Here is a 142,394-nt window from a genome sequence, read left to right as displayed (position 1 = left end):
ACGGCATACAAATTTCATAAACAAACAAATAAATTACTTCTCCCCATTAAGTCCTGCAGGAACCAAGACTTTGCTTTCTTCCTGCCACACTCTCTGGATTTTGTGCAATCTTACGCTTGTGTGATGGACTACTTGCCTTAAACATTTTCTTCTTAAATTTGCTAAGCCAAGTGTCCCCAGCAGAAACATCTGGAATTTTGTGAGATTGTAGCATCTGCTATTTTGGGACTTAACTCTTCACAAAATGACTGCCATGGACTGCCATGGCCAAAATGCTCAATTTCCAAAAGGCAAACTGGGAAATGTAAAAGCAAAGTAACCTGCCGAAGAACCTAAATAAAAGATGTTACTAGGAAGGCAGGTTCTTGACTATGCAGCATGCCAGTGTCCAACTAAAATGTGCATATTTTTTATGAAACCCCTTAGGAACGAGAATAAAAATCAGGAGAGTCAAAGAGCCTAGAGGTGTTCACATGGGCACACTGGAGACCCAAGGGTGGTAAACTTTAAATAAATGCATTTGAAAGTTTCCCCCTACCTTTCTTTGTTATGTAAATCAGATCAGCAGAGTTTTTGCGTAATACGAATCCAAGAAAATGAGAGCTAGCTAAAAGCCTTGCAGCCATATAGGAGACTGAAAAGCTGTCTCAACGGCAGTGTTTGACCGGCTTGCTAAAAATATGTTAAACCTCTCTGAGTACAAAAATCACTTCGGTCAGGGCTTGGCGCTTGTTGACACCTCTCCTCACTGGGCTTGGTCCTTAAGTCTTCCTTGGCCATCTTAATGAGCAGGCAGGCGACGTAACATTTTGCTTTGTGTCTCTTACCTGGGCAGCTGATGAGAACATCGGCAGACCTCTTCCGGCTGGTTCCCTTCTTGGTGTTCATCATCGTGCCCTTCATGGAATTCCTGTTACCTGTATTTCTCAAACTGTTCCCTGAGATGCTGCCTTCAACCTTTGAAACAGAATCTAAAAAGGTCGGTATTTAAAACCTGCCTAGCTCTGGAGTCTGGCTGTGCCCAGGTGGCACGGCATGACACGGTGCCAGTCTGTCAGAGACCATCTGCCTTCCACTCTGGCACAAGTGTTGTTGGTCAGCAAAGTTAGTCTCCATAAACTGTGGAAGGAGGTGTGGTTGAGTCAGTGTGATGTAGTGGTTAGGCTGTGATGTAGGGGTGTCAGTGTGATGTAGGTGTTGGACTAGGGTTATGGTTAGGGTTAGACTAGGGAAACCCAGCTTTAAATCTACATGATTGCTAAGTTTTCTGAGAGACTTTGGGCCGCATTTTCTAAGGCTTACACAGATGAGCCTGAGCTCCCTTGATGAAGGGTGGGATAGAAGGATAATGAAAAAACAGAATGAAGCAGAAGCAGATAAGAGGAGAACTTGCCTGGTGCTGCTGGCAACTTAAAGAACAGAAAGGTGACCTGTGCTTCAGTTCCCCCAGGTGACTGTAGGACTCACCTAAATAAGGGCCCGTAGGAATGCTTCTTGGATGTCCCAGAATCACCTTCTGCCTCAGTAGCTGATTTCCAAGAAACCGCAGCCATGAACAATAACCCTAACTACTGAAAGGAGAAAGCCGCTGCAGCTTAAGGGATGATAATGCTGGCCTGCCTTTTCAGGGTGTTACAGAGATTACTGAGGAGGACTGTGAACACCCAATAACTGTTCGTGCTTCTGTTTGTATTAAGGAGGAAAAGCAAAGGAAGAAACTGAGTGCAAAACTGGAACTAGCCAAATTCTTGCAAGAGACCATTGCAGAACTGGCCCGAAGAAACAAAGCCAGCACCGGGGATGCCACAAAGCGATTCTCTTCCTATGTTCAACAGGTACAAGCCATCTTAGCACTGCAGTTTTACTATCTCCTTGAGGAAGAGATTTCAGTCCCTTTTTTCAACAGTGTAGGCAGGTGTTTGGGACAGCCTGGGAACCATATTTTTCTATGTACGAATGGAAAATTCTTCAAAATTAAATATATCTTCTTTGTCAAAAGGATCTCACCTAACTGGGAGAATGGGCATTGTAGTGACAAGGACAGTTCAGGGTAAGGGAGTGTAAAATGAACCATGTTGGAGCAAAACCTCCCAGCTTGATTATACCCTGATGGCATCTGAGCTGGCAGCACCTGAGCAAAAAGCAGCGCTCGGGGTTGAGGAGGACGTTCAGGGAGAGCGCCAGTGCAGTTGTAGCTGCTGGGAAAAGTAAAAATCGGGTGTTGGGCATAACTGGAAAAGGAAAGCTTCCAAGATCACATCCCCTTTGTATTAATCTGGGTGCAGTTACCCTTGAACTACTGTGCAGCGTTCTGGTCATCACGCCATCATCAAGGAAAAGGCTGCTAGCGCTGATCGCTCCATACTGCTTCCAGCATCAGACACGGGACACAGATATGCACCCGTTGCTGGAAAACGTGGGCCAGAGGGTGGCTTGGGCATTAATGATGGAAGCGGGTAGGCCGCTGTGTGAACGGAACGTCCAGCTAGATGGACCTTCGTCTAGCCTAGCACAGATCTAGGGAAGCAGGATAAAGGCTGCTAGCTGAGGCTCTGCAGTGGCTTTCTTGGGCTTCACGCGCACATCTTTTCCAGCATCTGCTGGTGACCCTTTTCGCTTGAGTTGACAGGAAAGGAACCTGGAGCGCTCTGCACGCAAAGCTTTTGTTTGACCGCTGAGCTTCGGTCCTGCCCCACACTCGCTCCATGCAGCTTCTTCCAGCTGTGGAAGTAGCTTCATGCATGTGGAGCTCCTCAGACTTAAAAAGAATGTGCAAGTCTGCGTTTCCCGTAGCCGAAACGTTTGCGCTCAGCTGAAACCTTGGTAGAAAGACAATTTCAAATGAGCTGAATTTATTTATGGGTGTTTACATCCCACCTTTCGCGGTGAACGCCCCTAGCACATCCCACAACGGAACTACTAAATGCAGTCACAATAAAGAAATAACATAAAAGGCAAGATAAAAGCAGCAGGGAAAAGCCCCTGAAAGGCATGGTGCCAGCTGCTGTTCCAAGCAAAGCTGGGCAGGACAGCCTTCACTCGGTGTCTGAAAAGTGGCCTGGCACAAGGACGATCCACCCTGGAAGAGAACCCTGTCATTCGAGCCTGGCCGTTGGCTTGGCCCTCTCTGGCTCGTGGGGGGAGTGTGGGAGGGGACGGGCGGTGCTGGAATGGGAGGCTGATGCTGGGCCCCTGCCTTTCTTGCCTCGCGCAGGTTCGGCATAGTGGCCAGCAGCCCAGCACCCAGGAGATAGTGCAGTTTTCCAAGCTCTTTGAAGACGAGCTGACCCTGGAGCACTTGGAGCGGCCCCAGCTCGTCGTCCTCTGCAAGCTGCTGGAACTGCAGCCCATCGGCACAAACAATCTCCTGCGCTTCCAGCTGCTGATGAAGCTCAGGTCCATCAAAGCCGATGACGAAGTAAGAGCCCAAGCACACACGGCTGCGTGTCTCAACACGGTGCACAGCCCTCTGGCATTCCTTTCTCTCCGTGACGGTGAACACAAAAGAGTGCCTTTGAACACAAAGGACTCCGAGCTAGTGCTGTCTTGTTTTTATCATCTGTAGGCTCCGAATTCTTTCAGCTGACCTCCACGAGGCACTGTCTGAAAGCTTGTGGCGACTAGGCAGAGATAAATACTTAAGTCGAACAAACATTGCTTGTGCTCACCGGAATTGAATTCTGATGTCTTCAAGCAGCCCTCCCCAGCCACCATATACAATGCAGTGTGGCCTAGACCAGGGAATAGGGGGAATTTGTGGTCCTCCAGATGATTTTGGACTTGAGCGCCTATTATCCCTCAGCACTGGCTAGTGCTGACAGACCTAGCGATCCAAAAGCCTGTGGAGGGCCATGGGTTTTGCCTGTATGTTGCTCTGTCCTAACACCTGTAGGCCAGGCTGCTGCCCCCTTTCATGCTGGGCCGAGGCTTGTGACAGGAGACCTGCAGGCAACCCACCCAGCACAGGCCGGTCAGAGCCACTTGGCCAGTGGCACCCGGAGGCAGGGCGGGCAGAGAGGCAGCTGCAGGGGGCTCAGGGATCCGATTCCAAGGCGAGATCTTTTTACAGCAGGATCAAGTGTCATTTGCAAAGGACTCTTCACTTGCTTAACTGGGGATGTCCCAGGTTCGCCCAAGACTGGTTCGCTAATACAGGCACGCTTTCTTCCTTACCATCTGTGGCTACAGGCAGCGCAGTCCCGTGGCAGGTGGTCTCTAGGTGGCCACCTGGTTTCTTGTATTCTCAGCTCTGAGACGGGAAAACGCGGCACCCTGTCACTGGGGATCTGTGTGTGTGGTCGATCCGGAAGGAACCGCACGGGCTGCGCCTTTGAGGCCGTAAGAGAGGCTTCAGGGAGTGGCTTTTGGGGAAGCCATGAGATGATGTAGCTCAGCAGTTCCTTCGCCTCCTTCCTTCCTGTTCCAAAGCACCACACGAGGCCAAAATCAGAGGAACCTTTACCTCTGTGCTCCTCACCCCCCCCCCATAGGAGGCCTGTGGGCCTCTGGATTAGGATTGCAGGCATCCCCATAGGATGGCACCTTAAAGCCTTGTGTAAGCGTCAGCTGATTTTTCTTTGAGCCAACCTGGAGCGCTGGGTGATTCAAACTAGAGCTCATAACCAGACAGGGAACTGTCAGTGGTTCAGTCTCCTGCCCATTGAAAACACGTGCGGTGCCAAAATGTCCCTATTTTTGCAATGTCCATGTCCATTTTTTGAGGCATTGATGGAAATGTGAGAACTGAATAAAAGAAAGTTATTTCTGCACAGTGTGAAAGCTACAGGCAGAAGGGAAGGCCATGCTGAATTTCTCTTCCACGTTGCGCTCAGCATCCATGCTGCTAGAAACATTCCTTTTGCACTTTTAGCGTCCTTCTTCCTTAAAGGTGGTACCTTCAAAGCGTCTCTCTTGCAGAACGGGGTGGTGACTTGATTTGTGAAAGAAACAGGTGTCAGCACCATATTTTCCCGTCTGCAGATGATTGCCAAGGAAGGTGTTAACGGCTTGAGCGTCTCTGAGCTGCAGAGTGCGTGCAGGGCAAGAGGAATGAGGTCCCTGGGCCTTTCGGAAGAACAGCTGAAAGAGCAGCTCCATCAGGCAAGTCTGCGACCAGGAATTGGGTCCAAGAGGAAAACCCTCCTCCTCGGGAGTCTGCCCAGTTCCTTGCCGAAATGTGTGCGGGATGCCTGAGAGGTTTAAACACAAGTTCGCCGCCTCCTCGGCTTGGAAGGGGGTTGCTGGGAGCCAACTCCACTAGGAGTGTCTGTCGGCCTTGAATTCTGTCCCCAAGTCACGCTCAAGGGAAACATAAGCAGGGAGATGTTGAGGATTTTCAGCTCTCGTGGGACAACCTGGATGCTAGAACAGAAATAAGAAGGTAGCCACATGGGCAAGTTTCAGGGGTCCAGACCCAGGCCTTTATCTGGACCGCAAAGCAGGCATGCAGGCATGCTTGCCTAAACAAGGGGGTGACCGGATGACTTGGTCTTGCAGATCCCCCTAAAAGTCAATTTGCTCCCCCGTGGGCTGCACTGAAGTCCTTTTGTCTCTGCTTCACAGTGGCTGGATCTGCACCTGAAAGAAAACGTCCCGCCTTCCCTCCTGCTGCTTTCCCGTGCCTTGTACTTGACGGAGGTGAAGCCCAAACCGATTCCAGTGGCTCCATCTGAGGTGAGTGGTGCCTACAGCATCTCCTTTCGAACGTACCTTCCAGGCGTTATATAAGATCCGGCACGGCCCATTCCTTCCATATAGGCGTAGCCACCTTGACGCTGGAGCTGGTCCTTCCCCCGGTGTCAGACCAGAGCCCGGGAAACTGCTTTGTTAATTTTAATTTAATTTATTAATTTATATCCTGCCTTTTTCCTACAAAGGGCTCACGGCAGCTTACATCATTCTCCTCCTCCATCTTATCCCCACAACAACACCCCTGTGAGGTAGGTTGGGCTGAGAGTCTGTGACTGGCCCAGAGTCACCCAGTGGGCTCCATGGCCGAGCGGGGACTAGAACCCAGATCGTCTGAGTCCCAGTCCCGTGCTCTTAACCACTGCACCACAGTGAGGCACTGAAGGGCTTTTTTGTAGCCACTGAAGGGCTTTTAAAAGTGGATTTCATCCTTCAGTTAAACACCAGAAGGGGCAAGGCCCCGAGGGAGACCCTGGAATGCTGTGCGGCCCATGTTGCCAACCTGGTTGTAACACATGGAGGGTATTGTTAATGACACACTTAACACTGTTAAAGCACACTGGGTCCGATTCAGAGTAAATTGGCTGCTCAAATGCTCACGCTGAGCTTAGCAGGGCAAGTTTAGTCATGACTTATCAGGTCCTGCTGACGTTGCTGGCAGTAAAGTTCAACTAACCTGCAACACAACCTGATGCGTGATGAGTCCGGAGTCCCTCTTGACTTGCACATCTGAAGCCCACAAAGAGCAGTCCCTGAAAAGCCAAAATCAGCGCTGCTAAAAAGCTGAACATTTTCCCTGGGTGAAGGTGCCGTTGCTTCTGGGAGGTGAAGAGTAACGCCCAGGTCCTTGTTCTTCCTTTAGCCTCTGAAGAGTGAGGATGCTGAAATAGAGGAAGACCCTGAGACCTTGCTGGATCCTGCCCCCAAAGTGCAGGAGAGGAAGGTGAGGACATAGATGGAAGGCATGGGGGTCCCTTCAGAGTCTAATTCTAAAAGAATTTGCCTCACGGAGAGCTAGAAAGCATGTTGGCCCATGAACAACTGAATCCACTCCATCACCGGGAAGGGGAATGAACAGCAGTGAGGCAAACTGGACCTCCTGGCAGATACCTTAAGCCGGGAGGTGTGGCACCAAAGGCCAGACCTGCCCTCCTGGGGTTCCCCAGAAGGCTTTACTCCCCCACCACAATTGGTATTCAGCTGGGAGCGGCTCCAAATTTGAATTCAGCCCTTCGGTCCCATCCCGGCTTGCAGCGTCTCTCTCCCTCTGGGAAACACGGCTGGACTGGTCAGAACATTCCTTGGATGCCTCCATAGCCCACCCACCCTGCGGTTCAAGGAATGGACCAACACATTTTCGTGGCTTCATTTCTCTCTCTCTCCTGAAGGGTGAAGAATTTATACTGCAGCCATCAGAGAAATTACCAGTTCCGGAGGTATCAGTCAAGCCTCCTGCAGGAGAGGTGAGTTTTACTGCCAGGCAATCTTTCTTATACCACAGCTTATAAATCAGATTTAAATGGAAACCACAAAAGGAAGGCTGCAAACTGATTAAGGGGCTTTTAGTTGATCATCTGCCTTTTAACTAATTAGTTGTTGAAATGTCTGACTAAACTGGCACATTAATTTCCAAAAGTGGAACATAATGCATTTTGCTATGCTGAAGGAAACATAAGATGGCAACGGACAGTTTAATGAACTATTCCGTAAAATGCCCTTTATACTTAGGAGTGTCTGCCTACAATATTTTCATCTACATTCTGGGCCACGGGTTGGTCTTGCTCCCCAGTGGCAGAGAAGCGTCTTCTTGACTGTTTCAAATAAGCACGTCCTACCTGACCCCGGGGGTGGGCAGCCTTGGAACGTCTGGAGAGCACTCCCCCCCCTCCTCTGGAGTCACATGGCCACATTCCTGTTCCTGAGAGGCAAACTCTCTATCAATATACCAAAATGAAATGTTTTATGCCTTTCTTAGATAAGGTTTGTCTCTGCCTATTGTAATAAATACAAATGCCATGTGTAGCCCCATGTATTTTATGTGTGGCAAAATATATTCCTGTTCTTAGGTGTAATTATGTATAGATTTCAACAAAAGCCGAACAAACCTCTGTATATTTGTCCGTTAGTTGACTATTTTCAGTGACCACCCATTGAAAGATTAAAACATCATTAAGTCCTCAACCCATTGTACTACTGAAGGTGGCTATCTTTCAGTTTTGGCAGCGAATCCCCCTGGAACTCTAGAAGAGACAAATTGGGGGTCAGAAAAGATGGATGTGCACTTTGAGGCCTGTAACAGTTTATGACCAAAACTTGTTGGCAGACAAAAGTTTTGCCACCCAGACCTATATGTGCCAACCCGTGCCATAAAATCTAGACAATTCGTTGTTAGTGAAACAGCAAGATTGCTGTAACTCACAATGTCCCCACACCATTGGCATCTTAAACCATGCTTTGGGTTTTGAACTACAGGTAGCACAAACCATGGTTTGGCTTGATGTCTGGACAGGGCCCTTGTTCATATGGCTTGAGTTGAGCCGATCACTGGGAATAGGCAGGATATAAATGCAACGACAACAGCAACATTTATCTGCTCAGTCCTTGAAAAAAGGTCCTTAGTTTTCTCCTCTTGCTGTTTCCATTTAATTAAAACTGTTTTCCTCACGCATTTTCCAAGAACTTTGCTCCTGCATGGGCCAAAAGCTTGTTGACTTGTCTCTCTTTTCCACCTCAAGTTCGATAGGAACTCAAATGTTCTTAAAAGTAGAGGACCTCTACAGATCCCTTTTTGTTGCAACTCAAATGGTAACTTGTAGTTCCGCAGTTGAAGTGGTGTCCTATATTTTGCCAGTGGCGTCAGGAGGCTTCAGCCCCCTGCCCTATTTATTATAAAGCAATTGCTGCTGGGGAGGCAGTGGCCCAGCTTTACGTTCTGTACGGTACAGTGGCACTTGGATCCCTGAAAGCTGCTTTCCTCTCGGGGAACAGCTGGCAGCCAATGGGTTTGCTGCCAGAAGCCAGGCGTTGAGTTGCCAGCACCATAGAACCAGGGCTGGCTTGTCTCAGTTCTGGAAATGGCACTTCATCCGGTGCGTCTCTGCCTCACTGTGGCAGCCCACACGATTGGGCCATGGCTGCAGTTCTGGGCGTGCACAGGCTGGGGGATTCCCGAGATGCGCTCGTTAGCTGATGGCTGGAAACTGGTTGGCTGGTCTTGAAAATGGAGCTAGAGGCATGGAGCCAACACATGCCGTTTCTTGGCATCTTCGAAAGCTGGCCTCTCTTCCTCCTCCAAGATAAAACATGCATTTTCAGCTTACAAAGACTGGCTCAGCCTAAAGCCAGCTTAGGCTTACAGTCCCTTGGCTGGTCTTCGAAAGAACGCTGGCGTAGATGAGCACAGGTGCTTAAAAGCGAGGCCAGTTGAGATGAGATGGGTTGCATGGCTCCTCAGAGCATTCCAAAACTGTACATCAGCAGTTCCTTTGTTACTCATATTTGCCTCTTACTCTTTTCCAGACAAAAATAGAAGCTTCCCGCAGCACTAAAGCCAGTGCGAACGGTATCTGACTCTTCTTCCAAGGAGGACAGGGGTGCTGTGGACGAAAGACTCTGTGTCTCATCTAGCAGCACATGGGCGGTTTCTGTAAGGCAGCTCCTTCGTACGCACAGCCCCCCGTCCCATCAGCCCCGTTGCCCTGATCTGGCTGATTTCGCTTGCATCTAGGCCAGGCAAAAAAGCACTGTCCATGTCATGCCAGCCTCTTCGTTTATCCTACCTAATGTAATTAACTTATTTATGTAAATATGTACATAATCTACAAACAGGACAAGCAACATTGTTGAACATTCAGATTTGTATTTCCTAAACTTTTAGTAAAGCAGTGAATTAGTATTAGTTTTATCTTATTTTTACAAAAGAGATTGGATCACTGCAGAGGGCGCATTGTAGGATTTTAGGCAGTGGACGCTTTCTTGGACCTGGAATGGACCGATTTCTGTGTTTCCTTGGAAGTAACTTCTGGATTGATGGACTCCCACCTGGAGGTCGCGGGGAGGTCGCAGCCACCGTGGGGAGAGCAGCTTGATCAGGAGCTGTCGCAGCATACTGGAAGCCCCTCCTGCATGCCTGCGGAGCGCCGTCCCGTTTTCCATGCAGTGCTGCTAGAATCTGCTCTCTTGCCTTGGCTGCTCTAACTGGGAAAAGGCGGCAACTTTCCACGGCTTTTCACACATTGCCCAAGGGGCCAGCGTGGCAACAGTGCCGCAGGACCTGGCCATAAGTCCACTTAAATGGGAAGTGAAATTGAACTTAGTGCATGGACCTGCGGCAGGTGGCTTGCATTCCCCAAATCAGGAAGAGCTTGGAGGCTTCCCTGTGGGGCTGCAGTGCCAAGGCGTGTTGGCCACTTCGGGGTCCAGCCAGCATTAAGTGAAGGTTCAAGCCACAGGGTTTCAAAGGCCCATTCGGGGTGTTTTTTCCTGGCATAATGAACAGCAAGCCTCTAGCTAAGCACTGGCAAGCCTGGGGCTTGTGCCCAAAAAGGGGACCCAAAAATGTGCAAACAGCAACTATTTTGATAGCTTTTGCTTTGCCCTGAAATCTTAGCCTTTTAGGTGTACAAAAGGAGATAAAGAACAAAAGATTTTGCCTCTTTTGCTGATCCCCCTACTCCAAAACAAAAAACCCACGTCTCTCTGGGCATACTGTCTGTCTTTTTTCTTTATATTTAAGGAAGTCCTGGCTATATAGGCTGAGGGCAGCTAATTGGCCCGTAAGTGCCCAAGCTTCCCTTCTGGATCAGTGGCTGCAGCCTCCACTCTGCAGAGCTTGGGGGTATGGCAGGAGGCCGGTCCTTGGGTTAGAAAACGGGCAGCTGGCGTGCTGCAAATCGTCCGTTCAGACTTTCTAGCGGAAGCGTCTCCCTGCAGGGCCTTCTTTGGACCAGGCCCGCCCAATAAACGGCGTTGCCGCTCCACTGCGTCTCCTGGTTTTGTTTTCCACGTGTGTGTGTCAAGTCTGGAATCGCTAGCAGCTCCGGGACCCATTTTGAGAAGGGACTTTCATGGTCTTTGGGTAGCAGAAGCACAACCGTTTGGCTCGCACACCCAGGTTCAGGACTTGATGGCTGTAGCACATCATGAGCAGTGGTTTGCCCTTATGAAGGACTGCAGGCAGAATTTCTCTCACCTGACGCTGATGTTTTTCACTGGAGTTCCTTTCTGTAATTCGCTGCAAACTTCAGCCAGTGTGAAGGAACGACATGCTTTGAAACATGCCTCTAGGAAAGCTCCTTCCCCCGCTTTCCATCTTGTTCTGGTGTCCAGCATTTTCTTCTCCTGTTCTAGCTGCCTGGCTGCGGGAGGGAGTGAGGCAGAAACCTGCTAGCAGCTGCCGGACTGTGCCACTCCCTGGACAGCTCATGTTTACCTGCTGCCATTTTATTAGATTTATACCCTGCTTTTTTTCTTAGAACAAACTCAAAGCGGCTTACACCTTTTTCTGCCTGCTCTCAATCTCATTCCCACAACACAGCCCTGTGAGGTAGGCTGGGCTGAAAGTCTGACTGGCCCAAAGTCACCCAGTTGGCTCCAGGGCCGAGCAGGGACTGGAACCCAGACCACCGGAGTCTCCGTCCCACGTTCTTAGCCACTCCACCACAGCAATTGAGCTACTTGAACCTTCTCTAGCAGGGACAAGGGCTCAGCTCGCTGTTGCTGGGCCACAACTCCCATGCGTCCCATCTAGGATAACCGCTTGACCAGGATGATGTAGTCTAGCAACAGTCGTGTCCTGAGTTTCTCACCCACGCTCTACAAGGTCTACTGAGCTAGCACTTTCAATTAGCACTTTTAGCAGTGTCTCTGTGCACCGTGCATTCCAAGTTGGCGTTTGGATACATCCCTGCTTGTTCTGTGAGGTCTTCCACACATGGGAACACAAGAACTGCCCAGAGTACAGAAAGGAAGGTCATAGGTACCCAGGAAGCATTGGAGAACTGGCTGTACTCCCATGTTGCTGGAAACTCTCTGTATGAATGTAAACTCTCCGTGAATGTTCATGAAGCTTTAAACATGTAATTGTGATTGGATGTGGAACAGGACAAAACAAACCTAGCAACGAAACCTGAGTGAAACCAGGCCTAAAAGATTTGTATATCCTTCAAGCAGCCCACAAAGACATTTTTTAAGGGGCTCATGAAATGACGTCCCCTTCTGCCTTCTTTAAATACTTAATACCGGAGAGTGTGCAACCTGTTTCAACAGTCATTGCTGCTCCGTCTCGCCAGGGGGCAGCAGAGTCTCGCCTGTCTCCTGAGAATGGCAGGAAGAGTCAGACCTTTTTTAGTATAAAAACTGGCGTGTCACGGACAGCAAATGGGAACAAACATGCCACCCAGGCCTGAGATCCTGGGAGCAAGGGAGAAAGTGCGGACATGCAAGCTGAGTGCGCCCTCCGACCTTAACTCGGGGAGCATTTTCTCCTGTGTTGAAGCTTTTGGCACGCATAGTTGTAAGGTCAGCATCACCTGCGTGGGAACGGTCTTGATCCTGGCCTTCCAAGTGCTCCCCTCGGGTCCTGAGGCCTGTTGGGAACATGAAAGGGCAAGGGGGCTTGGAGGTCGCCCAGTCCAGCACCCTGCTCAGTGGAAGATCTGTAAGACAGGATGAAGTGCTGGTGCTTTGGAAATCCAATAGGCTCCATGTCATCTGGTGAAAGTGGACGCCAGAACAGTTACCTAGATTGGTTTTTCTCAATAACCCTTTAACATGCCTCTTTTAGCAAGGCTCTTTACTTACGACTTACTTAAACAGTCCTTAAGTATTTATTGCATGAGATTCCAAGTGGTCATTGACTGTATTACCAGACCAGGGAGCTGCAGAGCATATCTATACTTTATCTCTCTGTGTTCTCAGTAATATTTTAACCTGCAGTTAACTGCATCTTGTGAAGAACCCAAACCTCAGCCCAGTGCAGCAGTACTTAGTTGTACTCTTTAGACAAACTGGATGCAATTCTGTATGCAATCAAATTATTTGTCAAAGGACCATCCAAGCCAAAGAAAAACATTTTTGCACATGGTTTGTTTCATTTATTTAATAGAACTAGGCAAATTTTCATGAAGCAACACTAAATAAAAGGGTCCAAGCCAAAAGGGCCCCTTTCATGCATATAGTTTTCCTTGTTTCTGGTCTGCTCTTTTTCCTTTCTTCAAGACAATATTCTTATCTATATAACTTTCTCCATCTTTGGAGATAGAAACTTGAAAAATGGGCATCTTTACCTTGCTAGATAACTGCATGTTGATAATGCAGGGGAAAGAGCACAATGGTTCAGAACTTGGGACCAGACAGAAGGAATGATTTGGTGCTTCTTTGTTAACCTGCCAAATCCCACCTTGCGCCGCTCTTGTCTTTCAGTCACTACAGAATTAAATCTCAAGCATTTAAAGCTTAGTCATTCCAGTCCAGGTGCCCACATATGGGAAATACATCACCCAAAAGAAGGCTGAAAGGAGCTGCTAATTCGCATTAACTGTGCACATGCTAATTGATATATTTAGGCACTTTTAGAAAGGTCTGTCATAATTTTTAACTGAACTGCAGTACATCTCACCTTAGAGTGGAAGGCCAGTGTTATTGGTGTCTTTCTTGGTCTGTTGTGCAGGTGCTGTTGACAGACAACTTCAAGACCCAGCTCAACTTTCTGGCTTTGTCTTTAAACCAGATGTGGACTGGATGGGCCTGCAAATAGAGGACACCTTCAGAACAGAGGACAGTCCTCTGTCAGACTGTCAAATAAAGGACCATCATCTGCAAAAGCGGTCATTTGGTCACCCATAGTTGGTGTGGGTTTGGAGAGTTAGCACCGAGGTGCACACAAAATGTTATCAGCTGATAGTGCCCCTAAAATCTTTCCTTTTCTGATCTCTTTTCTTATCCCTCTCCTTTTGTAGTCTCTTTCCCACAGTCTAACTGCAATCTTCTTGAGAGCAGAGACCTTGGGAAAGGGCCCCAAAGCCACGCCCCATTTTCAGCTTTGCCCTCCGCTCACCGATCCACCTGTGCCAGAGGAGTTCTCTCCCGGGGCTCTCAGGTGGGCTGTGCAACAGACAGGAATATCTGCATGGATCTGCCTTTTGATCCACATTTCCTGAAGATGGAAACGGATCAGGGATGCTCCCAAGGCTCTGGTGCTATTTTTCTCATTCAGCTGTTTATTTAATAAATTTATATACCACTTAGGATTGTGACCTTAGGCTTTTTTTAATTGAGCACACACTGCAGTACTCCATTCAGCCGGGTCTTTACACCCCACTTAGTAGTGGGGGGGCTGCTGTGGGCAGGAGGGAATGGGAAAGTCCACTTGCAGTAGCACAGTGGCTGCAGGGGGAACCTGGATCCAACCCAGCTTATGTAATCTGCACAGTAAGAAGGACTTCTTTATTAAGTGATCCACTGGGACAGTTTCAAGTTGTCTGCAGGGGAGGAGGGAGCTTGAGAACAACAGACAAATGCAATTTTGTGCATCACCACTGAACTCAAGAGGACCACCACAGCCCTAAAGGTGGTAGAGCCCCGGTTAGTAACACTAGAAGGCTGTACCAGTACAATTGGAGGATGTTAGCACAAAAAGCACGTCACTGGCCATCTCAGTTCACAGGAGTCGTTAAGAACTGGCAGGGAAAACATAACTCAGAAATGAGCACTCTCTCATAACTCTCTCGACAGGGTCTTTTTTTTTTTTAATTTTGGAAGAGGACCATGCTCAGGAATTCAAATCTGCAAAATAAACTGATCATTAGTGGGCAGCATAATTAAACGCTTTCTGTCCCAGCAAAACTTCAAAAGGTCCGGCCTGCTCTGTCTCGGCGGCCACAGCCCAAAGCATCAAAGCCAGGACCACGGGGCTGCATCACTGCTGACGGGTTCCAGCCAAGTAGAAATGAACAACATAGTTTGAACTTCCGAACCTTCTCCTGGCTCCTTGCAAGCCGATGTGAATTTTCAGCCACCGCCAGACAACCTTTCAGCAGAGGAGGCGAGGAGAACACAGGCCTGAAAACTTCCCAACCTTGCCAAAAAAAAGGCCCCCAAGCCCCCTGCTTTTAGAAAACTAGTGTGACAGGGTGAAACTCAACCTAGCCCATGGCCCGAAAGGCTATTAGTCTGTGTGCAGGAAGCTCCAGCCAGTGGGCCAAGCATTAAAATGGAACACAGAGAGAGCAGTGTAGCACTTGTGTCCGCTGGCTGAGTGCATAAGCTGGTGTTCCAGACGAGCATCACACACCTGGGAGGGAGAAATCAGGCGCATTTGCCACTTGCCTGCTTACCTGGAGTGGAAAGGGAAAGACTTGTAGGGAAAACAGGCAAAATGAATTGTTGCAATACCAATTAGCCCATAAAAAGCCAATCACATTTTAGTCATCCATAGTCATTGCAGCAGCTGTACATGAGAAGAAAGGGAAGGGGACACAGGGCCATTCCACCAGCCCTACAGAAAAAATGGCAAGGTTTTTTCCTCTTCCATCCCCATCTCTCTTTCCTTGTATGCCATGTCTTTTTAGGTTGTAAAACTCTTATTTTACTGATTCTGTGGAAACCACTCCAAGAGTCTTTTTGGCAGACAAGCAAACAAACAGATTCATTCTCTTGGATGCCTGTCTAAAAGGGTTCTAACACCAGTGTCAGTCAACATCTTGAGTGCGCATCCATTACCCGCTTCGGTTTTTCCACATCTGCAGTCAAATATGTTGTGCTATTTTCTGCTGCTCACAGTCTGCATTCACTCAGTCATGTTCTTTGTTTTCTCTAGGAACTTTTGCTAAGAGACAAACAACTGAAAACTTCTGTAGAGATTTACTTCACTCCTCTTCATATAACTTTGGAAAATTTCACAAATTCCAACCTGTGGGCAGAAATGGTGCAGGCAGTTCCCTCTTCATTTCCTTTGCTAAAGTCTGTGCGGTTGCTTGTGCAGTCGCATCTTAACGTTTCCAGCCCACAGACAAAATATTTAATTGCCATTTGTTGATGTTGGAAATGCAATTTTGCCTCTGTCTGCTAACTCATTTTCCCCAGTGTTGCGCAAACCTCAGAACAATGACTGAGAATCTGAGAAACTTTCCTGACTGATCTTCCAGAAGACAAACTCTAAAACTTGGTGGGCCTCCTTCAGTGTAACTCAGGGCCAGGATATGCTGCAAACTGGACTGAAGGGTACAAGGAGTCGTCCCTGTTTCCACTCTGCTTGCCTTCTCCTCCTGGCAGGCCGGCTGGGCTGCCAGTCCTTCATTCTCCGGCCATGAAAGTTTTAAACTTTCCTCCAGGAATGTGCTTAGCTGTTGCCCCATGCCTTGATCCCCAAACCTATTTGTGCTGCACCTGGGAAGAACTGTAGCCAGCTGGCAAGCTTGCCTAAAGTTGAGGAATAAAGAGCTCCTGGTTTGCTTCTGTGATCTGTATTGTCAAAGAAAGACTCCCCAAGCATTCTTTCCAGGAGAGGCCAGATTTCTGTAAGACAGCACCCACCAGATGCGTTGGACTGCTGCTCCCATCATCCTCCAGCCAACCTGGATGTGGGGGCTGCTGGAAGAACAATTATGTGGTCCAATTTCCCTAAAGCTCCCCACCTGGCCAGTTGTCCAGGCTGCTCGGAAAGAGCACCTCAAGTTCATTGGAAAGGCCAAGGCAGACAAACCTTTCTATGCTTGTGCAGCAGTTTTGTCTTCTTCCATTATCCTGCATTAACTGGGATAAGAGGAGCTCTTAAGATGCAGTGAAACTCTTTCCAAGAGAGCCAGTTTTCAAGGCAACCTTATCCCTTTGCAGGAAATTAAGGATATTATCTCAGTAATTTTCTGCTCTGTTTCTCGAAGAGAAACCGGAAAAAACGTACCCATAATCTGAAACTTAAATCCCAGTTCTTTGGGAGTCTTAAAATATTACAATTTTATGTCTGAATAACATCGGCCTTGTTCACCGGAGGCATAAAGCTGAAGAAGTGGATACCTCTGTGCTGGGAATTGGTTGCAAAATAACCTTCTATTGAATGTCAAACCAGGATATACGAAGAGATAGAAATAATGGAACTTTTAAAGGAAGAGATCTTAACAGTCATCCCTTAGGAATCCCTTAGTTACTGAAAGTGTTTGCCCTGACTAACAACTAAGGCCATCAATCAGTGGAATAATTTACAGCCAATTACTCATCTGCCTTTTAATCCGTTGAGTAAATTTGCACATCACTCTAACTTCAAAAGAGGTGCCTTTTGAGATACTGAAAGACAGGATAACGGTTGTTTATCAAATACACCACTAAAATATCATCAAAAGTGATGCCTTAGATCAGGCTTCGGGAGCTTGGTCCCCTCCAGGGATGCCAATCTCACGCTTACTGGAGCTGCTGGGAGCCAGAGTCTAAACATCCTGGGTGAGTGCCAGTTGGGAGATTCTGCTTAACTCCTAGTCTTACTGAGTAAACCTGGCTCCCGTGATTCCTCGTCTCTAGTTCCTGAGAAAAAAACGTAACATCTGTCACCGTAACATTTGTCCACTGTACGTGGTTGCATGAAAGAATCAGCCCAACGCTGTTTCACAGAGGCTTTCATTAAACCAGGATACATCTAGAATCTAGATTCTAGATATTCGGGCCGGTCAGCCAAATCTGTCCTGAGAGCAAATGCAGCTCTCCCAGGTTTGCTTTCCCTCAACGGTCAATCTTTTGTTGATCGGTCTGACGATGGTCCCACTGGCAAATGCCCATAGGTCTGATTGCAGACATAAAACTACACGGGATGAAGGTGCAACCAGAATGAGAGCCAGTGTGGTGCAGAGGTTAGCTGTTGCACCCAGATTCCAGAGATCCAGGCTGTGGTCCCTACAAAGCCATGAAGCTCGCTGGGTGACGTTGGGCCAGCCACCTTGCAGGGTTGTTCGGAGGACAACATGGAGAGAAGAAGCACCTGGACCTTCCTTGGAAGATGGAGAAAGGCAGGGCGTAAATGTGATGTCATGATGATGATGATGATGATGATGATGATGATGATACCAAACATCTCCAGATCACGTGATGTTTACATGTAAAACCTGTTTCAAAACGGAGCCAATATCAAAGCAATGGAAGGAAAGGTTAAATGGCTGCTTAAAGAGGATGGTTTTAGCTTGGTGCCTAAATATATGTGCATGAGGCATTGGATGGCTTCCTGGGTTTGGTGCATCTTTCCCATCCTGGTGTTCTAAAAGCGTGAGGGGGGTGCCTCTTTTAAGGCAAGGCTTTGTTACTTCTGGTAAGAGTTTAAAGCTAAATCAAGGGAGGGCGAGGGTGATGTGGTGGTTAAGAGCATGGGACAGGGACTCAAGAGACCTGGGTTCTAGTCCCCACTCGGCCATGGAGCTCACTGGGTGACTTTGGGTTGGTCACAGAGTCTCTGCCCAACCTACCTTGCAGGGTTGTTGTTGTGGGGATAAGATTGAGAGGGAGAGAATGATGTAAGCCACTTTAATGGTCTTGAAAAGGGAAAAGGGTAGGATATCAGTATAATAAATCAATCACATATTTCTAGTATATTGGCTCCACGATGGAGTGCTGACCCACTATGATTCTCTGAAATGGAATTTGGCCATGGGCTGAAAAGGGTTCCCTTTTCCAGCCTTAAATTGCACCGCTGGGAACTGCAGTCCAACACACCTGGAAGGCACCTGATTGGGGAAGCCTGCATTTAGGCTAGAGGTAGGAAACACCGTGTCTTCCAGATGCTAAGGATTGCCGCTCCCATGAGCCCCAGCCTGCAGGGGCAACGGTCACAGATTACATGAGATTTCTGGGGGGCCCCAGGCTGCACCCAGGCCTTGGGAGGGTGCTTCTGGCGCCCTTCAGCTTTGCCTTCTCCCCCTTGCAAGGAAAAGCCAGGGCGGGCAGCCTCGGTTGCCTCGCCAGCCCAGCGGGACGAGGCAGTGGCCGGGACGGGGAGGGCCTTTTCCACCCCCCAGGGAGGGCCAAGCCAACGCCCCTTTGGTGGCCGCTGAGCAGTCCACGCCAACGTTGATGCAAGTCTCCGTCTTTCCATAAAAACAACACCGAAATCTCCACACTGTGCATGAAAATCCACACACATTGTCTTTTCATGGCATTGTGTGGCACTGTCGGATCCTATCGACATGAACGGTAATTTGGCCTTCAGTTTGGTCTATTTCATCCCCCAGCGCGCTTTTCTACTCATTTTGTTGGTAATTAAGTTGAAGAAGGGAAAGCTCTATACTGGCAGCTCCCATGCAAGCGAATTAAAAATAAGTCTTGCAAAGCCGGAACTTTGCATACAGTCCCTACAAGATCTCAGCTGCTCTACCTGTTAAACTTAAAAAGGTACATACGCTAATATTACGTCGCAATGATTCAGGCTAAATCGCTAAACAAAGGCATGAAGGCAGCTCATTCATAGCATGTTAATTAAGGCATAGTGTACAAAACTGGTTACTTGGGTATTTATTTTTCGGTAGATTTAATTTTTGAAAAATCATTAGATTATATTATGCTTTTGTTTGTTATGGTGACATTTTGTTTTGTAAACTGCCTAGAAAGCTTCAGCAATTAGGTGGTACAGAAACTCAATAAACAGAATGGAATGGCATGAAATCTGAGCAACGCAGCCCCGAGCGCCTGTTTCTGGGCCAAACTGGAAAAGATTTGCTAGCCAGGTAAGTGCAGTGTGTGAGTTGGGGTCAGATTCCTTTTCTCCTCTGCAGATCTTGAAGATTCTACATTGACTCTTCTCATGGCAGGGTGAAAGAGTTTAATGCATCCACTTCGTAATCTTACCTGAAGAGGTATTGATATGAAATTTTCTCCAGCTCCATTTTCATTTCAGGCCTAGCTGCCCTGCACACCTCTTGCTGGCCATGGTCCCCCTGAAAAAGACCAGCAGTTTGAGTTCTGCAAACCCTCTTCTAAGGAGCTCAGCAACTGCTCACAGAGACGGTGGGATGCTGGGGTCCAAAGATGGGAACTCCCCCTCTGTTGGCTTTTAATGAGTTGGCCAGCATCGGAGTGAGGCCCAGCTCTGTTCCGCCCATAAAAAACCTCATCCTGCCCAAACACCCTTGGAGCAAATGGGGTCACTGGAGGAGAACGGCCTCCTCTGGCAGGGACACTCTTCCAAGGCAGCTTCCAACCAACCTGCTGCGCCACGGATGCATCTGACAGAAAGGTTTGTCTTCCCCAGCCAACATGAGGCCGGCAAAGTATGCCGGGCTGAGGAAGGCCATTCCAGGCTGGTCCTCGCATAGATCCCGCAGGTTTGCTTCGCTGAGTGGCTGCCGGGAGAAATCCAGAGGTGCTATTCCAGGGCCATCCTGGAGGTGGCCGGTCCATGTGCTTGGGCCACCAATCCCACAGTTCCCACCCCCAGTGGCCATGTTGGCTAGAAATTACATCAGGTGACAGCTGCCATATCTAGAGGGTGACCTGTGAGAATGACAAACCCACATGGGAAGGACAGAAAAGGAGAGGCGAACTTGTGAAGGAGTCGGGACGAAACTGACCCACCACTGGGCTGAGCCGCATGCTGCACGCTACACCCCGCTAAGATGGGACCTGCTGTTTGTTTGGAGGGCACTGGATGGGTCCAGCTGCAAGATCTCCAAGATTACGTAAGGCTGGCTTGGAGCACCAACCCAGTGGGTCCAAGGGGCGTCCAGATGCAAGGCGGGCTGAGTCCTGGAGAATCGTGCAGTGGCAGGAATGCCAGCGTGGGGCCGGAGAGGGCAAGCCGCGGCTGCCAAGATTCCCTCTTCCGCGAGCAGGGCATGGCCTCCCTGTTCTCCCCTCAGCGTCTTCCCCACCATGCAGTGATTTCCTGTCGTGGCTGTCACAGGTGGTAGCCCGCAGGGAGAGGCTGTTCAGTGTGGCAGTTCCACTGATGCAGCCACAAGATCCACGGCCGGCCCTCCGCGATTGCTGCGCTGAGCTGGCACTGAAGAACAAAGGCTCTGCTGTCAAGCTGGCAGCAGGCGCGACCCGCTCTGGAGAGAGCATCCATCCACCTTTGCTGGGGGGGAATGGAGAAGCCGGGAGAGCAGGTCTGCCAGCGCTTACCGGGAGCAGCCCTGCAAAGGGTCTTGGCTCTCCGTGGTTACTCACCGGTGCGTCTCGTCGAGCTGCCCTGCGGGACGGGTGGATATTGATTTTATTGACGCACGCGCTACGCAGCCATGCCTGATTAACTCCTGTCCCGGTGACTCCATAAAACATCTCCAGAATGTCCATTAGTTATTACGACATGGGTCAAAATTGATTGAGATCACCGGGAGACATTTCCCCCTTCGTTTTCTAACGTTGTGTGTGCAAAACCTTTGGTGAAAAGCAAGCCACACTGACACACACCTGCCCGCTCCCTCCCTTCCTTTCCCGGATACTCCTCTGGGGAGTCAGCCCCAACATGTCGCACGTGGGAATGGGGACCCCTCCCCAAACGCAGCCCGATTCCCTTAGCAGGGTTGTGGGAACGCAGCAAGAGCGACAGGGCTGCCTCTTCACACCAACCTTGACCAGGGGCAGGGCGGCCAATGGGCATTCGTTGTAAGGAGGACAAAGAGATTTTGCCGAAGAATTCATGGCAAAGTTGGGCTTGGGGGGCGGGGGGGGGGCAGCATCACGAAGGGGCTCAGAGAGGCAGTTCCAAGCGGAGGGGAGATCTAACCGCCATAACAAGAGTTTCATGGCATGGGGCATTCACCCCATTGTTGCAGCCCTGCATGACAACAATGCCCTAAAGTTAGTTGATGGTATGAAAGGATGATTTGAAACAAGGGAGTAGAAAGATTTAAAAAGGTAACAAAGAAAATTACTTAGCCCAGAAGAGGGGAGGGGTTAAAATCAGATAGCACAAGGTGTGGGGAAACAGGTACGTAGGCAGGAGGGCCAAATACTGCATGATTGTTTATTGACAAGCTGGGCAGAACAAAATGAGCCTCTTGTAGCCCACCGGGGGCAGGGCTGGACGGGGAAGAAGGGCCGGTGCTGGGGCAGCTCGGAGCAGGCAGGCGAAAGAGCGTAAACTCCCGGTCCCCCGGCCAGTGAGGGGAGAGGAGGCGGGAAGAAGCGGCGGGAGCAGGGTTCAAAAGGGGGGGGGGGTGAGCATGTGCTCAGGGGAACAGAAAAAAGGGAAGGAAACCATTTTTTTCTGTTCCCTTCATGGCAATAAAGTTTTAAAAGAACTCTCTGCATGCTTGGAATATTTTTCTCTTCTGATGGAAAGGAAAGAGTGATCGTAACAGTGGATATGTTGCCCATCTTGGGTGCTGTGCTGTATTCTTGCAAAGCCACCTTGTGCATTTGTGGCTGAGTGAGACCCAACCCTCAGGCTTCTCATTTCCTCTCTGGTTTCGCTCTATCCCCGTTTCTTCATCCTGAGGGCTTCCGATTCCAAGCCTGTTTCCAGGGAAGGCCATGGACACGTCTCTGCTCCTACCAGGTAGGCCTGGATTCAGGAGGAGGAAGCAGGGAAGGCCTGTTGCCCTGCAGATGGAAGATTTGTTTGAACACCTCTGTGTGTGTAAATTGCATGTGGAGCCCAGGAACTGCCACCTTCCCCAGATCGGGGCTTACTGCAAGGGGGCAGCACTCCTAATTCATGTGCAGAGCCTAAGAGGAAAAATGCCTAGAGAACTTGCAATGGAAATAGATGGGATACAAATGCTCTGAAGGAATAAAACACATCATACAAGGCAAGCTGCCTGTGTTTCTCTTTCTGTTCTTGCTTCATTGTTACCTTGCATTTCTCAAATAAAACACTAGTTTCTAAAAGGAAAATGCAGTAATTGTAACATGCGCACCTCTCTTGCTCTCTGTGTGCATGTGTGTGTGCTTGCGGGGTGGAAGAGAGGGAGGGAAAGACGGGATAGAGCCCCGGACGCCTTACCCTAGTAGGCTGCAAAATGACTTTAAACGGAGCCACTTTCCAGAATGTTCCAAGCGGCGTTAAGCCCCGTCCTGGCTCTCTGCGGCTTCTTCCTCTTGCAAGGAGTTTGATCGCACACATCCACACGTGTCTGTTGTCGGGGCAGTGTCTCCCCTCGTCCTGAAGCTTTTGTCTGCAGGCCGACCTTGTGGAAATGGGGCTTCCATAGAAATGAGAGCCAGTGTGGTGCAGTGGTTAAGGGCGTGGGACTGGGACCCAGAGGATCCGGGTTCGAGTCCCCGCTCGGCCATGGAGCCAACCGGGTGACTTTGGGCCAGTCACAGACTCTCAGCCCAACCTACCTCACAGGGTTGTTGTTGTGGGGATAAGATGGAGGAGGAGAATGATGTAAGCTGCCTTGAGCCCTTGTAGGAAAAAGGCAGGATATAAATCAATCAATCAATCAAGCAATCAATAAAAAATGCCAGGGCTGTCTGCTCTCCCTGACAGGGATGGAGGCAAGAGGGCTGGCTGCCAGGCTGCCCCTGATGCCGTCCCACTGACAGGCCGGGGGCCTGGCCCCTACTCGGCCCGAGTCCTCACCTCTGGTTCCACCTGCCTGAGCACGGACCTGTCAGGCCACAGCGGGGTCTCCCTCCCTCCCTCCCACCGTGGTTGCCAGGATGCCAACACTGGGAACCCTTGATTTAACCCTTTGCTGAAAGTGCCCCCTCCCCAGCAGTATCCACATTCCTGTGCTTTCAAGAAGGGCCAGACTGGCAGAAATTCAACAGGTAAAGCATTTCTTGTTACCTGTTGAATGGATGGCTATTAGGAACAACTTAATAGAGTGGAAAAGCTCTATTATAGAGTGGAAAACTTAATGGAGTGGAAAAACTGCTAGGAAAAGTTGGAATGTGCATTCTAAGTGGAAACACGTTCTAAAAACGCACACGGTGTAAACTGTAAGTCCAGCTTTTTCATCCTACTGTCCCACACAGCTGGTAACCCACGCCGATGCTGCCCCACACGGGGGGGAATGTACCACACCCTCACCCATCAGCCACGTTCTATTCAGTCCTGGAAGCAGAACTAGAGGGCCAGGCAATGAGACACAACAGCTAGGTTTACACACACACAGAGTGGAGATGCTCGAGAACAGCCTGTGCCCCTGGTTTTTCTTATGGCTGCAAAGCAAGGATGGAGGGGCAGATCAGCGAATCTTGAGCCTGAGAAATTCTCCGAATTCCACACTGAAGCTTCCACTGTTCTGACCTGCATCAGCCTTTTCCTTGCAATTCTCATTAACATCGGTTTCTATTTTGCGCATCTTTCTGCCCACGTACGTCCCAGTTGTGTGCGTTTGTTAAAATGTATGCCTTTTCTCCTGTCAGTTGAATTGTGTTCTTGTGCATTTTGCCAAAGCACAAAATGCTGTTTTGCTCAGTTTTCGGCTGCTGGTTTCATTTGGCTTCGTGTCCCAGGCTGGGAGGCCCAAAGAGCTGCAAAACAGAGAGAAGAGCATGCCTCATACATCCCCAGTGCAGTAAAGCCGCCCCACAGCTTCCTCCACACCCATTTCACCTGCTGGCCTCCGCCTCATGGACATCTCTCTCTGGCTCCAGAGGTTGTGTTTCATGACCACCGGGAGGATGCATCAACCTCGCGGTTACAGACAGACTCCTCCTCAGGAGCTTTGCCAGCATAAGCAGGAGAATCACGCACAGTGCCAAAAGAGAAGCAGCCGAAAGCTTTCCAAGCTGCCGCAGCCTCCTTGTCTGGGACTGAGCATGGCCTGGAGCTTGGGCGCGCCCTCCAGGACCACGGGCGCCCGGCAGCCCTTGCTCAGCAACACTCAGCACAGCTAATGCAGGAAGGCAGGACGGCTCTGCCGGACTCAGACCGCAGCGCCTCGGAATATCTCCTTCAAGACCCGTGAATAATTCATGCTCCTCCAATACGTCCTGCGGCTTCCAGGCGTCGCTCGCTCACGGGCGAGGGGATGGGATGTCTGTCCCAGACATGCTGATGGCCCAGCACCACGTCTCTTGGTCAGCCACTCTGGTCATCAGGTCTCCGGGGCCAAAGACTTGGACGGCAGCGGGACAGGCAGAACGCTGGGACCAGGATGCTCGTGTGGGACCGGGTCCTGCAGCTCCGCAGGGCTAGAGGCTGGTGGCGTGGTCAGCAGTCCAGGGACAGGCTGAGGCAGCAGGCAGTCCAATATTATCCGGGCAAGAGGAGGAGCATGGCCAGAAACAGTCCAGTGGTGTGATGCCAGGGAAGCAGTCACGTAAAGGTGGTCCAGCCCAGGGCGGGCTGGAGAGGGCAGAGACAAGAACACACAGGAGCCGGGCAAAGGCAGGCGAGGGGATGCAGGACCACACAGGGGCAAGGCGGGGGCAGCTGCAGCAAGCAGCAGCAGGCGAGAGCGGGGTTCAAGGCGGGCTCCTGAGGACTCCTTGGGTTGCTGTGGCGAAGAACAGCAGTGCCAGAATGCTTTTCGGCTGGTCTTCAGGCCCTCCAGCCACACTGCCCGATTGTCCTCCAGTTGCTCCCTGCAAGAGCCTGCAAGGGAGCTCCTGCTTCTCAGGCACTTGCCGGGGCCCTCAGTCCCCGATCCTGACAGGCTGCTCCGAGGCAGAGAGGGGGCTGGAACAGGCAAGGAAAAGCAGGTGGGGGAGAGGAGCCGTGGCTCGCTCGCTGGCTCGCTCTCACTTCACAGAATCATAGTAGAGTTGGAAGGGATCAGGAAGGCCATCCGGTCCACCCCCTGCTGTTGCAGGACACCACAGTACACCTCCCATTCAGAGGGCTGCCCAGTTTCCCCTTGAAGGCCTCCAGTGTGGGAGAGCCCCCACCTCTCCAGGCAGCTGGCCCCACTGTCGTGTTGCTCTGGCAGTGAGGAAGCTTTTCCTGATGTCCAGCCTGAATCGGGGTTGCCACATTGTGAATTGATTATTCTGCGTCCTGCACTCCGGCATCAGCCAGAAGAGATCTTGACCTTCCTCTCTGTGACAGCCTTTGAGGTACTTATGGAGGGATATCATGTCCCCCATCAAGCTTCTCCTCTCAAGGCTGCACATGCCCAGTTCCCTCAGTCTCTCCTCACAGGGCAGTGTTTCCAAACCCTGGATCATTTTTGTTGCCCTCCGCTGGACCCTTTCTAATTTACTTGCATCTTTCTGAAAACTTGGTGCCCAGAACTGGACATGGTACAGGTGAGGTCTGACTAGTGAGGAGTATAGAGGAACTACTAGTTCTCGTGATTGGTACTTGACACTGCCTTGCTGGTGATGGAGGGCCGCTGGCTTGGGGTGGGGCAGAAGGTCCCGCAGTCCATTCTCAGCACCTCCAGGCAGGGCTGGAAAGGCCCCCACCTGGCTCTCAGGAGAGCTCTTTCCGCTCAGTGCCAACAAGCCCGGCCAGTCTATGGCGTCTTCTGCCACGAGGCCATCCACCTGATGCTGGCAAAAGGGCACGCGCCACAGGCAACCTCTGGGCCGTGGCTCTGTGGCCAAGCACCGGCTGTGCATGCAGAAGGCATGGGCTCGATCCCGAGCTTCTCTGGGTAGGGCTGGAAGGACCTGCTTGGAATGCGGCTGCTGCGCCTGGCTCAGGAGGAGGCCCTTCTTCTCCGGCTCATCCGCTGCCTCTGTTGGAGGCTTTTCCTCGTAGTTCGGCCCGTGTCCTTCCACCACGGGGCCTACTTGGTCTCTCCTCTTCAGCCCGCTCTTGGCTACTTTGCTGGGAGTGAGAAAGCCTGTGGCAGCTGCTCGGGGATAGTCCCTCACCCACCGACATGGGGGCGGGGGGAGATATCATTATCCCTTCTCAGCCCAGTCCTCCGCACATACTTGCTCACGGGCGGCAGGAAAACCTGGCCAGATCTGCACAGGCAGGGCACTGGCGCTGTGGCGGAGCCCGGCTTGACAGCCGCTGGAATAACGTCTCTCAGAGGGCAGGGCTGTACGAGGGCCTGCGCTGTTTGCAGAGCTGACCCCCACGAAGTGGGGTGCAGCCGTGGGCTCAGGTGGACCTCCGGGGGGTTGGCAAGCTCCCAGAAGAGCTGCGCTGCCCCAGAAGACGGGCTGGTGTTGCTCTCCAGGGAGCTGGCCCCTCCTCAGAGCCAGGTGTGTTCCGGGAGACGGCCTGCAAATCCGACCTGAAGACCCAACATTTCGGCATCTTCCCTCTTGCTTTAGCTCCAATCCCTCGTGCAGCCTGGGCCTACAGTTTTGCCATGGACATTGACTAAGAACTTTGCTGTTGCTTGCCGGACAAGATCGATTTTCATCCCGAGGGGTTTACCCGGCACATTCAGAAGGATGGGGCAAGCTGGTAAGGGGGAAATTGGGCACCTTCTGTTGCAGGATCTATTTCCCCCTGCAGGGAGTGCCCATTCCAGGCCAGTGGAAAATTAGCTTATCTAGCACACGGGAGAGGAATAGAGCGATGCCCGCAGAGATTTTGCTTCCGACAGTCGCTCCCAGGGAGAACATGCGTTCGCCTGGAACTCGTTTGCCAGAACTCAGTTTAGTTTATGGGTTGTGCACGAGGCTCGCGAGACGCCGGCCGTGTCAAGAGCAGCAGGACGTATGTTCTCGGGGGAGAGATCGGTAAATATACAGACACGTATCCGTTCTTTTTTCTCTCTCCAGAAGGATCATCCAAACAGTGTGTTTACTTGCTTTTCTCAGATATAAAAGAGCCCCAGGCTTTGGATGCAGCAAGGCCCCAGCTCAGTCCCCCACCCTCTAGCTTTTAAAGTGCAACTCCTATCATCCCTGGCCGTTGGCTATACTGGCTGGCCAGAGCTGATGCAGTCTAGCAACTTCAGGCGGGGCAGGGTGGTCTGCTTCTCAGCGAAAAGGCTCAGTAGCAGAAGAGCCTTTCCCACCACTGACCCTGGGCAGCTGCCACTGGTTGGTGCAGCCCAGACTCCTCTTCCCGACAACCGATCCTGGGGTTGCAGAACGAACAACACTGGTCAGGCCCTTGCTGGGAGTCCGGTTCCTGGAGGGGTCCCCTGACAACCTGCTTGCTCACCGCCTCTCCATCTGGCCCTCTTGGTGGTGGTGATGGGGAGATGTTGCCACCTTCTGGCTGGCAAGCCAAGGGCGGAGATTGCAGTGAGAAGGTCCCCTGTGGCCCACGGGATGTGCCTTGCCTGGAGCCCCTCAAAAGGCTGGAACCAGCACTGGGCAAGAGGTGAATCTCAGAATGTTCCGATTCTAGTTCCCTGCCAGCTGGTTGGAGTTGTATGCCCAAAACCTCCTTTCTGTTCTGCTCTGGATTATGCTGCTCAGGCCACAGCAGGCCGTGCCTACTTAATTGGCATGGTTTACACAGATCAGAATCCGGGTTTTCTGGGGGCAAAACATTTACAGTTGACTTAGTTTTCAAACACACATGTATGTCATCCAGGAAGTCCTTCCCTAAAGGAAGTAAAAGGAAGCAGGGCCTTCTCAGTGGCTGCCCCCAACCGTTGGGACTGGCTTCCTGAAGAGGTCCACCTGGTGTTATCACTACTTTTGTTGTGATGCAAGGCAAAAACTTCCCTCTTTCTCAGATATTTTGATACTTGATTTTAACACCCGATTATAACGGCTCACTCTGCTCCAGCAGGTTTCCCCCCCTCCTCTCCCTGTACTTGTAATGCTTAATCAATTGTAACTGATGTATTTTAATGTTGTTAGCTGCTTAGAGAGCCCTGCTGAGATATTCAGCAGCATATATACCTGAAAATAAGTAATTAAGAATGTCACTGTTCAGGGTGACACTAGCTGGGATTCTGTAATATTCTAAATTTGGACCTGGTGGAGGAATGGTCCAAAACTTTCTGTGACACCGTTCATGTTCCAGGACTGTGGATGGCTGTTCGAGAAACAGCTTGTCCTGGCTGGAAGCACGTTCCGGAGCGGAGGAGAAGGCCCATCTGCACAAAAGCAGCAACGGAGATGGACGCCCATGGAACAGTTTGATTGCACAACCAGCTGAGGCCTGTGGCTGAGCTCCATGCCCTGGGGGGGGGCGGGGAGTATTCGCCTTCTGGTCCAGCAGGGATGCAGTTAAAGTTCCATGCTCAATTGGTCACATTGCAGGATACAACTACAGCCCAGCTGTTCTGGGGATGTGAAGCGATTTCATGAGAGACAAACAACGCACGATGCCTTGCCAAAACATCTGGCCCTGGGAGCCCATAGCTAATTGCTTACATTTGCTGAAGCAACTACAGGTCCAGACTCTGGTGGATGGAAGCAGCAGATTCCACATTCTCTGTGCGGTGCTTCGGCAGGGGTGCCGAGGTTAAATTGGATGCATCCCATAACAAAAACGCAGATGTTGGTGCTGGTCCCAATGGACGGTTGTGCCAAGTTGTGGAGCACAGGCCGTTCTACTGCATAGGCTGCAACGCTGGCCGAGGTCCAGCACACTTCAACATTCCTCAAGGGGGTGATGGTGGAACAGGTCTGGAAGCGTTTGTGAAAGTACAACTACAAAGCCGCCATGCTCGCTGCAGTCTTGAGACCTGCTGCGGACGGCAAAACTCCAGTCGGAGGCCAGTAGATGGAACATGGATATTAAGTTGTTCAAACCCTTCCAGAGACAGATGACACTGGGAAGAAGCGCACGGACTTGACATTTGGAGGTTGGAAAGCGGTCCCTAAGTACAACTGAGATTCTAATCAGTCTGTAGGATTTCACTCTCCAGCTCTGGTTATCCAAAGATTTATGGTACCACACCACCCAGCTGTATTTTCCCTTCCTGTTGCTCCAGGATTTTGCAGAATGGGACATTTTCAACTTGGAAATTTTGGAGATTCAGGGAATCTGTACTGTTCATTTACAGAAATGTTGTCTTTACCACTGACCAGCGATTAATGTTCTAGGCAGAGAAATCCATCTCATTTCAGCACTTCCCATTTTGAGTTCGTTTTATGCGTTCATTTTGCATTCGAAACAGTGACAGAGTCAGTTTTTCCAATGATACCGAACTGCATAGATTGCTCAAGAAAACCACCAATGGGCAACTCACACATTCATCCCCCCTCCCCACCAAGAGAGCGAGCTTTCACTTACCCACCCCTCATCCCTGCACATCATGCAAGAAAACTCACTGTTGCACCACCATTTATAATGAGAGTGCTCCCGCTTTCGAATGCTGCTGCTTCCAAAGCTATGCAAGTCATGGCAACGTAAGGCAAACCTGTGACCTTAACATGCATGCGCTTCCTCAAGCATTTCCCCCCTGCAGATACATTGCCAGCACTGGTTGCTTGCACACACAGACCACCCCTGATTTCCTTCTGTTGAGAAATGACAGCGCGACAAATGACCGAACGAACTCTGTTGCTTTAGCACCAGGGGGATGCAACGGATACGGTTGCTAGTGCTATTTAAGTTCTGCTGCTGAGCTCACACACACTTGCTGCTTCCTGCGAGTGCAACACTGATTGTGCCAGTGGCCAGGCACCATTGGATCCTTCCCCAGGAGACACACGAGTCCTACAGAGTCTTTAATGCACGATTTTCACTAGGAAAGGTCACTGTTTGTTGCCGTTTCTCAGGCTGGGTCCTGAACCTGCCCCAGGCACCACGCATCAGGTAGAGCGGAGATGCTCCCTGCAAGGACATCAGACTGGGACCTACCTACTCGTAGGTGTTCCAAGATTCCTCCTCTGCGCTGATGCATCTGCCCCCGCCTGCTGCCCTCCACAGCCCTTGACACCTGGCACGGGATGCTGAGTGGGCTGCCCCGTGATGGGGCAGAGCACCCTTCCAAAACGAGCAGAAGCCAACAGGAGCGGCTCCAAGCCGCGACGGCATCACTGAGCGGAAGGCGGCAGCACAGGCCTCTGTGAGCCCTCCGTGGCCCTGGAGCTTGGGCTGCTGGGGGCTTGGGACAGGGTGGGAGACTCAGCCGGTGCTGCATGCCCCTCCGGAAGGCTCTTCTCTGGGGGATGAAGGCAGCCCTGCAGAACTCCATGCCAGACCTGCCCATATCTAGGGTCCTCGAGGTGCATTTGGGGGATCCTGGTCCTCGAGGGAGACAGCTATGGATCCTGCCACTCTTGCCCTGTCATTCCCCTTGGACTCTGAGGCCGCCAGCCCAAGCAGCAGGAACGCCTCAAGGCCCAGACTTGGCCTGCTGCCGGGACAAAGGCACTCCCTGAGAAATAAGGAATCCACATGAGGGAAGGCACGCAAAGCGAAGCCCTGCTCTGGCCCCGGCTCAATTCAGTCGCGCTTTCCTGCCCCCCACAATATACTTTATGCGCAGCAACCACAACTGCCACGCCAGCTGCATTATGCCCTGCACAGGATTCGGATCTTCTGCAGCAGCCTCCCGCTGGCTTAATGCACCCGTCATGCGATGCACCACGACCCTACCATCTCTTGCAGAGCGACTGCGAGCAATGAAGTCGGGGAGTCTGGCCTCAGCATGCTCCAACTGGCATTTGCTTACCTGGAACAGCACCTGCCGTTTCAGTGCCGACTCTCCCAGTTTGGAGAGATCCCTCTGGAATTCTTTGCCGTTCCTTCTTGTGGTCACCACTCCTAACATGCTGGTGTCTTCAGCCAACTTTGCCACCCGTTTCCTGCTCTCTCCTTGGACCGATTTTCTTGGGATTCAAGGGCAGGAATCAGTGTGTTTGTGGTTCTATCCCTACACAGCTGCACTGCTGTGAATAGCCACACCATTTATTTTTAAACCATTCTGCACAGCTACAAAAGTACATTCAGTAACTGGACTTAAAAAAACGAACAACAACAAGGCTCCCACACAACAACAAGCTGCTATACCTCCTGCATCCTGTCTTTCTTCTCCTTTCCCCTGGGCACGGTTGGGTTTTGTTTTCACTATTTTTCACTGCTCACCTATGCCACTGCCCAGCATGGAATGATCTTGTGTTCCAAACCTCAGTATCTGTGGAGCACATAAGATGCACGGATATGTATTGGACTCTGAAAGGCAAAAGCCAAGCAAAAGCCACCGCGACATCAAAGGCTCAAGGAATGTGGTTCTGCCACACACACAAACAATAAACACAGAGGCCAACACAGCAAAGGAAAGAGCTCTCGCCGGTGGCTTGGATCACCTTTGGGGTACCTGTTCCGTAATATATCCTTGGGACAAGTTTCTGCTTTAATGTCTCCCAGCTGTAAAAAGCAGGGGAATTCTTTTCTGGGATGCCTTCTAAATCCTTAATGATGTGCAAGGTTGCGGTGTGGGTTGTGTTTGGCTGCGTGACGGTGGCTGGCTATCTGGTGTGGATCGGGAGCGCTGTCCATCGGGACTCCATCCATCACCCCATGGCAGTCAGCAGGACCCCACAGCCGGGACCTACGTGCACTCTGCGCCCTCTCTTTGTGACTGGTTCTGCCCCAAGGCGGCCAGCAGGTACTGACTCCGACTTTCAGCCGGCACTTTACGCTTTGCTCGAGCTGGCGCACACAGGAGCTCGGGTAAGAACAGAGACACAAGCGTGGATCCCCCAAGCCCAAAGCCAGCCCAGCCCTTGGCTGCCCGGACTCCAGCATGCGACCTTCATCGCTTGAAGGACACTCAGGCCCATAGGTCGAAATACACAGATTCTGCACTTCACACAAAAGATGCCATTTTGACATAAATGTGTATCATTTATTCTCATTTCCCCCCGTAAGATTCTGGAGAAAAAAAGGCACACAAAAGGGAAGCAACAGGAATATCGGCTTTTGTCAGGATAGTTCCAGGACTCTCTGTTAAAATCTTTGTTTTTAAAAAATAAATTACAAGAATTCCAAATTCATTACAGATTTTTTTTTTAAAAAAACACAATAATCCAACTCCATACAAAGGCAGGACATGCTTTCAAGTACGAATGACACGGCTCTGGCCCTTCTGTACCAAGGAGGGAACCCCTGGTTTCATAGACTGGGGAGGGTGGGGTCATCCTGCAAGAGGGGAGGAAAGAGCACTTGGGAGTCTGCGTGTTGGATCTGCATCCAATGGTCATATTGATTCCAGAGGTGAAGATGTGTGCCTATGCTCAACCTCGTGACTCCCAGATGTATGGTACTACAACTCCTAGCATCCCCAGCCAGCACAGCTCTTGGCCATGTGGGCTAAGGATGATGGAGAGGTGCAGTCCACCATCAAAGGAAAGGTGCCAGGTCGCTCATAATGCAAGTGCTGGTCCAAAACACCACGAAGGGGGTAGGTCTGCCCCCCTCCCACACGGCACAGTTGCGATTCCCTCTGATTAAGGGGGACAGAGGGGTGGAAAGAGGCTGGGGAAGGAGGAAGAGCAACTCTGCAGCTCTGAAAAGTCTCCACAACATCTCTGGAAAGGAATGGGGACGTGTACCGCACTTTCACCCAGGTGGCTCCTTCGAATGAGAAAGAGGAGCCCTGAAGAGGAAAGGCAGAGTTCCCCCACGGCATCAGGCTCCTTTCGTAGAAAGAAGGGATGCCGCGCAGGTGCCCACGGTCTGCCGTGCGGCACTCACAGAATTCCTCTTTGGCACTCGCGGGGGACGGGCAAGAGGCGTACCGCAAGGCATCCGCTGGCCTTGCTCTTGGTCCCTCAAACCGAACGGAAGCCGAATCTGAGCCGGCGAGACCAGGTTCCCGCCCTCCAGAGGCTGGGATCCGTTTCTACCTGCAAAGAATAAATGTCTTCTGAGGAGGCCAGAAAAGGGGGTGTCCCCCAACTCACTGGGCCAGTGTGCTTCCTAACTCCATCACTGGGTCAAGAATCCAGGAATTCCGAACCTAACAAGGAACCACCCTTTCTTGCAATACTGTGGTGCGAGACCCTGTAGGTTGAGGACCTCGGACTGGGCCCCGAGTCCAAAGGCAACACTGAGTCCCTCGGTGAGCAAAGGCGGGGGCCAGAGCGGAAGGTAACGGCAGTGGCTGATGCGGAAGGGCGGGGAGGAGGGGTCATCTCGTGACTACATCTCTCCAACATTACCGACAAAATCACTGTTAATATAACCCCATATAAAACTGAAGCAGCAGCAATTTTAATGAAGTACCTAGATTGAAATAAGTTTTAGAACATAATTTAAAAAAAAAAAACCCGAACAAAAATCCCCCAGCAAATGTAGCAAAATATATGATTTGTTTTTATAGCAACTGATACCTACCAGCCACTAGTAACTTACTACCAAAGTGATATTATCTCTGGTAACCACCATTAAAAAAAAGACACGTAAATATATAATTCATATTTATACATTTTGCAGCTATGTACACACAATTTTAATTTTGCTATTCTCTTCTGAGCACTGCTTTCATTGGCCACCTCTCGACTCACTGTCAGAGCTATGAAGGATCTCGCTCTGCTTTGTACCTGGTCTTTTCCACATTTGGTCAGCAACGCGCCAGTTAAGGCTGCGATCCTATGAACGCTTTTCCAAAAGCAAGGCCCGCGGAAAAAAGCGGGGCTGGCTCTTCAGAATGCACGTCCACAGGATCGCGCTTTAAGAGGGCTGGGATTAGGAACCGGTCCCAGGTATGGATTCCAGGCTGAGGCACACGTGAGCTTTAAGACTTTCCAGTTTGCAGCCGGATCGGGGACGTCCTGCCGGCCCCGGCTTCACACGTCAGCTCTCCTGCTAGCTTATTGAGCTGTCAGAGGTCGAACTGCTTAGCTTTGCAAGTAAGAAAGAGAGAGCAGAGAAGCTCCTCCTCTTCTTAGGAATGTGATTCTTCCCAGAATCCTTCTCAAACGCCGCTGTCTGGAACAGCATCTGGGACTCCTTTTTTTGTTTTTTAGACACTGGCCAAAAGGTGGAGAGGGGGGGGAAATGACACAATTCAACTTAATCCACAGGGAGGATCCAAGCCCAGATTCCCTACGAACGCCTCTTCCGTAGGTCGGGGGCTTGCGGTAATGGCAGCTCTGAGGAGACAGCAGCAGTGGGAGGGCTGGTTATTCGGGATGGAAGTCTCTACAGGTCTGTAACGCAACAGCTCAAGGGTGACGGGGTAGCTGCCCGCAGTGGCACTCTGCCACCAGTCTAGCTGGGACAGAGGTGCACACACATACGCGAGAAGGTTCACTCGGTCACGCTTGCATGCCGCACATGCATGCGCAGAGGGCTTGCACATGTCCTGGGGAGCCACCGCTTCAGCGCCTCTTGAGTCCGCCATTGGAAAGCTGAGGGGGGTGCTTGGGAAGGCAAGGCTCGTCAGGAAGGGGATCGTGGGAAAACACCGAGTCCTCCCCCGAAGAGCAGGTCGAGCTACGGGTGTCTGGAAAACTGGGAGAATACTGGTCCAATGGCATGGAGAGGTCCAGATATTCCTGAAGGGAATGGAAGAGTTGGGAGAGTTTGGTTACTGAGGGAAATAATGGGCACCTGTTTTGTGCCAAGAACTGGAGCTGGGAAGACAGCGTTGGCAAGAAGGCCCCAGGGAGAAAGGAAGGTAACCCTGCAGAGGCAATTCAACCTGGATTTCTCCAAGCCGAAAGAAAAGTGGGCCTCGTGTAGCTTTCCCAGTTTGGTGCCTGCCGGATGCTTTGCAGGGCGACTCCCCTAACTTCCCATGGCCACCCTTAAGAGCACCAGGTTTGGAAAGGCTGCCCCATGGGATGGAAAGCACCAAAACTGCTCCCGTGGAGATCACTGTGTGAAACTGGAAAGGAAGGGGAGTTGTGTTGTGGCAAGGGAAGGGAGCTGGGAACTCCAGGGCCCGGAGCCCAAAAGACGGCACCCTAGGAACCCAAACCAGTGATGTCAGCCCCAGTGTTTCATGCACCGGCTGAGGGCCTACCTTTGAGAACTGATGGCTGAGGCAGAAACAAGAGGCCATACAGCCCATACAGTCAAGGCAGTTCCAGTTAGTGCATGGCTTTGTTGCTTTGCAATGTGGCTATATACCACATTGATGGCTTTTTGGCAGGCAAAGCAGCATATAAATGTGGGGAAGAAATGAACAAAGCAAGGAAAGCAGGATGGGTGGATGGGCAGAAGGAAGAAAGGAGGGCTAAGTCTGGATCTGCCGAGCGGGGTGGTGCAACGTGGTGTCCTGCAGCAGCCGGGCTGGACCCGAGGGCCTTCTTGGCCCCTCGTTCTGTGCGGTTATGTTTGGATTTGGGGAAGCCTGGTCTTGGGTGCCTTACCTGGTTGGAGGTCATGGCCACGATCCTATCCAGGTCTTCCACCAGCTGCTTAAATGTCGGTCTCTGCGAGGGAACGGCATGCCAGCAGTCTCGCATCATCATGTACCTGCGGGGAGGGGAAGGGATGTGTCCTGTGCCACAAGCAGCTGCAACCCAGAGAGAGGGAGCAGGACTGGCAGCTGCATCAGAAGTCTCAGCACGGAAGAAGCCTAGATGCCATTCTGGGCAGCACAGACAGCAGGACTTCCAAGGGAAGGGTTGCTTGGTTCCAAGTTCCATACGCGACAGAAGCTACATCTCTGAATAAAACTCTGCTTCGGCTGAACAGAGGTTGCCCGATCTCATGGGCTATGCTAATAAACGAGGGTGTTTCTAGGCATGACTGCCACAAAGAAACAACAGGGGTGCAAAAGTCAGCGGGGATCCCTGGGCGCTTAGTGCATGGGGAACACCTGAGTTCTGTGCAGGCCCTTAAGAACTTGCTCCCATCATCCCGTGCGCTACCAGCCCCAGCGTTTGGACTCTGCTCCCCCGCCCCCACACCTGCCTTTATTTTGGTGAGGATGAGGCTCCAAACCAGGCTCCTCGGTTCCATAACCAGCACTCTGTCCACTGTCTCCAAGACGGGGGAATTTACTCTTATCTATAATAGTGAGTGGTTGCTTTGTTGATTGTGCTGCCTTCCGCAGAGGGGTTCCCAGGGGTCTCCCACCCAGGCACTGACCAGTCCCAGGCTTGCTTAGCTCCCGCAAGGCCTCTGGGCTATTCTATCCCACCCTACGGCTGCGTGAACACAGGGTAAGCTCCCCAGGAAGTCCGAGCCACAGTTGTGAGCAAGCGGGCTGGAGTCTGGGGAGTGGCACCCAGGGAATCTGACCAATTCCCACCTCAAAATGGATCGATTCCTCATAATCCTCCGACTCTGTGAATGCAGAAACCCCCGTGCCAAAAATGTGTGTGTTCGAGCCAGCAATGCCGAGAAATCCCCATAACGGGCCACCGGCAGGGCAGGCTGGAACAAGACGGGAAGGGGCTGAAGGCCACTCAGTACAAAAGCCCAAGTCAGTCCCAGATGCAGCAGCCCTTCCCTGGGTCAATCTGGGATACTCCCCTGCTGAGGAAAACAAAACCAAAAGGAAAGGGAAAGGGAGCCTCCATTAGCCTTCCGAGGGGCTGGGAAAGTAATGCTGAATGCCTGCCAGACCCATAGATGCATCTGCCAACCGGCAGGGGTCCTGCTCTGTCATGCCGGCTGCTGAGCCTGATGGGTCTTTTGACATCCTCCCTCCCTCCCTCCAAGCTGCTGATGAAAAACATCTCAGAGGCACTCATGTAACAGGAGGGCTGACCTAGAGATTCCGAGTAGCACCTGGACAGATTATCCCTTCTCTCCTTTACTTCCCCTGAAAATCTGCTAGCCATGGGAAAGTCAAACATCTGGAAAAACGGAGCCTTCACAGCTGCAGTCCTCAGGCTGTGGAAGGGTCTCTCAGAGAGGGGCACCTCGCCTGGCGGGGTGGAACATAAAACTTATTTACTTGGCCTTTGGGTGGAAGGGATCGGTTGTGTTTAAGGCTGATTGAGATATACATCCCTGCAAGCTAAACTGTCAATATTTTGCTGCTGCATTTTAATTTGCCGTAATGAAATTGTTACTGCTATTTTTTGTGGGTGTTCAGTTCGCCCAATTGCTTTCGGTGCGAGGGGAGGGCCAGTTCAGAACGCATGGCAGTAACGGTCACCTTGCTGCCAAAGCTACGGCAACCGGATGGTAAAGGAACGAAATGATTCATAACAATGGCGATTCAGCCTCCACGGTCTGGACTCAAAGCAGAGCTCGCAACAGCGTGTGGCTAACACGGGAGCAGGGGGATACCCAGCAAGCACTATGAAACAGACGCTCAGAACCGAATCCCAAGGAGCAGGTGCTGGCAAAGCAAAATTCACACCGAAGGGCTGCAGCAACAGGGTGCAGGGACCAATTCCTCGCAGAAATGCTCTTGTCTGTTCAAAACAATGATCACGCTGGAGCCAGCAAGGGGTTAAAAGCGGCCGAACAAGGGTGCTCTCCACACTTTCGAAGCAGCTGAGACGGGGCTGCAACCCCGCCTCTCCTCCCTTTCCGATGCTGGAAGGGCATGCCCTCAAACCCGCTGCTTGCCCTGCCCTGCCCTGCCCTGCCCTGCCCTCCCCGCCCACCACCTGGCACTCACAGCTCGCTGGTGCAATTGCTGGGCTTGTCCATCCGATGCCCCTCTTTGAGCAATTTGAAGAGCTCCTCCACGGGCACCCCTGGGTACGGTGATCCACCCAGCGTGAAGATCTCCCACAAGAGGACGCCGAAGGACCACCTGAGCCGGGAGCAAGCACGGCGTGTGTGAGAACCGGAGCACGTGGCTCCCTCGTCGTCCCCAGCCCAATGACCTCCCACCCCAGACATACTGGGATCCCCACAACCTCCACCAGGCAGGGAAGCCTGGTACTAATTCCAGATGCTGCAATGGGACAGACCTGGTGTCTCGTCTTCTAGCTCAGCCTCCCCCACCTTGTGCCTTCCAGACACGTTTGGACAGCAACACCCAGAATCCCCAGCCAGCGGCCCTGCTGGATGGGAATTCTGGGAGTGGCAGTCCAAATGCCTCTGAAGACCACCACGTCAGGGAAGACTGTTCTAGCTAAAGGGTTGTTCCTGGGGCTGACGGTGCTTTACAGATATGAAAATCAGCAAAACAGTTGCTAGGCAACGTTCTTGGAATTCCACCTTGAGGTTCATTCTGGCTCAGGTCTGCATCATTTGAACTGCACACGTTCTTCTCTCGTGTTTGCGAGCAGGTTCTCCAAGTACACATTTTCCCATATGCATTTTGCAAATGTATACATGCTGTCCGATGCATTTTGGGGCTCATGACTCACTTGGAAATATATGGAGTTTGGCCGCAGAGCCTTTTTGGTGTGCGAGATGCAAACAGGGTACAAACTGATTTTTAAGTACACAGAGAAATGCTTCTTCCTTCAGTGGAGCCACTTTATTGTATGAATGTTCTGAGACACTTCAGGAACTTCAGGGGTGGGAACAAAAACATCCATCCCATTATATACCTTGAAGTGGTACACAACTGCCACATAAGTCGCAGCAAAGCAATAAAAATGGCCAAGGCATTTGTTGATTATAATTGTACTCGGACACCAAGGAGTGGACATAGCTTGGTGAGAAGGAGCACACCTGCACGCCAAAGGTGCCAGGTTCAACCCCAGCTGTCCCAGGCTGGGCTGGAGCAAAGCTCTTCCTGAAACCCTGCAGAGGTGCTGCCGGTCAGTGGCAACCCTCTTGAGCTGGATGGGCCCATGGTCTGACTCCGGGTCGCAGAGCCTCTTCCGTCGGTAATCACAGCAGCTGCACAAAAGGCTGTGCTCGCCTGGTTAGGTAAAAGCGTGCTGGTGGCTCAGGACCAGGAATCCTGGAGTCCCCCCCTGTCTCAAACTGTGGCCAGCCAGATGTTTCTGGGATGTGCACAAGCAGGGCAGAAAGGAAACAGCCCTACTCCGTTGGCAGTTGTCAGTTCCCGATACTCAGTGGTAGACTTCTGATTTTGATGGAGGTTCCACCAAGCACTGCTAGCTGTCCATTCATAACCAGGTCTATGGAGAATAAAGTGCCCTATGCTTTCTCATGAAGACGAGAAAAGATGCTCAGTGAAGAGCCTAAAACCCTCAGAAAGGATGAGGCGCTTGGACTGGCAGGAAGGATGGTGCTGGCATCTGAGTCCAGACAAACAAGTCCTGCTGGCAGTCAGAAAATACTGTTCCTGCTTACAGTAATTAGCATTTCATTAAGCTAAGATGAATCACATCTGGTCTACTTCACCTTGGGGAATCATACCCAGCATACCAGGCTTAATTGGAGATTCCGGAAGACTTAAAGAACAGTGATCTGCACACAAATGAGCAAGAGGCAGGGGAGGGTGGGGAGGGGAGCCCGCAGCTGAGAGCAGACTGGCCAGGGCCTGAAGGAAAGATGCTCTCCGAGGGGAAGCAATAAGCGTAATGAGACATAAACGAGTGAGGGGGGCTGACGGAGCAGCCAGCAACTCGAAGCAACAGCTGCAACTGCAGTGGCAGTGAGAGCCCGGAAGAGCAGGCCAAACTGCGCACGCCGATGGAGGCAGGCAAGACGGGCCCCCAGGATGGTCTCCCCAGTCTCCGTGCCAGAGGTGAGCTCCCCCGAGGGGCAGCAGTGCCCCGAGAGCACACGCTTTGCCTGCAGAAGCCCTCGCTTCAGCCCCCGGCTGTTTCCCATTTTCAAAAAGGATGCAGCGGGGAAACAGCTTTGCTTGCGTCTGCAGGAGCTTCGGCCAGCCAGAGTGCGCTAGGTGGGTGCACAGATGTGCCTCGGTTTAAGGCACCTTTGTGCGTTCGTGTTACAAGCAGACACAGGTACTTACACGTCACTCTGATGAGTATATATTCTGTCAAACAGAGCTTCGGGGGCCATCCATTTCACCGGCAGGCGGCCCTAGAAAGCAGGAAGATCACTGTATCAACCCGAGAGTGGTTCACACGGGAGATGAGAAGAATGGAAGATTCAGGTGGCAGAGAAGACCCGAGAGGGTTCGGAGACGCTCTGGTTTAACAGAGGGCTTCCTAGTTTGCCCTCAGCTGTAAGCATGAGGCTATTACAGGACACGCATTATAATTTGGGGAACTGACTGCCAGCTGCTAGGGTCCAAAATAAGCTGTTCCCCAGGATGATCTGGCTAGAGAGCTTTGGGGATTTTTAGTTTTCCCCAGTGCATGGGTTGGGAATCCTTTCAGGCCAGAAGTCAAGAGTGCCATTCAAAAAACTCCTTGCGGGCACATGTCAACGGTGGGTATGGCTGGGCTCCAAGTGGGCACGGATACCTCACTCTCACACCCCACAGATTCAGACAGGGACACCCCATTCACACATTCTTCTCAGTCCTCTCTCCTCAGCTGATTCACGCATACTGGCTTAAAGAAGAAGGACATTTATTTCTCATCTCCCTTTCTCTGCACTGAGCAGTGGAAAATCTCTCTTATCTCCAACCAGCTGGTGACTGGAGATAAGAGCTTTTCCCTGCCCAGACAGAGGGGGAAGTAACTTATCAACTGCAGATTCCTCATGCCTGCCATGAAGTTTGCAGCTTGCTTTGGTGGTCTGAATTTTTCTAAATTATGTGTTCTGCCAGTATTTTTCTATCATTTGAAATCAAAATGAGGCTAAGTTAATTTCGCAGTACCCTCTGGTCATAACAAAGCAACAACACAGAAGCAATCTAAACCCATTTCAAAAAGCATGTCTGAAAAAGACAAATCTGTCATGTATACGATTAAAAAAATGTGGTGCAAATTGCAAAGCCAGTTTTTGACTACATGCCTAGCAAAATCCCTTTGCTGTTGTTGTTTTGATTTGATTTGCAGGGATGAGAAAATGACCCAGTTGCTTAAAATCTTGATTCCTTACAGGCTGGGCACTGCAGCAAGCGACGTGCTTGAGTTCCCCGCAGTACCATAATTGCAGAGTTAAAGCCTATGCAGTATTTCAAAAGGCTTTTCCTTGACTGAATCATTCACTAGTGGAAAGGGCAACCGGTGAAACAAGAGACGTGTCTGTTGCTTCACTAATTGGATACTTAGAGAGTTTCGATAAAAAACTTTCCATAATCATTAATCAATTTAAACATACAAGGCTACAGTGCAGGCTTCCCATCAGATTGCAGGAAGGCATCACTCAATCCATTTTAATACGGTGCTTTAGTTGTGGCTGGCTTAATGCCAGTCAAGAATGCATGAGAAAACCTGTAAGATTGAATTAAAGCAATTTTCCTCTGGCACCAAGTATCTCCTTTTGAGGTGCTTTTTGAAATGTGCTTCTCCCTGCCCAGTTCAGGCAGTCTACGGTCTTCCGTGGGCAGAATTTTAATAGAATTAGTTTAAAGAGCCATCCATGCACAATTATCACAGTGCAGGTAACTTGGCTTTGTTCTGTTCTGAAGTGTGTCCTCTATGGGGAGGTTCCTTCCCACCATCCTGGGACTGAAGGATGAATGAAGCCAAATGGAGCCTGGTCTAGGAGGGGACAAGTCCTGGGAAGAATCCTGCACTAATCCTTCAGCTTCTCCAGAAGAAGGGGTTGGACGTAAGAGTTAATTCACTGTGTCCAAGAAGAACTGATTCTGCGACCCAGGAGGGTTACCCAGATTGAGACACTGTGTGCATCTTTCCACAATTTATTTGCCTCTGCTAGTCACCAGGAATGGGACGAGTCATGTGGCGCCGAGCCCCAACCTTCTGACCAAGATTCCAACCAGTGCCACTCCTCACACCTTGGGAAGCCGGTGCAGAACTCTGCGCCCAATTCTCTTTCTTCCTACTCCCTGTGCTTAGCGGAAATAAAGCCCATTGTGAAAATTCAGTGCATTTGCACACATTTTCTTAATCGACGTGGAACGCATGGGCCACTGGATTCAGGTTTTCTTGGGTAGAATGAGTTGCATAGCGATGTTGTACCTTGCAGGGAGCTGAAGGCAGTTCTCAAAGCATTCCTAGGTATTTGCTCCCCGGATACTGTCCCAGTTCAGACTGGTTTAGCTGCAGAAAGGTTTCTGCCTCATTCCAAGTGCCACTGCAAAGTTCCCACTTCTTACAGTGCAGAATGCAGGTCTGGTCAGGCCGGGGTGGGCCGAGGGGGACTGTACCCCATCCTGGCTAAATGCGTCGTGGCAGTGGAGAAAACTGCTCCAACATGGCCAGGTAAGTGGTGAGCAGACACCTGGAAACACCCTTCCAGAAGCCGCCAGTTCAGCCTGTATGCTACCCAGTCCTGTACTAGACAATGGCCACTTCTCAGAACAACTGGATTGCCCCTCACACGCCACTCACGTTTGTGGTCTTCTTATAATAGTCTATGTGATGAATGTCCCGAGCCAGGCCAAAGTCAGCGATCTTCATCACACTGTCTTCCGTCACCAGCACGTTTCTGGCAGCCAGATCGCGGTGGATGCACTGCAAAGGAGGAGAAACAGCCGTTAGGGAGCTCAGCGGAGGAAAGCCCAGGAAGACACAGTAACACAGAAACAGAGCGAGTCAGAAGGGGCCTCTCAGGCCATCCAGTCTGACCCCCGGCTCCAGCGGCTCTGCTCACGACATGCCCACCGTGCCACATTCCTCAGCACAGGCCGGGGACTGAGATTAGAATGCTTTGGAAAAATCTATCGGCACTTCCCAACTTGCCATTCTCCGGACATGCTGGACTGCAGTTCCCACAATTCTCAGCCTACTGGTTCTGTGGGCTGGGAACTATGGGAACTGCAGTCCAACACATCGCGGGGGGTGGGTGGGGGGGAACAGGCTGGGGAATGCTTAAATAAATAGCGGCAGCACATGATAAAGCAAAATTCTGTGCTGAGATCAATCTAAATTTTAAAGCCTGCATTTTCCATGCAAACAAGGCAAATTTGCTACAGCTTTTATCACGCAACAAATGACACCAAGTACGAAGGTTCCACCCCGCGACTAATGGAATTCTTTACCCATCCACTTTCAAAAAAATGTTCACAATCCAGAAAGGGAAAAGACTTGCTTTTAGAAGTATCAGCACCATGTTTTTTGGAACGTGAACACTCAGCCCAGTTACCACATTTGGCATTTTTGCCTGCGCTTCCACAAAATGCAGGTATCCACACAACGCTGGCGCAAACGACAGCAAAACCCCCAGTACAGTTAGAATCACAGTCAGTGGTGGGCGAATTATAAGCAAAGCCCTGGATTTCTGTAGGCCCATGATCCAAAAGCTGCAGTGCCCAAATGTCGGCGCTAGAATAGTTTGCAGGATTCACTCGAACCAAACCGCCTTTCACAAGTGCTGCTTTTCTCTATTCTCCAGAAAGGGTCGGTGCCACCCGAGTCTCGCCTGCTGGCTGCAGGGGATGAACCCAGAGGTGGGGAAGGCCTTCCAGCAGATCACCGGAAATGGATCCTTTGGTTATGTGCATGCCAACCGACTTCTCCCCCACCCCTTTCTCACCTTCTCCCCGTAAGTCTGGAACTTCTAACCACTTCTGGCTGCGGGGGCGGCTCACCTTTTTGGATGCCAGGTATTCCATGCCCCGCGCAACCTGGTATGCACAGGACACCAAGTCTTTGAAAGACAGCTGCTCTTCGGGGATGTGGGTGGGGTTGTAGCAGTATTCCATGCCTGGGGGGCGCCGAGCCTGCAGGTATTCCCTCAGGTTCCCTTTGGAGGCGTACTCAACTATTACATAGAGCGGACCTGGCACAGGGAAAGAAGCGGGGTCTTAGCACAGATAACCAGAAGCGTGGCTCCCACTGCCGGAACGTCAAGTCGGGCAGGAATGCGGTCCCCGACCTGGTGCAGGCCAACGGGCATTTCCAGTATCTAACTGATGTGGCGCAATGCCAGCACGCATGTGTGCCTGTGACTCAGGGACAGGAGGACTCCCCTTGTCCGCAGCATGGGCCACCCACCCAAGCAGAACTTTTCAGGCTGTTGCCAGAGGAAGGGGGTGCCTCTGTCTGCAGCCCTTTCTGGGCTCTGTGGCAGGGGTGCAGAGCCAGATCTGGGCCTCCACACTTCCCCCGACAGCCATGACCCCTTCTGCGGCTCAGCCTTCTTCCTCAACCACTGGTGGTTTGGTGGTTTTCCAGTTTTTCACAGTTCTTCCAATTCGAGAAGGTTGAATGACTTTGCTGAGGTATCATTACTGGGAGGAAGAAAGCTGAACAAGGCCGCTTTTTTTCGGACTTGCCCCTTTGGCCTCACCCACTGACGGCCCCCAAGGGCCTCTGGGAAATGCAAGTCAGCCCGTGGGCCGCAAGTAGTTCTGCACCTCTGCTCTGTGGGAGCCCGTTCTGCTACAATGCAGCCCAGGTGCACACACAGGTGCAATGAAGCCAAGGTGCAAGGTGCACAGAATTCCCTTTCAGCATTCATGTTCCTGGGGAGGAAAGCTATGGCAAATCTAGACAGCATACTAAAAAGCAGAGACATCACCCTGCCAACAAAAGTGTGTATAGTCAAGGCTATGGTTTTCCCACTTGCAATGTATGGCTGTGAAAGCTGGACCATAAGGAAGGCTGAGTGCCGAAGGACTGAGGCCTTTGAATTGTGGTGCTGGAGGAGACTCCTGCGAGTCCCTTGGACCACAAGGCAATCAAACCGTCAGTCCTAGAGGAGATCAACCCTGACTGCTCTTTAGAAGGCCAGATCCTGAAGATGAAACTCAAATACTTTGGCCACCTAATGAGAAGAAAGGACTCCCTGGAGAAGAGCCTAATGCTGGGAACAATTGACGGCAAAAGAAGGAGGGAACGGCAGAGGATAAGGTGGCTGGGTGGAGTCACTGGGGCAGTGGGTGTGAGCTTAAGAGGACTCTGGGGGATGGTGGAGGACAGGAGGGCCTGCAGGAATGCTGTCCATGGGATCATGATGGGTTGTGCATGACTTTGCGACTAAACGACAACTCATGCATTCCTAACTGCCAGCATTCCTAACTGCCTTCAGTCTAACAACCCGTCATGAACCTCCACATTCCCTGCAAAGCTGGAAAGGAAGGACAAGTCAGACAAACCTGTTAGGGTGCGGTCCTGCACAAGTTTAGACAAAACCTAAAATCCTGAGACGCTCAGCATTTTCCATCCAGCCCTACTGGCTGGGGAATGACAGAGGTTGTGACTCTCTTCTATGCAAGCATGGTTATTCAGCTGTTTGGGGGCACCAATAACTACTCCAGCTAGCACTGTCTTTTCTTCTGGGTCTCCGACAAAAAAATCTTTCCCACCCTGTTAACTGGAGAGGCCACGGACTGGACCTACGACCTGCATGCAATGTAGAATCTCTACCCACGATCCCATTGCTGGCACAGGATGCAAAGTCCTCCTTACCATCCTGGGTACACGCTCCAAGGAGGTTGATGATGTTCTTGTGCTTGCCAATCATCTTCATCATCTCCATCTCAGAGATCAAGTCAGATAGATCTTTTTCGGTAGCATCAGCTGAAGGAAAAAGCAAACGAGGTTCTCGTGGGCAGATCATGGAGGCAGCTCCGTTTGGAACTAGCCAGGCCAAATGTTTCCCCTTCCCAAGAGTGCTGCCTGGAGTCTCACAGATAAATGTGGTGCAGGGAAAACGAAACTGGTAGCAGGAAAACTTGTGAGTGAGCCGGTTTTGGGGGACGATGCTCCTCTCTCACCTCAGAATGGTGGTCCTGAAAGAGACCTGGGCCTGGGGACTGACCCTGGAGCTTTTGGAATTTGGAATTCCTCTCCCATCAGCCTCAGACGGCAGAGCTAATGGCTGGGGATGATGGGAAACAGAATCCAACACTATTTACAGGGAGATAGGTTCCCCATCCTTGCCTTCAACTACTGCTTCAGCTTTGCATCCAGTTCTTCAACTAACTCATAGCTTGCCGCTATGTTAAAACTCTGGGTTATTTGTCCCTCAGCAACCCAGAGTTCCAGGTTTGGAATCCCATCCCATCCTGTCCCTGAAAGGTTCAAGGTGTGTGTAACCAAAAGTTTGCAGCGAAAATGAAAGCATGAGAATGCACAGGGTATTTTCAAGTGTGGACATGCAACAATGAACTCATCGTAACTTGATGACATGTAGCTTGACTGGACAGACATTGATAGCCAGCAAGTTGTGGTGGTTAGAAGGTTGGACAGACCAACCCCCCATCCCCCACTGTTGACATCCCAGGTGTCTTTGCAGCACAAGTCCTGGTTTTCTCGGTTCTGATGTCAGATCCTTTTGGCACCTGGTTTAGCAGAGTTCGATCTACCAAGGAAAAGTTCCCCACTCCTCCCACAGCAAATTGCCAAACAGAATTTATTTTTGGAGCCAGAAAATACCCCGATTACACAAGCACAGCTTGCCCTCCCCTGTGCCTTTTCCAGCTCTCCAAAATCCGTTCCGAGACAAGATAATTAGAAGTTGTCATCTGACGTTGCAACCACCAAGTGATGAATGAGGCAGGCATGTAATTGCCCACAGCCTAAATTATTCCAGAACATTTAATCTCGTCCTCCATGATTCCTTGCTGCAACAGCAAAAGGGCAGAAAATGCGCTTTAAGAGCCATCTGCAACAAAGGGGAGTGTTGCAGCTCTTGTGGGTTTGGGGGAACCCAGGGCAACCTTGGCAGAAGTTGCACGAAGGTCCTCACTTACATTTCAGCATCTTCACCGCCACTTTAGTCACTCGGTTTGGCTTGTCCTTGTCCAGACCTATCGCCTCAGCCAGCACCACCTGTCCAAAGCAACCTTCTCCCAGTGGTTTCCCTAGAATCAACCTAGAACAGATGAAGAGAAAGGTTCTGCAGCGGCAATACCATGCCCACATGGTGGTTCTGCATGTGCTGAACTGCAGCAGCTGCACACGCAACAGGAATTCTGCTCATTCTCCATTCAGGGAAAATTGGCAGGCAGTTTGGCTTTGCTCTCTTGGGCCCCATAATCTGAGATTGGGAAGGAATTTTACTGTCAAGATAGGACTGTTGTTGCTACCTTTCCCCTTCTGCAATGCAGCTTTAGAGAACAGAGAAGTCTGTTTCCATTCTTCAGTTTGCTGACGCTTGCAAGGAACATAGTAGGAAAAGTAAGTTCAGAACCAAAAAGTGGGTATTTCAGATATGGAGGTCACTGGAACTGCTAGAGGGACGACCTAAGATTTCTGGACACATGTAGTAAAGACCACTCTCTTGGTAGGTGCTTAAGCATGTTCCAAATTCCACACATGGACAATACTTTTATTAGGACCAATTTCCGAGTTCTTGAGTAGTAACCCACCAGGCATTGAGAGAAGTAGAGCCTTTTTGAAAGCACCGACGAAGTACAGATGATTCAGTTCATCTAACACTTCTGGAGCTTTCCTGCCCCTGCTTCTGAAATTTTGGGGGATTTTTCACTTCTGCCCAGGGAAAAGCACATCCTGCTCACCTCCCCTTGGAGGGCCACACACTCAACGTAAGAATTGCCTTGTTCCAACAGGTACGATGCCAAAACGAGATGCCTGCTAGGTCAGGTGGATGCAAAACCTTTCCCTACTGACATCTGGAGGCTATGGGTCAGTGGCAGACAACTTGCCAAAGGTCCCAGATTTAATCCCTGGCGCCTCCAAGTAGGGCCTGAAGAATCCCACCTGGATAACTGCTGCCATGGTCTTCCAGGGCTAGATGAGCCCTTCTCAGAAAAGGTTTAGGAAATGCCAGTCTGGAATTGTTACCTGTCTCGGGGCAGCTCCCACCGGGGGTCTTCTGGGAGCTCGTATTCAGACACCCCTGTCAGCATTGGGGTCCCGCTGGAGGACAGCCGCGAGGGGCGCACCAGCATTACGCCCGAGTTCATGGAGGAACTTGAGTCAGCTGATACCTGCAGTGGAAAAGAGGAGAGAGTGGGGTTACCTTTGGCAAAGAGCCCAGGAGCAGGTCCGTTTGGCCTTGGTAGGGGAAAAAGCCCTGCCTGCCTCCAGCCATAGCTTCCACATCTCCCTTCATGAGGGCTAGGTCCTTGCCACTGCAAACTAATTTGATTCCCCAGGTGCTTGCAAAACCCTTTCCCCAGAGCACTCCAGCCTTCCCTCTTACAGTTCTATCAGGCACAGATTCACAGCCCAGTGACCAGGACTGCCCTGTATTCCATGATCCACGTGATGAAAATGTGAAATTGAGTTCTGGTGAGGGCCACTTTTCTCGGTAGAAAGGCAGAGCACACATTGAAGAAGTGAATAAATACTGGCTGCCAAAGTCAGCATGCTGAAAACTTGAGCTGGGCATGCTTTTTCAAAAGGACAAGCTTTTATTTATGTATTTATTTAGAAAATTTCTAGGCCGCCCCATTCGCCGAAGCCTCTAGCCCTTATGACTGCGCAACGCTGCCTAATGCATGTGGACAATGCTTGATGTGATTCCGGAAGCAGGACTGGACAGGACTTCCAGTCGATGAATGGGTATAATTCAGGGTGGGGTGGGGTGGGGTGGGGACAGTGGGATATCCAGATCAGTTTGATTTGCATTATTTATACAGGCCAAAGGGTTGTGCATTGCTTGACAAGCACCACGACTGCAAAAGCAGCACCTCTGCCTATTGGAATGATCGTTCAGCCATTGTCACAACAATGAGGCCGCAGAGGGTAGCCAGGACGCCTATGGACAGAACCTTACATGGTGTCTAGACAGAGCTCCCCACCCTTTGTGCTTCTGTGTCTCCTTAACTCCCCCACCTGCTTTGATCTGGTCTCTCTCAGCTTTTCTGCAGAAATTAGACTGGCCAGCTAGAACTGCGCTTTTTCACCAGTCTTCATCAGGACCTCTGTCTTCCACAACGACACAGTCGTGCCAGTTATCCCAGACCCATTACGGATTGAAGAAGCGGCCATGAGGCTGGTTGTTCTCCAGCCAAATACTGCTCAGATGCAGCATGAGCTTCACGCGGGCCCCACGGATCAAGCTGGCCAGTCCCATGTGCCACAAAGGGGTGAACTGCTGCAGAAAGGGGTCCAAAGGGCAAGGAATCCAGGTGACTCAGGAGAAAAAGAGGCTTCTGCCCCTTCAGGTCTCCTCCACCCTGGACTCGGCTTGTTTCTCCAGGGCTGGCATGGTCCCAACCTGGCCAGGAGAAGGCACTGGAGAGAAGCAACCGTGTACTTGCAGTGGTCACATGTACTCGCATGCACACTGAGTTCAAATTCTGCACACTTCACTCAGGATTCTAGAAGCTCCACTGGACGTGGCTTGAATCTCCAGCAGTCTCCAACCCAGGTCTGGAAACTGGTCAAAGCACTGCTCACCAGCCAGCTCACTAATCCTCTGTATTTCCGCTGTTCTCCGGCAGGCAGCAAAACCAGGATGGTCAAACTCAAACTGCTGCTCGAGCCATTCATCTTGACAGGTGGCAAGTTGGGCTGACCTGCTCCAACATAACCTGGAGTCTCCCAAGTCCCAGTTCCAGCCGTCCCCACCCAAACAGCTTTGCTAAATCCATGACCTGCCCTGCTCCCTAAAACTAGAAAGCTCATGTTTTAGCTGCAACTAAGTAGGCAGGCGACTGCCTGGGGGAGGGCCAAAGATGCCATCAAACCCCCTATCTACTTTCTGTTACCTGTCTGCGGAGTGGGATGCTCTTGGCTAGCTTGTGCACAGCCAGCTGGCTGTTGAAGTCCGTCTTCTTGGTGGTGCTCTTCATCTTGTATATGATGACGGTCACGATCATGCAGGAGATGAGGAAGCCCCCCGTGCAGTAAATAATGATCTCCAGGTACAGGGGGGAGGTCATCATGGCGGGCTTGTCTTCAATGGCTGGATCGGTGCAAAGAAGGTGTTAGCGTGCAAGGCGGCCCACCTACGGAATTTCCTAGATGCTTAGGTGAGACCTTCACTTCTTGGGGCAACCTGACCATCTCTGGAACAGGCGGTGGATGTTTAAGTTGAGGAGATGACCTCTCCAAAGCCAAAGGGTATGTGGGGGCCCTTCCTTCTCCATGCTTCCATGGCCTCTGCTTGGAGCTTGTCTGGATTTAAAGGGGAGCCCAAATCCAGGGCTTTGCACCTCCTCTAGGATCCAAATCTCTTTTGGGCCAGAAGGGATCCTGCAGCAGAGGCATAAGGAATTTGGCTCCCACAGCATAAGCTGGTGCCCTGGGGCTGTGGACAGTTCCCACATTCCCCAGCAAGTACTGCCCATGATTTCTGGGGATGATGGGTGCTTCAGGCGGATGCATCAGGAGAGCAAGGTGAAAAGGAAAGCTGGCCTCGGGCTTCTCACCAAGAAGCATGGCTTTCTTCGTTCGAAACTGACCCAGGGCAAGCTAGATCAGAGAAGAGCCTCTCTTGCTCTTTCGTGGGTGAAGGGCAGCAGCATTGCAAGGTAAATGCAGCTTGGGAAGGAGGTGTGATAATGTCCCACACCAGGGCCCCAATCCATTCTCCTCCCTTGAAAGCGGAGACTGTACTCCTAGGCTAAGACTTGTGTCCCTGGAAGATGTTGAGAAGCCTCTGTCTTCTCCATGTTCCAGGAGAAGGAATGGCAGGAATTAAATGTAACATCACAATGACTCTCTCTACATATAACTTTAAGATAAGAATGCTGTAGGTTCCATTTTTCAAAATTAAGAGCTAGTAAAACAGTGCACCTCTGCTTAAAAAGATTAAAATTAAGTGGAGGTGTGTTCAAAGGTGAGCAATATTTATCTATGTGTATGCTCAGAGTTGAGAAAAGGTACTGGGGCTGTGGGCTGGGAGTGGCAGGTCAGACAAGGTGTTAGGGAAGTCAACTATACCAGGAAATACCCTGCCAGACAATGCCTCCTTGTGAGCCAAACATACCTGGCTCTTCTTGCTTGCTGTGGATTGTGGGCTTTAACTCTGCAGGAAAAGAGCAGCCTCCAAACTCATAGAAGGGTCTGGCCTGGAAGCATCCCGAGTCAGTCTGTGACTCCCCAGCCCAGGCTCTGGGGAAAGGCCACGCTGAGGTGAGCTTTCCCATCACACTGATCAGAGCCTGCAGTGAATCAGGAGCCAAAGATGCTCAGTTTCATCAGTTGCTCTATCAGGCCGCCTGTGCAGCAACCGCGTGAAAGACAAGCTGCTTTCCAAGATGGCGCTGACTCCTGGAATGAGGGCCATATGGTTGCAGAAATCTTGGCCCTTGCAGTGGGTAACTGCCAGGAGGAAAACTTTGGTACAAAAACAGATGTCTTTGGATGTTTATGCACAGGTAGAGAGGGCTACCATTTAAGGAGAGAGAAATAGATGTCTCATCTCCTGCCTCCCAGACGAAGCATCTCAGGGATGGATTAAACCTATGATCAAAAAGAAATGAGCACCATCTTGCTTTGCTCAGATCATAGAACTTTAGGTGGGTACAAGGAAAATAAAGCTCTGATGGCACAGAAGATTTTTTCCATGTATGTGTGTAACTCACACCAGTGGCACACCAACGACTGCAAACCTCTCAGAAGTCACAGGTTCTTGCCAGCCAGTTGCTCATAGCTGAAAAAATGGCGGCATCAACCAAAAAGAGCTGAGCAGGGCTCAGAAAACCGAATTCCATGCAGACTATGATCCCAAAGAGAATGTAGGAGAAACGGGAGAGACTTCCACTCAGCAAAGCCAGATTCCATTCCTTTTCAAGGCAAGGCCATGGAGAAGCAAAGCTACATTTGCGAACATATGGCTGGGAAGACAAGTTCTTTAGAAGCTCATTCCGATTCTTGATCCTTATGGGAACCAAAGCGCTCCCCCTGCCTTAGGGTTGCCATGCTCAGCAAGAATCCCAGTAAGAAAAGGGCAACCTCTGCTTGTTGTCTTCAAGGTTCCGAAGTGCATCATTTTAACCCCTTTTTTGCATTGACCCAGAAAGAACAGTAGAGTTAACTACCAGGTCAGTGCAACCAGGCCTCAGAAAGCAACCTGATGCCTGGTGGATCTTTTCGACTACAATGTGCAGAATTAATTCCTGTGACCTGGAGGCGAGGCTGATGGAAGTGTTTCCATGCCTGAGCAAACTGAAAGCACTTGCTTCACAGGGATGGAGGGCAGAAAGGGCAGACGTCCCAACACTAGCCTGCAATCCAGAGCTGGGGTTTCCTGGCAGGAGTCTGATCAGATGCACACATTCTGCACACTTCCTTAACAGTGCAAAATGCTTGTTCGTATTGGAAGTTTGTGTGTGCATGAGTGGGAATATGCAAGAGAGAGTAAGTAGGGTCTGTGTAAAAAAAAAAAAAGAAAAAAAGGGGTAACTGCACCCCTGAATTCCCACAATATCAAATAAACCCCCTCAGGCACTGTCTTGATTATACTAACTGCAGCCCATGGGCTGTCCTTTAACCCTTTCTCAAAGCTCACAAGATCTGGGTTGGAGTTCCAAGAGGAGATGCCCGTCTCTCACTTGGGAAATGCAGCATCCCAAAGCGCTTCACTCCATTATCCCCATCGTGATCTCTGCCAATGCATCCCACACAAGCCCGTTCGAACGGCACTTAGCTCTTCCTGAGCACTGCGAGGGGGGGGGGGGATTTAGGCCCAGCAGGGGCAGAGACTCCCACTCCCCCTTGCTGAGTGGCACGGAAACCCAAGGTGAGGGGGACTGACATTGCCTAAGAAATGGAATCGGCCTGCTGAAAAACCCAGGTCCAAACCTCCAGTGGAAACCCGACGCTGGGAATTCAGGAAGGCTTGCTTGGCCTGCAAGAGCCGCCGGTGTGGAGACCAGACAAGTCCCGGTCCAGCAGGGGACAGAAGGGCTCCAGAGGAGTGGAGGGCCCACTGGCGGGACCAAAGGCGCTTTCTGCCCCGAATCTGGTCGGGCCCATCGGGGATGTTTCCATGCCCCAAGCTCTTCGCCACCGTCTTGGCTGAGCCACTTTTCTTTCCCTAGGAGGGAACTGAATTGGGGCGCCCCCGCCGCTCCCCGTTCCTGGCCTCCGACAGAGCGGACTCTTGCAGACCGTGGCAGGCTCGTCCGCGAACCCCGAAGGGGACAGCAAGGAGGTAGAGAAAGGAACGGGACCGGTATATACCTTCCAGGACCGTCAACCATGCAGAGTGGTGGGAGATCCCAATGGAATTACCCGCCAAGCATGTGTACTGCCCAGCATCCTCAAAGGAGACATTCCTTAAGTGAAGGACTTCCATTTCCTTGTCAGTTGTGTTAACACCAGCCGTCTAGAGAAGGGAAAAAATGGAAGCAAGCCAAAAAAGGAAGAGGGAAACAGGGCGAGCACACGGGACCCCTTTAGGAACCAAGATGCGGGAGGGGGGAGGGGAGAACATGCCCCGAGGCCTCCTAAGGAGCGAGGACACCACTGCAGACCTATTTTAACAGAGAGCCCTAAGGCGACCTCTCTGCCCAGGTGGGCCCGAAGAGGCAGTGTTAAAAAAAACAACCCTTCACCAACTGGATTTCCCTGCCCATCTAAACATGCTGGTGATGGGCCACATGGAAAACATTTCCTTGGGGAGAGAGCGACCAGCCCAGTTTCGGGGGGCAGGAACAGGAGAGGGGGGGGGGGGGAGAGAGGGGGGAGGGGGAAGGGGGGGGGGAGGGGGGGGGAGGGGGGAGGGGGAGAGGAGTGGGAAACAGTCTGGATTAAACTATTAGTACGCACTAGAAGAAGAGAAAGCTCATGCCCATCTCTTTGGACAGAGATACACACAGGAGAAATGGGGAGGACAAGCCCAGGAACTCGACTAGATGTACAAAAAATAAGCCCTGCAAATTTTGGGGGGGGGGTGTAATTTGTAGATTCACCTCAATTAAGTTGGTGACAGCAAATTTATGAACATTTAAAGGGCACGGATGTGCATTTTTAAATGCTGTTTTGATTCTGCTGTCTTAAAATGACACTATATTTAGAGTCGGACAGTATTTACATTGACTGATTTAACCTGCTATAAATCAGACAATTAAAGCACTTCTCTGGCAGATGGAGCCAGAAAAAGACCTGGAAGCCCAAACCCCAGAACTATCGGCTTGATGTTCCAGCAGAAAAGTGTGGGATAATTTCTGACTTTGGCTGAATCGATAGAGAGGGAAGGCTAAGAGAAGGACAGGAAAGGAAAAGGCGTGGGGAGCAGGTCACGAAACTGAACGGATCGGCCCCTTCCGGGCGTTTTCCATGGCTTACGGCACCAGAAACAGAGCAGAAACAGGAGAGCCACGAGAGTCTGGTTTTCCGCCACTAAGGACTGGCCGTCCAAGCAAGAGCCCGCAAAGTGGCATTCGTCCCGTTTACCTTCAGCCATGGGTCTGGTGACGGTCAGCCACGCAGACTGGTTAGCCTCACCAATATAATTGGAAACCTTACAAACATACTCCCCGCTCTCAGCCTCTGTCACATTATACAGGGTCAGCACCTCCGCATCGGAGCTATTAATTCCCGAGTGCTAGAACAAGATCAACAACACAGCGGTCATTCAGGGCCAGTGGACAGGCACCAAGCCCCCACACACACAGCACCACGAATGCACGTCTTCTGTGCTCCCACCCCCCAAGCAAGGGGGACCCTAAACGTCTGCCCCGCTTCCCCCCGCAGTTGACTCCCTCCAGGGACACCCTCTGAGCCCTTTCAAAGAGATCTTCCCCCGGGGCACAATTTATTCATTCATTTATTCATTTCACCCACAGCCAAAGCTCTCTGGGCAGTTTGCAAACTGCACCCCCTTACACCCCCTGCCGAAAATACTGCTGCTACCAAATGAGCGGCTGTATTAAAAGAAGGCAGCCTCCCCCAGTTGGCTGTCCTCCAGATGTGTTGGACTACAACTCCCATCCTCCCCCACCAGCACAGTCCAAGACATCTAGAAGGCACCACATTCAGGGAAAGCTGGGTTCTGATAGTGCAGTGGCAGGACTAAGTTTGCCACGTGCTCTTTCTCTAGGATAAAACAAACCTAAATCTGCTTACATGAGCAAAAGAGGCCCTTTGTTCGTTAATTTTGGGGATACATAAAAGACCAGTAACCTTAATCCATTTGCGTAATTGAATAAAAATGCATTTTTGATACATTTTTAGGAAAGGCAAATCAAAACGAAAACCATCCCCTTCCCCCACCATTCCTCATATAACATTTCCCCAGTCTCATCCATTTGTTAGTGGCTGGTATTTTAAGCATTCATCCGGTACTTTACCTGTCTTGTAATGTCATTTTGGTGGTGCTTAAGTCCAGGAAGTGGCCGGGGCTGCTTGTCCTGCCCCTCCCGCCCTTCTCTGGGCCCTCTCTCACTCCCAGGGGGCTTCCTCTACCTCCCCGCTTCCCCAGGCAGGGATTCCTCTTTGCAAGGGTTGTTCAGGGGAGGTGAAGAGCCTGCGGTCCATTCCTTGAGGCACCGGGGAGTCCAGAGCAGGCCTTGTGAACGACTGACCCTAACCCCAACCCTAAAAAATTTCAACCTAGAAAAAGTCAGCCTAAACCTAACCCTTGACTGGGGAAGGCAGGTGAAGCCTTCCCTAGGTGCTTGCTCTCCCCATGAGGTCCTGTGGATCTATGGGGTGGGCCCGAACTGAGCTTGTGGGGACAGGTTCCCCTGACGGAACTCAGGGGTCAATCAGAGCCCACCATGGACTGTGGCTGGCCAGTGGGCCAAACCAGCAAAGCCATGTTAAAAGTCACCCTAAGAGAGACACAGACTGGTGGCTGAGTTTGGTTTGGTGGGTAACAGCCTGAGTCAGGTTGTAGTAAACTACCTTCCAAACAGAGCTACACTGGGCAAACATAATAGAGGTATCTAACATGGACCACTTGGCCTTTCCCCAGTTTTGCGCCAACAATTCCACCAGAAGGAACACTGCGTGTGAAATCAGCTTGGCTGGTTCACCAGGCCAGCTTAATTGGGAAGTGGTTTCTCCACCGGTCCCAGACTAAGATGGTCCTGTCCCTGTTTACATTGGTCTCCTATGCCCCCTTCCTCAAACAGTGCAAACATGTCCCATATCAACAAAGACGACACGTTACGTCACCAAAGATAGTGGTTCTTGTACCTTCAAGACCTGCACGTACGGCAGGTTATTTGGTCCAATTCTGCTCCCATTGACCTCAATGTGTTTCAGCCACTGGATGTGAGGCTGAGGATCACTGTAGACCTTGCAAACAAATTCCACATTGCTACCCAAGGAGACGGTCTTGTTTGCAGGGAGCCCAGCTTGTAAAATAGGCCGGTGAGGGGACCTCTCTGGAAGAGACAGCAGAGCAAACGGTTTCAGATACATTCCACAGACCAGATCAGAAAGACAAATCCCCAATTGCCTGTTTATTTCTTATACTCATATATTACACATCAACCAGATGTGTCCCGGGGAAATTGACAAAAATGCAAAACAACAACATCAATTTTCACAGGCAGGCAATAAGCCTCAGCAACTAGCACAGCAGATTACAGGAACATGCCAGCTTTAAAAGCCTGGGAAGGCAAAAAGGTCTTTGGCTGGAACCCAAACGATACCACAAATTGGGTGGCACTTCTGCAGGCTCGCTCCACCTTCCCCCGGATAGTACTTCCACGCAAACAACTCCACTAAGTGTCTCTGAACCTCACTTCCCCCTAATTCCTGCCCCAAGGTACAGAGAGCTACTTTACAGTCTGATGTGGAAGGGGCAGGCAACTTTCAATGGCTGAGCAAGTAGGAACCCTGCTTCCCAGTCACCGAGGGGAGAGGGGAAGAGCCGCATCTGTGGTAGCCAACAAAACCACGTCTGACATCCCAAAGAGGGCAATACAGGCATGGACAGAGGCCCCACTTCCTCCGTGTGGGTTTGACCTTCCAAAGCCACCTCAGGAACATCTTGTGCAGCACCCGCCATCTTGCTAAGCTTGTGGTGTTGGCAAAGGAGGACTGGACCGAGGCTGTGGGGAGCTCGGCTCAAGTCCCTGCTCAGTTATGATGCCTGCTGGGGAAGCTGCTGATTCTCAGCCTAACCCACCTCACAGGGTTGCTGTTGTGAGGATGAAGTGGAGAGGAGGAGGGTCAAGAAGGCTGCCTTGGATTCCTTGGAACCCAATAAACAGCCGAAGACATAATCCCGCTTAACATGTCTGTACACCTTTGCCAGACACATGAGCCTTTCACACATGACTCCCGTCTAGACATCGGGCGAGCAATGCGTGAAGGGGATCTCACTTTCAGTCAAAGTAGGGCTCCAAAAACAGGGCTTGCCCAGTCAAACGGGTTTGGCCCTGCCTGGGGGAGGGCACGGCAGAGCAATCAAGTGAATATTCACGGCTAGTCAGGTGCAGACCAGAAGCTGCACACAAACTTTGCAGAAACAAAGAGAATTAGGCAGGCGTGCAGGGAAAGGAAAGCCCGGCAGCCGCCTGCGACCCTCACATCTTCACTTGTGATGTGACAAAGCCGGGATTAAGAAGTTAAATTTTCCCCTTCATTGGAAGAGGCTGGAGCCAAGATCCTTTTTTTTTCATCTTAGCCAGTTGCTTATTAAAAATGTGAAGGAAATGCTTCCTCCTCTAATCCCTCTTGCGAAGGATTCTTGATGAGTGGGGGCCCTGCATCCTAAAATCATATCCCACTTCCTGAGCTAAATATCACAGGATCAGCCCTCCCTCTGCCAAGGAGCCCTCTGGCTTGAACTGTAGTACCCTTTCCGCCGTGCTTCACAGCGCTCCTCTGATCCAGTCCGGAGCAGCTCTGCCGTGTTTCCTGTCCCTCCAGGGATGCTTGAGGCCTAGTTAGAGGGTCTCGGCAACCATACGTACAAAAAGGCTGGTGCCAAACCCACGGGGTTGCTCTCTCATTCTCTTTAAGAAAACGGCACTCTGATCCAGCCGTTTTTCCAAAATACAAAAGTGGCACGTCAAACGTGTGTTCACGTCAACATTCGTTGTGCAAATAAGACAGGCACCAAACAAACCACAATGAAGTTACAATGAATAAATAAAACAACTTTTGGATAAATAACATTGTCTAATTGGAGGATCGAGCAACTCTGCAGTCTATTTTTTCATTCCAGAGGTCACCACAAGAACAACCACCCCTCAGGATGTTTCCAAGGGTCTAATTCATAAAAACAATGCATTTGTGTAAGCTGCCCAAAGAGCCCTTGGACTATAGGGTGGCAGATAAATATAAAAAATAAATTCGTTAATAAATATCAGTATATGGAAGTGCACTCCAATCTTTGGGAAGTATTTTACTTTTCTTCAGAATGTTCAACTTGTGAAAAAGGGAGGTCAAATATTGAAATAGAAGTCACTAGTGGTTTTAATCATCCTGCATGTAGTTAAAAGGGAAAAATCGGTCTTTGTACCCCTGTGACTCGGAGTATGATGGGATGGTTAAAAAGGAACCCATCTGCACCAGAGGAGCAGAACATAAGCAGTCTTATCTTCTCACAAAAACTTAAGCCACCTGGGGTCAACTAACCCAGGTTAAACTTTGAGGAGGGATCTGCATAAGTTTCCTGAGCAATCTTAACTCCCTTTGACCCAGAAAATATCCAAGACAATCACAGCGGCTAAGAATGAATAGGCTGTCCACAGCTTGCCAAATGGTGCTTTGGCTTCCTTTGTTTCTTCAGAGCCTGAATTATAACAGCCTAAAAGAGCCTTCCCCAACTGGATGCCCCCCAGATATTTCCAACTACAATGCCCAACCTTCCTGACCATGGCTGGCTGGGGCTGCTGGAAGATGGAGCCCCTAATGTTTGGAAGGCAAGGGGGTGGGGAAGGCTGCTCCGAAGAGGAAGCTCTGACACTCGGAACAGAGTGGAGGGACGAAGGCAGCAGCTGGAACCTAAAGCGGAGAACCGCCATGAGCTCACGGGCAAATGGCAGCAGCGTCGCTAGGACTTCACACCGTGGCTTTCTGCAGCGGCAGAACATCGGTCCTCCTACCAGCAGCTCTCCAGGGGGCTTTCCCAGCCCTACCTGGAGACATGAGCATGGGCACACAGAATCTTCCGCATAGGAAGGACATTCTCTGCCGCTGGGCTGTAACTCTTCTGAGGCTGATGGGAGTTAAAATCCAAAACATCTGGAGGACACCAGGGCTGGGAAGGCCGAAATGAGGCGCTTCGCAGGCTGCTGGCATAGTTTGGGCAGAAGAGACTCCTCTGCTGAATTAGCAAGGGTTCAAGTATTGGTCCCAGGCAAGGCCAAGCTGTGGCGGTTTCATGCAGCCAAGTCATCTCCAACTTATGGCAGCCCTGCGAGTGGAAGCCCTCAGCCATGTCTTGTCCTTAACAGCCCTGCTCAGCTCTGGTCAACTCAACCCTTAGGGAATTGGTCCCTTTCATATTCGGTCTTCCTCCTCTTCTGACTTTGACTTTTCCTAGTACGACTGTCTTTTCCAGCGAGTCTTGCCTTTCCCTGATGTGCCCAACAGCCTCACTTCATCATTTTTGCTTCCACAGAAAGTTCTGGCTTCGTTTGCTCTAGGACTCACTTATTTGTCTTTCTGACAGACCAGGAGATTTTGCAAAGCTCTCCTCCAGCACCATGTTTTCAACACATCCGTTTTCTTCCGGTCTCATTTCTTCATTGCGCAGCTTTCACACCCAGACAAAGCGACCGGGGACACAAAACTGTGCAAGATCTTGGCCTTGGTCTCCAGCAAAATGTCCTACTGTCGCCAGTCCTGGGATGTGATGCTGCATCCTTCAAATCCCTTCCATGCCCGAAGAAGGTTCCAAAAGGCAGAGTGGTGTAGCAACTGGACCGGAACTTCAGAGATCTGAGTTCTGGCCCCCATGGAGCTCACTGTGTGCCTCTGCGCCAGCCACAGACTGGCCAAACCTACCTCCCAAGGCTGTTGTCGTGAGAATAAAATGAGGAGGGCAAACCTTGCAAACCCCCTTGGGTTCCTTGCATTGTATAAATGCAATAAAATAATATTTTTTAAAGGCTGAAACGTGGGGTCTAAAAGACCGAGTGGCTGCAAGCCATACATTTTCTGGCTGAAATGCAAGAGCTTCCAACACTCCAAGCTGCTGATCCTGGTGAGTGGGTCACCTCGTCGTAGAGCAAAACACCAGCAAACAACCCCCTGTCCACAACACACACAAACCATCGAGGGCAGTCAAGGAAAACCAGGCAGGTGAAATTCTTGACATGGTACCGGGGTTAGGATTCAGGGAATGGGGCAAGTAGTAAACATGGCTACCGATTCACTGGAGGTCAAAGGTCAAACAAACCTAATGAGGGCCTAGCCGATTAACAAAGTGCCTGGCACTGCGGTGAGTGAGCATTAACAAATCCCTTTGTTCCCCCTTGCAGACTATTCCCTTCAGTTTGCTCAGTGTAATTAAATTAAATTGCATTCTTAATGGTTCATTTAGTGGCATTTAGAGCAACTCCACAAGTGGAACGGCAGAGATCAGCTTGCCTGGGTTGGAAATTAAGGCTAATAAGGAGATTAATTGGGGAGGGTGGTGGCGAGGAGAGGGAGCGTTCCTGTCTGGCCTCTGAAATTATCATAAATGCAGCATGAAAATGAGGGGACGTGTGCAGAACCAGTTCCTCTAGGTGCTCTTGGCAGAGAGAGACTGGTTTGGTGGAGGCGAACAATCATCCGCAGAGGTGCACACCTTGGAAGAGCCACAATCTGCGCAAGGAGCAATCCGGGGCTGAAAAGCAAGATTCGCTCAACCACTTTCTCTCATGCCTTCCAGACCGTCTGTCACCCACACCAGGCCACTTAAGGGAACTCCTGCCTAGACAGTCCGGCCCCAGGAGCCAGGAAACATCTCTGCCAGGAGCGAAAAGAACTGGGGGGACCCAGGCTGGCAAAGGCTACACAGCAGAAAGGGTCAGGGCCTTTGCACCTTCTCGTTTTGTTATTATTATTATTTCATTGCATTTATTTCCTGCCTTTTTTCCTCTTTTTACTGCACACATGTATGGGAGACATCTGTAAGCAGACATATAAAACCAAATGATCTAGAAATTGTTTTATCATTATTATTATTATTATGGACTAGTAACATCTGGAAAGTTCACAAGCAGCATATGGAAGTTTTGGCCGTCAATGGCTATTTTCCACCAGGATTTAATATTCTGAGGTATACTGCTTCTGTCTGTGGAGGTTTCCTCTTCATTCTCTAGCAGTAAGATGTATTCTCCATGGCTTCTTATTGCCCACGCCTTTTATCAAATATAGTGTCGCTCTTTTGGAAGCAGAATACTGGACTAGACTGAGCCATCAGTGTAACAATATGCTATGTGGTTTTATATTGCCTTTAAACAGTTTCGGTACAGGCAGAATGCTTGTTACTGTGTCATTAATTATTGCTTTGTTGTTTTATCAGAAGCCTGTTGAGTTTCATTGTTGTGCAGTTGTTTGATGACAGGTAGGCTTCTTTTAAATTTGTTTCTAAATTGATGGTTATTTGATGTTTTTAAGCATCTTCCATACACAATTCTGAGAGCTTGTGTAATCAAACAGTATAGAAATACCTCAAACAAACAAACAATACAGGGCCCGCCGGATTCAGGCTGAGAGAGCTTCATACGCCTATATACTCACGAAACATACAACCCCCCCCCCATCCTCCTCAAACCATACAATTCAGGGCATAGCAATAGATGCACCATCACCTAATTCTGCAATCAATCTCCCAGCTGCAGAATTGATGCACACGCGCGGCCTGGGGAGTGCCTGCCACTTTCCTTTCCAAGGAATCCGTGGAAACACATGCTGGCACGCAAGACCCCCGAAGCCTGTATTACTCCTCTTTGAACCGTCTCCTCTCGAGACGCACCCTGCACCAGAGTCTCCAAAGCCGCTGCTGGGGCTGGAGCGGAAGCGACTGCAGAGGGGAAGCTGCAGAATGGCTTCAGCACATACAGGTGGGTGAGGTCGGGGTCCATTGACAAAAGGAGGCATTTCTGCCTCCATCAAAGCAGACGTGCAGGTTGACCATATTCCAACCTTCCCTTCTAAGGACAGACTAGGACAACTGTTTTGTTTGAGTCCCACAGGATTTTACGGGGTTTCCAATCCAGGGGTTGGAAATGGACCATATCGGACTTTTTTCAGGTTCCAGAAATGGGCACAACATAGTCTTGCACCCTGCAAACCAAGATCTGTGCATCTGCAGCACCACTTGCGCAAACAGTGATTTGTCAAATGGGATCTCAGTCTTTGCATTTGCATTAATGGAGTTGTGCCTTTTTAATGGTTTAATTGCATTTGCAGGGCTGCTAGGTAACCTCAGGTAAATAGCCTTGTCAGTTCCATCCCCGCCAGTTCCTCCTTCATTGTCCTTACGCCCTGCTTCACAAAAAGCTTGTAATTGTCGATTCTGACTAGGGCAGCATCAGAACTACATTTTTTTGCTAAGATGATCAGATTTGCACACATTGAGCAGACACCTTCTAAATTATTATTTTCATTCATTATTTTCAGCTCCCAAGATTCACACAGATGCACTCCGGCTTTTCAGCTCTTCCCTTGCCCTTGTTCTTCCACCAACTTTAGCCTTTTCTTCTGCTTACAACATAGAAGGAATTACATTTTAAAATGCAATCGGAGCAAATTTACCCGTTTAAAAACACCTTGTAAAATGTGAGCCAACTGTGAATCTGGAAACACGCACACCTTTTGGGATCCACAACTGGCACACACTTCCTGAGCTTTTCTTTAAAACCTGGGCTTCTTTTAAAAGCAGAAATCAGCATGATAGCCCAATTCGTCTCGGACCACGTAGGCATCAGCGTGGGAGAAGCAGAACAGAACCGGAAGGGTGAGTCAGGAAAATCCATCAGCTCTCACCCCCGCCTCAAACAGATTTCTTGCACACCCCTTTTCTGTGCAATGAGCTCATTTTTCTGGGCAAGCTGACCACACCAGTGACTCCACAACTTTCTCTCTCGGGACCCCGTTTTTCCTCACCAACAACGTCAAGCTGGTAGGTGTGGTTGATGGTGCCGTATCTGTTCTCCACGAGACACGTGTAATTGCCTTTGTCTGACGGCACAACCGAGTCCATGATGATGCTCCAGGTGGCATGACGGACCTGTGGGGAAGGAGACACCAATCAGTGTGGCCGGCGGGGAGTGGGGACAGGGCAGGGGCAGCAGCTCTGACCCCCACGGCTTCTGCATCCAAAGCGAGGGCAAAGGTCTCGCCCGCTCTGTGCTCTGTGTTCTAGACTGCACGTAATTGCAATTCGAGGTTATGTTTTCCCCTTTTGCTATCCTGAGGGAGTAATTGCTGCCAAATGAAGGAGTGACCACCGAGTCGGCTACATATGGAAAGGGATATTATTGACGTGTTCCCGTTGCCAGCACAGGAACCGGTCTGGAAATTTCTCCAGCTGCACTCCCACACAAAGGGAGGGCCACTGTGCCCAAATTTAACCGGGGTGCTGCAGAGGACATGTGTCATCTGCACAAACACCAGATCTGGCGTAGAATTTGACACAGGAACAATGCCGTCTTTCATGTTTATTTATGGTCTTAATATATTTACGTCCCACCTTGAAAGATGTTTAAACCCTGGTAAGGCTGCTTGAAAAACAGGCGAAGAGCGCAATACATCCAACAATAAATTGTGTATATACAAACCAGTAAACTGAAACCACTAAAAACAGCAGTGGCATAAAGACATGCGATTCAATAAAAAGCTTAGGTGGAACCAAATTGCTTTTTTAAAGATCAAAGAATGAAAAGCAAACTCTAAATATGAACCCTGTATTTTGCAATGAATTGCTTAAATATGTGTGGACTGGGCCCAAGTGGGCACGCCAACAAAACACAGAAAAGGCAAAGAAAATGACACAGTAGGCTGCAAATTCCATTTTGTGCATGCTAGATTTCTAGGAGGGTGCGGTTTTGGGGGGGGGGGGCTGCTCTCAAATGGGATGGAATGCTAGCTCACTCCAGGAGGACAGGCAGCCACTCCATGTCTTTGCCTTAACCAAGTAGAGTGGCCAGATGTGTTTGGAGGATTTATTTATTTATTTATAGCGTTTATCTCTCGTCCAGCTACTGGCGTCTTGGGACAGTTTTACAATAAAAGCAACACAAATAAATTTTTTCAGTCCAATCCTGGATTAAAGGTAAAGAAACGGAAGTCGGGAGGGCAGGCAGGGGCCTGGGCACTTCCCCGGGAGCAGACGCACGGCGCACCTGGTCACTCCAGGTGGGAGGCGCTGAGTTTCCATTTGCACAATCGCATTTCTAGGTGAGCATCCCTTTCGGTAAATCAGCACATGCACATCTTGCACACAGCTCTTTTGATGCTACTTTTCCTCCTTCTGGGCAGTATCTCAATGGCCGCCCTATAAGCAAATCTGGATTGCTTCCTTCCTTTGGTTATTTAGGGATACGCTCCATGAAATTGGTTTCAACTAAACAAGCTTATTGCTTCAGTGGTGGCGCCCTAACTGCGGAAGGAGTTCCCCAAAGTGGTGTGCCTACTCTCCACTCTTATCAGTGCCAGGTGAAAACTTATTCCCCCGGAGTCTTCATAGTTAACTTTTTAATTCCAGTTTTGAAACTGCACTTTATTCCCTTTGCTGATGTACATCCTTACCCATCCAGTTGCAACTGCTGCTGCGTTACTGTCTTAGCGTTCTATGTGGTCCTTCTTTTCTTGTCATATGTTTTTAACCTTTTAACTTCTGCTAACTGCCCTGAAGGCCTCTGGAGATTGGGCATATATAAACGAATTCTCCCCTTGTAGAGTTGGAGATTCTAGCCTGAGTTTGCTTGCTGCAGTTTTTTCCTAGGACATGAAACGGCTCTGGGAGTACCTCCTTCCCGAGGAAAAGCTCGGGCATGTCACTGATGCTTGAGGGGCTGCTGCCAAGTCTCCCGCCCAATGGCGGCCAAGAGCACAGGCGGGCTGGGGCAGCAAGCAACAGACAAGCTGCAGAAGCACAGCCAGGCTAAAACGAAGGGAGACACTGCATGGCCACTGTCTGGAAGGGGAGTTCGATTCAGGAAGCTACAAGGAACTGTTGCTTAGAAGGAGAAGAATAACAGGGGCTCTCCAATTCATTAAAACGGCTTTGATTTGCTTCTCTGACCAGACATGAAGATTCAGAAAGGGAAAAGTAGGACAGGGGGGCTGTTGTCTTGCTGCTAAAGGAATGTTCTTATTAATGCGGTGGCCTAGACTACACCAGCAGTGGGAGGTATCGGAGGCCACGCTGTGCTCGCTTGTGAGTCACTCCGGACGGAAACAAGTTGTTCTGACTGGAGGCGACTGGATGAGGCATCCAAGGCAAGCCAGTGGGGCCCGCAGGCAAGTGCCAGGCTGGCTTCTGGATTGCCGCACACCCAGCCAGACGCCTCCACTTGGCCTTGAAGCGGTCCAGAGAGGATGGAATCGTAGCTAGGTGGCATTACGGCTTCACTCGCAAAAGGTATGGTGGATGCTTTTCCGGCTGTAACAGGAACTTGACTGTGAATACAGCTGCTGCGACACCGGGCTGATGATCCCCGATTTTTTAAATGACCAATTCATGGATTAAATCTTACATAACATCCTGCATTTGTGGGCGCTTGACTTCTCTCAAAATACTGTGTTGAGTACAGGATGCGCTCCAACGGAGCCAAGCTCAGGGAGCCAAGGTTCCATTTGGATGCCAGGAAGCCCTTCCTGACAGTCAGGATCCCGAGGGGGTGGAATGGGCTTCCACGGGGGGTCGTTGAGGCCCCAGCGGTGTGGGTGTTCAAGGATAGGCTGGATGTCCACATGGTGGGCATGTCGTAAGCGGAGCCAGCTGGTGCCGGAGGTCAGACTAGATGGCCCAGGAGGCCCCTTCTGACTCGCTCTGCTTCTATGTTTCTATGTGTTGGAACGGGCAGAAGAAGCAGAGTCCAATAGAGCAAAAGCAAATAATACTGTGTTTGGGGAAATGACAACCTTTCACGGAGCACAGGAGTTCAGAGTCTCTGGTCCAGGGGGCAAATATGGCCCTGCAGGAGGCTCCATCCAGCCTCCCAGGGGTCCCCCGAAATCCACACCCCCCACTTTCCCCATCTGCCGATCATCTGGTTGTCTGGTGCCGGTTTCATGCATCCTCCCCCACACCATACCTTTGAAAAGGACAAAATGCCTCTCCGGAGACTAGGCTAATATCAACCAGAGCCTCAGGTGATGGATCTGAGGAAATCTTGTTCCCACCCCCTTGGAACGGCTTCCCCAGGCCTTCTGGGGTGAGCTGCAGGCCGCCCCATCTGGAGGACAGCCGGCTGGGAAAGGCATGGGAGAATGAGCAGCTTCGTCCTCCTTTAGGAGTCAAGCGGCGCCACTGTGGCACCAGCAATGATTCTTCCCCTCTCCACTTATTTATTTTATAGAGCGCTTCCCCTTTTCCAAATCCCAGAGTGGTTCTCAGCATATTACAAAGCAATACAGCATTAAAAGCATAAAAGCATTTAGATGAGGTCAAGGTTGGGAAAAGCAACATATCTGTTCTTGGTAGCCATCAAAAGCACGTGCCAATGGGGGCTTGATGCAGTGCCGAAATCGATCCAGACGGGCGGCCCTCCCCACTGCAGTTTTTCAATAAACTAGCATTCCTTGCGAACAGAGTTTTAAAAATCCCTACTTTCTCAAAGATCGAGGGGCCCAGGACCATCAACTAGAACTGGACTCCCACGGATGCCCTGACAACCCATTCAGCAAACTGAAAATGGGACGACCTCAGAAGAAGGCCTTTCTATTAGTTCCCTGCAACACAGCATTTTCTCCTCCTGAACAGGTGCATTTCTAATGCCCCTCTTTACTTGAGAGAAAAACGGCAGCATTTTTTTAAACACGATCCCTGGAAAGAAACCCCAACCTACAACTGGAATAGCACTTATTCATTCATTCAAAGCTTTTCTATCCCACCTTTCACTATGTCCAAGGGCAGTAATACACTAAAATACAAATGAATACAGCATCAACGTATACAATAGATAAAACCCAATCTTAAAACACTTTGGCTGCATTCCCCATTCTTTCAATGGCAACTCCAGGCCAGGGACCAGACCAAAAGGTTCCTACCTTGTATCCACCAATACGATGGTCAGGTTTGAACTCCCTGCCGTTCTTCAGCCAGCGCAAGGTCGGGGTGGGTGTCCCACTGGACGGGCACCGAAACTTTACAGTCTTGGCAGCAGGAACCGCGTGGAGCTTCTTTTCCATCTTCTCAGGGTACGTCCAGTAAGGCGGGATGGCTTCTGCGGAGATCCAACAGCAGGTTGGGGCTTAGGCAGTGCTTGCTGAGGGACAGGGACGTGTGCCATGACGTGGGCAGCCAAAAGAAGGCACCGCAAGCTCCCCCCACGCCCCACGAACAGCCCCAGCATCTCCTCTCCCTGCACCACCTGCAGCCTGGTCAGAGGACGCGAGTTCTCGATGTTCGCACTTGGAGGCTTTGACACTGCCGTGAACCATCCTGGTCTCCGAAACCAGATGCCACTGCTAAAAATTCCCGTTCCACTGCCTGCTCTGAATCTTTCCCTCCCCTGCTTAGAATGGAAACTTGTTGTTGAGGGATGTCATTAACTCCCGCACCCACCTGCTCTTCTTTTAATTTGAGCAGGAAAAAGGGCAGCTTTTGGGAGAAGAGCAGGTTTGCGTGCATCTTATTAAAAATCCTCCCACACCCTCCTGACTAAATGCATCACTTTGGGAAAGTTTGGTACTGTGCAACCATTTGAGAAACATTTGCATTCAGGGCTGCAAACAACATGTGGCTGGAGGGTCTGTGAGCTTAATATGCAATTCTCGTGGGCCCTAGTTGCCATTCTCGAGTGCCTCCGTCTAACTGGACCCCTATATAAGGTGGGAGTTGTCGACTGAGAGAGGTTTCGGGCACTCCTGGGCAACATATGCAGAAACGCCATGGATTACTGGCACCCAACAGCAACCAGCTAGAAAGGTATCCATGGAAATGGCATCCGCAAGGGATACCTGTCGGCTGCTCTTGGGGTTTGCCACTGGAAAGCTACCGAAACAGATGGATCTCGAACGTACGGTTCGGTCTGGAGTTATCGGCTTCCTTCTCCTCCGAGGAGGAATCATCGTCGTCGTCGTCATCTTCGGCAGAAGGAAGAGCATCTGGGGAGGAAAAGCGGCAGGTATCAGATTCGATTTGACACACGGGTGGCTTGCAATGATGCACGGAAGTGCTGGCGGTTCTCTTGCCCTGCAGTACATTTATTGCTCTTTTCGACCGCTGCTGCCCAGCACACGGCGTCTCAGAGAAATTAATTCTGAGTATCAGGTCTGCTGGCCCCTGGCAATAGCTTGTGGATGCTCTGTTGCGTATGGTCGAGTGATAATGGGCGTGAAGGAGCAGGAGATTGTGCGAAAACAAGACGCAGGTGTGGAGACGCATACTTGTTTTCTGCCTGCCACAGGATGGACGGCAAGGAAGAGCCACACTCCGGAGCTGGCCTGGGGGCAAGGGGGGGGGCTTCACGGAGGGACAACTGGGGCAAGCACGCGTTCTGGCTGGCTGCAAACACCAGCGCACCTGTGTGGATCCTCTGGTTGAGGACAGACGGAGCCGGCCACGCAGCAGTCTCTCAGCAGTACGCATCATCCGGCCCTCTCTGGTTGTCCTTCGGAGGTGCTGGGCTACAATCTCTTCAGCCCCAGCCAGCTTGGCCACTGGCCAGGAATGCTGGCAACTGTGGCCCCAAACATCTGGACAGCGCCAGCTGTGGGAGGGCTGGCCCAGTATGTCCCTTGCTATGGCACACTGGCGACCTACCGACACCTCGTCACATGACAGAATTTGTCTGGACGGCACTATTGCAGGTGGAAGGCCCCTTTTCCAAGTTTTCTACAAGCAATGGAAAATAAAAGTTGGGCTGCTTGTCTATGGGGAAAAAGGAGAGAATCCCTGAACACACACGGATGCACGGGCCAGAATATTCCTCCGTGGTGTCTGTTGTTCAGCCTGCGTTTAAAACAAACATCATATTTAAACATGCAGGTGTGCTGAAACTTAAGAGCCAGTCTATCATTAGTTCGAAGTAGAATAGCCCAAGAAAGGGTTTTATCCTGTGATATATTTTTTCTCAATAGAGCTACATAATCAGAATAGGTGAAGGTAAAGGGTGAATTTGTAGATGCAGTTGGAACATGGCGTTTGGTACCCATTACTCGGGCACAGGAATTCCTGGCTGGTCAGAAGGTGTTGAACTAAAGCTCCCATCCCTCCTTACCACTGCTTATGCTGGGGCTTGCTGATGGGAGCTGGAGTACATCTAGAGCAGGAGTGGGCAGAAGGTGGACCTCTACATGGTTCAGACTTCAACTCCCATGAGTCCTTGCTAGTAGGGACAGTGGCCAGGACTGCTGGGAGCTGAGGTCCAAAATAGGTGGAGATTTGCTTTCTGCCCACTCCCGATCTAGCTGGCACCAGGCTTTCCACCACATAGTGTGCATTGCTAAGCAAAACTGTCTCGTTTTGTATGATTTATAATAGAACAGCTTACTCCTGTGGGGCAGCAAAGAATTATGCATGGGGGCAGTCTTCACACATGGCCACTGAAAATCTTATTCCACCACCCCTCTGGGTTTGGAAATTTCAGCAGTCTTTGCCCATGGTCAATCACATCTTTCTAGCCATAAGGACTAGAAACTTGTTTTCAAAAACTGAAAGCAAAGGTTGTCAACAAACTGAATTCTGCAACCCACAGAATGTATTCTGGGCTTTTTCAGAGCTCCCACAGAATGGCAGCATGCACAGAACTTTGGATGGACTACAGGGTTGTCAGCATCCACGAAACACATTCCTTTTTCCTGATGCCGTAGTGAGGAACTCCTGGGCATCTACAGCGTAATGGCCACGATGAGCCACACTCTTCAACACTATCCGGGGCGATTTGGGTGTGCTTTCAAGGTACGTGCTGAATTTTAAATGACGATGCCTCTAGAAAAGAGATCCAGGGCTAGAATAATGAAAAGGAAGCCACGGATGGCTTCCAATGTGAGTCCTACTTAGAATAGGGGCACTGAAATGAATGGGACTTGCTTTAGTAATGACTAACAAAGGTCTCGTGGATTTCAACTGATCTTTAGGATGACCCTCAGATAAATCCCAGTGCTTCTGCCTACAAGAAGGAGAAGCAAAACGAGCCCAACAAAGCCAAGGTGTCTGAGCCAGCCATTTCCAAGGGGCTGCAAGAAGTCACAAAGACACCCGGGGAATTGAGGTCTGGATCTAAGATCCCCCAACTCTTGGGCTCCTATTCCATGACCTGCCAGCAAGCCCAAAGGGATTATCCATCTTCCCCCACCCAATTCTCCATCATCCAAAGAGGCCCTCAAACACGTCCTCAGATCTTCATCATATAATGCTGATTACATGATGAAGAACTGCCTGTAATTCTAAGGACAAACCGAGTATTTGCTGGCAGGAAAGGAAGACATTCAGAGATGATGATGATGATGATGATTGCATTACACTTCCCTACTGCCTGTGGCTGAAGCTCTCTGGGCAGTTCGCAAAATGAAGTCCAGATTCCAACGAGGTCCAACCCTGCTTAGTTTCCAAGATTAGGCAGGATCAGGTGCTTCAGGCTGTAAGAAGTGCCAATGTGAACGGACATGCTGTCACCTATACAGGGTTTCGTCTTTACCCTCTGCCAGGGACCCACAACCAGCAGGGTTTCATTTGAACCTGATCAGCTTTGATCTCAAGGGGTCACACCTGTAAAGAGTGCCGTCTCTCAGCTACGGACACCTGGGACCACAGGAAGGACAGGCTAGGAACTGGAAGAGGCTCCGGGCACCACGCATTCAGGAACTGAGCTTTTCTCCCAGTCATCCTACGAGGGGCAGGTAAGGCTGAGAAAAGGGGAGACTTGCCAAGGACCAAAAACCAGAAGCCCAGCCGGGCCATCGCCGCTCTCCCAGGAGGGGTGTGACAGCGACTCCTCTCTGTGCTACCAACCTGAGATGTTCACGGAGAAGTAGGTGGTCTCACTGCCCGAGGGGCTGTTGGTCATGCAAGCATAAAGCCCGGAGTCCTCGGGGACGGCATCCCTGACCTCCACCTCCTCCCCTGTGATGCGCGTCCGGTTGTTTTCTGAGAGCTGGACCCCGTCTCGGACCCAGTTGATGCTCTGAACATCATCCCGCAACCTGCAGCGCAACTGGAGGAGGTCTCCAGGGTGAGCTGAGTGGGACTCCACTTCAATGCTTGTTTTGGGCAGAGCTGGAAATGTTAGGGGAGACAAAGAGAGGGAGAAAACAAGGGGGAAGCGAGGTATGAGGCATTATTCTGGCATCATGCAGGCACCAGGGTGCCGCGGCGCTCCTACAGCCACGAGATGCAGGCCTCAGCCGCCATGCAGGGCCTCCGGAGGCGCGAAAGAGCAAGGGTCTGCCGCCGAGGCGCTCGTTTCGATTCCTGCTGCGGTGGCACCGACGGGCACAGCGCCCAGTCTTTTAGTGAGTTATAAAACCAACTGCAGCTGCAAAGCGTCGTGCTGCGATGGGCCAGCGGCTGCCTCCAGCTGAGCCCAAGGTAAGACGGTGCGGTGAGGCGGGACTCCGACTCCAGCGGGAGCTGCGCCTTCCTGAAGCTCAGCGTCTTGCAAGCGGGCTGCCATGCAGCCTTCGGAGCAGGGGCGGCAAAGGAGAGGCAAGGGTTAAAAGCAGCTGCGGGGGGGAGCTTGCCCCTCATTTGTTCCTCCCACAACTGACAGGCCTGCAGGACTCCCCCCCCCCCCCCCCCCCTCCACCACTGCTCGGGGCTTACTCACACAGTGACAACTGAGAACCAAGAGATCTACTCTCAGCATGGGCAGGAGCAGGGACATCTTTTTGTGAGGGAACACTTGGATTTCTGTGCCTCTGCACTCTGACCTGTTCCAAGAGGTGGAAGGTCCTGGAGCAAAATACCTTCAGCCCCCACCTCCTCCTGCTTCCCTGCACCGCTGCCTTTTCCTCTCGTTGGCTCCCTAGCCGACCACTGCATCACCAGATCCCACTGCCGTGCAGGCCAGGGCAGGTGAGCAGGCAGGTTGCAAGGTGAGGAAAAAGAGCAGTCCGGCGGGCTTTTGTCTTGCTAGGTCCCCAACCTGACTTCTGATCAAGGCCCTGAGTTCTGTCATCGCATTTGCCATTTGCAAGAAACAGTAGAGTGCGCACAAGGAATTCATAGGCATTCGACAGCAACACTTTACCATCTTGATTCCTTTGCTGTTTCTTCAGAGAACTGTGAAACATGCCCAGCAGTGCTCAGACCCCCACAATTGTTTGCAGAGTTGTTCATCTCCATTTTCTTGGCTACCTCAAAACATTCCTACTCATAACAGTCATTCCATTTAATGCACAAGGAAGACCAAAAAAGTATAACCAAAGCTTCTCCCGCAGGTCCTTTCCCTGATGTAATTCATTTTTCCAGTCATAAGGACTAGAAACTTAATTTGTAAAACAGTATTAAATTTGAGAACCTTGGGAGAAAGAGCCTGCACTTCATACCACACTTCTCTGAAAAAAACACAGTTCTAAATAACCCCTGCTGAACAGAAAAGGCAGGCAATGTACCAGGCTGGATTGTATGCTGAAATTATTTGACCCAAGAGAGCACTTTGGGAAAGGACAGATGAGGGATGCTGTTTGGCTTGGGCTCAGATTGTAATCTCCACCATTTTTAAAGACAGCCAGCCATGGAGCTTTTCAATGGCGGAGCAGATTTTTTGCGCGTAGAAAGCCCTCGGTCCAGTTTCTGGCATCAGTGGTTGGAAAGATCTCAGGTAATGAGGCTGAGAAGGAGCATATCCTACATTCATACTTTGGCTGCCCAGATGTGGGGTTCTCGCTTTCGAAATCAAAAGGTGGCCTAACTGGAACATTCCAGAATGTCACAACAGGCGCCAAGAAACCAAATGGAGTCTGTTTGCTCTGGCTGCAAGGACGAGGAAGGCAGAAAGAATCGGTGTCTCGTTCACAGCAGGGGTGGAGTTGCGGGGAAAACTGGGATGAGAGATGGAAGCACCCACAACATCAAAAACCATTGAGGATGAACCTCTGTTTCCCCTTTTGCATCCAGAAAGATACTCATAGGCAGGCAGTGAGAAGATAGCACGTCACAATAACCCAAGTTGTTGCTGCTGTTCCAATTCCACAGGTGGGGATGGCGAACAGGTAAATCAAGAACTCGGCTCTTCTTCCCCCAAGCAAGCCAGAGAAACTGCCCATCTGATTCTTGTTCAGCTATTTCAGAGATTTGCCAGGGATGACAACCAGAAATATGTAATTATTTTAATTACTAGCAAGGTCTATGATTCTAGAATTGAAACAACACACTTCCCTTTTAATTATTTAATTAATAAATAATTGACAACAGACAGAAGGTCCCTGTTTTGTTTAGCCACCCCTACTTGAAATCCAGTTAATTTCAAAACACAGTTATTGTGACGTTTGACCCAGGCAATGTATATTTTAAAATCGGGGTCTCCGATATGATGCCCATTTATTTATTTTCACATTTACCGGCCGCTGAATAGTCTTAAGGGCTCCCTAAGCAGCTAACATTAAATAAAAAACATGCTCATCTCCCAACTGCTACCACATCTCCTGCCCAGTTTTTTAAATTTTTAATTAGTTTTTTCTTTTGCAGCAGGAGGTTGGAGCTTCAGTGGCATCTTTCTTTGGGTCCAAAAGAGCCCATGGAGCTCGGGCTCCCAATGCTTGCCTTTCTCTTAGATTCCAGGGCACGTGACGTCTCTATCACTCTCACCAGTTTGCCCTCAAGGAAATGAACTTTTTCTGACTGCTTATGCCAATCATGGCAGCCATTTTATGAATGCTCAACATCCCTCTACTGGCAGCCATTTTGTGAGAGTGCCCAAGGCACCATTCCTTCCAACTCAAAAAGATTGGGGAGCCCTGTTTTAAAACAACTTAAAAACAAGATATAACAGGCAGGCAAGCTCTCAGACAAAGCTGACATGCCCAAAGGTTCCTCTTATTTATTCATTTGTTTGTTGCATTTATATGCTGCCTCACAGCTGAAAGGCTCTCCAGGCAGCTTACAAGAAAGGTTCAAGTCAACTAAAACAACAGCAACTAAAACAATTGGTTAAAGCCATATAAAGGCCATAAAACAGCACAAAACAATGTGAGGTACAAAAACAAGATACAAAACTGGCAGTACTAAGAGAAAAAGTCCAATTAAAAAGACACGTGGCAAAAATATAAAAACAAGAGTTCAAAAACCAGGTTGGCTACTTAGCAGCTGCTTGAACAAAAAGGCCTTTACCTGGCCCCTACAGAGATCAATGATGGCGCCAGGCACACTTTCTTGGGCTCCATAAGTGAGGTGCCACCACAGAAAAGCCCCCGCTGTCCCCCCCCCCTTCTTTGGAGGGTGAAACATGGAAAGGATCTCTGTTCATCATCTTAGAAGATAGGGAGAAAGGTGTTCCCTCAGATATCCTTTCTGTCAGGTGAATGATTCTGGAGATATAGGAACTGAGGCAATAGCAGAACTGATGGCATCCTTAAAGAAAGATCCCATTTGGAGCTAGGGCAGTTCTCGTTGCCACTGTAAGTCTATTTTTAAGCCCTTTATGAATAATCAAGCAAGATGCACTTCCCAGATGAGCATAAATCAAACTCTGGGGCAAAGAGGTGGTCCAGATGCAGCCCTGGGGTGGGTGCCAGGTTTGAAGGCACTGCTTTAACTTAGGTTTCCCCCAAAATTTCCCAAAATGTCTTGGAGTGACATGAGTTCAGGGGCACCATGGGAAATCAAAATGGCAGCTTTGTGGGGCTACAGGGCAGGTGTCTGTGGTTGGTCGTGCCAGGATAACAGAGTCAAGTCAGGTTTGGCCTGTCTTGGGATTATTGACAAAAAAATAATAAAATGAACTGGGAAAGCACCTGCGATTCTGGCCTTCCAAATTCATTTCTCTCCTCAAAAGGAAGGAGATGCAAAAGTGAGACCTCATCCACACAATTGCTAGGTACAATTTCAGAGTGAGGGCCACCAAAACAGGTCTGTGCCCACCCCTTCTGTTACTCCTTCTTCACACAAGGTTCCATCAGAATCTGCCTCTTGAAAACCCTTCTCAGCCCCCAAACCGTTTTGAGCGTGTTATCGCCAGTGTTTCTGGACAATACGGCCCATTCCATTTGTACCATGCAAAAGTTGCAGCCGGAGCAGTAAACTTTTATGAAAAGCCCCGCTGCCGGGAAGGGTCAGCTTCAGGGGCGCTGTCCAGTTATTAAGTGCCATCCAGAGAATTCCAAGTTTGAGCCTATATTCACCCAGAAGGAAAGCAGCTGCCACAAAATCAAACATTTGTTTGGAGAGCACAAAGATCCTTTTTTCCCTTTTCAACCCACAGCTCCCCAGCTTGGTTAGTGTCAGATCAGCTAGTTCCTCAGTAACTCAGAAAGAAAAACAAGCGCGGAAGGGATGGGACCGAGGAAGAGGGAGAAGAATTCTGCTATCATGAAAAATCTGCTTGCCTGGACTCCACAGCAAGAGTAGCCTCCAGTTGTTTTAAGCCACGAATTCCATAGCCACAACCACTGGCTTGGGGTTGTGTGAGCTGCAGTTTAAGGCACCTCGAGGGAGCCAGGCTGCCCATCCAGGCTCCACAGAACCAGTTTCTTCTTTTTGCAGAACCCTGATTTTTAAAAAGCAAGTTTCTGTCCCTCATGAGAGAGAAAGGTCAGGGAGAATACAAGGGCTCTGAATCTAGAGACAGGAATTCTGCATCCCCTTTCCCAGTTCTTTTTAAGGGTTTGCCCCTTCCTATCCTTATCCTCACATTCATTCCATCTGCACAGCATCACAAATCCTGTTTCTTTGGCACAAGACTATGCTTTTATACACACTGTTAAAAATCTAGCTTAAGTGGGCAGCAGAGCAATGTGGAAAAACTGCACTGCACTTAATGTCCAATGATGGATATTCATACGGATGGATGGCTCACCACAATAAGCAACATTTGAAGACCAATTTTAATACTTCCTGTTTCACCTACTATTACAGTAACATACCAGAACCAAAATAGACTTGGAAAGAAGCAAAAGCAAACCACCAAACTGCAGCAGTGCCAATTAGACGTTGTTGATCAAATTTTAGTTAAATTTCCATGATTAACATGTGGCTTACAGAGACCACTTTTGAGACTGAACTTCGTGCACACAAAGCAGGTCAACCAGGCCTTAGTCTGCGTTCCATCAGAGTCAGAAGATACAGTGACTGAGGTCCTAAGCTGGGTTAGTAAGAGCTACACGCATGAACCCTACATACCTCGACATACACACAATCCAGGATTAAAGCTTTAGAGACGCTATTTTTAAACAGCATTTATTCATGAAGATATTTATGAATAGTTGCATATGTAGATTTCCCCTCCATAACATTTTCCCCTCGTGGTCTTTCCCCATCTATACAATGAATCTGTAGGATCGGTCCTAGTGGTCTTCAGCTTAAAGACACAGAACTGAACCAAAAAGGCAAGAAACCCCAACACCACCTAATCAATCCCTGGCACGTCTGAAATATACGCTTATTTGTTGAGCACTTGAACTTACAAATACAAATCTGGAATCCCCAAAATGAACATTACGAGACTCGACCATTTCTGCTCCTCTTCTTCCCTCCTCTTCTTCCCACAGCATTTCTTGCCTTTCTTCCCCACCCCAGGAAAAATGATAGCCACCTCTGTGATTGCTAGTCTTTTCACCTTCTCAGAGGAGGGACTGACTTGAGGCTTTTGCCCTTAAAGGCAGCCTAAATGTAATTTTCAGTAAAAAAAACAATTTTGTGGTGTCTCTCAATAAGGTGTGCTCAGGACTGCAACTCAGCCTTCATATAGATGAACTTGCTTAGTGCCTTTCATAGGTACAGGGAGAATAAATAGAAATCTCTCTAGTTTCTGAGCAGCTGTAATTCTGAATTTGTGCATGTGGTATCGTTAAATGTGTGTTAAATGGTTAATGTGACTAATGACCTATATTTGCATCTTTGTTCAGGGAGTACATGCATTTCAGAATGGGAAACAATTTCAGTGGATCTTGTTGTGATTTAAGGCATCCTTGACTGAAAATCTGGAGACTTGAAAGTATTCCATCCTTGCCCAAATGATACTGTGCAAAGCGGGGCCCCGCAGCTTTCAATTCCACCTTCACCCCCGCCTTGCAAGAAACTCAAAATTAAAAGCTAGCACTGGGAGAAAGGAAAAGAAAATATTATTTTAAGTTACCTGGAAGGTTGTATCGTTATACAATTTGGCTCTGTCCCAGCCGCAAGCTATAAATGTGTCACAGGTTGTTTCCTAACAGTAATCCAGGCCGGTTTGTGTGGAAAACCAAATGCTGCTATGAAAATGAATTTTCCCTATTATTCTCTGTCTCTCGCAGGAGGGTCACTACAGAGAGAACAGGGGAGGTGTCAGACCGCCCTAGCATTCACCTTTCCTGTTGTGATGCTCCTGTCTTAGATCTTCAAGACAAGACTAAGCAGTTGAAATTATGCATGTCCTTGTTTTAGCTCATTTTTAAGATCTATGCTTTAACACTGGAGTCGCCATCAAGTCTATTTCCTGCTATATTCATGCTGTTTTGATTTCTTTCGTCTTTCTTTGTATTTAAATGACTTTTTCAACTTTAGGGTCATGTATCTATGGATAACTTACAATCAAATCAACTCAGTACTTACATACATACATCTGGACACTGCAAAAGGCCCCGAGGTCCCTTTGCCATGCATTTCAGACTATAAGATCCAAAATACCAAGACCAGATGAAACTCCTGTGCCTTCTACACGGAATGCAATCTGGCTACAGAAGCGTTGTCACTGCTTGCATTACCACATCCTTCCCTTTCCTCTGTGTGATGCATCTTGAGATATCCTGGCACTTGCGTCCCCTCCCTCGTACATCTGGCATAAACCTTTGTTCCTCCAGAGCTTTCCAAGATGCCACCTCAACCTTCCTTTCTACCATTATTTCCCATTCCACCGCAGCTTGGAAATGTTCACCCTCACTAAGACCAAGTTCCTCACTCTTATCAGTCATGATGTCCTCACTGCCTCCCTCCCAAAATATCCAGATGGTTGGTTCCATCTCCCCCCACTTGCTTTTCCTTCGGAACCTGCCTGATCCAGACATGTTTAGCTTCCTCTGCTTGCCTTCAGTCCGACCAAAACGAAACCGAAGTCCATGGCACTGCAGCCACAGTCCACCTTCCGGTGTTATCTCTGAATGTCTTATTGCCTCCATTTTCTTCATTTAGAGACTTTTGCTTTTGCACAGTACACAGACGCCATCATTACTTATTAGACAATTCTGCGCGATCGACTGTTTTACCTATTGGTGCCTTAGCGTCATTGGTACGTAGTAAGAAAAGTGTCCAGAAGTACCTGGGTGCTCACAACCGCCATGTTTCGTCTACGCCCCATCTATTTCCAAAAACACCCGGCCAGATGGTCTCTGGGCTTTCACAGGGCCAATATAAAGAAGACAGACCTTGCATCCTGTCTCTTCAGAATCCGGCAAAGTGATTCCTGCCTCCATATAAGGTTTTGTTCAGGCTTTGCTGACCAAAGCTATTAGCACCTCTCTCTCTCTGACCCGACAAGAGGCTCCTTCCCAGAAGTCCAGAAATCCCCCCCACTCCCACCGCCTGCACTGCTTTAGGCTAATATTCCAGGGCCTCCTACACAGGCTTAACCACAGTCTGGATGCAGTCATGGCTGCGTGCAGCTTTCCGCCGTGCCGGGTCCCCAAGAGGGAGGGAGCAGGCACTTTAAGACCTCGGCTCAAAGAGCGCAGGCAGGTCATCTCGTTTCAGAGTCAATAATGCTTCAGTTCCTGGAACTGTTCTGCATTAAACTGCCATAACCAATGGAAGCTCAAAGTGCGGAGACGCTCTCCGGCCGGTGATGGACAGGGCTTCTCTCCCAGCTCCAGCTGACGAGAGAAGGAAGTCAGAGGGCAAAGACGGCTGCTTGGCCTTTGGTAACCCAGTAAAGAGACAGGGTGGGAACGCGGAGAGAATGCATTCACAGGCTAACGACCATATCCAGCTTTGCCAGCCGCTCCAAGAAAGGGGAGATGACACAACCTAAGCCAGAGGGTGCAGCCTGGAAGGGGCTGAAATCAATCGCGGTTCCAACCGGGGAGGCGGTCCAGGCTCACTCAGGCCACGGCCCCGTTGCCCATGCTGTGGAAGGACCGGGTTTCTCTGCACCCAACGACCGTGCATCAGGTGACTGGAAGTCAGATGCGTGCACCGACTGAAAAGCAGCTGCAAGAAAGAGCTGGTGTGCATGGAGTCAAATCCTTTCTCCATCTACTCCGGTTCGCCAGGGACCCTGCCGGATAAATGGTGTGGAGTCATGGGCAACCCGCGAGCTGGCCCAGGTTGCCAATGACACCAAATCATTTTGGGGGCTCAGATGAAAACGAGGCTGTGCGGGCTCTTGCAGGATTGCTCCGAACTGGCCACCAGTGCCACGTGATGTCCACCGGGGCAAGTGATGCAAGCGAAGAAAGAAAGGTTGCGGCGGTGGGGCGGGCAGCTTGGGGAAACTCCTGACCGAGGGTGTGGCCATCATGAGAGAGGCAGTTCCGGGCTGGGCATAAGCAGGAAAGGAATCAAAAGCAGGGAAGGCCCATTCAAACGTCACACACCCATGCACCAATTTGTGGCTGCAGCCACACCTGGAATACTGCCTATTATCTGGGGACCACACCTAGAAAAGGTGTAAAAGGGGCAGGAAAGGGCAAGAAAATGATGAAGGGGCTCTCGCGACGAGGAAAGATTATATGGCTGGAACCGTCTAGCTTAGGAGAAGCGAGGAATGTGGTAGAAGGAACAAAATTATGTATTTTGTGGAGAAAAGGAAGAGGAGAAGGGTCCTCTCCTAAGACCAGAGCTTGGTCTCAGCCCTTGAAACTTTGGCCTGTGCTTCCACAGGCACATCCAACGGTACAAACCCAACCCTATACCTGAGCTGGGCCAGCACCAAACTTTGGAAGGTGCTTTGGGGCAGGTTTGGGAGAAACTCAAGCTAGCAGACTGCCAGTGCATGAAGTCCCCCTTTCCCGATTCTTCCCCGTGGGCTGTTGCTTGCATGACAAAACCCTTCCCAGTCCTTTGAGGCTGGCTGGACTCTGAGTGAGGTTGCCTCTTGCTGCTTGCGCATGATAATTGAGGGGAACCCCGTTTGATCTCCGGGCGATCAAGCTCAAATGTCTCTTTCAGAGCACATCCAGGCTTTTGTAACTTAAACGCAGCGGCCAGGTGCAGCTTCAATCCGGAGCAGGGCTCGGCCAACTGGTGACTGGAGAGACCCGGCCCCAGCGCTAAACGTCTCTTGAAGGAGACCCCCTCCCCATTTTTAACAAATGTTTAATAAGCCAGATGATCTCTGTGGTCCTTTGTGCTTGCTCCTATTGTGCAGAAAGCCCCAAGAGACGCCTGGGGCAGCTCCAGGCCTCTGAAAGCTCCAGTCTTTAATGGAGTCTCTGGTAATCACCAACAGTTTGCATCCAGGAAATTACCATAACACTGGGCGAAAGGCGGGACTCCTCTCATTCCCAGAGGTTCCCCCCTCTCTGGAGGCGGGGAGGGGGAGAAGGAAGGACACTGCTGCTCCTATAAAGCACAGTATTGCTATGCTGCCAAAAATAATGGCATACGCACTGCGCCAGCTCCAGATTGGGGGCAAAAATGGATCTGGCATTGCGATGCTGTTGCTACATTTCTGCCCTGCCCTCTTCCCTTTTGCAAGGAATCCAAGGCAGCTTAGGTTCTCCTCTCTGTTTTATCCTCACAGCAACATCCCTGCGAGGTAGGTCAGGCCAGTGACTGGCCCACGGTCACCCAAGGAGTTTCATGGCCAAGTGGGAACTAGAACCTGGATCCTTTGAGGCCCAGCCCAGCATTCTTGACCCATGCAGTGCACTGGATCTCTGTGCTCATTCACAGCCCTTTCTCCTCCAGGCCCCACCCACCCGATCAGGTATGGAGGGAGGGGAGGCAGGAGTAAGAGGTCACCATGTCCAGCACACAGGTAAGGCAAAGGCAGTGCTGCTTCCAAGGATTGGGGGTGTCTTGCAGCCCAATGCTCCCAGTGGGCCCCAACCCCAAAAGTGCTTGGCTCATCCTCATCACACTCCCTGTTCCCCACCCACGTGCCTTAATGCTGGGCCGATTGGCACCACCTCCGAAGGAGGGAATGAGGTGCACAGAGAGGATCACTTGGTCTCGCATGCCTGCAGCTGGCAAGCAGGAAGCCAAAATGAGGAACTGGTGCCCATGATGGGGCTGGGTCTTTTCAGCCTTGCCATTGCGGATGGCAGCCACTGACAGATGCATTCCTGTGCAAGTGCTGAATCTACTTTTGAGGCCGTCCAAGTGCATGCAACAGATCTTGCAGCACATCCCAGGTAAAGGATCCACTGCACAGAGATGGCAAAGGACACGGTCTTCTGCATCAGTGCATGTTCTTCTCTGGGTTAGCAGGAAGCTGCTCTGTCTGCACATCCCTTGGTGCTGAAACTGCTAACTCTCTTGTAGCAAGAGCAGGAGGGATGTGGGAACAGAGCTGCCTAGGGAGGGATGAGTCTTCCAGTATAACTTTTGGTGAGTATTGCATTTTTCCAGTCCCAAGTCCGTGCTCCTGGTTCCCCTTCAGTGGAGGGCAGAACGTGCTTCAATGGAGCAAAGCTCAGGGAACTGAGATTTAGGGTGGATGCCAGGAAGTACTTCCACGGGAGGTGGCTGAAGCCCCAACGACGAGGGTGGTTAAAGACAGGCTGGACATGCACATGGGGGGGCATGCCATGGCTGGAGCCAGGGGGCAGGCTGGATGGCCCGCGAGGCCCCTTCTGACTTGCTGTTTCTCCTATGTCTCTGATTTGGGCATGCTCGTCCCCAGCCTTGGCTCCAGGAAAGGGGATGAGAGAAAGACCCAGCCTGGAGAGGCAGCCCGGGCAGAGGTTAGCAGCAGGCCTTTCTTGCAGGACGCGGCCTAGGCCATGTGGACTTCGGGTGCTTGGCTTGGGGATAGCGCCACAAGGAGAGCTGGGAGTACCACTCAGTCGGGAGCTGAAATCTCATCTAGAGAACAGCCTCACTGGGTGAATGCAGGCCAGACACTACCAGCACAGCGCTACACAGGGTTACTTGAAGTTCCGTCCAACGGGATTTATTCCTAGGCAAGTGCGTACAGGATTCGCCGCCCATTCATGCAGGCAGCGACTAAGGAAGCGGAAGGGCAGACCTGCACACCCACCCCCCGAAAAGGACGGAGGTGACGCACAAAGGCACAAACCCAATGGCCCAATTTGCGCATCAGGGGAAGCCAGAATTGCCTTGTTTAGTTGATCACACGTAAGCCACTACGGGGGGGGGGGGGTTGGCTGAAATTCAATACATTTCGGCTTACCAAGATCTTTGTTGCTGCTCTCCCAAGAAGCCAGAGTGATGGGCTAAGGACAAGCCCTGATTTACACCCTTGGTTTGTTCCGAGAGGAAATCGGAAGAGCTCCAGCTGTCCTGCTAACCCAACAACAGACAAAGAGACTTTGGCTTGTTTTGCTGCTTCTCCTGGCAGGGGAAGCCAAAGGAGAGGAGCTGAGCACCACACACGCACGGACCAGCGCTCTTGCTGGTTCGGGGCAAGCCAGAATTAGAAATAGCAGACCTGCTATACTATGATGTCCGAATCAGCCAGACGGGAGAGACACTGATACAATCATTCTTTTACAAGCTCCGGATCAAGGGGAAGCCAAAACAACCACCACACATTCATATTAAATACCTTTCAACAATGAGCAGAAAACTGCCTAGCAACAGAAACCATTAAGGCAGAGGCTACGGGACTGGCAGTCATGACTTTCCTCTCCCTTCTTTTTGGGACCACGGTGCTTGTCTCCCACCACATCCAGTTGCTACAGTCCCCACACCTAGCCGATACAAAAGAAATGAGCACATTTCCTGGAAGAGATTCCAAGCCAGAAAAATCCGTGTGGAAAATGCTCCTTGAAGGCAGAATGAGTAACACCAAAGGCGGAAGGCATAACTGCATCACACCACCGAGCCACCAAGCTCAATTTTGGCGGGAAACTGCCTCCTAGGGGTGCGGGTTCAGCCCTACTGGGGATCCTGGGGACTGAACCAGGGACTACCTACATGCAAAGCACGTGAGTTACTGCCCCTTTTCATGGCATCCAGTGAGCCTCTGTGGGAAGCCAGGCTCTGGGCTTTTGTTCTGATCCAACAGAGCTCCTCTGAGGTTCCTCACACTGACCCTTGGATTCAAGGGTTGAGCGTGGGTCGAGTGTGGGTTGTTACTGAACCGTCGTTGAAATATGGGGATATTGTGCTGTCTCAGCCTGGATGAAATAAATCACGGTGAACAAGCTCCGGTTCACAATCCTGCAACAAACCATGGATCTTCTTCCCAGGTTGTTTGTGGTTAACAAACCATGGCTTGGTAGAACATCTGGGTTCAGACAACAGAGTGAGTCGTGTTTCCACAATACACCATACTCAACTCTGGAGAGCGGGTTTCTGTGTTGTCTGGAGCTGGTCTTGTGTATCAGAATGTGATCTGTAGCACAAGCTATCCTTCTTATCAACCAGTTGCCCCAAGATGGAGGGAGCACAGCCTGTTTTGCCACACAAACCCAGCACTTAGGAAAGTCCCCCTGGGGCAGGCAAGCAGGCCGTCGCATGCAATCTGCGGCCGCAGACACATACTTCAGTGACAGCAAAATTGAAATGGAGATGATTGATGGGAACCACAAAACCCCCACCCACGCTGCATCCCTCCAGGGATTTGAAAGAGAGGATCTTTTAATACCCGACGCCTGAGGCGGAAACACGAGACCTTCAGCCTGGGACCCGCTTGGAGTGTGCCGGGGAGCACCCAGGGCCCCTCCAGAGTTGGATGACGAGGCCACTCTGCCAGGAACATTACATAATGATTTTGAAACAAGCTTGAAGAATTACAAGCATGATGTAACGTCCAAAAGCTCTCTGCTGCAGTTCTGACGAATTTTACTGCAGCTTTGAAATGGAATTAAAAGCCTGAGTTTAGTCTGGCAGGGCCAGGCCAGATGGCAAAACTCAACAGGTTCTTAGAGCTGTCATTGACTTCTCCAGGATTTGGGGAGGAGGCAGGAAAAAAGAGAAATTCCTGTGTGTGTGTGTGTGTTGGGGGAAGATATCTCCTTGCACCCCTCTCACCCCGAACCCAGCTCCAGCTAGGGGAAAAAAGTGAGATAACAGAGGATTTACTGGGAGGAAAATTGTGGGGAAGGAAAGAGCAGCACCATGCAAGCCTTAGTCTTCCAGGATTCAGCGGGGCCTCAAGCTAACATTTTACCGAAAGGGGTTAATCTGAATTTTTTTTTTTTTTAAAAGCAAGCAGGCAAAAATAAAACAAAAGCCCCTTCTGCATTCAGGGCCCTCACAAAACAGTGCAAACTGCTGTTATTTGCCAGGGCCGGATTGCAGTAATGCAGCCAACAAAGAGATGCAGTGGACAATAAAGTGAATGGCTGAGATCAGCAGGTCCCCTTGCTGGTTGCCATAGCAGCCTCACGGGGCTTACTAAAGGTATTTCCTGAAGAAAAAGCACACACATGCCCAGCAACTCAGCTAATCCTGACAGGAAGCGCTTACCGGGCCTCTGGGGATTGGCCTCTTTTCGGGTGGGGGGAAGTGGGAAGCCCCTTCCCCACCGCCCCTTTCCTCAAGGCTTCTACGATCTGCTTGCTTGCTTGCTGGGGAGGGTGTTTTCCCCATCGCCCGCTCCCCGAATCGCCTCTTTGGCACACCTCGTCCACACAAGCTCCTGCTTCTCAGCACGCCTGGGAGTGTCTAAGGCTCCCCCATCGCCCTCTCAAAACAGCAGCCCCCTCCAAAAAACCCGTAGCACGGATCCGTTCCAGACTCCAGCCTGGTTTATAAACTCCAGCTCTGCCAGACATTAACGAAGGGAAGTGGTCTGACACACGAGAGAGCACGGCGGAGAGGAGCTGTTTGTGCTCCGAGCGCAAGCAGAATTTTACAAGAGCTGGAAGGACGGTCTTAATTATGTTGGAAGGGATCCATTGGGAAGGGGGTCCGGACAGGATCAGGCCGTCACACAGAGGACGTGTGCGAGGGAAGCAGCTCCGCTCCCGCCATGCATCGTTCACCTATATTTGGGGTCCACTCTTCAAACCAGTTTGCTGTTAAATTAAATCTTCAAACTGTTTCTGGAGGGTGGAAGAGACTTTGGGATCCTTGGAAGCTTCTCAGGGTGTCCCCCATAAAAAGAGTAGTCAGGGCAAGCAGATGCCCAGCAGACGGTCGGCTGATCAAGCCACCACATCCCTTCGCAATGTGACACAGGAAACGTCAACCGTGTCGGTCGCCCACACCTTTCGTCCAGCAGGGGAAGTGGAAAGGTGCCCTGCATGACCTTCCAGGTTCTGCTGAAAAGCTCTGCTGTTGAACAACCTGGCTCTGGATACCTGTGATGCACAGAGATCACAAGGAAGGACTGAGGACGGCTACCACTTGACCTCACAATCCCCTCGCCATGAGGCTACCACACCTGACTCTCCCAACCTTCCCTCACAGGCTCTTCCAGGCGCCAATGCCGACCCCCCTGGATGCATTCCACATTCTGGTCCGGTGTCCTTCTTAAAAGTGCGATGCCTAGAACTGGACACCCTTCTCCTTCCCACAATGCAAAACAACAGATATGTATTTCCGTGCCGCAAGAGGTGTGAGGGTTACTTGCTTAGGTGGCGCTGAGCAGAGATCAGGCATGTTCACTGAAGCGAAGCAAAATGGACATGCGCAACCCGACCTTAGAGGCCCTTTGCCACTGGATGTTAGTTTGCAGAGGACTACAAGCAAAGATTGCAATGTATGGCTGTGAAAGTTGGACCGTAAGGAAGGCTGAGTGACGAAGACTTGAGGCCTCTGAATTGTGGTGCTGGAGGAGACTCCTGCGAGTCCCTTGGACCGCAAGGCGATCAAACGGGTCAGTCCTAGAGGAGATCAGCCCTGACTGCTCTTTAGAAGGCCAGATCCTGAAGATGAAACTCAAATACTTTGGCCACCTAATGAGAAGGAAGGACTCCCTGGAGAAGAGCCTAATGCTGGGAACAATTGACGGCAAAAGAAGGAGGGGACGGCAGAGGATGAGGTGGCTGGATGGAGTCACTGAAGCAGTCGGTGTGAGCTTGGGTGGACTCTGGGGATGGTGGAGGACAGGAAGGCCTGGAGGAATGTTGTCCATGCGGTCGCGATGGGTCGGACGTGACTTTGCAACTAACAACAAGGACAAGCATGGAAGGCCTCTTGCCGTCACATCCTGTTTATCTTGTCTGCTATTGAGGGAAATGGGTTGCCAAACCCATCATGACAGTCCTGACAGTCAAAGAAGAGTCCAAAATGCAGGTAAGATCCATTTTATAGATCCAAAAGAACAGCAGTGCACAGGTGCACTATCCAGATTCTTTGGAACAAGTGACAGTCACTGCAAAGATGTCCCCATCAACAGCAGCAAAGTGCCAAGGAGTGCATGGCTGAGAGCAGCACCGCATATTCTGTTCGTGAATGTCACAGTGAGGACATTTGTAGATCCTGCCGTCCTCCCATTCTGTAATGGAATTGCACTTCTCCAAGGGAAAATGAACGGCGATATGCACCATTCGCAGCTGGAATGCTCTGTGGCTGCTACAACTCCTCCTTACGTGGTTTTTACTTGGTTTCAGTGAGACACATGACAGAAGCATGATTGCAATCACCCTTGCCATGTTGCATGGCGTACGACGACAATCACATTGCATTTATATCCCATCGTCTTACCGCTTGTGAGGACAGCAAGGTGGCTAAGAGGGCTCCCTTTTATCCTTACAACAACAACCCTGTGAGGTAGGCTGGGCTGAGAATGAGTGAGTGCCACTCAGTGAGCTGTATGGCCGTGGGGGCTTGCACCCAAATCCCTCCAGTCCAACACTGTGAATACCAAAACACGCTGGCTCTCAGGTATTAAAGCATATTTGCTCTTCTCATTGGCTCGCAGAGACCAGTCGTACGCCAATCCCTGTCTTCTAGTTCGCCATGTAAAAGTCACAATACAAGAGGAAAAGAGATTGGGAAGGAGGAGGGGAAAACCCCTACAGAGGCACTCTTAGTTACAAAGTTCAGCAGGTTATGGAGATGGATCTAAGCATGATGAAAGCACACGGCTTCCATTTTTCCTAATGGCCACAGCGATCTCACTTCCAAACTCCAGGAACGCAGGGCTGTTGGCTGGGCAGCTTCGGGAAAGAAGCTGCTGCGGAAATCGATTCTGTGCGAGACACCGGGGCTTGGACTGGGAGCCCTGCATGCCAGGCGGTGGCCAACAGTCAAGACTTAGCTTCAGGTAAGTGGCCAGGTGGGAACTCAGAAAGGCAGCATCGCTCCTTGCCGTTTTCACGCATGCATGCATCCATTCTACCAATTAATTAATTAATTAATTAATTAAACATTTTTATCTGCACACTGCCCAAATAGCGAGTGCCCTTTGGATGGTTTGCAACAGTAACAAACAACAAATAACCCAATGGATACAAAGACAATACAACAGTAAAATTATCAAAATAATAGACTGAACACTGAGAAGCCAGCAGTAGCAATTACTAAAGCAACAGATTAAAGAGGAAGCGCTTAACCAGGTGTGTCAACGGCAGACATCTCTGCCTGGGAAGGTCATTCTACGGAAGAGAGTCAGGAATACCAAATGCCCACTACAGTGGGCAGCAACGCCCAAAACGATACCTTCAAAGACGGCAATCAAGCAAGGTAATGAGGAGGAAGCTGGTCTTGCAGGGAGACCGGGCCTCGGCTGTTTCACGATCAGCACCAACATTCTGAATTGGTTCCTGAAGCTGATCAGCAACCCCTGCAGTGATACATGGAAATACCTAGCAATGTATAAGAAATTTGTTGCAGTTCATCTGTATCAGGATAAGTTCAGTTCACGCCTTCTGAAAGTCTTGCCCACAATGGACGGACAAAGTCTATATATTTCCAAACTTGCGGTATGATCTGTGGACACCAAAACATGCATTCAGCAGTACATTTAACAAATGGGAATATAACTGATGTATTTATTTGGAAAAATTAAGATGTTCATGAAACAGAATTCAATCAACGCTCACAATCGGATACAGATTCGAGGTGAAATGAATGTGGAGATGGAGAAACTTGGTGAACTCAAATTCTGCTGATTCGCACATCCCTAACAACACTGCCCTATTCTGTGCTAATTAAAACTTCCAGACCATCTATAGCAGGGGTCTCAAACTCGCGGCCCGCGGGCCACTTGCCGGCACAGGCAGGGCATGGGGGAAGGGCCCTGCTGCCTTCCAAGCACCGGCGGCCTCCGGGCCGGCCTCCAGGAGCCACGTGGGATGAGCGGCTCACCACCACCACGGTGGTGTAATCCTTGATGCAGCCCAGCCTCACCCAGACTCTACTTACAGCAGCCCCCAGGTCAGTTGAGTTTGAGACCCCTGATCTATAGCTATCAGATTAGCCAGAGCAGTACAAATATTTCGTTCTGCTTCTAGATCAAGTGAGCATTTTCTTTTACCTGCTGCACTTCTAAGAATGTAAGAAAAGGGCTGCTGCTGGACCGGATTAATGGCCCATCTAATCCAACTTCCTGTTTCCCACCATTGTCCCAGAACCTGACTGGATACAGTCATTGCGGATGGCAGCCACTGACAGATGCATTCCTGTGGAAGTGCTGAATCTACTTTTGAGGCCGTCCAAGTGCATGCAACAGATCTTGCAGCACATCCCAGGTAAAGGATCCACTGCACAGAGATGGCAAAGGACACGGTCTTCTGCATCAGTGCATGTTCTTCTCTGGGTTAGCAGGAAGCTGCTCTGTCTGCACATCCCTTGGATGCTGAAACTGCTAACTATCTTGTAGCAAGAGCGGGAGGGATCTGGGAACGGAGCTGCCTAGGGAGGGATGAGTCTTCCAGTATAAGTTTCAGTCAGTATCGCATTTTTCCAGTCCCAAGTCTGTGCTCCTGGTTCCATAGAAAGGTTAGCACAAAGATTTATTTGGCTTTTTGTGGGTAACTCCTAATATACATGTTTTTTGTCTAATATATGCATTTTTATCACTTTCCCTTAACGTAACATATATTTTGTTAGTTGCAAAGTTGTGCCCGACCCATCGCGGCCCCATGGACAACATTCCTCCAGGCCTTCCTGTTCTCCACAATCCCCTGGAGTCCATTTAAGCTCACACCGACTGCTTCAGTGACTCCATCCAGCCACCTCATCCTCTGCCGTCACCTCCTTCTTTTGCCATCTATTGTTCCCAGCATTAGGCTCTTCTCCAGAGATTCCTTCCTTCTCATTAGGTGGCCAAAGTATTTGAGGTTCATCTTCAGGATCTGGCCTTCTGAAGAGCAGTCAGGGTTGATCTCCTCTAGGATTGACCGGTTTGATCGCCTTGCGGTCCAGGGGACTTGCAGGAGTCTCCTCCAGCACCACAATTCAAAGGCCTCAATTCTTCGGTGCTCAGCCTTCCTTATGGTCCAACTTTCACAGCCATACATTGTATGGGAAAACCACAGCCTTGACTATACCCATTTTGTCGGCGGGGTGATGTCTCTGCTTTTTACTATGCTGTCTAGATTTGCCATAGCTCTCCTCCCCAGGAGCAAGCGTCTTTTAATTTCTCGGCTGCAGTCCCCGTCTGCGGTGATCTTGGAGCCCAGGAAAATAAAATCTGTCACTACCTCCATTTCTTCCCCACCTATTTGCCAGGAAGTGAGAGGACCAGATGCCATGATCTTAGTTTTCTTAATGTTGAGTTTTAAGCCAACTTTTTGCGCTCTCCTCCTTCACCTGCATCAAGAGGCTCTTTAGTTCCTCTTCACTTTCTGCTATGAGAGTGGTATCATCTGCATATCTGAGGTTGTTGATATTTCTCCCAGCCATCTTAATTCCAACTTGTGATTCAACCTGTATCATTTCCCCTTAATAGACACATTTTTATATTCACATTCTCCTAGGATATACATTTCCATGCACACTGTTGATAGAAAAACTGTTTATGAAATTCTCAAAAGCCTTTCTATTGAAGGATAACTACATTTTTCTTCATGAGTTCTTTGTGGATGTGCAAAGGATACTTTTATCTTAAACGATGAACTGACCAAATTTCTCCCCCATAGAATTGGATAAAACCCAGCAGAGAGCAAGTTACTGCCAGTAGAAGGAATGTCAGCTACACAGTACTGTCTCAAATTTCCAGGCCAGGAGTAATATTTACTATGCAAGAATTGTAAACATAACACCCCCTGCCTCAATTTCCCACCTGGCATATTCCAACGCCAAAGAAAGCCACTGGCACAAGTCCACACGCAGCCTGCTGGGCCAGAATACAGGAAGGGGGATATTCTCTTAAAAAGAGTAGCATAAGGAGGGTATTATATTAAAAGCGCTTGCATTTCTATCAAGTGCACTCATTTCATGTGAAAATTCTCACAAATACAGATGCAAGAATGCTAATGAGAAAAAATGCACGTCATGCAGGAGAGCACAACATTTCCTCAAATCTACGTAATGTGAGGTGGAAAATAATCTCTGAAGACACACACTGACAAGTTCCCCAGGGTGCTGCGACTCACCTCAAATAGATCTTGAGTATATCCAACGTCCCCCAAGACACTGGCTCATCCAACCGGCCTGCCCCGGGTAAATCTCACTCTCTAGTCTAGCACTAAGCAGCCCTGGGACCTGCCAGAAGTGCTGGGCTTCCATACGTCCCAGCCAGTGTGGGCAACGCTCAGTGATCGCAGGAGTCGCGGTCCCAAACATCTGGAAGGCAGATGGCTGCCTCTCCTGATTATTTGGTCCAAACCAGCAGCCTATCCAAGCAGGTCAGAAGCCACCAGTAACCTCCGTGGCCTCTCGGTTCAACAGCCCTGCTTTCCAGAGCTGTGCAATGGCTTTAGGCTGCCCTTGGAGGAAGCGCCCAAGTGCTTCACACCCCCCAGTTGCACAGGTGAGAAGTCGATGCAGAAGGAGCTGGCCCATAACTACCGAACTTCCCTGGCCGTTTGAAAATTCCAAGACAGGAACTGGCAGAAAGTAGACCGCATGGAGACAGTAAGAAGCGTCACCAAAGGCTTGTCCAGGCCAGCATGCTGTTTGCGCAGCAGTGAGGCAGCTGTCCAGGAGAGGCAAAAAGGGGGACCGGAAGCAGCTTCGCCTTCTTGCCCATGTTCTCTGTCAAGGGATTGACCCAGACATCTCGCTTTGGATTCTGCAGGAAGTCTAAAGCCATCAGGGTGTGGGGCCACGAACTGGCCTTCTCCCTCCTTGCATTCATCTAAGTCCCTTTTAAAGCCCCCTAAATTCCATGGGTTGCGTAAAGAAGGACATTCTCTTATCTCTCCTCAAGTCCTACTGATCAGATCATGAGATGAATTTGTATTTGAGTTTCCCCCTCATGAGAAATTATGTATTCTATTGCAATATTATGTATTGCATTATGCATTATATTGTTGTATTAAGGTTTGTTTTGATTTTGTATCGCTTACAGTTTAATATGGTATTGCTTGATTGTATTACTCCAATGTATTATTAAATGGCTCGCTCTCCGTGCTGTGTAGAATTTTTACAGTGCAGTTGGAAGCTGCCAAACTGGAGCCAGCAAGCCTAGGGGCAGCCCACCCTTGTCCTAGGTTATGCCCCCGCCTTCCACGCAGCAAATGTGATACCAAAAAGGTAATTAATGAGTGCAGAGGAAGACAAGAAAGGATTCCACCACCCAGCTGACCAAGCTCTCTTTCCAAGGCTCTTCCTCCTTTTCCTGCTGGCACCCCTTCCAGCCGTTCCAGCAGGCTTTCATCAGGGAAGGAGAAAAAGTTGGACACATGTTTCCTCTTCCTACCCATCTCTTTTTCCTTTAGCATTGTACATTTTGGATTGGACTTCCATGCACAGGCACCGTTGTCTTTCACTGATGGTTTGTGCACTGCTCCAGAAGGCTTTTAGTGGAGAAGGCCGATAACAATCTTTCAAATAATAAAAACATGACACAGAATCTTCTGCAAGCCATGGGGGGTTTCCCTGCAGAGAAATGGACGTGGAAAATGTTCCCCATAAGGGCCAAAGGCTGAAAATTGCTGACTTGGATTATTCCTTTTCCATCCATATGTTTGTGGCTTTGTAGCTATTTCAAAAAGGTGCCTGTGTTTCCCCTCCTCCTGCTACCTAGTTTGCAGCAGGGCTGCCTCCAAACCCTTTGGAGCATCAGGTTTCTGAAGCCTGACTTCTGCCGGCCTGGGAAGGGGCTGTGCTGAAGGGGAAGGGTGCCCCCTCCTTCGTTTGTTTGCAAAAGTTCAGTCAAGAACTTTGGGACAGCACCCTGCGGGAAAAAGGTTGTAAAAACATTGCCCCAGCTGCTGGGTATGATCTCTGACCTTTGGTCTCTTTGGTAACTGCTTCTCTTCGCCGCATCCACCACCTCCCTCGCCTGACCACAACCCAGTAATTAATCAGAGCATCAAACCCAAATCAGCAACTGATGCTCTCTGGCCGGGAGCCCAGCTGATTCCCCACCCCCTGCTCTCCCGCTCTGAGATGCTTATTTCCAGAGACCAAGGCTACTATCTCTGCGTGGCTCTTCAGGAGAACAGATTTGGGGTGGGGTAGTGGTGGAGAGGAATGCAAATTTGTGAAGAAAGGCAGACTTTGGAGTCACACAGAATTCTGCCTGAAGAGTACAGTTTGACCATGCAAAAGCAGTCACACACAGAATTTCAGCCCCTGGCAGGATCTGGCAAGCATCTTGGCGCTCTAAAAACCCATCCTTCCAACTGGACTCACAAAAAGTTCCCCGCGTTGGAACTTACATAGATGGAGGAAGCCCCGCCGTGGCAGGCAAGCAAGGATGGTGAACCCATGAGACCCCAGTGGCTGCCTGGGCACTTAATCTTACAGCTGGGGTTCTGTCCGATCTGATGCTGCCTGGAAGGGCTAAAACTGGCAGGAAAAGGTGCTGGGTACAGAATCCAGCTTTCTGAGACTCTCAGATTTCACTAAAAAAAAAAAAAAAAGGAACGAATTACACAAGTTTATGAAGAACATCTTCTGCGTTCTCAGAAGTGGCTGAGTAAGGTTTCCGGTGCTGTGATCAAGGTTTAAGCGGCCCGCAACAGAATTCTTCGCATCTGCCTTGACTGCAAGATGTAGCATGAACCCATGCCTCTGAACTGATAGTAACGTCTGAGAAACTGAGGCAAAGAGTGGTTGTAAGAGATGAGTAAAGTTGTGGCCCACTGAACTAAAAATGTGAATGGATTGCCAAGTGCAGATTGCATCCATCAAAAAGGACGTAAAGCATTCCAACGTAAAATCACCGAACCTCTCAGAAACACAATGTGCGATTTGTCCTAAGACTGGCCCCTGAACCAGAAGACCAGGCAGGACGTGGCCAGCGTGACACCATTAAAAGAGAGCGAGCGAGCCAGGAAACTGCAGATCTGTTAGCTTAAAAGTGGTTTTCTGTAAAGAAAGTGTTAACATCACGTTTGCAGGAGGAGAGGTCCTGGGGAAGACAAACCCAAGCAGCTTCTGCAAAGGTACGTCCTATCTTACTAACCTTTCAGTGTGTCAACAAGCAAGTGTATCAGAGAAATCCAGAACACGCCACTTGCTTTGACTTCCAAAGGCTTTTGAGAAGTCCCTCATCAAACACTCCTGAACAAACAGCCGTCATGGGAAAAGGGGAGGTCCTTTTATCAATTGGTAACAGGTTAAAACATTGAGAGCAGAAAGCAGGAATAAATGCCCAGTTCTAGCCACGGATGGACATAAACCGTGGAGTCCTGCAAGGATCTATAATAGAACTAGAGCTCTTTTTTAAAGAAAAAAATGAATGATCTGGAGTTGGTAAGCAGTGATTGCCGAGACCCAGAAGGATGTCTCCAAGCCGGGGACTGGACGTCAAATCAGCCAGTCTTGTAAAAGCTGCACATTGGGATGCAGATGAAAACTCAAACTAGAATGTTAGGAAAGCCACTAAAACACAGTTCAAGACTGATAAAAGAGCATTCTTCTTCTCAAAGCGGCTTGTCAAATAGGGGATTCACTGCTACAGGATGCTTAAAAACGGAACTGGACAAATGCACGGAGGAGAGGGCTACACAGACCACTAGTCTTGATGGTCATGTGTTACCTGCAGGGTCAGAGGCAGCATGTTTATGGGCACCAGTTGCTGGGTAACATGGGTGGGGAGGGGGCTGGTGCATTACAGCACAAAACGCCAAGAAAAATATTTTTATGGCGAGTTTAATATCCCTTGCTTAATGCAGTCTTGATTATGTGGGGTGCGATTAACATAGTAAAATTAATTGTGACAATCCCTTGATATATGTGGCAGTTTTAATTAATACCCCTTTTTAAATTTGCCACAAACTACTCATCAGATGGCTCTTGATAACTTTTTCAACAAAAATTGTAATAATTAATGTAAGTACATTTAATAAAACATTTACTTTATATTCATAAATATAATCATATTTTGTCTTCCTTGAAACAGTACCACATGATGAATTGTTAATACAGTAATTGATTATGGACAAGTTGTAATTTTTACCATTGATTATTAGATTGATTAACATGGTTTTGATATATGTGGCAACATTGTATGATCAATTAACAGCATTAATCAAGGGATACCTGCGTTATGCAAACAAACAAAATTCACTTCCTGCTTGTGGGCTTCTTGTAAGCTCGCTGTGATGCAAAACAAACAACGAACTAGATTGCCCTCTGGTCAGGTCCTGCACTGCTTTTCTGATGTTCTTAATACAGCTGATAATACAGAAGTTGAAATGGATCTTTTATTATTATTTTTATGCAATTATTCTCAGTCACTTCCTATTCTCTGTGCAGAATTACTGTTGTTTATCTGTATGGACACTGCTGCCAGGATATGGCCATCTGAGGGCCAGGAAAAAGCTGTCACTCACCTGCTACCTGTCTAGATACAGCTCCAGTTGACAGACCTCCAGTCTCCTGATTACAACCAACACTTTCTAGCATTTCAGAGGCAGAAGAAACAGCTGCCCTTCTCTGGTATCTGGACCCAGTTCCATGAATTGCTGAACTCTGCATTCTGCTGAGAATGCTAAGTTTTTCCTTTCCCTTCCCAAAGTCTTTTCCTCTTGTGCCATGTCTTTTAGGCGGTAAGTCTGCAGGCAGGAATTTTCTTATTTCTGAACTATGCAAGCTGCTCCAGGAGCCTTTTTGACTGTGGGGTGGGATTAAAAACATTATATATAAATGAGGAAAACTGCCACTATTTCTCAAGTAGTGGAATGGGAAAATGAAATATATGAATATAGCAAAATAAACTTTACTGAAATGAAAACTGAAGGTAATGGGATAATTCCAACTCCCTCTGCCATGAAGTTAAGTTTATAGAACTTGGGAGTAATCTTACTTTAACAGATATTGTGTGTTCAATGTGAAGCAATTCTTTATTATCTTTTAAGTTAAGATGGCTTTCTATGTGAGCAATTTTTAAAGAGAGAAAGCAAGAATATGCATGCGCACACACACGCACACACACAAATCCACAACTGGTCCAGGTCCACATTTTTTCCAGCCAGCCAGGAAGGATGAAAATAACATTTCTGGCTCATGGTCAGCCTGGCCTGACCTGCTCCAGTGGAAAGGACAAGGCACTACAGACTTTAGGATAGCAAAAATAACTCCACCAAAGTGCAAAACTGTGAGGAAAGGACCATGATAAGTAGCCAAAGAAAGTTTCCTCCAGTTTTCTTTTCATACAAAGACTGGCTTTGTGAGGCAGGCAAGTATTCTCAAGTTGGGGGAAGCAGAAAACCTGGAAGCTTCCTGACTCTCTCTTTAACAGCACATTCACCACCTCCACATTTCAGCCACTATAAAATGCAGCAAAGACCTGCTAAGTTTTTCACTGGCTACATACATTTACCAAAAATAAACAAACAGAAAGCCAAACTTCTTACTAGCTTGTTCGCTTGGCTGGGGGAGTAAATAAAACAGCCAATGAAACAGCCCATCCTCTCCAGAGGCCTAATCCTTCTGGGGCTCAGCCTCTCTTTGAAAGAGTCCTAAATTATTAGATCACACAAAGGAATCTCACACAAATGAGAGTCGCCTAAGAGCAGAGATGAAATGTTCTGCAATGCGCAGGAACACTGTCATATATCTTGTGCATTCACTTCAGTGGCTTTTATTTTAATCAATATTTTTATTTTATGCTATAGTTTTAAATGTTTATGTTGGATTTTATGGTTTTATTAGCTGTGATCAGCCCAAAGAACTTTGGCTATTGGGAACTTCTAGAAAGAGAGAAATAAGAAGATTAGGACCGGGAAACTGAGGCTGGAATCTCAACCGGGTGGCAAACTCCTGCCTTGTCCTGCCAACCTGTTTCCCCAGGACTGCTGGAAGGACAAAATGGATTGGAGGAGCCAGGCACCACTTTGCTTCTAAGCAACCTGGAAAATGGGCAGGTTAAATTAATTTGTAAAAGTAAAAGTGGAAGCCATCAGTAAAGCTGAAATGAGCAAACTAACTCTAGAAGAGTTTAAAAACCCAGGAAATTTGCCCAGAGTCCAGAAATAGCTGACTGGGCATTTCAACATCAGCCACTGTGGGGTCGTGGAAGGGGAAGGCGGAGGGAGGGGGGTAATGAAGGAATTGGCCAGCCCTGTCAGGATCCTTGAACTGTTGCTGAAATGCAAGTCTGCAGAAGGTGGGAGCAAAAGGGAGAGAGCCGTTTGCACAGAAAGCAGCACAGGCTTTTGCGCAGAAACCCTACGTCCTCCAACAGGGGACTGGGAAACCGGGTCTTGGCCAAGTGTGTGTGTATGAGGGGCTCTGATATTGGAGGAAAGCTCACGCAGCTGATCCCTCCTGCACCCCCTTCAACAAGAACGAGGATCATGGTGGGCTGAGTCCTGCCTTTCATAATGAGAAGGGCCACCCGCGTGGCTTGGCTTGCCTTGCCTTGGCTAGATCCTCGGGTGCTTGGGGCCAGCCACTTCTGGGAACTCTTCAGAGCCATTTGCAAAGTACACAACACCTAAGCAACAGCTCCCTACTCAGGAGGGCTGGCAATGTTTCTGTAGCTGCACCTTGTCTGCAGCTCTTAGCAGGTAATCATGGTGATCTCCAAGGTGTGGACAGCTGCACCTGTCAACTCAAGCTGCTGCTGAAGGTACAAGAGCTGGCCAGGCTGGGGTCTGTCCCCTGGCCAGCTGGGAATCCCTACCTGCCAGACAGGTGAGTAAGTGCAAAAAAGGACAACAGAACCCCTTGGCTGCGTTGCCACCCATTTCCACCCCTTCTGAACATCAGATTTCAGGCAATTATTGAAACGGCTGCTCTGCCCACCTTCAAGCAGACCTAATTCCTCTACATTTGCACAGGCTATGATCTTTACACGGCCTTCTAAATCAAATGCTCCACCATCATTATTCCCTGTTGCTTTAATGTTAATCGCTTGTGTGTGCATAGCAGTCACGGGGAGACTCAAGCTGTGATGTTCACATGCCCCGCTTATTTGGAATCTTGAGCTTCCAGTCTGCAAGTTCAGCTATTTTGAGATTAGAACCCAGATAAGCCAGGCATGTGAAAAATCACGGTTTGGTCCTAGTGACCGCTGCCACACGCGCCGTATCTGCATACCTAGGTTATCCAACTTCGTGAAGTTCTGTTCCAAATACACCTGAAGTTTCAGGTCATGACCACTTTAGTTCAGAAGGATGGGTGGCCAAGCAGCCCCGCAGAAAATAGGGCATTGATAAGATACGAGCTTTTACCCGCTTAGTTAATCTACAACTGGTTTAGCACCAAGGGCTGCATGTGATGCTGGATCAGGGCCCAAACACACACACACACAAACCTCCGCATAGCAACCAACTTAATTCAGATTCTAAGGAATTCTCCGGAGGGAGCGGAGTGCATAGAAAATCAATGGAGGAAGGAAAGGCCATTCGGCAAGGCGGCAGATGGGTGTGAGTCAGGGCACCCGTAAGTACAAGCTTGGAGTTTAGCCCAGCAAATATATACCTCTTGGCCCATTTTGTGGCAACAGCTGGGCAGTTTAAACAGCCTGGGTAAACCCAATTCTGCCTGTTCCCCCACTCCCCATAACAGCAGGATCAATTTTCCTTTAAAAAGGAGAGCATGATGAGAGCAGATTCTACAAATATCAAGTTCACTCTGCAGGTGGGGCTGCTGACTTTGATGATGACTGAGATCCTGGGAGCCACGGCAGCCCTTCAATTCACAGGGCCGGGCGTTCACATCAGGAAGTGTCCGCAGCCAATGAAATGTCCCTTAACTTCCATTAGCTCTGCTAGAGGCCAATTTGCAAACCGAGCTCTATCACCAGCCACTATTCCACCTATCTGGCCCTGTAATTCCAGGAAACGCAGGGTTTAGTTTTTGAAGGGTGGGGGGAGCAAACCCTGTACAGAACTTGGTGTGCTGAAAACTACGTAACTTGAATTGAACCTAGATTAAGAAGCGTTTTGCATTCCCTGACTGTTTGAAGGTTTGCTTTACCGGGAATATCAGAACTTCTGTGTAACATGTGGATCGGGCCATCCCTTGACTAGAAGACACTCGACCCTTTGGCATGAAATCCCACACGGAGCGAAAGCAAGCAAGATGCCTTCACAGGCAAGATACTGGCAGACACTCAAACTTGACAGCCAATGTATACAGGGAGGAAAAGGATGGATTCATGGAATGCATTTGCAGCTGCTTGCTCACATCCTCCTCTCCCAAGAAGATGCAACCTGAAAAATGGTGCGTGCCCATGTCTCACTTCCCAGCGGCCTGTGTGTGCACCCCTCGCTGTAAGTGCTTATTAAGCGCAAAAGGCCACAGGCTGGAGAATGTGGGTCAGATCCACCCTTCTGTGCCTGGAGGCCGGATCTTGCCGCTCCATACCTGCCCTGAACCAAAATCTCTGCATCACTGCTTTACGGACAAGTATACAAACTGGGAGTCACTCCACTTCCAGGACTAACAAATAGACTCTGTTTCCTTAAAATTGTGAAGGACTAAGGCATTCCAGGAGCCTAACCACGAAGCAAGCAACCCAGAAAACAGACCACACGCCACTGGGTTCCGTCTTTCTTTTCTGACCTCTTGAGGTTCCTACGGAGCGGACAGGAAGCCCAGAGGCAAGGTGATGGGCTCCTCGTAGGACCACCCTAACCTCGAGGCAGGACGGTTAATGGAGTATGCCTATTACTATTCGTTAATAACAGACATACTCCATTACCCTAACCTAGGAAGGGGGAAATCGGTTGACAGAGCCAGCGGGCAGGGAGCACTTTTGCGTATGCCTCTTGGTCTACAGCAAAACAGGAAGCTGCCCTAGAGTGAGCAAGACCCACTTCCACGGGAGGTGGCGGAGGCCCCACCGGTGCGGGTGTTCAAGGACAGGCTGGACATGCACATGGTGGGCATGTCGTGAGCGGAGCCGGCTGGAGCCGGGGGTCAGACTGGATGGCCCAGGAGACCCCTTCTGACTCGCTCTGTTTCTATGCTTCTATGTTAAGACCGTGGGTCCATCTAGGCCAGTACAGCAGACACGGGCTGGCAGCAACACGACAGGGTTTTGGGCTGGGGCTCTTCTCAGTCTGAGCTGGAGATCCCAGGGAGTGAACAGGGGACTTTTGCAGGCAAAACTTCTGTCCTGCCACAGAGACGCTGCTTCTCCATACTCCCCCCTCCCCCGGGCCAGAAACACCTGCGCAAGACTGGGGAAACGAAAGGCCTGCTTGCACAGCCAATGCTATCCACCCTTCCGAAAGAGAAGACAGGGTGACACAGGGAGATGCCCGGCTGAGCAAGCAGTCAATGAAACTCTTGCTGCCTTTATTCTGATTGATTTCATCAGGGTTGTGCCCTGGACCGCACAATGCGCGGAGCACTTCGAGCCGCGGGTGTGTCTGTCGCCTCGCTTCCAGTGTGAGAGATGCAATGAGGTCATTTTAGCCATATTTCATGCCTGCAATGGCTGCTGATGCAGGGCTCCCTGGGAAGACACGGTCCTGAAATGCCGCATACTAAAAACAAACTGAGAAACAGTCAACAGAACTGGCTCGGGAGCTCGGGCTGGAATTGGGGTCCTCATGCTTGATTGATGTGGCCCAGGCCCTCTCCAGACCCAGAAGAGGTGGGGCGGACTCTCCCGCTGGGCAAGCAGCTGGACCCCTCTGGATTGGCTAGTCCTTTCCCACCTCCTCTTCCCTGATGGAGAACCTGGCCACACATGAGTCTTTTTATTATGTTTGGCATTTTTAAACCTTTATGAGTTATTACCATGAATGCGCCTGTATGAAGTTCTTCAATGCACAACACCAACTTCATATCCAACAGATCCAGACTTAGTAATTCCCCAGATTTACACCCATTCCAATAGCTAATAAGGAGAATCCAGTGCTTTGGGGTTCCCCCAATATCTTAATTGAGTTCATCCGCCCATTCTTGGGCCAGTTTAGAGCTGGTACTTACATTCAAAGCTTCCTCCTCTGCTTCACCAACAGAGCAGCAGCTTCTAAGTGCTGCATTTTAAATGGCTACCTCCCAGTCAGGTCAGGATTTGGATATGGCTGCCTACAGTCCCCACCCGTTTTTGGCAGAAGGGATCAATCCCCCACCACCTTCCTGAATGGACAGAATCAGTTATTTCAGACCAAATGCAATGGCGCCCTTTGAAAAACGTGCTTTGGAAGATCACCGCAGCACATCCGGAACCCGCTTTCTCCGAAACAGATGCCTCCAGCAGCTTTCTACAAGATCCAGTTCACCTTGCAATCATTTCATGGACAACAGGGCAACCGTTTGCCAAAGCCACTGGGTTGCTTGGTTTGTGTTCTCATGAGCCTAAAAGCCCTTTCAAACTCTGGGAAGCATTCAATGCGATTTTAGAGAAGGATCATGGGGAAAAAAGACAAAAAGGTTAGCCCCTTTTAATGGGGGAGGGGGAAGCTTGCAGGCTGAGCCAAGTATCCATGTTGAAATAGCCTCTGTTCTTTCCAAAGACCACATTTACTGGCTTGTTCATTGTGCAAAGAAGAATGTACGTTCTTGGAGAGGCACTAATCTAGTTTGGTTTTCTTCGTGTGAACACCCACCGGCAAGCAGCCGCCGCACACGGTTCCCTCCACCAAGACTGCAGCAATGCAGGTGAGGTGCAAAGGGCCGCAGATTTCTACCGACTGGCAGCAAAAGTAACACTCGCTTTCCTACCTTGCTCTGGCAGGGTTTGTGCTGGTCTTGCAGAAGACAGCGTGGCTGTGACCAGCACAGCCCAAAGGATGAGGCACTTCCACGTAAACATCCCAGTTCTGCTGCTACTGGTTGGTGACTGAGCTCTCAGACTCCATGAGGGCGTGGAGCTTGGGCGCCTGAGAAACGGGAGGGGCGTCTTTCCCAAGCGTCCTCCTCAGTCACTTGCTCTCCAGCGCGCAGGCTTCCAAGTGCTGTTGGTCAGAAAACGAGAGAATTAACGTACAGGAAGTCAGATGCGCTACAGTCACTTCCTTCACCAAGATCGGGGCTCCTTGCATCAAGGTAGCCGCTTATAAATCCTAATGAATACATGACGAGATAAACCCTGTTCTTCAAATAGAGAGTCCCTTCAGACTGAGGATGGACCTCTTTAAAAGAGGACACATGGCTACCTTAATTTGTGCTGTGCTTGCTCTAATAGATTAACGCAATGACACACTTTGGATTTTTCAGACATAAAGGGGGACATTCACACCACAGAAAACTGGGAACTGCAGTTCTGCAAGGGAGATACTCATCCACCTCTAAACAGAACCATCGGCTCATCTCTAAACTTAAATCCCCAGAATACTTTGGGAGAAAGCAAACAGTTAAAGTGACAACTGGCCTCTATCTGATCACACACACCAGCTCAGTTCTACCAGTAACTGTAACCTACAACCTTTGTTAGGACCAAACAAACTACATACATTAGTTCTTAAGAACCATCAAGTCATCGCTGCCTTATGGTGACCTTATGAATGGACACCCTCCAAAACGTCCTGTCATTAATAAGACATACTCCATTAATAAAAACAAATTGTCCATTGTGGGTATGTTGGAATTCTATCCATAGCTGCCTGCTGTTTACAGAGTATTCCACCTGCAATGGTCTATTTACCCCTGCCAATCATCATATGATAAAACATGCATGCTAAACAAGCCCAAGGATTTCTATCATCCTTTCCTCCAGTGCAGAAGGGTTCTGTTGGCCAAGTTCAGCTTCTCCAGTACATTTTCGGGCAAATGTTTACAGCCACTTCAAGAGAAGCAAAACTGACAAGCCCAATGCAAGTACTGGCCCGTCATGCGTCTTTTTGGAAAGATTAATGAGTATAACTAGGCTATTCCAACTTTGTGGAAGCAAAGCATACTGTCTTCTTTCTCTTATGTATTTTAGAGCATATCCTGCCTATTAACCATTTAATTCATTATGGTTTCATTTTTACCTGCTTCTGTCAGCTGCAGTGACATAATGTTGGTGAGACAGTATTCTCTGGAAGGTGAAAGATGACTAGTTTTTTAAGATGAAAGAAACGGACCGTGCCCCTTCTTTTCTGCCCGTTGCTCCCACGAGCCTAAGAGCCCCTGCACAGACATCCTCCTCTGCACAAAACCCCATAAGAGTCACATTAACCGAAAGGGAACTTAAATCAAAAGCCACACAGCTGAAAGGAACTCCGGGATCAGAGACAGGAAGTATATTTCCCAGAGAAGAGAGATCCCCCAGAATGACCCATGAGACCTCCTTAAAAGTGCAGCACTGACCCACAGCCTGCATGCGCAAACAGTGGTAAACCTCAGGCTTGTGCAGTCCCCTCCTCCTCCTGCTCCTGCAAGTGTTCGAACTGCTAGAAGGGTTTCTATCTGCTTGGGCAGGAGCTGTGAAAAAGGCAGAGACTTTTGGGCATCTGGTATCAGAACTTTAGATTAACCTAAACTGGAGGCCCTCCGAGTACTCAGTCAGAAATCTGAAAATCTGTGCAAAGAGCTCTTTCTTCCTAGCATAAGAGATCTTATTTGTGAGCTGCATCCAGCCTGCCCTGGCCCCCAAGTGGGTCAAATATTCATTGGCATAGTGTATCCCAAGCTCGCTTCCAGCGTGGGAGGGAAGGCAGCACGGACAGGGGGTTTGCCTATCCGACTCAGGCTCTGCCCGGGTCCCAGCTTGACCAGCTTCCTCTTCCTCACTGCAGCCCACGTGCTCACCCACCACGTCCCCTGGACCAGGCAACGGTGGCGGTGAGACGGAAGAGCAGCGGACGGCTGGCCTCCTCGCCTGTTCAGCTAGCGGGTGGAAGCCCGGGTGAGGAAGAGGAGGCCCACGAGCCGCTGGGGGCACCAGAAGTGAGGATAGATCCTCATCTCGCAGCCTCAGCATCCCTTGCTCGCAAAACAAAACACAACTATTGTGTGACTCTGTACCACTAAACCCAAGAAACAACTAGTGCTAAAGCAAATATAAACCAAACACAGCGCTAAACGTTTTGCTCATAATCCAAGCCAAGAACATTCCCTACAGCTCTTGCAAAGGTCTTGCCATCCCCTTTGAGGAAGCCACTGTAAAGTCTCTGCTCTTTGCTTTCTTATTTAGAGATTTCAACCCATTTCCAGGCCATTCATGGGGTACAAAGAAGAAAAAGATTCCAACATGCAAACAACAACAAACTTTAAAATGCATAAAATCTGGATTGCACAGTTTTTAAAAGCCTGGAAGAATCTAGAGTTCCATCTGGCACTGACACCGTAATGGCGCAGGCGTTAGGCAAGCCTCTCCCATGACTGAATTATTTTACATTACATTTCTATACCGCCTATTGCCGAAGCTGGGAGGTTCGCAACGTCTGCGTCACCCATCCAGATTTCAACCAGACCCGGCCCTGCTTAGCTTCCAAGATTTGGCAAGATCGGGCACTTCAGGCTATACGGAACCACTCAAATCAGTACAGTAAGATGGCTTTGGTCATGAAGCCTAATGAACTTGCAGTGCAGATGCAGAAGACGTGGGGATGGGTCGTTAGGTGCACTGCTTCGTTTACTTGTGAGAAGCCAACGCTACCAGATGTGGCGCCCTCATTCTGCTGAGCGGGGCCCAAATACCTACCCCAAGGCACTGCTGCCACCATGGGGCACAGCCCTAATGCGAATGCCCTCTCCTTGTTCCCACCCACCAGGGACGGCACTTCAGAAAGCCGCGAGAGAGGCCCTGGACTCGGGAGCCAGTTACCGGGGTTCAAGCCACCCCAGGCGCTTGCAGGAACACCAAGAGGCTGCCCAGTTGCCTGCCCAGAAGCCGTTGTGAGCTGCAGGGCTCATAAACACCACCCAGTTATCGAAAGCCATGGTGCCCAGGATTTGTGTACCGTTTCAGGCAGGTAAACAAACGCTGGTCCCAGACCTTGAGCAGGCGGGCAGTGGCAGCCGCTGGAGATGGCATTTTTAAAAGAGCTGTCCGAACCTGGTTCGCCAGGGACTGAAATATTTGGCTGAAGAGCCGTTGGTATTTTCAGGAAACGACTGCTCCGTCTCCAAAGGGCCATGTTTATCAAGCCCATGTGCTACTTGAGACACGGGGTAGTGGGGAAAAATGTCTCACTATGCCTTTTTTCCTAGAAGAAAACGGCCAAACAGAACAGCAAAGGTTGATGGAATGGTGGGGAACGGGGGAACGAAGCCAGGGCACAGATAGCTCCGGAATTCTTCTCCCCTGAGACACCGAGGATGGCTCAGCAAAGAGTCACGGGGAAGCCCGTCCTGCCTCCCTCCAGTGCCAGGTTCATATTTTCGCCATGAATCCCAAGTCACGAGTGGGGATGCGTCCGTCCTTTCCGCAGCGCAGAAAAGAGACACCAGAGACGCTGAAGTGGCGTCAGCAGGAAAACATGCCGTTTGCAGCCAACTTGAACCAAGAGTTTTGGAGCAAGAGCAAGACGGGGGGGAAAGGGAGGGTGAGCTGCAGCCTTGCTGTGAATAGCAGGGAGCAAAAAATTAAATGCACACAGCGAAAGAACAGGTTCAGTGTCCATTTTAGTGGAAATATGCTCACTATCGCCAAAGTGTCAATAAATTCAGCATTTGTACAAAACAGATTAACAGTTAAGGAAAGAACAAGCTAAATAAAGGGACTGCAGAAATCGAAGGGATTCACAGCGTAAAGCTACAAGCGAAATACTTTCCATTGAATTCAGTGAGACTTACAGTATATCACAAAAGTGAGTACACCCCTCACATTTTGTAAATATTTTATTTTATCTTTTCATGTGACAACCCTGAAGAAATGAAAATGAGTACACCCCTAAGTGAAACTGTCCAAATTGGGCTTTATTAGCCATTTTCCCTCCCCAGTGTCATGTGACTCGTTGGTGTTACAAGGTCTCAGGTGTGAATGGGGAGCAGGTGTGTTAAATTTGTTGTTATCGCTCTCACTCTCTCATACTGGTCACTGGAAGTTCAACATGGCACCTCATGGCAAAGAACTCTCTGAGGATCTGAAAAAAAAAGAATTGTTGCTCTACATAAAGATGGCCTAGGCTATAAGAAGATTGCCAAGACCCTGAAACTGAGCTGCAGCATGGTGGCCAAGACCATACAGCGGTTTAACAGGACTGGTTCCACTCAGAACAGGCCTCGCCATGGTCGACCAAAGTTGAGTGCACGTGCTCAGCGTCACAACCAGAGGCTGCCTTTGGGAAATAGACGTATGAGTGCTGCCAGCATCGCTGCAGAGGTTCAAGGGGTGGTGGGTCAGCCTGTCAGTGCTCAGACCATACGCCGCACCCTGCATCAAATTGGTCTGCAGGGCTGTTGTCCCAAAAGGAAGCCTCTTCTAAAGTTGATGCACAAGAAAGCCCACAAACAGTTTGCTGAAGACAAGTAGACTAAGGACATGGATTAGTGGAACCATGTCCTGTGGCCTGATGAGACCAAGATAAACTTACTTGGTTCAGATGGTGTCAAGCGTGTGTGGCGACAACCAGGTGAGGAGTACAAAGACAAGTGTGTCTTGCCTACAGCCAAGCACGGTGGTGGGAGTGTCATGGTCTGGGGCTGCATGAGTGCTGCCGGCCCTGGGGAGCCACAGTTCATTGAGGGAACCATGAATGCCAACATGTACTGTGACATACTGAAGCAAAGCATGATCCCCGCCCTTCAGAGACTGGGCCGCAGGGCAGTATTCCAACACGATAACAACCCCAGACACACCTCCAAGACAACCACTGCCTCGCTAAAGAAGCTGAGGGTAAAGGTGATGGACTGGCCAAGCATGTCTCCAGACCTGAACCCTATCGGGCATCCGTGGGGCATCCTGAAACGGAAGGTGGAGGAGCGCAAGGTCTCACGTCCACCAGCTCCGTGATGTCGTCATGGAGGAGTGGAAGAGGGCTCCAGTGGCAACCTGTGAAGCTCTGGTGAACTCCATGCCCAAGAGGGTCAAGGCAGCGCTGGAAAATAATGGCGGCCACACAAAATAGTGACACTTTGAGCCCAATTTGGACAGTTTCACTTAGGGGTGTACCTGTGAGCCCATTTGGCAATTGGAGAAACAGTTTTCGGCACCACCACAAAGCCACCATGGGGCAGACAACAGCATTGCTTGGCAGCTGCCAGCCTTGACTTGTTTCCAGCCCTCACGTGTGGCCCGGAATTTGTGTGAAGGCAGTGGCTGGGGGCGCCCAATTTGCTTCCGAGTGGCCCCAGTCAGAAATGGTGTTCTCTCAAAGGACTGGGAAGGGGAGAGCTGCTTGTAAGAGCCAAGGTGCCAGAGTGTCCAGAGGGCCCTCCAGGGGAACCCCGCTCTCCCTTGCAGGGCGCAACCTTGCTTCGGCCCTGGGCAAGCACAACCGGCCTCTGCCCCCCGGGATGAAGCTTGCAGGGTCCTCAGCACCCCAGGGGCTGGATGCAGCTATCAGAAGCTGCAGCCGGTGCAGAACAGAGTAGCCAGATTAAGAACTGTGGCTCATGGGTTCTGGCCCGGCTGTATTGGCTGCCCCTGTGCTTCCAGCCCCCACCCAAGGTGCCGGTCTTATCCTATAAAGGCTTAAAGGCTTAGGACCACAATAACAACTTCTCTCAACTGCAATCTACTTAGACACTACGCTCTACCTCTGGGGCCTTCCTTCAAGTGCAGAGGGAGGCAGCAAGGGGCAGGGCCTTCTTTGTGTTGGCCCCCTGCTTCTGGAACAACCTCCCCATTGCAACCTGACTGGCACCAAATTTATCGTCTTCTGGGTGCCAGGCTAAGATGGCCTTCTTCTCTGAAGCCTTTAAAAAATTATTTTGCCACCTAATGCCTTGTGGGGGGGGGGGGGGGTCACTGAACGTGTCTCAGAGTCATTCTTTTACTATCCTATACTATTATGCATTATCATCTTTTTTTAGCTGTTTAAATGCATTTTTCTCTTTTTTATGATGTTTTATTGTATTTTTGTGGACTTTTTAGTGGACTGTTGTAAACCACCCAGAGTGCTTCAGCTGTAAGGCAGTACAGGAATGAAATAAGTGATGATGATGATGATACCGAAAGTTTAAAAAAAATGCTCCAAGGGCTTCCCTTTGAGAGGATGCAAGACACAGGACACAGGAGTGTGCCCTTCCGCATTCTCTCACTCATTCACAGCCGATCCTACGCACACTGACACAAAGATACACTCACAATAGGACTTACACCTGAGGAGACCTGCTTGCACACATGCTAGAAAAAGGGGTTAAATGGGGGTATAAAAAAATGTGGGTATAAACAGCCTCACTGGCCCCTACTAGGTTTTTTGAGCCATTCAGATGAAACTTTCTGCCAGCATCTTCATGCAACGCACCTGTTGCTGAGCTGTTCCCTCGCAGCTGCCTGTGGGGGAAATGGATTTTTGCAAGTTCCCCACTAAAGCAAAACCAGTCCACACATATTCAAACCCACCCCATTAACCAGGTTAGAGGAGAAGCTTGTTTCTGACACGCCAGCCTTGCGTCCACAGGGAGCCCAGAGGGTGTGGGTGACTCTAAGGCAGAATGCAAACTTTCGGCTCGCACTTGCACCCGCCTTTTACGTAATCCTGGGTTCTGTTAAGATGTGACAGGACGAGCTTTTTACTATTATGTGATTAAGTGCCTGGTATTGTGTTTTTCATGTTTCGTATTGGTTTTGTTTTGTTTTTACTTTCTTTATTGTCTGCAACCCGCCCAGGGAGATGTGTGACCAATGGGGTGGGCTAAAAAATCAAATAAATCAAATAATAAAGTGGTGCAGTCCAAAAACTGGTACAGTGAAAACAGCCTTATATCAGCTCTGATTTTCCCTTTAGTTCACTATTTTAAAACCTATTTTTAAATAATTCAAAATAAACCTAAACAGTGAAAAAAGCAAACAAACACAAAAACAAATAAATGTAAGCTTTCTTACATACAATTTGGCCTAAAACTATCCTCAACACTATGTAATTATATTTCCTTCTATATGTGACAAGTTATTGGTCAAGATGATAAACGCATAAACTTCAAGAAAGACACCCCAATTGTCCATATATTAGTCCATTCGTCAATTATACCTAAAGGCCACATTCAAAAATTGAAAGTTTCATTAAACCCGCTGTCTAGCCCAGGACTGGCAAGTCTGATGAACAGCGACCCTCCAGGAGCTCAGGTACCTGCTACCCAATCCTTCTAAGTGAGTCTGGCACTTCTCCAAGATCCCAGGATCCTTTAAACCATCAAATGCACACAGCAAAATGTGTTCTGGGAAGCAAGGAACTCGGCCAACAGACCAGCGCAGTGGAAGGTAAAAGTCAGCTCCCCAGATGTCTTGTCCTCAGTCTCCCAGAAGCTCCTGCTACCGTGGCCAAGGGTCAGGAATGCTCGGAGGTGTCCCAGACACCTGGAGACCTGCTTTCGTCCCACCTGGTCCAGAGGGCCTGTGTACGCTGGGTGGAGCCCTTCCACCACAATCTTCACCTCTGTTCCAGCAGAACTGGTCTGCAAGACGCCCTGCCACCCACTGACAATACAAGATCTCCAGGGGCTGGAATTCTCTCCCAGCCCCCTTCCCATGCATGCCCAGCAGACACCCTTGGAGCGTCTGAGGATGATCAAGAGTCTGGCTCCCATGCTCAATCCAATCTTCCGGTTTCCCTTCTCACACACGTTGTGCCTGGAGCAGGCAGGGGGAACTTCTGGGCTCCGGGCCAATTATCGCTTGCAGAAATTTGCCATCCCTGCCAGCTTCCCTTTCCCCTTTCTGAGCTCGGCAGGAAAAATCCTCCCCTCAGAAAGAAGAGTTTTCCCCAGCCAGTAAGTCAGGATTTGGCCTGGGGAGGAAGCTGCTGAACGGTCCTGTCCTGCTTACTGGTGAACAGAAATGCTGCACACCCCTACTTCTGAGTAGTCACACACTCATGCTATTTGGAAGCGTTGCTGGGTGATTTTCCCATTTGCTTCTAAGGAGGCATGCAAAGTGACGAACGCATCCCAAGGTGCTTCAGGGGTTCTGGGGTGAACCATGTGATGCCATTTCGCAAGCAACTGCTGTTCCCAAGCTGTTCCCACTGGAAACAAGGGTGCCTCATACATCGAGGAAAAATACAGCAAAGACGCCCAAAACCCAGAAAGGGAAAAACACTGGCACCGTGGCCCTCCCTTCCTTATGCTTCAGCCTGCTCTGCACAAGAGGCAAATGAACTTGAAGGATATTCACAGGATCATAAAGGGGCAGCTCTTCTTGGTATTTACACAGCCTTTATATAAGGCCAGACAGTGCCGCTGTTCATTTCCCAGAGCTGGAACGCAAACAGAGCTGCCTTCAGTTCCTTCCTTCCATGTGTGGGAACCTGCCGGCCGTTCACCTGCGGCTTGCTTTCCCACCCCCTCACGCCCCACCTGGCACATCTTCCTCCTTAAAAGCCTTTGGCTGTTCAGCAGACATTTCAGAACACCGAGGCCTGGCTCAGGGCACGTGGCACCACGCTCCCCCTCTCCACTCCCACGTACAGGGTGAGCTTCGTGCTCCTTCTTCCCCATGCGCGTGTGTGCAGAATTCTCACACATTCTTGCCTTTCCGGAAACGCTCCACTCGGCAAGTGCTGAGGAGCACAAGCGCCGCCAGATGTAAGAATTCAACCATGGAGGAAGAGATCTGGAAAACCCCCAGATTGCTCCTGGCTAAGCAACCCACAGAGGGGCCAAGCAGGGCCGGTTCTGCAAGAGAACCCACCAGGCTGGGCCATTTCCTCAGTGGGAAGCGGGGCTGCACAGTGGGGCTTGGGGTAATGGGGAGGGCCACTGGGAAAGAAAATGCAGCTCTCCCCCTTTCCTTCCTCAGCTGCCCACTGTGAAGTTCACAAGCAGAGGGGCTGGAACCAGTTTAACCGCCATGCCTTCCCTGGGGATGATGGAAGGATTATGAGCAACATTCCAGAGAGAAAAAAGAGGTGAGTGATTCAAGTGCTTCGTTTTGCAATGACCTTTGTTTTAGCAAATAAGGTATTAACTGACTGACCTTCTGCACAGCTGAGGCTGCTGGAATATCAACAGAGGAAACTCAAGCTACTTCCCACCTCCTTGCAAGATGGAGGGACTGTAAGCAATGCCCACAACCCTTCACCAAAGATGGGGTTTGTGCATAATGGCTACGAAACCAAGATACGGATCTGGAAGTCCCAAGTTGGAAGTTTCTTTCTGCCGTGATTTCCTGGTTGGCTTTTGGTAAGCCGGGACATTTCTCTTACCAGAGTCATCCCCACTGAGCAGTTTTTGTCTCTTCATGGGAAAGAATACAGGGACTTGGATTTGTTTTGTTTCCCTGCTATGGGCTGAGAATCAGCTCAGTGGGAGAGTTTTTGATAAGAAAAACCAACTGCAGGGTAAGAAGAAAAGGTGCCCTCTCCTCTGCACGGATACAACTCTCGATAGTGACTCCTCAGAGATTTTGGGGATTTAAAAAAGACCCATAGGAACCCAAGAGACAACAGACCATTGAGCATCACGTGCGTCTTTGAACTGTCCTTTCACACATGATGTGATGAACCAACTTGGTACCTACAAGCAGATCGAAGCCATCTAGTCTTTTCTGTTCGCACTATTTTGCCGACAAGCTGCCCACGCAACTCGTTGCCAGCATCGCACAACATGAAGTCTTGCCTGCGTTGCGCACCCACCAGATGCTTTGACTACAACTACCATCAGCCTCAGTCGTCGGGAATGATGGGAGCTGCTGTTGGCAGTAGGCTGGGGAAGAACGCTATTGTACCAAGAGCAATCTCAGGTCCTTCCTAAGCCTTAAGAACGGCTTTAGGAATAAGGACCAAAATGGTGAATTGAACCTGGACACTGGTAATTAATACAGATTAGATAGGTGCAGGTTTTATAGTCTCTCAGTCCTGTCTAACACCAAATAATGGCATGGCATTTCCAGCTTTATCAGATACACTGAAGTGTATTTTTCCTTTGGATAGAGAAAGATTCTCACTAAGCTCAAAGCCAGGAGCTGGCTATAACCTCCTGCCTGCACAAAGAGAGCACTTCAGATTCTCCTCATTTCTACGCCAGAGCAAAACCAGGGACTTACAACAGATAAATCCAGCTGACTTCTGCTGCCAAGTCCCTCCGTGTACCTTGGACACAAACAGCCTTGAGGCTCGCTTTTGTTTGGTTACAGAATTAGCTCTCAATATTTCACAGAGAGGGACGAAGCGAGGCCACTGGGTGATTCAGCCACAATGGAAACTTTAATTCACCACCTGGTGCTTTCTGGGACTATCTGATGGTGTGCGAAAAACAAGACTAAAATAAGGCCATGGCAATTACCACAGGACAAAAGACCAGTCTAAGAATACTCTGAGTTAAAACCAGGGTGAACTGGAGGCAGAAAGGAGGCAGTGCCATAGATACTCCCTTGGGTTGGGTTTTCTTTTTTATTTTGGTCCCTCGCCCATGAGCTCTCACAACCAGTGTGCAGCTCCAACAAAGAAGCGCCTCTGAACATGCGCAGAGTGTCTCTCTCACACAAGAGAGCCCTTCCAGGCTGGACACACAGCCATCTATTTCCCAGGGGCTGCTGAGATGCTCAAAGGGACATCAAGTGGATCCTGCTTCTCCCTGCTCCCCTGCACCTGGCAGTCGGAGAAATCACGCCTGCAAAGCCACGGCTTCATGTCGCATTCAAGATGGGGGCAGGGGGACTGACGGATTTATCTGCCATCAGTTTGTCAAAACAACTCACAACCATCAAATCTTGTGACTGCTGATTACCAACATTAACTCTATGCTGAGGACACACACTCAGACTGAGGTGCATTTTAGGGTTGCGCAGAAGGGGAGAACATTCGGCTCAGAGGCAAAGTTCTCAAGCAGTGAGGTTAGGACGCCTGGAGGATGCCGTCAAGGGGAGCCACAGGTGGGCACATGCCAAAGGAGCTGCTCTTCGGCCCGCCGGCTCACCTGCTTCCTGCTCTGGCCAGACACCGGTGGTGGGGAGGAGCAGCAGCAGCAGCTGCCAAGCAAGGATCCTTGCTCCTTGGATTCTCCACCTGGCAAGTGGCAGCCATGATGGGAACGAGGAGGAAGAGGGGCACGGGTGGCTGGTGCCCATGACTGTGAGAACGCAGACTCCGAGAGAGAGGCAGCTCCCAGAGGATGCCTTGCTGAAGCATACTCCCAACCCTGCAGTCTGCACTGAAACGGAGCGCAAGAGTAGACGGAACCGGCTTCCTACCACCAACACGGAACTGAGAGAGCTGAAGGACACCCTGGGAGAGGACCTCTGTTGGTCCACGGCGGGCCGTTTGCCCCCTCTCGTCCCGCGGGCTGAACTGCGTTTTGGAGAGCATCCCGAAGCTGCCTCCCATTAGCAAGCAAGGCCAAAGGCCAAAAGAGTGCGGTTACACCCCAATGTATTTCAGCTTAAAGCACTTATGCCTCAGTATATACACCTTAGGAGAGGCATTTCGCTCTTTTAGAATTGGAGAAAAACTGCACAAAAGCCAGAAAACTAGAGGTTGGGAGAAAGGGGGGCAGATTGGGACCCCAGACGGGATAGATTTAGCCTGCAGTCATGAACTTCGGGACTCCTATTCTACACTGGTCCATCACGCCATTTGGGCAAAATGAAAGACTCTGGAGGTACATGCTTGTTCCAAGGTTTGGGATAAGACTGAAGAGAGCCTGTTATTTTACTCCCGGCGTTAACACTGGAATGGCGCCCCAATCCACAGGCCTTTGCACGCAGCAGTAAGCTGCATGCCACCCAGCTGTGTGTGGGGATCTGTGTGAACACACCCGCGGAACACCTGCGTCAATGCTGGGATGGGAAGAACAGGGGGAGAGTCCAGAAAGCAAGGTGTGCTTGCTACCCCTTTCCCTCACTCACCGAGAGGCTGAGGCAACACTGGGACAGAAGAACTGGAAAGCGTTAACTGCTCTTTCACAAATTAAAAAGGGTGACTGTGGCCATGGAAAAATTTAAACAGGTAATTCAGTCTGTCATATAGCAATCTTGTATCAAAGTCCTCAATAAAGGAATCGGTCTGTAAAAATGTTTAATGGCTTGGATTCCTGCTCCTACCACTGCAATTGGCTGCGCACAGTGGAAGACTGCGATAACAAAGCATTTAGATGGCATTTAGTTTCACACGTTTGAGGCAAGCCTTACATCAAACCTGCGGGATCGGTGCAAATATATGGGGGAGAGGGGAAGCCCCCCGTGCTCATTTAGAGAGAAGAGTCCTGTAATGGGGACAGAAAAGATCTAGCATGGCTGGCTAGGGTATCCTGGGAATTGTAGGCCCTTTCCCCTGCTTAAGCGGGCCTAGGATCGCAGCTTTGGGAGTCTGAGGCAGAGGTGAGCTTTGCTCAACTGTATCGCTGATTCTGGCCTTGGAAGAAAACGACGGAGCATTCAGCAAGCTGTGTTGAAAAAAAGAGGAGCCAGGAAAAGCAAAAACCTTCCCCGAGGGCCTCGTGCACCCTTGCGCGTCAGACCAGAAACAATTTGCTTAAATAAAACATACTTAATTGCACTGGGGGAAGAGGAAGGAAATCGGCCCAATTAATGGTTAAAGCAGATTCAAAAGAGTCAACACCCAGGTATGCAAAACGGAGCCAAGAACCTCCTTGCCCGGCGTACACAAAGGCCCGACAGGGAATGGAACCACCTCGCAGTGATTCAAAAAAGGAGGAGAACACGAGTACAGAGGCCTCCCAAAGTGGCGCTCAATTGCTTCCGGAGCAGAGGGGTTCTTCCACACATCTGCTGGTGCTTTCCTCGCATCGCTGAGCCCGGGTTGCCCCCAGACTGCTGCCTGGCCACACGAAGGCTTGTGCGTCATTCCGAGCGTGCAGGATTTCCCTGCATGGAGTCAACCGGCTTCTTTGGTGCCTGCTGCACCAAAGTCTTTTCTGTTCATTTTTTAAAATATGGACCTCTGACAATGCAATAGTAACTAAACAAACAGCAGGGGAAAGACCAGCACAAAGTTGCATTGGCCCAACTGAAGCTGAAGGGGAAGATGACACACAACCTCCCAGAGAAGTGCATCCAAGCAGCCACTGAGACCAGCCTTCGCCCACCTGGTGCCCGCCAGTTGGACTACAGCTCCCATCATCCCCAGGAAGAATAACCAATGGTGAGACTTCTAGGGCAAAACAGAAGGAGGGTGACCAATTCTGCCTCCTGGCAATTGTCCAGACAGGCACTGGGCTCACTCCTCTCCGCTATGGCCACGAGAAAGAGCTTGGCGCCCATTTTTCTTTAACTACAGTTTGCCATTCTATCAGACCCAAACAAACCACAGTTAATATTAACTATGATCAAGCCAATTCCTAATCATGGGTTACGAAGCTGGCCTGTTTCAAACAAACCACGGTGAGGATTAACCGGGGCAGGAACCACAGTGCTGAACTGTGGATAATCAGTAGCAGAAATGGAAGCTTCTGCTCCCCTCCTCAGGCTGTTCCAGATTTGCGAGAGGGAGAAAGAGAGCCTGATACTTGGCGAGGCTTGATTCCACAAGAAATCGTGGTTGCTGGCGTGTCTCAACCGCCCTCTTAACTGGGCTAAAAGTTGGGCCAGCCAAAGAAATTAGGGAAGGGAAGATCCAAAATGGCACCCACCCTCTTCCATCTTCCGAACAAGGCGCAAGGCCGGTGTAACACCACCAAAACCAACGTGCTCTCCCTGTGCTTTTGCACAGTTCCTGCTAACCCCCAGAGCCTGTGCAGGAGAACTTCCCGGTGGATTTTATTCCAGAGCGGAGGCCCGACAGACTCCCACTTGGTTGGTGGCCAGAGACGCCACCCAACATGGCCACCTGGGTGGGATGCACATTCCAATCCCACCTCGATGTTTAAAGCAACTGTGAGGCAGAAAGGAGAAAGAGGGCTCCTCCTGACACTCCTGGCAAAACCAGAGGTCTCTCTGGCACGCCGCCGGCCGAGCACCCCTTATTCTGCTGGAACAGGAACAGCATGCCACGGAGGATTGCGGCTCCTTTTCTATTCCAGTCACAGACCGTCTTGGTGTATTTTAATCCCCACTGAAGACGACAATGGAGGGGCACCAATGCATCCCAACCACCCGAGATGACGGACAGAAGGTGGTCATGTGGGTGAGGGGGAGAGAGGAAGATGGCCGCCTGCCAAGGAAAGGTGTGGCAGGCCTCAGCAGAGCCAGGACTCCGCTCCGCTCTTTCCCTTCTCCCCTGCCTGACCCTCTGCATTGAGCAGGGCTGAAGAATGCAACGGGGCCACAAGAAGCTGAAGCTGTCGGCCCAAGCTCAATTGTGTATTTCAGACCCTCTCCCCCTTCCAGAGCTGCTTCTGCTATTCTGCTAAAAGACAATATCTCGCTTCCAGTATTCATGGGCTTCCTGTCTCACCAAAAGCACTCCAAGTGACCGGTGACATCTAACCAGCAAGGCAGCTCCATCACCCAGCGGATTCTCCCCATGCGCGTGTCTGCGTAAGGTCCGGGAAAATCTCCCCAACCGAGCATGTGCCCTCGCTCACTTTGAGCCTGCTCCACTGCCGCCCAAATTGAGTCACCTTCATGCTGCATTCCTAGAACTCCTCCAAAACAGCCTCCCCAACCTTGTGCCTGCCAAATATGCTGGACCACAACTCCCATCATCTCAAACAGCAGCACGAAGGTTGTAGTCCAACAGAGGCCTAAAGACAGGCTGACTGTATCCTTAGTCACAGTTCAGAGGGGACAGAGGTTCAGTGTACTTGCCTGGCGCACTGCATGAACAGAATTTTTGGCTCCCTTGCAAACTTACAAGCTCCAGACTTCCATGTAAGAAGAGGGCATGCCACTTAAAATGCTTTAAGGTTAATTTAGGACTGTAGTTAATTAACCTGCAAACTTCTGCCAACATTGCAATGATGTTCATCTTCATTTCATTTATGCGGCGTAAGACACTGTTGTTTATTTTAAGGATGGAGAAGTCTAATTCTATGCCATGTTTTTACCAACCTAAGTTAATTCTGGTTCTGGTTCGAATTGCCAATTTTCCTTTAGAAGTGCACTCAAATATGCATTTACAATTTTGTATGAATTTCTCGACAATACGAGCATTTCTGCAGGTACATTCCCAAAATATGTTTCCTCTCCTATTTGCTCCTGAGTTCATCATCTTTGCATGCATTCTCTGATCAGAGAACTGCCTCACAGAATTTGGAGAACTGCAAAAACTGAAAGATGATTGCATCCCATTATGTATTTGTAGCTAACTTTGGGAAGTACAAATTGGGTTGCTTCACATTGAAATGAAAACCACAGGTCTCTCTCCACCATTCCTAGTTTTTGACAAGTCCCAGTGCCTGGCTGCTTGCATCTCATTTATGCCATTGCCCCACCCTGCACACTCAATCTCAATAAAAATAAATTTACCACCTCAAAAGGCAAGACTGCCTTCTCTCACACACAGACATCCTGCCCCAGCCGCCTGCTCCATATGTACCTCCCCAACCCCTAAGATCAGGTTTAGAGGCGCTTCTGAAGGACCCATCCTCCAATGAGATAAGAAGGAAGGCAAACAGAAGCAGGGCCTTCTTAGTGCCTGCACCCCATTTATGGAACAGCCTCCCAGCACCAGCTTGCCTGGCACCTTCTTTACAACCTTTTCAGCACCAGGTGAAAAGAGTATCATTTTCCAGATATTTTAATAATTGAGTTTATTTTTGTATAAACTATAAATTTTAACCAGAATGGAATTTTAGAATGTTTTAGATTTTTAGCTTGTATTGCTTTTAACCCTCAGGTTATCTTCTAAACTCTCAGTTGTATATTATATTGTATATCATACTGTATATTATATTGTTATAGTTTGTATTTATGAGAACTTGTTTATCGATTGTGACATTATATATATTATTGTCTTGCTATTGGTACTTATTGTTTTGATTCTGTGTGCTTTTTAATCTACTTAGAGACACCTGCTGGACTATTGATTAGTGGAATATAAATGTAATAATAAATAAAAATGCATGCATAATAAGCCTTGCCTTATGCTTGCAGGCAACTGAACAAGCCAGCAGAAGAGCCGCGTGTGTGCGGTGTGTACTTGTGGGTGTTAAACCAGGATCAGTGCTCACAGAAAGTCCCAGTTCCAGCCTTAGAAATCGCCAGTAGGGATGGCAAAACTTGAGCCACTGCCTGTCAATGCAGGTAATACTGGGTAGACCATGGGTCCTCAAACTACAGCCCGCGGGCCAGATGTGGACCGCCATGCCCATTTATCCGGCCCGCTGGAGGTTTGGACTCGCCGCGCCCGTGCGCCCGTGACTGCCGCCACCTGCCCCGCCGTGCACACAGGGAGGCAGCGGCTTGCTTGCGCGGAGATCATTTTGGACTCGCTTGGAGAAAACGATATCCAAGCGAGCGAGTGAGCGAGCAAGCAAGCAAGCTGCTGCCTTGTGCGCCCACTGCTGCATCGCAGCGCATGCCCGCCCCCGCCCCTCCTCGCCTGCCCTCGCCACGTGCGCCCGCCTCACCTCAGTGCATGTGCCCGCGCACCCACCGGCACCTTTCAGCTGGCCCCCTGGTGAAAAAGTTTGGGGACCCCGGGTAAGACAGACTAACAGAATGAAGGCAGCTTTCCCTAATCCTCATTCCGCCGAACTCTTCATTTATGCAGGCTTTTAACCCCTTGCTAGAATATCCAGGAACTGGGTTTCTCCCATTTTGATCTTTGCACGGCATGGATGCATCTTAACTAACCCTGAAGCCTCACGGGTAGCCATCCTACCAGCCGCATTCCACCCACTGCAATGCTTTGGCACGGGCTCTCCAAGCTGTACTTTCTTAACAGCTTTAACTTTTACCTACTGAAGCACATGGAAGAAGCCAAAGAAGATCCAGGAAGGGTGGGGGGGATCTCAACTCTGCCCAGGCAAAATTAGAATGGTTTCGCAGTTTAAAGAGTTACAGAAGGGAACAAATCAAGACCGGCTGAATTAAGCAGAAAGATTTAAAAGCACACAAAATCAATTTGTATAGATCTTGTACCCCTCATAAAATGTTCCAAGAAATAACTCTTATGCTGCAGAAAGGCAAACTTTAAAAAAGAGATTGCCAATTAACATTTGATTTGCTCCCAACATTTGAACATGGAAATAAATCCTACTGAAATCCATAAGACATACTTCTCGGCAACATATTTACAATCAGTGTTACAATCCAGTGGTATCTGGCATCATTCTTTGAGAGTTCCCAGGATTGTATAACTACTTGAAAAAGCAATATCTATTATGGATATAAATTAAGTGAGCTTTGGAAAGAAAGAAAAACATGCAAAGTTGAATCCAGCATTTTGAAAAACACATACCCGTGTGTGTGTGTTTCTGTAAATAAAAACATAAATTTCCCAATGCAGTATTGTGCCAACGTAACACAAGCTTTGCCCCAGGAGAACCTGAACTACAATTTCTAGATCGAATGTTGTCCCATTTTGCATAATTCTGCGAAAAAGAGGCCACAAGCTATTTCTAGGTAATTAAACCTAGAAACCCTTGACCATGAGAAAGAAACTTCCTCTGCTTTTGCTATTTCATCAGGCCGCAGACATAACCTTTCCAGCCTTAAGGACCAGGAACTTGCTTTAAGAAACCAAACAGTGTAATCCTGTGACATCGACTCAGAAATCAGCCTAAGTTCAATGGAACTTACTCATGTGTATAGGTTCTCAGAACCCTGGTAGGATTAAGTGGAAAGTCAGTGGAAAAACATCTTTACCAAAATCTCAGCAGTGTCACTGCAGTTAAAGACAACAATATTGGGATATGGCCTGACTCAGTATATTATGGGCTGGGTTGCCATGAGTCCTCCATTTTGGCATGTAACCCCGAGCCACCCACAAAGCCCAGCTTAAAGCTCTAAGAAAGCACAATGAAGCTCTTGCATTCGAGTCCAACTGAGCTTGAGGACAGGACTGCTTGCCAAGCAGTCCTTTCAGATGTAACCTTACTCATGGCCCTGGAGTCACATCCTGCTTAGTCAAGGTGGATGAGCAAGGGTCGTGGAGAACACGGCCAGTGACTCCACTCAAAGGTATTGCCTTTGGAGGATCCGGGATGGCACGGGAAGGCCCTTTTGGGGCTGGGCCATTCCGGTTGTCACTCCAGTCACGCCCCGGTTGTCACTCCAGTCCTGGCGACCATGAGATGGCCATGCATGTGTGGGAACCAGCCACGTGTGGAGGGGCAATTCAGGAGAACGAAATGAAATGGCATCAGTACAAGCCAACAAGCACCGCTGCCGAGAAATTCCTCTACTAGCCACGCCGTGTAGGCCGGGGCAGCCAATCCTTGTGTTCTTAGGGGTCATTCAATTCTTGGAGAAACAGTACAATCTAGGCATGTCTACTCAGAAGTAAGCCCCACTGAGCTCAACAGGGCTTCCTCTCAGGTAAGCAGAACAGGATGGCAAGCATAGCCAGGTGACTCTGTAATACTTTGCTATTCCCAGCTAGTCTTCACACAGGTATGGAACGGCAGGTGACTGGATTGTAATTGTCTCCATGAGAAGCCTCCCCACCATGGGGCTCAGTTCAAGGGCTTTCCTCTCAGGCACAATCCAGTGCAAGTTTAGGCAAAAAAAAAGACTTGCACCCACCTATCAGCATTCCCCAGCCAGCCACAGGCCTTCTCTCCAAACCTGCAAGGTTTGCACCTGTAATGTATAAGCTCACCACTCTACAAAATCAGGCTCAAGGAATAGCAACAGGCAGATAAAATGCCACATCGTAATTAAAAACACAAAGGCCAGACCATTAAAAATACAAAGAAATAAACAGCACCTAACAGTTAATACCTGATTAAAAGTCAAACCCTATAGAAAAACTCTGCCTTGCCTGGCAGTGGAAGGGCAGTAATGAGGACCCTGATGGTGGTATTGCGATCTTGACATGAAACATACCGAGGCCTTTCCTGCTACTTTTTTTATAGGAAAATTTTTGAGCAACAAAACGGGGCAGAACTGCTCAAAACCAGGTAATGTGATTTCTTCAACAACCCAGACTATCCACTTTAATTAAAACAGGGGCATCTCTGCTTCACTTTGAGAAAGCAGCATCCCCAGGCTGGGAAAACAACTTGGATCTGCAAGGCAGCAGGAAAGCAACTGCCTCCATATTGGAAAGGCTGATGGGAACTGTAATCCAGCAATCCTGGGAGCCTCACCCATGCAGTAAAAAGAATTTACTCTGATTCCAAAAAATAAAAAAAAGTAGAAAACCGGGCATTTCATACTTGTTCCTGGCCTAAGCTGTGTTGATGAAAGAAGGGAAACTCTGACTTATCCATAGAGAGTTTTGTCATACAGAAAGGAAAAATATAGATTTTCAATTGACGCAGCATGTTGCAACACCTCATAAGCCTTGGCTGGCCAATATACTGTATACATGTCCAATTTCTTTTGCTAAATACGGCGTGGGAGTACTATAGAAGTACTTTAAGGAATAACCCTATGCCGACTGAGATGGGGAAAAAGCTCTGCAAATCCCAGAGTGCCTGAGCCAGGCCTTTTTTCTGTCTAAATGTGTGCAGGATTGTGGCCTTAGATGAGAAATCCCTGGACAATTCATGGAAGCAAATGCCAGTGATCCAAAGCAAACTCACTTCCATGGGTTTAGGAGCAAAGATTTTGTTTGTTTGCTTCTTAGCCATCTGATTCTGTGTATTGCAAGGACCAGCCACTTCCTCGATTCTGCCAGAGAGGGGGGGAACACAAGCCCAGAATCCCGAAGCCTGCAAGCTGCGCATGATTCTCACCAAAAATGAGTTTGATGGGAGGTGCGATTTACTTGCTCACCTCCATATGTCCGACTCTGAGCTTTTTGATGGGCTGGAAAGAGGGGCACGAAGTTAACATCTTAGCAGCAGCAGTCTCTGAATCTCAGCATTTCACGGACTAGCAATGCTTTCCAGAGATGTGTGTGACTCCGTTGTTAATCTGTCATCTTTAAAAAATGCTCAGGTGGGAAAAAGCAGATTTTCTTTTTTGTGCTGTGACCTTCCTTGCGGTCACTTAAAGCACCAGAAATCCAGAAGAACCCCCAACCTGTAACCACAACAACCCAGTTTTGAGTTCTGCCTCTTAATGTCGCCCTTTCCCACTGTCTGCCAATGACTGGATTGTTCCTAACTTGGTGTCCCTCAAATATGTTGGACTACTACACCCTGAGGATGATGAGAATTGTAGTCTTGGATCTGGAGGGCACCAAACTAGGGGAGACTGCCATAACTCTTCTGGGTATAGTCCTCGTATCCATGCACCTGCCCAGGGCATGCAGTTAGTGCAAAATAATTGTTAAGAAAAGAGTGACATTAGTCACAATGACACTACGGGTGATCCCAAGAATCGTGGTGCTCTCCAGATGTTTTGCACATCAGCTTCCATAAGCCTCAGGCAGCATGGCCAAAGGCCAGGAATCTCAAGAAGCACACCCTGCAACATGGAAAACCAAACTGCAAGGAATTTCATCCATAGGCATTGCTGGGTGTTGGCTACTCGCTTGGAGCTGGAGGGTCGGCACAGAAAGGTTTGCTACCCAGAAACCATTCTGGGTATGGAGAGGCCATGGATACCTGCTTTGGGGGAAAGTTGCTACTCCAATTTTCTCTCTTACCCCAAATTGTCTGGAAAGAAAAATGGCAAAACCGATCTCCATCTCCAGCGCTCATTCCCAACAAGGAAAGAGATCATACAGAAGGCAGCAACGAACTGGAACACACGACACCACAAGGTCATATCTAGAGTAACCTGCCAGCAGCTCCTCAGTGCTCCTTTTCCCAGCAGTGAGTGCAGGATTGGGCCTGAATCCCAAAGCACTAGAAAGCTGGCCCCAGTGCCTGACGATACACACTGACACACGCTTAACGCTGGAGGATTTTGAGGCACACCCCCCAAAAAGCAGCTGCACATGTACACAGCTCCAGAGGAGCAGTGGCGCCAACTCTCTCACAGCCAAGACCTTCGTGCTACCTATGGCAGATTTAACGCGATGTACACTTCGGGGGGAAGAAAGCCAGAGAGGAACAGCCATTAAGAGTATCAGACTGGGACTCGGGAGATCTGGGCTCTAGTCCCAGCTCAGCCATGAAGCTTACGGGGTGCCTTTGACCCAGTCACTCACTCCCAGCCTAGCCTAGCCTACCCCACAGGGTTGTTGTGAGGATAACATGAAGTGCAGGAGACTATGGAAACCACTTTGGGTTCCTTGCAAGAAAGCAGATCAGGTATAAAGGTCCAAGAAATGGACTTTGCAGTGTGTTACCACCTGTTAACATTTAAATTATATTTGAACTGGAGGGAAGGTGTGACTCTGCTCTTTTATTTCTTTATTTGTGCGTGTATTTATAGGCTGCCCGTAACTGTCAGGCCTTCCTAGGCGGCTTCCAGTGCATACAAGGAGGTTTTGCACTGAAAGAACTCTCACCTACTGCGTCCTTACTCTTCATGGCTTTCTGGCCCACGGATTTCTCGCTGCTCACCTCCTGCAGCCCCCCCAGAGCTGCCAACCAAGAAGATGCTTGGTGAGACTGATGCGGCCTGCCAGATGTGCCGGACCCCCAAGAAGCAGTGCTGCATTGGCCATGCTGGCTGGGAAGGACGTGAGTTGACGTCCAACACATCTGGACAGGGCAACGGGTGCGGGGGAAGGCCTCTCTAGTAGGCAAGCGCCTACGGCACGACGGATCTGTTGCTGCCAGAAGGCCTTCCGCTCTCCGGACAAGCGCCCAGAAGCGCCCACCAAAGCCCAGCGGCATTCCAAGCAGAGCATGGCAGAAGCGGCAGGGAGAGGAAGCCGCCTTCTTCCGTGCAGTGAGCCGCAGGAGGAGAAAGAACGGCTCTGGCTCCCAGCAGCCAGTGAGACGCAGGAATCCCGGGTCCCCTGAACGCAGCTTCTGTACGCCTCTGCCTCCTGGCACTGCCTGTAAACAGGCGGCACCCGCACACATGCCCCACTTCGCCCCATCTTCCCAGGAGAAACAGACTTAAAATGTTAACAGGTGGCAACATGCAGCGAAGTCCATTTCTTGGATCAACGCAGACGGTACCCGCCGCTGGCCTCAGGCAACCAGGAGGGCAGAGAGGCAGGCAAGGAAGAAGCACACCTGTGAGGGAATGTGATGGGGAGGGCCTCCCGGGCTCCAGCTAAATAGGCAGGATCACGTCTTCCTACCCTGGGATTAGTTAATCCAGAAGAACACCCTCCCACTCGCCCTCTTGATAACTGCAAACTGGGACCACCTTACAGCTTGACAGACACTGTGGGGGGTAGCTTTCCTCTAATCTGGCACGCACGCACACCCCCCCCAGGACAGCTGGACTACAACCACCACCATCCTCATCCAGTGGCAGGTGGGGATGATGGGTGATGTGGTCTGACCCTCCTGGAGGGCAGCCAGCTTGGGGGATGGTCCTGCTGCTGCACAAAGGTACCTATGCAAGAAGCAGCTGCAAAGCCCTTTCTGCAAGGAGTTTACAATCTAGGTTTGATCACTGAAGAGAGGCGGCACCCAGACGAGACCCCTCTCAGCAAAAGGCCGTTCTGGCCGGTTTTCACAGAGTTAATGTTTAACCCTGAAGCCAAAGGGCTGCAGTGGGCATCGCTTCCCCTCCTCACTCGGGAGGGGTTCCGCTCAAAAATCAAAGAATTCTGCCTCTGAATGTTTCACAAGCAATCTTGGGGACTGATCCACAAGGGCAGGTTGGGCACTGCTCAAAAGTGTCTCCGAACATGCGAGGAGTGCCTTCCCTTCTCTCCAAAAACCACAAGCCCGGCAGCTGTAAGCCAAGCGGAGGAAAAGCCAAGCGGGCAAGGAGCCAAGCCAAGGAATCCAGCCCAGCGCCCTCCGGCTTTGGAAACAGTCCGCGTGCAAAAAGCACCAGAAACACTTTCTCGGCACGCGAACCACAAATCCCGCGAGCCGGAATCGCATCTGGCGCCCCCGACCGCTGCCAAGGTCCCGCCATGCCTTCCCCAACCTGCTGGCGCTCCAGACGATTTGGGCTGCGACTCCCATCAGCCCCGGCCAAGGGACCCCCCGGCCAGGTGGCCATTGTAATGCAGAATTCGGGGAGGGGGAGGCTAGGTTGGGAAAGGCAGGGTCAGGCGGGGCGCCCCCCCTCCCCGGCCCGCTTTTACGCAGACCTGCACCCACGCTTGGCCCGGAGCGGGCATCTTGTCGCCGCCCCGCCGCCGCAGGCTTGCGCACGATCGCCGCCGAGCCCCTCGCACCGCCACGGGGTGCGAGCCAGCGAGGGAGGAGGGAGCGAGCGAGCGCGCCCGCCCGGGGCTGCTGGCTCCGGAGGCCCCAGAGCCGCCCTCGCTCGCTGCACCTCCAGGCACCAGACGCCGGGGGCGATGGAGAGAACCTGGCGCTGCTGGAAAGTTTGCCAGCTTTCTCCCCCGCGTTCCTCCTCTCTCTCTCCCCCCGCTCTCGCCGCCCCCACGGCTAAAATTTCCCGGGGAAGGACTAGATGGAAATGGGGGGGTCCCGCAGCCTCGGTCCCCTCGCCGCCCCCTCCCTGGCGGCCCAGGAGCTCTCCGCGCCGACGGCGGAAAGTTGGGGGAAAGTTTGCCCAGCCGCGGCCGGCCGAGCGCCGCCGCGCCTCCCGCGCCAAGGCGAAGCAGCCCGACTTACCGCGCTGGCTCGGCCCCCGCCGAGTGGGGGGCGCGGGCGGCCCCTCCGCCGCCTCGACAGCTCCGGCCGGGCGCGCGGCGCAGCGGCCGGGAGGAGGACGCGGCGCAGCCCGCGGGAGACAATGGGCGGGCGGGCGCCCTCTTCGCTTTCCAGCCCGGGCTCCGCGCAGCCCAGCGAAGGCGCGGCCGCGCTCGAGGGAAGGCGGGCGGCGGCGGCGGCGGCGCGGGAGAGGCGCTCGCAGTGCCGGCGCTCGGGCGCGCTCTCGCTCCGGCAGCCGGTGCCCGCGGCCAGTCGTTCCCCGGCGCAGAGCCGAGAGCGGCCCCAGCCAGCGAGCGAGGCAGGCGGAGAGAGCCCCTCCCACCGGCCCGGCCGGCCCCTCCCCTCCCCGCCGCGCTCGCCTCGCCTCTGCGCCGCGCTCGCCGCCGCCCCGCCCGCCCGCGCGGCCGCCCGCGTCCCCGGCTCGCCGCTGCTGCTGCCTCCTGCGCGCTCTCCCGCGCCGCAGTGCTGGCGCGCTCCTCCGCCGGCGCCGGGAAGGGGGACCCGCGCCGCGCTCGCCCGGGCCCTGGCCGGGCCGGGCGCCCTCTCCCCGCCGGGCTGCAGTGGGGAGGGGGCGCCCCGACACTCTCCCCCCGTAAGTTCCCTCTCACCACCGAAGATCAATAGCACAGCTCGCGAGTTTGTCCTTAAAAGGCGCGCAAAGCTTAGGCTGCCCACGGGCCCGCCTCTCTCCATGGGGAGCCCGTTGCCGGTTTACCGGGAGCATCCTGCGTGGATTCCACGGATCGTGAAACGGATCGCCCCACAGCTCTGACCCCTGGACGCGTGAAGTTCTCAGAAGTGAAACGCGCCCTGTAAGGGAACGACGGGACTTAATATTTTCCCACTCCCAGATTGTAGGTTTCTCGGGGCAGGGACCTGCCTTATTGTAAAGCACCATGGGTACAGATGAAGGCGATGGCCAACTATCACGGTGGTCTCTAGCTTGGTGCCCTATACATGTGAGGCAGCAACTCCCATCAGCTCCAGCTGGGATGATGGGAGTTGTAATCCTATCCACCTAGACTGTCTCAGGCTGGGGAAAGTGCATCCTTGTTGCCCAGTCCTTTACATGTTTATGGAAGGGGGTATTGTTTTTAAATACAGAATGAGTAATGTAGCAAGGTTAGTTTACACAGTGAAGTTGGGACATGATCCTGGGCCAGTTTAGAGAAAAGGGGGCTCTGGGAATTCCTAGTATTCATCTAGGAAATGATGGGAGTTGTAAGACTTGCTTTCCCATCCAAACAGGCATATGTTTGCATCCATCGTTGACTGACGGAGGTCCCTTTTTCACTGCTTCTGTTGTGAAGTACATCACCTGCACCCTTTGCCCTGCATTCCTGATGTGCTCGAACTAAAACTGTGTGCCAACCTTGGTTTAAAAACAGAACTTCTGAGCATGTGCAGTGTTGCATTTTAAACTCCCCCAAAACATAGCAAAACAATTTCCCTCGGCATTTGCACTGTACTTACTTCTGCACTCTGAATGGTCCTTTACACCCTGTTGGCCTCTGTGGTCCCAAACTTCGGCTCTGGGCTCCAAGCCGCCCACATGGAGCTGGCATCCCAGGAGGCTTGCAGTCCTGTCCAGGTGTCCCTAAAAGGACGCACTCACTGAAGTCAGAGCTGGGGAGGGGGGGCAGAATTGCTCCAAAGGAGTGTAGAGTAAGCAGCTGCTTTTGCTTTTTTCCATCCCACCTCTCCTAAACTCAAAATGGGTTGCAACATGCTGTTGAAGATCTCTCTCTTAATCCCAGCTGTATGGGGGGGGGGGGGGGGGGGGGGGTGGATGGCGCTCAGCATATGCAGAAAGGCAGGTCCTTTATGGTTGTTCTTCCAGGACTTGCCCTTCAGCACTGAGAAGGCAGCTAGGCTTCCTTGTGCCCTGCAGATCAGTCCTAAAATGATGCATGTTTAGCAAGACCATTTCTCTTCTCGGGATGTGCTGAATGGCCAGGTAAGTCCATTTCAACACTCCTTCTAAGGTTGTTACCTGCGAATGGATGGAAGAGGGAAAGGATGGAAAGTTCCTGTCCTTTTATGTCCACCCAACAGGCCAAACTATAACAGGTGAAGCAATTCTATCAGTTGCAGTTCCCAGCTAGTCCAGTGTGATTTCTGCCTGTTGAGTGGCTGTTGGAAGAAAACACTGCGAAGGAAGAGGAGGACCATCTTTCCTATTTTTTTATGGAATGCCAACTCGTTCCCCAGTAGGAATTCCCTACAGGATGAATCCCCAACTTGCATCTATTTCACGTCATCCTTGGCTGGTGTTTTGGAGGAGGCCCTCTCAAAAGCACTTTCTGAGCCAGTACTGCAATTTCTTTTGGCACAGGCTGTTTCCTTTTATTCCCTTAAAAAAAAATCAATGGACATAAATCAGCATCTCTGTAACAACTGGTCCCAATCCGTCCAGTCCTAAATTATGTCATACTTAATACGAAGGCATTGAAGCATCGCTCTATGGAGGAATCCTTGTGGGAAATGTCATGCAGAAGGAACGCTGTTCCAAACTCCACGGCCACTTTTTGGCATAATTAAGAGCAGCAGAACTGGGTTGCCAGGTCAAGACCCAGAGAGCCACATTGCCACGTTTATTTGTGTGTTGCTTTCCCATGGTAGAAGCCTGCTTATAGCAACATCAGAGGGGTGCCCAATGACATACAGAGGCATTTCTAAATAAACAATAACACATCCTAAAGTTTAAATAGTCTTACAAGTGCATCTCACATCCATAAATACACACTAGGATTTGATAATTGTACCAAAGATGGATAAACAAAAAATAAACATTCATAGTCGTACTTGGTTAGTCAAGGATTTGTGGTCCTAGCCTAGAATGGAATGGAATGCCCCCAAGAAGCAGGGTGAGAGTTTTGCAGGATACTTCCAAAGCCACCAATGAAGCAGAAAACTAGGCAAGTGAGAAGTCTCCCACTTACCCTGTACGGAACAGGAACAATCAATCAATCAATCAATCAAACAAGGGGAAACAACTGAGACTCTGCAGCTGCCCCTTCTCCTGTTTCATTCATGGATTTAAAGGCGTAACTTGGATTTCCTGATTGGGATTTGGCAATCCCCTGCAGAATGTGCGTGTTCTGGTCAGCACTGGCTTGTTTCAGTAAGGCATACAGGAACTCTGGGGCAGAGTGTGCCACAGGTTGGTTAGGGAGAAGGGAGTGCAATTTGAGTTTTTGCCAACAGGCAGCAAAATTGGGTTGGAGCTGCCAAACCAATTCTCTAGCTGGCTGTCACTGAGCAGAAGAATTGTGGGCATGTTAGCTGGAACCTTCACAAGACAATACAAAATCAACACTCGGAGGTCAATGTATTTAAATCTGGGATTTGAAGGTATTAAAATGAAGTATCTGTGCATATTTTTCAGTTATTAGAATTATTATTTTATGCTCACACACTGGAAGGTGAGAACACTTTTATTTGTGCATTTAGACAGAAAATTGGTGGAACATTTTCCTCGCCAGCCCTAGAAGTGCAAGCTTGAGATACGAGATGTACGTGTGCCAGTGACTGGAGTGGGTCTTCCAGCAGGGATGGGTCAAAAATACATCTGGGCAGCAAACGTACCCAGTTTGCATTTCTCAGAACGCTTTTTCAGACACAGGCTACATTGGAGCACCCAAATTTGCAGTTCTTAGAATTTTGCAAGGCACTCTATAACTCAAAAGCAAGAAATACAAAAACCTGTTTATTAAGGAAAAATGTACATAAAATGCATTATATTATAGGAAAATCAGTTACTCAAGAGCATACTTCCTCTCCCACACACTTATAAATGTGCTTACAAAAATGTGTATTGTTGAAATGGTCACAAAAAAGTGCACACTGTTTATGTGGCCTTTGTTTTCTTTTTGATGGATTTGCAAACCAACATAGAAATGGCTGAAGTGAATTCATAGGTGGGAGAAACTGAACCAAACAAACACTGGTTTGCCCAATCTTATCTAGCAGTTGGTCCTTCTCTCCAATGACCTCTGGGAACTGTCTGTCTTAGCCATCTCTGACAGAATTCTTCTCTCTTCCAGGGAGCTAGAATTCCCAGAATCGTTTGAGGGAAAGGCATGCAAGTCAAACTGAATTCAACCATAGTTAATTTTGTATAGAATGGAAAGAACAAGATTGCACAGACGGCCTAGGCGGAATGGAGGGCAGGAATCCTATATCTTTATAATGGTTCTGCAGATTAAGAAATTCTGCTGGTGCAGCAGTGGGTATATTAAATTCATCCACTCTTTCATTCCTGGGTGAAACCTAGATGCATCCAAAAATGCATGTATTTGGAGAAATTATGCCCTAAAATGCAGAGGTAAGGGAAAGCTGCATATGAAAAGAAATGTAAATTTCCAAGCTATTTTGCATTCACAGAAGGATGCAGAAATCGGACTGAAGGAATGCATGTGAAAGTACCATGGAGTGTAGACAGACCAATTCATGCGACAGTCTTTGACCCATGAATTACCCGTGTACCCAGGCCAACACTGGGTGACCTTGGCATTGCTTGAGAGATGGCATGGTTTCGTAGAATATGCTCCTCAAATCCGTTTTAGAGAAAGCACCGTGTCTTTCGGCAAGGCTGGGAGTGCTCCTTCCCTTGTTCATACCTAATCTATGGAGAGCCAGTGTGGTGTAGTGGTTAAAAGCATGGAACTGGGACTCAGAGGATCTGGGTTCGAGTCCCCGCTCAGCCATGGAGCCCACTGGGTGACTTCGGGCCAGTCACAGACTCTCAGCCCAACCTACCTCACAGGGTTGTTGTGGGGATAAGATGGAGTAGGAGATGTAAGCTGCCTTGAGCCCTTTGTAGGAAAAAGGCAGGATATAAATCACAATATAAAATCACAATATAAATAAATAAATAATCTAAGGATGGCCTTTTCATGATGCAGTGGAAGCACTCCTCCCTGGCCGGGTCCCTTCTCGTTCTTTCTTATCTAGGACCAGTTCTCTTCCTGCTGCGCACACACGTTTTCTCCTTAACCCTGTATTTGTACATCATCGTCTCTAGCACAAGCCCATATTTGCTGTATTTTGGTTGTGTGTGTAAATAATAACAACAACAACAACAACAACTATTATTATAGGCTTTTCCTTTACTTAGTTTCCAAGAAATTTTGCAGTGTGGTACTAGCTAATTCTGAATGTGAGCTTCCTGGCCTTATGGGGTGTAGAGGATCCTTAAAAGCATCATGTATTGTTACATGATGTTTATGCCACCTTTTTCCCTCTTGCAAGGAACCCAAGGTGGCTCACAGGAGCCTTCCACTCCTCCCTCTTATATCTTCACAACAATCCTGTAAGGTGGGTTAGGCTGAAAGTCCATGAGTGCCCCTAAGTTGGCAAGCGTCATGGTGCATAGGGACTAGAATATGGATCTCTGGAGTCCCAGTCCTGCACTTTAACCACTAGACCACACTGCCTTTCTTGTATAGCCTGAAGTGACTGATCTTGCCTACTTGTGGAAGCTAAGCAGGCTCAGGCCTGGTTGAAATCTGGATGGGTGACTTATGTTGTGAAAACGTGATGATGATGATGATGATGATGATGTAGCACTTCAAAAGATGAAGAGGCAGCCCAACTGCATTGTGGGGCCCTCATCTTTCCGTGAAGGGGTCCCCTGAACAGTGGCCCTTGAGGCTTGTGCACTGGAAATGTGCTGCGCTGAAGCTTCAGGGGCTGCTTTTAAAACTTGTAACCCCTTTGCTTGACAGGTAACCCGCATGGTGAGAAGTAAACCTGGATGAATTAACTTGCCTGAGGTTGCATTACCTTCTGCAATAAAATGCAACAATTGTACATTCAGATTTACAAGACCCAGTAATATCCACACGCTCTTTCCACCTCTCTCCCCCTTCATTTTTTGGTAATCAAAAGTTTTTCCCCTCCCCTCCTCCTGGCACTACCAGTCCCCAAGGACTTATCAAACTTTTAGAAAATGAAAAGGGGAAGAAAAAGAAGGGGAAAGAAGGGGAAAACATGCAGATACACAGCTTTTTATATGGAGCAGAGTAAAATATATTGTCACTCTGATGCATTCTAGGATGCTTTGTTAGGCGCTGTAGAACTTTCCTCATGGATCAACTGCTTTTGTTCTAAACTTCCTACCACAGGGGCTGCCTGAGCTGAAAAGTGAGATAACTTCTTTCAAATGAACTAAATAAGGATGCCATCCTATGGACGCTTGGAAGGAAAAATGACCTCGTCCCTTGTCATGTTGCATTGCATTGAGTGCTAAAAATAAATATGGATGAAGCTCCCAACAGCCCCATGTTGACTCCAGTGTATCAGATGGGGCTTATCCCCAGGGAAGAAGTTACAGATTTGCCCTGGAAGATCCTTGGGGCCTGAGCAGCAAGGAGCTTTAACCATGCAAACTCTGTGACCTGGTCTTGGAAGCTGTTTCTAGGAGAAAAGCAGTAGGTTCCTGCTGGCCCGTGTCAATGAACAGGTGGGTCTCGGCATTTTGGGCCAGTTGAAGTTCTGGACTGTTTTCCAAAGCAGCCTCTTCTGTGAGACAGCGAGAAAGTACCCGGATGCAAGAAGCTTCATCACTACACGACTCTGCAGGCAAAGAGCCCACATATTTGCACACTTGTGAAACCTGAGCCTGAAGAAGCAACATGTCAAGAAGTGCCGGAGTTGTTAACTCGAGTGCTTCCTTGCCAATGTGTGCTTTTCCGTGCCAAATGCCCCCCAGCGGCTGCATTTCAACCCTGTACAAATTGGGTACAGGTTGACATCATTCCATAAATAATAGCAGAAAAGGAGAACTCAGAAGCAAACAGTTCCTGGGAAACACGGTGAGCTGTTTGTTCCTCTGCAGAAGCTGTCCTTTGACAAAGTAAGCTCCAAATAATTCAAAAGAATTTTCAACGCTCTCTGCCGAACTCTTTGCAGTTTCAGCGTGAAGCACATGCACAAGAGGCAAGTGCCTTTGAAATGCATGTGAGGAGCTCCCCTTGTCTTCTCAGGGCTTCTCACTCTCCTCCTCAACTGGCAGGGTCAGTGCCAAGGCTAGGCATGGTCGGGCACTTGCCGAGGGGGCTGGAGCCCAGCAGGGGCCCACGCATGGGCTCCCTGGAGTCGCTCCTTTTTTTGCCAGCTGCATCTTTCCTGCCTGACATTGGAGGGTCTCAGAGAAGCTGCAAGCCGTGCCATCAGGAGCCCAGGCTCCCCCACTAGGTCGGTCTCCTAGCAGGGTCATCCCGGGTGGAACGATGAAAGCAGCGGTGGTTCTTCAGGAGAAATGATCTCATATGTAGAAGGGAAGGGATGTCTCTGACGGGGAAGGGGCAGAGAAACTTCCGAACATCTCCCATGGCCTTGCCCCAGGTGATGAGGCTGGGAACGTTCTCTGCAGGTTTGCAGCCGAATGAAAGTATCTAAGGTTGAGGAAAGCAGTGGCTCATAAGAGGACTGAGTGTGGTTGAAAGGAGAATTCACCTCGCTGCATTTTCACCTGTTTGTTTTCTTCCATTCTGGCCTGCAGTCGAACAGGTTTTGCATGCTTTGGCAGCAATGCAAAACATGCACAGTTGCTTTGATCTAAGCAAAAGTGGAAGGTGAGTTCACATCTCAAGTAACAGCTCTCTTTTTGTTGTTTTTATTTGCAATATAACAAAAACGGGAGGAGACAGTAACAATGGGGGGAATAAAGGGCAAGAGAAAACATATTATTATTCTCAAAACCATTAAGAGAAAGGAAAGGATTTGACATTTCTGTTTCATCCACATAATACTTTGGAAGACTTTCTTTCATAGGATTGCCAATGGTGGAGATGACTTGATGGCACACAACTGCAATGATGTCTAAATAAGCAAAGTTGCTGACTGCAGAATATATGATCAAATTTAGCAAGAGCAGTAAGACCTTCGGATCCTTGAATGATGGATGGAGGGAGTTTATCCTTCCAGCCCTGAACTACAGTTCTCTTTGCAACTATAAGGACTCTCAAAGTCTAGTTTCACTGTCCCTCCTTTCAAACCCTGTTCAACTCAGCAAAAGTAAAAGCTCTGCAGGGAAATCAGAGAATCATGGAATGGTCTCCCGCCATAGTATCCTCCTTTGGTGTGGATAATTTGGCACAGTATTTGAATGATGGCTAATTCTCAAGGCACGTGTGTTACTTTTCATTCTGTGCTAACCCCAACCATGTCTGGCCTGACATTTTTGCGCGCAGAGGTAGAAAAATAGCACCTTGGCTGCCACCCGTTCATGCAGGGCACAATTTCCCCGGGAAGCCCTTCTGCATAAGCCCCATTGAAGTGAATGGCTACAGCCGTTCTTTCAATGATGCTTGCATGAAAGAGCTTTCTTATGGACGGCACCCCGTGGGTCCTACTCTTTCCCATTCTGCTACTGCATCCCCCACTTTCCCCTAAGTAGGGGCACTTCGGCCAAGATTTGGATTAAAGTCCCTAAGTTCCAGAAGCAGGGCCTCTGGAGCTAGGAAGCTGCAGGCAGGACTGCAGCTGACTTTCCACACGGGTGAGAGGACACTGTGCATTTTCTGTGTTTACTTTCAGGAATGTTCCATGCACCCTGGGCACCTTCTTCTGCCTTTGTTTTTAAAAGGAAATTTTAGAATTTTACAGGGGTGATGGCTTATCAGGCGGACTAGACACTGCTGAGCTTGCAAAAGACCCTTTGTGGAGGGTGCTATTTTAATCACCCAATTATTTAAAGCACTTTTCTGGCTGCATGTTTAATTCTTTTTTCCCCAAGGAAAACATTACTAAAGGGTGTTTTAATGTGATAACACCGGCTTGAGTTTACAAGAGCTGAGCAGGGCTGTGAAGGACGGAACATTCTGGAGGGCGTTCATTCGTAGGGTTGCCATAAGTCAGAGAGGACTTGATAGCATGAAACAACAACAGCAGGATGAAGGGGGGGGGGGGGGGGGGGGGGGAGGGAGAGAGAGAGAGAGAGAGAGAGAGAGAGAGAGAAGCAGAATGGGAAAGTACCAAAACGTTCTAATTAAAATATCTAAGAAAGATTATGCTAGGGAAATCAAAGGCAGAAAGGCAGATGAGGAAAAGAAAGACCAATTATATGATGGGCTAAATCCATAAAAGAAGTCACAACCTTGAACTTAGAAGAGCTGAGCGGGGCTGTGAAGGACAGAATATTTTGGAGGGCTGTCATTCGCGGGGTCTCCACAGGTCAGACAACTTGACTGCACATCACAATTCACAACAGAGTAATTTAAACATATATTTGGGGTATTGTTAAACAAGTTTTAAAATAACCTTGTCAATCTGGCTATCTTTCATATACAAATATAGATATATTCAGGATATAGTCAGCTCTTTGCAGTCACTAGCACTGTGGCCTAGTGGTAAACAGTGGTGACTAGTGAGGTCGGTCAGTCGAATGCTGGTCGGTCTCTCTCTCTCTCTCTCTCTCTCTCAGCATTATAGGCAATAGGGTTGTACACCTCTAAAGCATTTCCCCCCTTTTTAAAGAATTTGTCTCACCCTACACATTCCCTAAGATCTTCCCCCAAATCCCCAAACTTCTCTGCTGGGACGTCTGCGTGACATTAACACTTCTCCACCCCAAAATACCCTTTCCCCATTTCCCTGGAAGAAGATGACGGAATCTTAGGACAATAGGACTGCTTTCTCCGTTCCCCCGCCTCCACCTCGGCTCTGACCTTCAGATGCCCAGGGAAGTGTTCTGCTGGAAGGCTCTTTGCAAATCCCCTAATTTGGAATTTAAAGTGGGAAAATGGAGGGTCATTTTGGAGGTGGGGCGTGGGTGACCAAAGCGCCCCCCTCCCAAGATCAGGACAGAAGGCACGGTCAGTTTGCAGCCTCCCCTGGAAAGTCCGGTGCCCCTCGGCATGCAGAGGATGCCCGTAAGCAGCCGGCCAGTTCCTCGGCCTGCCTCAAAGCAGCTGATCCTTGGGCAGCCTCATTCCTAAAGTGCCCAGTTGCCCGTTGAAGCGAGGCAGACGCTGCGTGGCCGGGTGGCCCCCGACCGAGTCCAGCGAGAGCGACAACGCAGTGCCGCACCTCTCCCTGCAATGCTCTCGCACTGCGACGTGGCATCTTTATTACTCCGGTTTGGTCCCCTCTTCAAGCAGCTTCTTTCACCATTTTATCTTCACAACAACCCTGACAGGTAAGTCAGGCTGAAAGGCAGCGGCTACACCATAATACAGTGGTACCTCGGCTCACAAAAGCCTCAGTTCACGACTGGATTGGGTCACAAACAGAAATTTCAGAAAAAGTTTGCCTCAGCTCGCGAACGCCGCATTGGGTGATGACTGCGATTGCATTGTTGCCGCAGGAACGCGATCGCGGCCCTCTCCCCTCTTCAGAGCACGATCGCTATCCCACAGTTATGGTTTGGGCTCTCTCTCCAGACAATAACTTCCCCCCCACTACACAAAGTAGTGTACTTTGTTAGTTTGTTATTCTTTCTTACTTTGTTTCAAATGTTTGTGATTAAAAAAATATTTACAGAACGGATTAACCTTATTTACATTGAACCTTGACTTCTGTAATGCGCTCTACGTGGGGCTACCCTTGAAGACGGTCAGGATACTTCAATTGGTTCAAAATAGAGCTGCCAGGCTGCTGACGGGGACGGGGCGTTATGCTCACATGACTCCAGTCCTCCGTCAGCTTCACTGGCTTCCCATTGAAGTCCGGGCCCAATTCAAGGTGTTGGTGTTGACCTATAAAGCCCTAAACGGCTTGGGTCCTGGTTACCTGAACGAGCGCTTACGTCCGTATATGCCCGACCGCCCCTTGAGATCTGCGGGAGAGGCCCTTCTCCGGGAACCCTCCGTGAAAGAAATTAGGAGGGTAGGTACTCGGAGGAGGGCTTCCTCTGCGGTGGCGCCCAATCTATGGAATGCGCTCCCCAGAGAGGTCCGCCTGGCGCCGTCGTTATTTGTTTTTCGGCGCCAGGCGAAGATCTTTTTATTTAAGCGTCATTTTAATTGTTAATATTATTGATTATTTTATCTGGCCAGGATGACTTATTTTATATTGTAATTTCTTGTATTTTAACCTAACGTTGTGAGCCGTCCCGAGGCTTCAGCGAATGGGGCGGCATAGAAATGTTTTAATAAATAAATAAGTAAATAAATAAACCTTATGGGGAAATTTGACTTGGCTGGTGACCAATTTGGGTCGCTACCAGAGTCGCGGAACGGATTAAGTCTGTGAGCTGAGGTACCACTGTATCTCTCCATCAGCTGGCATTATCTTGTTCCTCTCTATTTTATCCTCATAACAACCCTGTGAGGTAGGTCAGTCTGAGACACCAGTCTGAGAAAGCTACCCACGGAGTTTCATGGCTGGATGGGGACTAGAACCCAGGTCCACCCAGTCCATTACTCACTATGGTGATAGGCATTGTATTTCTACTGAAATAATAATTATTTTTTAATGTGAGAACCTTCAGCAGGGTAGCTACTGCGCAGCAGCAGCAGCTGAAAGCAATGTTGGTGGAGAATCTTTTGCAAAAAACAGAAGACATCCAGGCTTAGCTCTGGTTAGTCCTGTGCCAGAAGAAGGCAGTGGTCACCTGCTTCGCATCTTCTTACTTTGAGACCTGTATGATGAAACAATCCTATATGGGGATGCAGACTTAGATATGAGACACATGCATTGCTGCAAATCTAGAAATCACTACTATAAATTAGTAATGCAACATACCTTGCCATACAGTAGAAGATTGGGACTGTTCAGTCTAAATGTGGATGGCAACTCCCAGTATTTCTGCTCTCCATTTTATAGGTTTTCCGCTTTAACCTGGACTTCGAATCAGCAGCTGATCAATGCCTTAATCCTCTGTAAAGTAAAAGGAACAGACATTTTTGGCCACCTGTATGCCCCCCCCCACACATGTTCTCCCCACTAAGTCCCCACAAATCAAGAATTAGAAATCCAGATTACCCTAAGACTGGATTCAGCTTTAGTTCTACTTAACACTGACACAATGAAATCTCTAGGACCTAATGTTAGTCCTCTCTCACTTCTGCCCCACTGATTTCTTCCTAAGCATTCGAGATGGAATTCTACCAGATCTAGATAGGAAAATGCATTTTTGCATTTGAGGGGGACTTCAAGCGATCAACTCCCAAGTAAGACTAAGGCTGGATCCAACTCCAAGGCCTAAGAGCACAATTGCTGAGAAAGAAGCAGACTAGAATGCATTGGAGAATGAAGCTGAATTGTAAAAACTCATCTGGAAGTATAATGAATCTGCAGGACAAAGAATACAGGTGGATACTAAATTACCTGCACATATTCTGTACACAGTTTTTCAAAATATCATATTTTGCAAGCAACTCTCCTAATACAATGCATTTTGAATGATATTTTCAGCAATCCACACCTGGTTTGGGTGCATTTCTCTTAATTTACACATTTGTACAAACATGACTCCATTGGAGAACTCTTGCAAAATTGGGAAAAGTGCAGATTTCAAAGGATAACTGAGTTTCACTTTGCGCCTTGGTTCAAAAGTGCAAGTCTCTTTGCTTTAAAATGTGAACTGGTCCCATTTCTCTCCCACTCCCAAAAGACCTCGCCACCTTGATAGATGCTACAGTAACTTCTAGCTTGGATTACTGTAGGGTGTTTTAGACGGCCCGAAAACAACCAGGTATAACCTCTGGCCTCAGAGAAAGAGCAAACCATCCAACGAGAGGGAACAGGAATCGGCTTGGGCAGGCGGGAGGCGAGGTGCCTGCTAGCAGGAGAATTTGCTAGCCTGCAATTGTCACATACCAAGCAGCTCATTAAGCAACATCACGTGTTGGTTTATTGTCTGCAGACAACAATCAGACCAGACAGTTGCACGGTGGTGTTTGTAGCCAGACCAACCCTTAATGCTCTTCTCCCAGGCTAAAGTGCTCAAGAGGGAAGCCACTTATTACGCTGCTGTTTGCCTCTCTGCAGCAGCGTTAAATGTTCATTATCCCTCTTTGGATCCATCAAGGCAGCATTCAGACTCCAGGCAGGGGGTTGATTTGGCACCAGAACTCGTGCCTCCAACCAGCCCGCTGCTGCGGCGGCTGACCACGTCCGCACGGCTTCATCTTCCTCCCGCTCATCAGGCGTGCCGGTCTCCATCGATCCTGTGGAGATGAGCTCTGGCTCAGAATGGCCCGGCAGTTCTTTGGAAGGGTGCAGAGAAGGGGCCACTCACACACTTAAGCAAGGCACCTCTGCGGTGCCCACGCAGATCACAGGAAGGTGGCCTTCTGGAAGGATCCCGTGCGCTCGTCTGCAAGGCTGGCCTTGGAATTTCTGTGTGCTGCAGAGAGCATCTGAACGAGGCCTCTACCACCTCCACGCTTCCTGCCCCCTCCTGGCCAGTAGGACATGCTGCCTCTGTGGAAGAGTGCCAGCGATGGCATCGCACAGCTTCCGGTGGGGGTTGCGAAGTCAGAAAGCGAGGGGTGATGGATGGCAGTGGCTCATCTTGGACCAAGGCTGGGCCAGGACATTATGCTGCCCTTTCATGTGCAAAAGACGTGGCTGGACCGGTTCGTTCCTTGCTGTCAGCTTGCTGACTTATGGCAATCCTGGGAGTGAAAGTCCTCCAAAACGCCCCGTCCACAACAGCCTCACTTAGCTGCTCTCATTCAAGGCAGTGGCCTTCCTGATGGAGTTCACCCATCTTTTATTTGGTCTTCCTCTTCCGCCCTAGACTTCCCCATGCATGATTGTCTTCTCTGGGGAGGCTTGCCTTCACTTGATGTGTCCTAAGTATGCCACAGGCCTCAGAGTTGCCATGTTTGCTTTTCGGGAAAGCTTTGGCTTGGTTTGCTCTAGGACCCCCTTGTTCATCTTCCTGCCGTTCTAGGCTGCACTGGGAGATGAATCTTTCTTCAGTTCTGGCCACGTGGCAGCGTTCTCCACCACTCCTTAAAGGCAGCAAAAGACCTGAGGGGATACAGGGCAGGTTGCATGGGCCACAGCTCTCTCCCCCTACCCCTTGGAGTCACTTCCTAGCAGCTACCCTAAGTCCACCTCTTCCCTCTGCCCAATGGCGCTGTCTTGGATCCGACGGATGAGCTTCGTATCACTTTAACTGTACCAGCTTATTCCCAAATATGGAGACCTGCCGCTTGGAGATCAGTTGAGAACTGTCTACCAGAAATCATTGCTTCAGCCATTGCAGAATATGGATTTATAAGGCACTTTGGAGGATAGGGACAGGAGGCATTTATAGCGAAACCAGTTTCAGTCAGTAATGTAGATATGCCCATAACAGACTGAACTGGGAGGAGACCTGAAAGCAGTTTAAGTATTATCCACCTAAGATTCTAGTTGTGATCAGACTGAATGAGTGGACCCCAAACAACGAGGTGGGAGGGATTCAGAGAGCCCTCCCAGCCTCTTTTGGACAATTACTCCTCAGCCCGCCCCTCTGCAGGCCCCATCCATCCCCAGCACTGAGGGAGTCACTTTACTTTGCCCCCGGGTTAGCCGGGGACTCCTGGATGCGTGTTCCATGCCCTGCATCCCAGGGATCCATATTCTCTGCGGTGAACTTTCTGCCTGAGATGAGCCTGACTCCTGGCCTCTCATTGATTTGCGGAAAGAAATTAATTACGGCAGGAATCGGCTCGGCTGCACGGGTGTCATGCGCCCCCTTAGCTTCTCCCTCATAACTCTGCCTTGCACAGTGCTCGCTCTGGCAGACGCATTGATCAAGGAGGCACGAGAGAAGATCTTCCCTTGATGAGGTTGCCCCCGGACTGGCATGCAAATGGCCAGGAAAGGGCATCACCTTCCGCCCAAGCATTCCTCCCTTCTGGAGGCATGTAGAAAAGCCAGTGTGGGAAAGCAGTGAGAGTCTTGGAGTGGGACTCAGATCTGGGTCTTGCCCCCTTCTGGCTATGAAGCTCACGGGGAACCTTGACTCTCTACGTATCAGGGCTGTTGCGACAATAACATGCGAGGAAGAGGACCACTTAGCAGCCTTGGATTCCTGGCAAAAGGATCAAAAGGAGGGGTACAAAGGTAGCAACTGATCCATGGCTGGAGCTAAAATACTGTGTAGGACTGGCTAGATCGACCTTTGGTTTGATCCAGGAGGGCTGAGTGCTCCATCCTGCAATATTTCGTTGCAGGTCCTGCTTGTGGAATCATTATTTCCGGTCCCTTTCCTGACAGTCCCTTGTACGGGGCTTGCCTTTTCCGCAGCTGCTACGCTGCTTATCTGTCCATTCAGCTGCTCATCCCAAACCCAGGATGGCTTTTCAGGTCACGGTCACCACCAGCTGACACTCTGCCTCAGTGGACGTGTGTTTTGCACCAACATTACTCCACACTGAACCCAGTTTGGCATTTCGCTCTCCTCTGGGCATCTCCACCCTGAATTAGTTTTTAGCAATAAAAGAACCATCCAGGCTTAAAGCATCAGAGTTCAAAACCCTTTGAGCGGTATTGGTATTTTCGAGCCAGCCAGTGAAAAAGGAAAATTGTTATGAACCTCATTCACATTTCACAGAAGCCAAAGTGCTTCAACTTAAGTCAATTTTGCTCCGTTGAAGTTGATGGCAGTGGATGAACTCAAAAAGTACTTGGCTGGCGCTCTTTGCTCTCGTCCCAGGCAAGGGGCCAAGGACACTAATGGAAAAGGGATACAAATAGAAAATAGCACTGCAGAAAGTTGGGGGAAGCTCCAGTGACACATCAGCAGCTCCATACGGCAGCAGTAGTGCGGTACAGTCCTCCCACTCCTCAGCTCACCCACAACTAGCAGCTCTTAGAATTATTATTCTTATATTATTATTATTATTATTATTATTATTATTATTATTATTATTATTATAACATTTCTATGCCGCCCCTTGCCGAAACCTCGGGGCGGCTTACAACACGATAAAATACATTGAAATACAATAGCACATAATAAATTACCATTAAATACAAAAATACAAAAAATACATTGATTTACAAATATAAGATTAAAATTATCAGTATAAATTAAGTAAATAAAAATATAGGAGGAGAAAGAGAAGGAAGAAGAAGTTGCCCTGGCCAGATCATATGTTTTAACAATTAAAATGATGTTTAAATAAAAAGGTCTTTACCTGGCGCCGAAAAACCAGTAACGACGGTGCCAGGCGGACCTCTTTGGGGAGTGAATTCCATAGGTTGGGTGCCACCGCAGAGAAAGCCCTCCTCCGAGTACTTACTCTCCTAATTTCTTTCATGGAGGGTTCCCGGAGAAGGGACTCTCCCGCAGATCTCAAAGGGTGGTCGGGCATATACGGACGTAAGCACTCATTCAGGTATATAGTTGAGCTGAAAGGGGCCAGAGGGCCATCGGGTCCACCCACCGCTCAGTGCATTTGAATTTGCTCTGCTGTTCTCCAAAACGTTCATGTTTTTTCAAGTACGAGTTTCTTCCACTCCCTGTCCACATCAATTTGTGAGTTTGTCTTTTATACATTTTTATGAGATGCTTTGCGTATAGGATGGGGTATAAATATTTTAAATACATAAAATAAATAATACAAACTGTTATTCTTCAAAAAGTTTCTGCACTTTTATATTATACAAATATATTTTATATACATTTTTGCTAGTGGCATTAAAAGTTGGTATGAAGCTGAGAAAAATGCATCGCAAGGAAGGTGACTGTAGAAAAGTGATGTAATTTGCTTTTGAAGTTCTTAATAAATAGAGTTTTAAAAAGTTCGGAAACTTTTTGAAGAATCCTTGTATATTTACACACAAAAATATGAATGCATTTCTTCCCACCATTTCCCATAAACCCACATTCTTGCAAGCAATTTCTCCTATGTCTCTGTGTATGCTATTTTCCATAAAATGCGTGTTTTTGTACAGCTTCCCTCAACTGGGGCAATTGTGAATGCCAGTTTTGTCCAGAGAACTTGCAAAGGGAAATTTGGACAAGTGTAGGAACCGGAGGACAACTGAA

General features: G+C 49.7%; 3 protein-coding genes across 9 annotated transcripts in view; 2 read left to right on the top strand and 1 right to left on the bottom strand.

The window, feature by feature from the left end:
* LETM2 (leucine zipper and EF-hand containing transmembrane protein 2) overlaps window positions 1-10,667 on the top strand; it is a 15,707-nt gene extending 5,040 nt beyond the window's left edge. For both annotated transcript variants that reach the window (XM_044437684.1, XM_044437685.1), the window contains exons 4-11: window positions 836-979; window positions 1,698-1,835; window positions 3,215-3,418; window positions 4,981-5,100; window positions 5,563-5,673; window positions 6,551-6,631; window positions 7,077-7,151; window positions 9,208-10,667. In XM_044437684.1, the coding sequence (XP_044293619.1) occupies window positions 836-979; window positions 1,698-1,835; window positions 3,215-3,418; window positions 4,981-5,100; window positions 5,563-5,673; window positions 6,551-6,631; window positions 7,077-7,151; window positions 9,208-9,258 (924 nt within the window). In that variant the 3' untranslated portion in view covers window positions 9,259-10,667. The remainder of the gene's footprint in view (window positions 1-835; window positions 980-1,697; window positions 1,836-3,214; window positions 3,419-4,980; window positions 5,101-5,562; window positions 5,674-6,550; window positions 6,632-7,076; window positions 7,152-9,207) is intronic.
* Window positions 10,668-32,204: 21,537 nt separating this feature from the next.
* On the bottom strand, window positions 32,205-125,510 carry FGFR1 (fibroblast growth factor receptor 1). Of its 6 annotated transcripts, XM_044437303.1 has the most exons (18): window positions 125,414-125,510; window positions 101,486-101,718; window positions 71,102-71,365; window positions 68,170-68,253; window positions 67,195-67,370; window positions 63,085-63,208; window positions 56,221-56,411; window positions 53,260-53,404; window positions 49,833-50,035; window positions 47,965-48,110; window positions 46,911-47,032; window positions 45,625-45,735; window positions 43,803-43,993; window positions 42,604-42,726; window positions 40,146-40,216; window positions 37,917-38,054; window positions 35,704-35,809; window positions 32,205-34,884 (listed from the first exon to the last, which is right to left on the bottom strand). In XM_044437303.1, the coding sequence occupies exons 2-18, from the start codon at window positions 101,574-101,576 to the stop codon at window positions 34,708-34,710; spliced, it is 2,463 nt and encodes an 820-aa protein (XP_044293238.1). In that variant the 5' UTR covers window positions 101,577-101,718; window positions 125,414-125,510; the 3' UTR covers window positions 32,205-34,707. The 6 variants fall into 6 exon arrangements, with proteins under 6 accessions (XP_044293238.1, XP_044293241.1, XP_044293239.1 ...); XM_044437306.1 differs by lacking the exons at window positions 53,260-53,404; window positions 125,414-125,510 and adding an exon at window positions 54,475-54,625 and having other exon boundaries at window positions 101,486-102,679; XM_044437304.1 differs by lacking the exon at window positions 125,414-125,510 and having other exon boundaries at window positions 49,839-50,035; window positions 101,486-102,670.
* Window positions 125,250-126,224, top strand: LOC123027032 (skin secretory protein xP2-like). The gene has a single exon (XM_044437376.1). The coding sequence runs from the start codon at window positions 125,250-125,252 to the stop codon at window positions 126,222-126,224; it is 975 nt and encodes a 324-aa protein (XP_044293311.1).
* Window positions 126,225-142,394: the final 16,170 nt, after the last annotated feature.

This window comes from Varanus komodoensis, unplaced genomic scaffold, assembly GCF_004798865.1.
Source record: "Varanus komodoensis strain SLA01 unplaced genomic scaffold, ASM479886v1 scaffold30, whole genome shotgun sequence".
Lineage (NCBI taxonomy): Eukaryota > Metazoa > Chordata > Lepidosauria > Squamata > Varanidae > Varanus > Varanus komodoensis.
This window is presented reverse-complemented; position numbering and strand designations above follow the sequence as displayed.

Coding starts and splice junctions, on each gene's coding strand:
- FGFR1 (XM_044437306.1), bottom strand. CDS start 101,576: ATGTTTACGTGGAAGTGCCTCATCCTTTGGGCTGTGCTGGTCACAGCC. Junction 43,994..45,624: donor TGGAGCGTGTACCCAGGATG/GTAAGGAGGACT, acceptor TCCCTGTGCCAG/GTCCGCTCTATGTAATAGTT. Junction 35,810..37,916: donor AGCAATTGCACCAGCGAGCT/GTGAGTGCCAGG, acceptor CCCTCCCCGCAG/GTACATGATGATGCGAGACT.
- LOC123027032 (XM_044437376.1), top strand. CDS start 125,250: ATGGAAATGGGGGGGTCCCGCAGCCTCGGTCCCCTCGCCGCCCCCTCC.